A 144,179-nucleotide genomic window follows, 5' to 3' on the forward strand; every position below is an offset into this window, starting at 1 on the left:
TGTTTACACTACAGCAGATATTAAGTTGATTTCATTCCAAGTTTTTTCACTGAACATGCTGCAGTGTCTTCAACAACATGGAGGGGAAAATGCTCTTATTGAAGTTCTGGACCTTTTTCTTTATATTATAGATCAGGGGTTCCCAAACTTTTAACCCAACTCAAACCACTATCAATGTGTTTCTAAACAAGAACACATTGCAACCAAGCTGACGCTTCTTTTTTGGCAAGTGAACTGACAGCAAGACTCAGGGGATTTAATCACCTTTCAAACTTTCCTGCCAATGCAATGTTGATACATTTATAATTTTGGTATAATTTAGCAAATTAGATTTTCTTTTTAAATTAGATTTTTGCCTTTCCAAATGAGATGTGGGTCTTTCATCCAATCGCTTGAATGGCTTAATGTCAGTTACTGTAATTGACTATTTTTGTCAGTGATTGTCAACCCAAATGAGCTTCATTTGACTGCAAGTGTATCAGGCCTCAACCAGAAAGTTACAAGTTTATTTTACAAATGCCACATTTCGGAAAATGTCACATCATTGTCATCTACAGTAAGTTATTACTCATTAATAACTTAGTGACTCATTGTCAGTGGAGTTTGTTTGGAGATATCCATCCACACTCCAAACATTTTGTTACATTGAATAATACTAATACATTATTGAGAACACCATTGATGTCTCTCAAATACTTTATATACAAACAACTTCAACAGCAGTTCTACCGACTCCAGTTTTTAGGTTGAGGATTAATGTTGCTATAGAGATTGACACGTTCACCTGCTGTATCACAGGTACACATTAAAATACATAGAGGACATAATGGTATTGATATCTATCTATATATATGTGACCTCAGTTTTCCTTTAAGCTTAATTTTCCAAGTCTGTAAACTCATATATGGTACATCTAGCAGCCACAGAAAAACAGGAAGCGTGGACAGTGACTCAACGATTTCCATGCTCAAACTGGCTCTAAAATTGGTGTTTTCCATTCCAGATGGTTTCTGCACCTTCCTCTAATTGCATGAGAAGAGTTGTAGGGCCTCTCTTGGATACCTTTTCAAAACATGTCACAGCCCAACATATTTATTTCAATGTTGTTGTGCACAGTGCAATATTCCTTTTGGACAAGGCAGAACCACAATCTTCCAACTTGTCACTTGTTTTCATGACCCCTGTTCAAAACATGATCTTATAGCGTTTGACCTGTCTTGTTTGAATAATTTTAAGTCAGTCATCCATATCAGTGGTGGGCAAGGTACACAACCCCTTTACCTCAGTCTAGAGAGTATACTCCTCTTCAAATATTACTCCACACTATAAGTAAAAGTTGTTCGTCAAACTTTTACTTGAGTAGGCCCTATACTTTTATTATTCAAAAGTACATTTAGTTTTTAATAACCCAGCATTTAAAAAAACGTATAACTCCCTGAAACCACCTAATGAATGCACTTCGTTGTAGAACCACTATGCAATGATAATGCCCTTGTCTCCTTAACTGGATGAAGCATAAAATTAATTTTGGCAAGGATTTGTCTCATTACCCGGGCATTTGCCTGTTCACAAAGAGACAATTCAAAGTATCACCATGTGTTCTTTTCTCAAGACAAGAACTTATTCAAAGGATTTAATGCACAATGCCACAGATAAAGCTTCCTTTTTCAAATGATCTTATCCAGGACTGTACATTTCAAAAATGCAAGCTGTCAGAGTCTGAGTTTGGAGTTGAATACAGGGCTTATACAGTAGAGGGTTGTGTCTGATCAAATGAATAACAAATATCAAAATATAGCTGCAAGCAGCGATAATACGGGGCCAGGAGAGAGAAAGAGAAATGATAATTCCTTTAACAGGTCAGTTCATGAAAGTCCTTGCGGTCTTGTTTCCAATGAGGGCCTGTGAGCAATTAGGGGTTAAGAGTCTTGCTCAGGGACAAATTTCATTTCGTCGACACATTTGCTGACCTGGCCTGGAATCGTACCTGGGTCAACCAGAGCCTCTGGCTCACTAGGCGGGCTCACTAACCACTCAGCTATGGCCGACCCTGAGAGAGAGAGAGAGAGAGAGAGAGAGAGAGAGAGAGAGAGAGAGAGAGAGAGAGAGAGAGAGAGAGAGAGAGAGAGAGAGAGAGAGAGAGAGAGAGAGAGAGAGAGAGAGAGAGAGAGAGAGAGAGAGAGAGAGAGAGAGAGAGAGAGACATGGAAACGGAATAGATTGAAGATAGAAACGGAATAGATTGAAGAGAGAGAGAGAGCCATGGAAACGGAATAGATTGAGTCATGTTTTTTGCAATTCAACTTAAATGAGTCTGCATCAAGTGAGGCTTGAACCGGAAACCTTGCGATCGTGAGGCACTCTTAGGTAGCTGCAACACTACCTATAGTGCTATAGCTTTGTCTAGGCTGATATTGTCTGTTGAGGATCACAAACTCTTGCCTTCTGTCATGACCCAAGCCCCTGTTTCACTAACACAAAGATCACTCGTTCACAAACCATTTACCAATGAAGAAATTGTACATCTCCTCAGAACCAAAATTAGTGAAAGTAGCCGATCTACAAGCTCACAAACCATTAAAAGTTGTCAGATTGTACATCGGCTATTTTCACAATGAAGTATGTTATACATTGAAAAAACATTATTAATACCCCTTTGACCAATTGGAGTAAGATTGGTTTCAGTGATACTTGGAAGGACCCTCTACAATATTGCAAAGTGTCAAACAAATGTGAGTCTGCATGTATGTGTTAGGGGCAGATGAATAATTTAAAAAAAGCTGCAATTTTCATTGGCTTATAAAAGCTTAACGTTTTCACTTATGGAAAATCCGCTAAGTTACGTCTGTCGGCATTGGTCCAAAGTTCATGTGTATACAGTTTCGTACAGATTGCTCATAAATCCCAGGAGGAGTAGGCTTTTTACTGCTTTTTACTGCTTTTCATAGAATTCGAAATGGTGGGAGATCTAAAGGTCAGAGGTCAAAAGTCAAACAGTGAAAGTTGTTAGGCATGAGGAGACGCATGTGTGTATCGAAGTTTCATGGCTGTAGGTCGAACAGGGCATGAGCTGTACCTGTTCAAAGTTGGCATGTTCAATTGAGTGCTACAGCGCCACCCTTTGGCCAATGGTTGTGAGTTTCGGGTTTTCGCCGTTTGGCATAGCCCTCTACCATATTGCCGAATTTCATAAGAAGTGACCAGGCGGTTAGGCCAGAACTGGCAAAAACGGCGGAAGAATAATATTAAATATAGCTGCAAGCAGCGATAATATGGGGCCAGGAGAGAGAAAGAGAAATGATAATTCCTTTAACAGGTCAGTTCATGAAAGTCCTTGCGGTCTTGTTTCCAATGAGTGCCTGTGAGCAATTAGGGGTTAAGAGTCTTGCTCAGGGACAAATTTCATTTCATTGACACATTTGCTGACCTGGCCTGGAATCGTACCTGGGGCAACCAGAGTCTCTGGCTCCCTGGGCGGGCTCACTAACCACTCAGCTATGGCCACCGAGAGAGAGAGAGAGAGAGAGAGATAGATAGATAGATACGGAATAGATTGAAGAGACATAGAGAGAGACAAATGGAATAGATTGAAGAGACAGAGAGAGAGACATGGAAACGGAATAGATTGAAGAGAAAGACATGGAAATGGAATAGATTGAAGAGAGAGAGAGAACGCCATGGAAACGGAATAGAATGAGTCATGTTTTTTGCATTTCAACTTAAATGAGTTTGCATCAAGTGAGGCTTGAACCGGCAACCTTACGGTCATGAAGCACTCTTAGGTAGCTGCAACACTACCTATAGTGCTATATCTTTGTCCAGGCTGATATTGTCTGTTGAGGATCACAAACTCTTGCCTTCTGTCATGACCCAAGCCCATGTTTCACTAACACTAAGATCACTCGTTCACAAACCATTTACCAATGAAGAAATTGTACATCTCCTCAGAACCAAAATTAGTGAAAGTAGCCGATCTACAAGCTCACAAACCATTAAAAGTTGTCAGATTGTACATTGGCTATTTTCACAATGAAGTATGTTATACATTGAAAAAACATACTCTCATTGCTATCTGAAAAGTTGTGAGATTGTAGATCAGCTGTATGTAAAAAACACTCAATTAAGTATTTCATGTTATCTTTAACAATTGCAGATGTATTCATTGATAGTCATGTTGTGTGAAATGCAACTTAGATGAAGTCTGCACCAAGTGAGGCTTGAACTGGTGACCTTCAGGTTGTGGGGCACACATTTAAGCGAGAAGCCACCAACAGACAAGAACCTGTGAAAAAGGAGATCACACAGATCATACAGTTTCACGCAAATAGCTGAAAAATCCTGGGTTTAAGTGTTTTTCAAACTGCTCAAGATTGCGGACAATCTAAGGGCGGTGCTTACTGGTCAACGTGATACATGTGTTCCTCATTAGTCAAGGCACATGTGTAAGCAGGTCTAATGGCTGTCGGCCAAACGAGGCATGACTTTTGCCTGTTTAAAGTTTCAATTTTCAAAAAATTGCTATAGCGCCCCCGTTTGACCAATTGGAGTAAGATTGGTTTCAGTGATATTTGGAATGGCCCTTTACATTTCTGCAAAGTTTCAAAGAATGGTAAGTCTGCATGTATGTGTTAGGGGCAGATGAATAATTGTCATAAAACTGCAATATTCATTGGCTCATTAAAGCTTCATTTTTTCACTTATGGAAGATATTTTGCAAACGTTTTTTGGTATAGGTCCAAAGTTCATGTGTAAAAAGTTTCGTGCAGATTACTCAAAAATCCCAGGGGGAGATAGGTTTTAACTGTTTTTCATATAATTCCAAATGGTGGGAGATCTAAAGGTCAGAGGTCAAAAGTCAGAGTGTGAAAGTTGTTCAGCATGAGGAGACGCATGTGTGCATCGAAGTTTCATGGCTGTAGGTCAAACACGGCATGAGTTGTACCTGTTCAAAGTTGGCATTTTTCAATTGAGTGCTATAGCGCCACCTTTTGACGAAAGATTGTGAGAATTATTTCTTGATCGTTTTTCATGACCATCTATCATATGGCCGAGTTTCATAAAAAGCGACTGCACGGTTCAGCCAGAACTGCCAAAAGTGGCAGAAGAAGAAACGGAAATAATGCGAATAACAATATGGGTCCATGCTGGAAGCCTGGCCCCATAAATATTGAACCAAGCACCTTAAAAAACGGTCCCACAAACGTCTGAGTATACGTGCAAATGAACCAAGACATTTTTTATGTGAAATACCCCCTTAAACTACTTAAAATGGCATGAAACCCTTGATTTTGTAGTTTTCCGGTTAGGTAAGAAACTAAGAAGGATAGGGTGATGTAAGCAACGTACAATAGCTGCAGCTAATAAAATTAATAATGGGCATACTAGAGTTAGGTGTGCCAATGTGCAAGCATTGACAATACTGTAGCCTATGCTTTTGCATATAGACAGTAGTCTCTAGTCTAGGCAGTAGTCCAACACACCCATTATTCATTTAATTATGCAGCAGTGTTGCTTACTTGCCTGCCATGTTTAACCCTTCTGTAGTGTTTGCAGGAAAACAAATTACAAAACCAGCCCACGGTTTTGTGCCCCTTTAAGCAGTTTTGAAATGAACCTGCAGAAGGACCAGTGTGAGCATAATTGTGGTATTTGTGACATACTGTAACGTGTGGTACTTACTTATGGGATCTTTGTTCCCGCAGCTATGATGGAAGAAGAAAAAAGTAGCCTCTTCGAAGAGACTGAACTGAAGAAAGGTATTTTGCCATGGGTTTCATTCAGGGGTCATACAGTTCATTTATCACATGTCAGCTACACACAGTAGCCTATGCTGCTACTTGAGAACAGAGCATATTTCATCTGACAAAGGGTGTGGATGGTAGGCTACTGAGGAAAACTGTGGGCATGATGGAGTACAGAGATAGTGTGATGGAGGAACTCTCTCACACACACACACACACACACACACACACACACACACACACACACACACACACACACACACACACACACACACACACACACACACACACACACACAGACAGACGCACACGCGCACGCACACGCACACACACACACACACACACACACACACACACACACACACACACAGGTGTTGTTGTTTTTGTTTTTCCTCTACCTAATGTATCTAAGTGAATATTGCTCTTGTTGCTAGATGGCGCCAAAGTCATGAGCTCTGATTTTATGTTTGTGTTTATATTTCAACAAATGATGCTACATAATAGGCTACTCAGGCATGATCAGCAATGTTTAAATCATGACAAGTAACTTGAATATAAATATATATATTCATATATATATATATATATATATATATATATATATATAGCCTATATATATATATATATATATATATAGCCTATATATATATATATATATATATATATATAGCCTATATATATATATATATATATATATATATATATATATATATATATATATATAGCCTATATATATATATATATATATATAGCCTATATATATATATATATATATATATATATATATATATATATATATAGCCTATATATATATATATATATATATATATATATATTATACTACCTACCTTAGTCTCCTCATGCCCCCCATACCCCGCCATGGCCCCCATAAGGCCCCCCGCCCCACCGGAACACCTCAGGAGGCAGTTGGACTACTAGTCTGCTGTGGGACCCAGAACGCTCAAATAGGGCTCGGGGGCTTGCTAATTCTAGACGCAAGATGTCAGTAAGGCCAATGGTACTTCTCATGTATATCCACTTGGTGGCACTGTAACATCTAGTAAAGGCAGATTCATGATCAGACAAGTGTAAAATGGGCAACAAAAAAACATTTAACTTCTGGATGTATACATCAATACTGAATAAATAAAACAAGTGAGCTCAAATCAATTATATTTTGTGTTGAAACTTACACAGTATGCCTACTTCAACAAACAAAATAAAAGTCATATTAAGCTAACAATAACCATAATATTATTATTGTTAATAGTTCTATGATTATTATTATTATTATTATTATTATTATTATTATTATTATTTACAAACCAGGAAGTGTGGGCTATCTTGCTCATGTGAATGTTCTCAGTATCTGTATGCATTTCATATCTTTACTTAGCTTGTTGGTACAGTAGGCTACTTCTCTCAAGGGTTCATTCTGTTTGAGAGAAATAGAAGGTCAAAGTCATGGGTCTAGATTGGCAGGAAGTAGGTAGACCTATGTTTCTCAATGCCCTTTAATAACTTACAGTAGCCTACATTATGCTGCATGTGTCTGCTGAAGTATCATTGGCTGATAATGCAGTTTACTCTGATAGCAAACAGACCCTGTCTTCAGCACATGGACTAAGGCTCATTCAGCAGCTCAAAGAGTGTGGAATCAAATTGTAAAGCGGGATATGATACATTTTATTTTGTCCATATTACAATATATAAATCTTAGTAAGTAATTATAACATTATAACAACACAAAGCATAAACGATTCTCCTCTTTTTTCTTCCAACCTGCCAGATAGCTAAATAAACAGGAGAGAGAAAACACAAATTATATTGGCCATTTTTGCCTGTTGGTCTGTTTGAATGACTGTTATTTTCCAAGTCCCACAGGGAATGAAGATGAACCCATAAATAATCATAACCTGATAAAAAAACAACATCTGATAATCATAGCCTTGTAGTGACTGTCTAATTCCTACAGCCTCAAATTAAACCTATATTCACACAATGTTAGACAATAGGCCTACTAAATGGTTGACATTTTGCTCATGCGGGTGTACAGGACTGGGAAGGGATCATCTATCTAATGTTCTAAACCTTACCCCTATCCCATTTTTTTCAGGAAAATATATCAAACTTTTACTGTATGAATGGGAGGTTGTATGTGTACAGTATAGTATGTGTGTGTGTGTGTGTGTGTGTGTGTGTGTGTGTGTGTGTGTGTGTGTGTGTGTGTGTGTGTGTGTGTGTGTGTGTGTGTGTGTGTGTGTGTGTGTGTGTGTGTGTGTGTGTGTGTGTGTGTGTGTGTGTGGGGGGGGGGGGTCTATAGTTAAGGATCCTATATAGTGAATGCAGACACTATATGACCTGGAAAACACTAAAGAAAAGCAAAATGACCACAACATGGAAAAGAATGTGTGCTGGTGGCATATAAGGACAATGCCGTAACAGTCGACCTGTTTTGAGGTCCCTGAACGGGATGCGATGGAACTGGAGCAGAAGGGAGGGGGTTCCATGTGCACACCCGTCACCCACAATGAGCAATCAGTGCAACGGCACAAGACTGCAAGACCCTTAATATGAATCTAACTCTGAGAGATGGTATTCACTTATAATCGTCCGTGATTTTGAGACGCCTCTCCGTCTGAAGTTTGCTCTAACCCTAACCTCAAAACGTATTCATGTGTTCATGTCAGTCATCACATAAAAGAGGATAATGCCACCAGTCAATCAAGGTCAAGGCAGGGGGGATCTTGCCCCAGGGGGGAAGGAGGGTTTGCAATGTGCCACAGTAAAGTTGCACAAGACAGGATGCACAAAGACAAAAGGCAGATGAGACATGGCACAGTCACAGTGTCAGTCAGGGGTCTGTCTCTCTCGCTCTCTCTCTCTCTCTCTCTCTCTCTCTCTCTCTCTCTCTCTCTCTCTATGGAGGTTAACCCTCTCCCTGTTAACATCTGTTGTTCCACAAGGAGCAGAGCAAGAGCATAATCCCCTGTACTTAAAATTCATAGTACTCTCCCTGTACACACAATGGTTCCCTCACTCGGACTGCCTGCATTCTGTGCTTGGCTGATTATTAATGTGTTGTTGTTATCAACGTTTAAATAATTAAGGCACAGACTGCCTTTCCTATTCAGCTTTTCAGTTAATGAAATCCTAAGGGGAAACATAGTCATGGGTAGTTTAGATGTAAGGCTTGCACCTGGGATGTTTCTTAAAATCATTTTTTTTATTGCATTATAGAAAATCAGGGAGAATTACCAAGCCAAGAAAATAATGTTATCATGTTTACCACATTTTCCAGTAAAGCTGTGGAACAGTAACATGTGTATAGCCTATAGGAAGTGTCATCATCACAATAGCCCGGGGGCTAATCTCAATAGGAGCCAAGCTGAGACTGAGGGACATGCGTGTGTGTGTGTGTGTGTGTGTGTGTGTGTGTGTATGTGTGTGTGTGTGTGTGTGTGTGTGTGTGTGTGTGTGTGTGTGTGTGTGTGTGTGTGTGTGTGTGTGTGTGTGTGTGTGTGTGTGTGTGTGTGTGTGTGTGTGTGTGTGTGTGTGTGTGTGTGTGTGTGTGTGTGTGGCGGGGGGACAAGCGTATGTGTGTGGTGGGGGGGGCACTGGGACACATGGCACTGGGATGAGCCTAATCACGGGGTAGCAGAAATCCTTACAAATGGGGGGATGGGGCCTGTCCCTCCCTTGGGTGACTCATTAGGTTTTGAAGAAAGCAATTTGCTCCAGTAACACACCAGTCCTTTTCCTGGACACAAAGGTATATTTTTCTTTGATCAAAGTGACTATACTGCACAACACGGCTGAGATGGCTGTGTACAGGCATAGGCTTTACGTTCTAGTTGTCTCTTTGCCCTGCAACCTGGCTCAACGGGTGTACAGTAAAACTGCGCCTTCATCCCTCCCATTTCCTTTCTTTTTCAGTTCCTATGGATTACGTGGCTTTTCCATTGTTCAGTTTGCCACAGCTACGCAACAAGGTGGCACTCCTTTCCTTCCTCTTATTGTCCAAAATGATGCATTAAAACGCAGCTTGAACGAGCCTATCGAAGCCTATCCCTATGATGTTTAAAGCTTTTAAGCTATTCTTACTGTAGGTCTTTTGCGAGTGGAACTTAACATGCAAATCTGATCTGCCCATTACCAGCTAACAATTGAAATCAAGATGAAAGTATGGAACAGTGAGCAGCAGCAGCCTTATACCATCTCACAACCAAGCAAGCCATGAAATCACCAGTCTGGCTGGAAATGTCATAGCTCCATTCTTTCACAAAGTGAAATGAACAGGACACCAACTGAATCATCAAATGAATACCCTAAATAATAATAATAATAATAATAATAATAATAGGCTAATATCATAATAATAATATAGGCCTAATAATGATAAATTATTATGTTGACACTTATTTGAATGAATAAAGTGTCTTTGTAACACATCTGTTGACCTATAGTATGTTAATATGATAGGTTACTATAGGAAAGCCAAACTATAGTAGTACCTCTGGTAATTTAAACCTTGGTATCTGGTAGGACACCTAGGGCCCTATCTTGGCCGGCACCTTACCCCTTAGCACTACCCGCTATCCGTGAATTACGCACAAGGCAGCTGGCACTGTCCCTAAACGGTATCTTATGGCCACACTATACGCATGCCTGCTGATTCCGACGCGGTTTATCACTATGTTTTGCATTGGTTTTATAGACTATATTTACCCACGGAATAAAGGTCTAAAGCCTAATAAGCCTATATTGATATCCATCTATCGATACAGACAGACAGACTTTCTGTCTGTGAGCACAGCTGTATGTGCCCCCATTGGCTGTAACACAGATCTTCTCGGGGTGCGGTCGCAACCTCATTCACACTTTATAATGTCCAGTCGGTGACAAAGCCAAATATCAAACTTAGCCAGATATCTAGAAACGCTCTGGAAGGCATCGCCAAGCGCTGGAATTACGACATTACATTACATTACATTACAGTCATTTAGCAGACGCTTTTATCCAAAGCGACTTACAATAAGTGTATTCAACATAGGTAGGGAACGAAACTACTAATCACCAGAGGTCTTAAGTGTATTTCCTGTAAAAACAGGCAACCAAGAGTATACCTAGCGCTAAGGTAAAAGTGCAATATATCAGCTATCTACTTTCAAGCACATGAGATAAAATAGCCAAATCAAATGAGCACAAGCTAATCAATCCAATACAACAATAGTTCCTAAACTAGTTAACAACAAGTAGGCCAGGCAAAGAGGAAGGGTAGTGTTTCCTGAAGAGGTGGGTTTTCAGCCTGCGGCGAAAGATGGGCAGTGACTCTGCTGTCCTGACATCAGTGGGAAGTTCATTCCACCACTGTGGGGCCAGAACAGAAAAAAGTCGTGACCGTGTCGATCGACCAGAAGGACCGTTGAGTGGCGGGGGAGTCAGTCGCCCCTTGGTGGCCGACCGGAGTGGTCGGGAAGGGTTGTGGGCATAAACGACCGGTTCGTCTCGCAGTGCCTTTCACAAACAGCGAGCAAAACCTCAGCGAGCAAAGCCAGATCTTGCGTCAGATCGGTGAGCGCCTAAGAAGGTCCCTGACAGCATAATCGAAGCAAATGTCTTGCAGAGTGGAGCCCTTAGGATAAGGCTGCTGTCCAAAGATAGCAACTTTTGCACAGGAACGCACCTTGCGCAATGCTAAATCCACAAATAGTGGGTTTAGCCACTTTGGCCCAAAATAGGGCCCCTAGGCCAGTGGTTCTCAAACTTTTTCATGTCAAGGACCCCCAAATTGACACTTATTAGCCCGCAGACCCCCATTTCAAAAGATATGCCAGGGACCCCCATAAGAGAAGATTTTTACGGCTCTATAGCAGTGATTCTCAACCATTTTAATTTCAAGGACCCCCAGATTGACATGCATTAGGGCTACAGACCCCCATTTAATGGCATGTATGTCTCTGGGACCCCAATTCATATTGTAAAATCAATGTTAATTTAACTCTGTGAGTGTACAAATGGAAACAGATGGACCCGTTAGGGTCCATTTGGTTCCATTTGTACACTCTCAGAGTTACAGACCCATAAGGGTCCATTTGGTCCCTGTCCATCATTTAGCTGGGGACCCCCTGGAACAAGTACCCCTGGGGGTTCTCGGACCCCACTTTGAGAACCAATGCCCTAGGCTACTGGTTGACAACAAGTAGTACTGCCTGAAGCTTATAGTATGCACAATAATAGGCTATATGCCTGGAAGAGCAGTAGAAATTTGATCTCCCAGGAGACCCAGGTAATGCTTTTTCACCCCCCAGCTGTTTAAAAGCAAAAACAAGACACAAGAACTATAAGACACAACAAGGTTTGGCTAAACCTTAGCTCCACCCCCTTCAAATGAATGACCGTTTGACCAGTCCATAAATGAATTACAGGATTTATAAATGCCATATCCTAAGTTTAATTCCCCTAGGGGGATAATTGCAAGGTCACAAATGTTCCATTCATACATTTTATTTGCTTAAGACCTATACACGTAACGGCAGTAACGGATTTTTTAGTTTTGTTGCTTTGAGCGTGTTTACGCACCAGAGAGCGCTCTTCCATTGGACAGCCGGCGTTTGTACAAGCACGGGCAGTAAGAGGGAAATTCGTTTTGTTGGATGGATTGGTTGTAGGTAGGAGGGAGACAGGGTGCGCGGATAGATGGCTCTGTGTACGCGCGACAAGGTTATTATGCCGACCAGGCTGATTCCCTTCCTGGACCAAACCGATCACCAGCTTTTATTGTAACGCGTCTTTTTTAACGAGTTTTGCCAGTGGTGGAGACAAGCTGATTATACTATTACTATTATTATAGGCTAACCGGTGCCGTTTTTTTTAAATAAGTGGAGTTCACATCGATCACAACAAACGTCAAGTCACCAACAAAAGAAAGGTGAGCCATGTTTAAACCTGTTTGATTATCACTCATAATCATACACACGGTCATGTGCGTATGAAAGTTGCTTTTTATGCTACGATTTCACACTGTTTTCAACGACACCTGCAGCGAAATGTTTCAGTCTCGCTTTATTGCATTGATCCTTTGTACTACTTTGTTGTTGTCTCGCTTTTATAAGTGTTGCATCTTTGTTATAATAAGCTGCCTATGGTTGCTGTTGCTGTCACTGACTCTGTGGTTTTGGAGGCTATTTCTTTTGAATGTGTCAATATTAATTTGTTATTGTAATTACAATGTCCCTACCAATTTGTCCCTCTCACAAATTGAATTGATCTTATGTGTCAAGTTAGTTATTAAACTATAATAGGGTATGTTATAGATTGTGTAGGCTACTTCCTTTGAATGTGTTAATATACATATATTATTGTTATTATAATTCCCCTACCAATGTGTCCCTCTCACAAATTGAATTGATCTGTATGTCAAGTTAGTTATTCAACTATAATAAGGTATTTCTTTTGATGCTGTTGCCTGAGTGACAATGAGCAATTGATGAATTATTGACTTGTCAGTGTAGCCTATAATCAAGTTTAATCGTTATATTACACACACACACACACACACACACACACACACACACACACACACACACACACACACACACACACACACACACACACACACACACACACACACACACACACGTACACTTACGCACACGCGTGCACACGCGCGCACGCACGCACACACACACACACACACACACACACACACACACACACACACACACACACACACACACACACACACACACACACACACACGTACACTTACGCACACGCGTGCACACACACACACACACACACACACACACACACACACACACACACACACACACACACACACACACACACACACACACACACACACACACACACACACACACACAGATAGAGAGAGATGAACAGAAAATGAAGCTCTACTTTTTAAAGACCCTTCTCTCTTTCCTGGTGTGGGTCAGCTGGTCAGCTCTACTCTGTGTGAATATCCTGTTTCCTGGACATGGGGAAACAATGGGAGAGCAGACACGTGATGTCCTACGGTATATATGTCTTATTGTGTCACCCAGGACCATACAAATAAGGATGTAAAAAGTACTTGGCACAAAGGAAACTACGTACATCGTCGCTTTAGATTAACTGAAAACGTTTTAGATTGGATGAAGAAATAACGTTACAGATACAATAAGAGTGGTCTGACAAATTGAGTCCTGTAAGTCATGCATTCACATGCTCGCCTGCATCATCTGCCTCTTGCAGTGGTTGACACAAATGGGCTGAAGAAAGTCAGTGCCATTAGGTTTGTTTAGTTTGTCACTGATATAGAAGAAAGGCATGTTGTAGGCCTACAGTGGCTGACAATATTGAATTTGTAGCTCCTAAAACATGCTCTGCTCTCTGTTTATCTGTCTCTCTCTGTCTGTCTGTCTGTCTGTCTGTCTGTCTGTCTGTCTCTCTCTCTCTCTCTCTCTCTCTCTCTCTCTCTCTCTCTCTCTCTCTCTCTCTCTCTCTCTCTCTCTCTCTCTCTCTCACACACACACACACACACACACACACACACACACACACACACACACACACACACACACACACACACACACACACACACACACACACACACACACACACACACACACACACACACACACACATGCAAATGCACACACCTATACAAACTGGCTGTGCAGCATTGTGTTTATTTTAGTCTAGGATGTTCAGTTGCTTTTAATGGGGTCAGCACTTTCAATTCAATAAAGCTATTAACTGTCACAGAAGATTCCACCACTGTTGCTTGGCTAGCAGCATGGATAGGGAGATATGTGGCAATCAGGCTAACATTTATGGACATATACAAGGAAAACTGTCAGGACAAAGACTCGCTCTCTCTACATAAATAAAGACTTAGACAGCTTTTATTTTATCATGCTCATAAAGTGCTCTGTGCTCAAAGTTAAAGGTGCCAAAAAGCAGCAAATGTTTCGGTCATAGGACCTTCGTCAGTGCTGTATGGTATGGTATGGTATGGTATGGTATGGTATGGTATGGTATGGTATGGTATGGTATGGTATGGTATGGTATGGTATGGTATGGTACAGCACTGACGAAGGTCCTATAACCGAAACATTTGCTGCTTTCACTTTGAGCACAGAGCACTTTATGAGCATGTTAAAATAAAAGTAAAAAAAATGTTCTTGGTCCCTGTCTAAGAAGTCTTCCTTAAAAGTTTTATGCAGAAAGCAAGTCTTTTTCTGCCAATTCTCCTTATGTTTTTGAGACCACCGCACCTGCAGTCGACCCTGAACAAAGGACAAAGAAGGGTACAACAGTTTACCCTGGACCTTGGACATACAAGATAATCTGTAAAAGGCTAATCAGGGGTAAACATAGGACTGCTTATTTCTTGGCCAAACTGTTGATCCTGCAGAGGTCACACAGCATCCTGAAAACTGGGGCTGTGAACTGCACTAATGATATTTTCCCACCTTCCTCACTCGACCCCCCCCCCCCCCCCCCCCCCCCCCCCCCCACCACACACACACACACACACACACACCGCTGTTTTGTTTTAAAGTTGCTTATCTGCACTTTCTGTTTCTTCCCACAAGTCTTCATTTATTTAAAGTTCTTCGTTCACATTTGAATGAGAGGACTGGCTGTTACACGATACTGTGGTTGTATAGGTCTACACACGAAATCATTTCCTGCCGGACAGGTTTTGACAACATTTCTTTACACAGACAGTCATCGAACTCTTCACAATTGTCACTTTGGGAAGTTGCTATAAAGGTGAATCTGATCATTGCATGTGCTGTGAGCTGACCTGCACATTTGTATGTACGTACACACACTGTAAAATCCTCACTGTTACTAATTTAACTCTGATAGAGTACAAATGGAAGGAAAGGGATCCTTATGGATCAATTTGGTTCCATTTGTACACTCTGGAAATTGATAAATTAACACTGAGGATTTTACTGTCTGTGTATGTAAATTGAATTGCTTAATGTAGGCTTTAGACATCACAGCGTTTCTGGTCAATGCCTGTTTGTAGGTTGACTGTAATTTATTGGTTTAACAGTGGAAATCAATTCAGATCCCCAAGCAGGGGGAACATCTGTGTTGCTGCCGTAGTATACAGTTAACCAAACCATATACTTAGTTAACCAGATTCCCAAGGGCTCTAGGCCACCTCCTGTTTTTACTCTACAGTAAATATCTTCAACAAGCTCACAAGGTGATGTGATGTGTTGTGTTGTGTTGTGATGTGTTGTGAGCTTATAGATTTGCTTTTTTTGCCAAATGTTAGCCCCCGAATAGTGGTTAAAGAGGTTTGTTGCGAAATTTGCTCAGTGTCTTTTATAAGTTGGACAAAGCACAAGGCAAAGAGAGTAAGGTTGGAGGTTATCACAGCAATCTATTTGACCTGTGTATGGGACAGCCCTTCATATGCCCTCAGTGCTCCATGTGGCCTGAGGAAGAGAGGACCATTGCAAACACGGTTTATACCGTCACATGTATCAACAGGAATCCGTTCCTCCTTGGCGGCGAACCAGAAGTGCACAGGCTGTATATCTCTCTCTCTCTGCCTTTTCCTTGTTTCATGTCTGCTTTTGTTCTGCAGACAGGACATCCTCTGTAAAACAAAACAGTCTGTGCCTCATTTTCACGTGCAAAGCAGACTTGCTGCAATATAGCACATGCAATGTATTCTCACAGATTGTTCTAATGCGTGTTTTTAAAAAGTGTTTGACTTTGCAAAGATAACTTTATATCTCATCTCTGTATTGTTATGGTTTCGGAGTGACTGTGCTGTAATACATGTGACTGAATGTGATTAGTGATGACAAATACTGACATACCTTCCTTTCAATGTGTGTGTTTCCATTTGGAGTAATGGGAAAACAGTTGCATCAGGCCTTTAAAGACTCTCAGCTGGCTCTGAGAGACAGTTTCCATCATTTTAGATGAACAAGACTGTATTAGGATAAGCTCCAATCTAGTTAAACAGAGAGGGCTGGCAGTTTGTGAACAGATTCTCTGCAAATGTAATCCTGACAGCTGTCTTCCTTGACATGATATACGTATTTAGAGAATGGACACGAGGCATTGATTTCTAGATTTGCCATCTGTATCAGTGGCCATTGACTGGGACATTTCACTTTAAGTGCCCTCTATCCCAGAGGAATATGTCATAAAGTCCAATTGTGTTTTTAGGTTTTAGAAAATCCCACCACAAATTTGGTGGAATGCTGAAAAGATAGAAAGTCGTATATTTAACAATAAAATTCTCTGCAAGACAGTACCATACTGAAACTAGGAAAGGGAAAGAAAAATCAGAGCTGTATCTCCGCCATGCTGGGTTGCCGAGCCAGGGCTATGTAAAGGCTTATTATACACACCAAATTTGTCTTGAGATTAATGTCTGGAGATCAGACGGGTCAGATGTCTGGTATACATGTGTTAAAATATTGCTGTGTGCACGCTCTATGCACACTGCAGAGACAGTTGGCTGATAGCACACGCACGCACACACGCACGCACGCACGCACGCACGCACGCACGCACGTACGTACGTACGCACGCACGCGTACATACTGCAAAGGCAGTGGTTTTTAAAAGAAGGGCTCAACGCTGACTTTTCTTGCTCCAAACAGACCTTGAAGGTCAAAACAACGTTGTTGCTGTTTTGTATGTTTCAATAAAATTGTGTTGCAAGCCCTTCCTTTTAAAAATTCCTTGAAAATCCAATGCTGATCCAACTAATTATGCTTGACATAGCCAGCAGCTGTAATGTCAAGTACAGTATATTGTGAGTCGTAGTCAATGGACTAAACATGCCAGACCACTGATATGATCCTTAAAACATTTTTTTTTTAAAACACCAACATCTTTTTAACTCAAGTCTATGTACTGTATGTCGGCCCTTACATACAAAAAATATAATACCATAGCTCAGTTAATAAATGGTAAACCCACCCAATCAGTTATCTCTAAATATATGAAATGGTGTTTTTTTTTATTATACATGCATGGAATGGCTGTGTCTCTGGGAGTATTGCCAGGAATATGTTGTGTTTTGTTTGTTTGTAACACTATCATAGAATACACCAATATACAGCAAACAAGAAGCATTATTATTAGAATGGGCAGAAAACAGGTGCATGATTCCCCATGACCTTTGCGATGATCATCAGGCAAAAATAAGCATAATCTGATCATCAGAAGTAAATTGCTTCTACAAGAAAAATACTTATCAGAGGATGCATAAAGTCATGAATGTGCTGGCCTGGTGGAGTTCTGACAGAGATGAGAAGTCTGTGTGATTGCTGCATTAATGGCTTTCAAAGAGCAGAAGGTTCCTGCCTGCATTTTAGTGGGGCTAGCATCTAGTTCTTCTGTGCCTGCCAGTACATTCTAGGAGGTTTATCATTACCCCAGGCAGCAGTCGCAGAGGGAAACATGAACCACAGGTTGTAATTCCCTACAGCTTTCCACAGTGAATGAACTATAGCCATGCTTTTGTTTACGTTGCTGTGCCTGTCAGCCAAGCATTGCTCTGAGGCGGAGAAAACGCTGAAAATATCAACAAAGCAAAGCCCTCTCCCACCTATTCTCTCTGTGTCTGACGGTAGATGTAGCTACTCTGTTTGGTTTGCCTGAGTGACATGATGGTGGTGTGTGTGTGTGTGTGTGTGTGTGTGTGTGTGTGTGTGTGGGGGGGTGGGGGGGGGGGGGGTGCTGTCAATGACCCTTGCAGTAATTATGCTGCCTGTGTACTTCTCACCATCCACCAATCCCTCTACATCCTGCACTCAACCTCTCCCCCACACACACACACACACACACACACACACACACACACACACACACACACACACACACACACACACACACACACACACACACACACACACACACACACACACATACTCGCAACAGGAGTGCTGTTTTTATGTGGGGGGGGGATTTATTTTGAGGGCCTGTATGATAATGACCATTAAAGTGTTTCCATTGCATGTTGCTTGGGAGGGGGTACAGTGGTCGTGGACTGAAAGGCCTGGTCTGCTATTATTTCCCTCCCAGGCGCAAATAGAGAGGTACATCTTGTGGAAGGCCGGGAAAACAGCCGTGCTCCCAGAGCAGACATACCCCACAGCCTTGGATCCACACTGATCAATATTGAACTCACTGTGGTTAAAACCCCATGAGAGTATTTTACACATCTACTGCCAGAGGGGATAGACAGTGTGTTAAAGTAGAGAATACACAAATGGATAAATTAACATTGAGGATTTTACTGTGTATGAGATATATTGAGAATCCCCCCCTGCTCCCATATCTCATCTGTGAAGCCCGAAGTGATTTCCTGATTCTTTTATTAAGTAGGCGTGCACGATTGTCTTTGGCATTTCCAAATGCTGCCTTTGTGTGTGTGTGTGTGTGTGTGTGTGTGTGTGTGTGTGCTCAGTTCGGCTGTCTGGTGTGGTTTAATACTGGAGGTGGGTTTGTGTATGAGTGTCACCAGGGTGTGATGTTATACACAATATAGATCATGGGTGCATGCACTCCCTCTGGGAGTGGAAAAGCTTTAGCATTCATCATTCATGGGCTGTTATATGAGCCCCTTCTTTTCTTTTACACAGTTAATACTGCAGAGAGAGAGACACCCGCCCCCCACCCCAGGACAGACACGGTCGACTCTCATCTACCTTGCACTCACTCACATTGAAAGACACACGTACCGCAGATTGCACGGATGCATACAATCTACCAAGAAAGATTACACGAAAGGAAATTAAGCAGAAGACTCTAGCTGGAATCATCATTGCCATTATAGTATTCCGTCACACTGTGTCTCTCCAACATCCTCAGATCCACTGCTGTTTAGAGGCCAATCCATTTAGGCAGCAGTCACCTTCACCACCGCAGCCTGGAGGAGGTGTAGGCGGGAGAGGAGCAGAGGGTGTAGGAGGAGGAGGAGGAGGAGGAGCTGGTGAGCAGAGGGAGAGGAGGGAAGTCATTATCACCCGCCCCGTGGACCAGAACCAAGCTTCCTGCTGGTCCAGTCAGACAGGCCAATATGAGCTCTGTGAAGGGGGGGTGTGGGAGTGTGTCTAACCCATGCATGACAGAAAGGACAGTGGTACAGAGGGCGAGAAAAAGGAAGTCTGTCTGGCTTGAAGTGGCTTCATAATACAACCAGAAGGAAGCACTATCTGAGTGACTAATTCAATAGAAAAAGCTGGCCTACTGTATTGTACTTTACAGTAACTGTATTGTACTGTTCGGGAGGCTCGGCCCCTTCTCGTTGGATCAATGCGCGGGGTATCCTATTAGCATGGCTGTATGGGTACCCTTTCCCCTACTATATGGTCTATTGTTGTTGCAGGAGCATGCATGGCTCAAATAGCAGCACCGTTTACTGTAGCGCCGGGGCCCCTCGTGTAGGCGTTTATAAAGACAACAACTAAAGGTGTCCATCAGCAACATTAGCTCATCAGAACTACTTTACCACGGCCTGTCACCTCATATAATGTTACCCTTTAGACACAATCAATCTTTGCCCAGAGCCATCAGGCTAAATTGATGATGTCAGGTCAGTGTGTGGAGGGTATCTGCCGATCATGTGACCTGGATAACGCAGCGAAAGCCGATATGCACGGCAGCACATGCACAGCACTCGAAAAGCATTGTGGCTGTATTATACAGACATAGACACCCCCCCCCCCACCCACACACACACACACACACACACACACACACACACACACACACACACACACACACACACACACACACACACACACACACACACACACACACACACACACACACACACACATACTATAGCAGATATGTAACAGGTGTCAACCTCACTGGGTGGTAAAGTAATACTCCTGCTCCCCCTACGGGGAAGGCAGTGGCAAATTGCTGTTATAGGATGATGATCTTGTTGTTAGTATTTGGGAAATCGTTTTCTCACCTGAAGGTTTGACTTGCAGCCAAATGACATTCACATCGTCATTGTCATTTTCGTGTTTGTTATGTGTTGGCCTCCTGGCACCTTCTGTCAGCAGTAAATGTCTGAAGGGTGTGGAGATGTTTTTTTTCTTTTCTCAGCAGCATTATCGAAGGTACGTGACTCAAACCCGTCCGAAAGAATTTAATCTTAGTACTTTATTGCACAACCAACCGGGTTGCATCAATACTTTTGTCAGTTGAAAATATGTCATTAAAAACAATCTTCGCCAGGCTGTGTGGCATCGCCAGGGCTGTAGCAATACATGAGGAAGCTGCGGGGGGGGGGGGGGATTTTTACAACATACGGTTCACCTTTTCACATTTGTGGTGCCTCTATGGGCAGAAGTGGAAATGCTTCTGCCCATAGAGGCCTCTCAACATGCAATTTCAACATTTGGAATTGCATGTTGATTGGATGTTGTGTGTTTTTGTTGTCGAAGGCAATTATAGGCAAACAGCATGGATAACCAAACCTCTGTTTGACATTTATATCCCCCCCTCAATGTGTGATAAAAAACTGTTTTTGTCAAATGGGCCCCTCGTGCAAACCTTGGAATCATAGCCAATTGGAATGGAATATGAAAAATCGGAATGATACATGGTTTTCACATGACTCCAGAGATCATGTGTACCGATTTGTGTGAAGAGCTATAGGCAATAGCCTGTCGGCCGGGAGGCAAAGACAATTAACCTTTAGTGTGCACAGTTAATACCACAAACAAACATGAGAAATGTTAGTGCAAACAATGAGGGACAATGTTGAATTCAAATTTCGAGTTGAAGTGAAGCAGAAACAGATCCTCTCCTCTGACGCCTTATTGCTCAGTAGAGCATTTAACACAGCGACTTTGTCCCCACTTGACTCTCTGTGAACTTACATTCCCTGAAGTCAATATACCTCTTCACATTATTGTGATAGAGCCGTTTTCATCCCATCGTCTTTGTGTTTTCTACGTTTTTCAGTTCAACACTAAATGGGGCAACTGGTGAGTAATCATTTTGGTCTGCTGTCTGTCTGCTTTAGCCAACAGCATCTGTGCTGCATCAATGACTTGATAAAGTTATGAGATAATATTCCAATGGCACAGCTCTCAGGGTCCCTCTTGACCAGCTGTCATAGATGCATGCTTTGTGTGCCCTCATAAACCTCATGTAATTGATTATGTAGTTGGCAAATTGGATTGACAGTGATAAACTTGAAGAGGATTATCTCTCGACTGGTTCATTAAATGTAATATGTTTGTTGTTAACATGCTATAGTAGGCTGTAGCTCTCCTTAGGACAGTTTAAGTGTTATGCAATGTGTTGATACTGGTATCAGGTATCAGGCTAAATACAAGCCTAAAATAAGGTGGCATGCCAGAATTTCTTTATTACTGAATCTGTATGTAGCATCATGATGCAACACTCCAAATACATGTTTTTGAATTGAAATGAAACCCTTGCAGTCAGGGTGTTAAGAAGACATAAAACTGACACCACATGAATCCAAGATATCAGTCGGTGGTGGTGCTTAAACTTTAGAGCTCATGCCAGTAGTGGGAAGTCACTGTAGGCCTGCTGGACATTTGGTTTATAATTAGTTTTTCCTGACCACCTATACAGACAGTCCTTTCCGTTCCATTTAGGTTATGGGTGGAAAGCAGAAAACGGAATGAAATAAAAATGAGATAATGTTTAAAAGAAACCTTTGATGTGTGATAATTGACAGCTGGTCTATGGAGGCATTTCTTCCTCTCCTCCATCAATTCATCTTTTACGGCTCTTGTCCGTCTTCGGGCACTTTTTGGAAATGAGCCCATTCATTATACTCGTTGTCAGTGACAACCAGTGACTCTTCATGTACCGTCTGAGAAGTGCCTGGGCAAATCTGTGCTCCCTTAAACCCCCCTGGGGGGGGGGGGGGGGATTTTGATATAGCAGACATGTCTGTGGATGGTGGCCCACACTATGGCCTCTGTTCCCACTTTGCCCCCCCCCATACACACACACACACACACACACACACACACACACACACACACACACACACACACACACACACTGACCTACTATGCTTCATGGCATCTGGGTTATACACACTAGCGTTTGTCACGGCCCACAGCCCCCAACGAGGCCCTGAGCGCCATTCCGTACAGCATGGAGGGCCAGCCCCCAATTCCCCAGCTGCAACAGACAAGCTGATGGGCCAGTGGCGGCAGGCCTCAACCCCCAGGCCCTCTCTCCCCTCCGCTTTGCCTCTTTTCTCTTCACCAATCCCACCCCCTGCCAGGCTGCACAAAGCTGGGCCTGACTGTATCGCATCAACACACACAAAAACGCTTTTCTCTCTTCTCCATTCATCTGGCAACTGAAGCTTTATCCCATGGCTTTAATTGGGCATAAGTGAGATGCCTCATGATTTAAACAGATATAGTGAACATTTGTATTCAAGATATACAGTATAATGAGGATTTGTAGGCCTTTAGGGCAGATGTTTCTTAAAATCAGGAGCCTCATTTTGACACACATCACACATGAGGAATGCCGGGAACGAAAACACATCCGAGAGCAGCAGCACATGGTTTGCATGTATGCGTGGTTTGAGATGATTTGCGTTCATGTTTTATGAGATGTATTTTTAATCCATTCATTTATGATTCATAGGAACAAATCGTCACCACAGTGTGTGTGTCATGACACCCACCTGCTCAACTATTGAGTCGGTCTAAGCTTGCTAGTCAAGTGAGGACAGTGTCCCTTGAAGCAAAGGGGGCGACAGCAGGGGGAAAAGGGTGTGTGTGAGCGCTACGGGGCACGCTGCGTACGTGTGCTATGCCGTGTGTCATGCACACTGTACGGTATGTGTTCCATTCAGCCTGTCAGCTGCACTCTCTGTATGTGGCACGGCCCATCAGCTGTGGGGCCGTGTGGGTGACAGCTGTTTCTCTGACCGCCCTGCTCAGGCTCTGTTAAGCCTAATGTATACTGTTTTACGTCTTCTAATTCATACTTCGTCGTGACACACTGTGTCATGTTGCTCACTTGAAAATCGTTATTTTTGAGTGAGCTAGACTGTTGTACGACAGAATGTAAATACGCTTCAGTGGGAGCCTGGGAGGCCTTCCCCTTTCAGACAATTAATCTACCACTTACTGTACATGGTAATTGCCATCCCTTAGAAATGAGCCTGGGGACAGAGAACTATGATGATCTTGGCAGCGCCACTCCTCTTGTCAGGCCCTGCCATGTATTCTCAGCAGAGCCCAGCCCATTAACATTGAACTTTGGGAATTGAACTGAGGAGTCGGCTAAATTGATACAGACAGACCCTCTTCAGGCCAGGCTTGAAGCAGGGCATTGTCTGCACCACGAGTTAAATGAGACTCCCCATTTTAGAGAAAAAGTATGTTTTTCATTGTATAGGTAATAGCAAGGTACTTGGGGCACAATTTAGCGTGCAATCTCCAGCACTAAATGTATTTTCTTGTTTTGTCCCCTCTGGGTGATACTGTCCAGTGACATTTCCCCATCTGCTGGTGACAATGGACTATTACAACCCGATTAGCTGGGGGTCCACCACAACAATTGATTGTACTTTGTCTGAGGGAAACAATAGCTTGTCAAGTGGCCTCTACGAGTCATGGAAAACGGTGTGATCTTGTCTTGTGTACTGGAGCATATGACTTTGTTGGTGAAATGTCGACATTTGGAGTGACATCAGAGTGGGTGATAGATGTGAGGTCATGCTGTTTGCCCACTGTGGTACCAGGCAGGAATCAGGGAGAGTCCGTGATAGGAGTGAGAACGTGACCTGACGAAGATGTAATCTGACATCGAAATGTTTTTTTTCTGTGCTTTGCACCCTGTAATCAAAATAAAAAGTCTCCAATCGTCCGAGTTGCTCCAGCGCATTCTTAATTCAGCTATATGTGTCCGCTACTGAGACGCATCGGATCAGTCTGATTTCGGCTTGAGGCGCGGTGGAATATCCCTTTAACAATTGGCAATTTGGCAGTATAAGTAAGGTCAGTATAAGTAGTATTAGTAGCGTAATACAAATTACAAATACAGTAGGATCACAGCTTAAATATATACATAAACAAATAATCAAACATTTGTACACTAATTCTCAATATATTTGTCTGCTTTCGGCCAAGACTTGATCTGAATGATAAATTACCAAATAAATTTGTAATACAGCTCTGTCTGTTGAATTCATTATGTTTTTCATCACTGAGTAAGGTAACCAGTAAGGTCACCCAATGAATCAGAATCAGAATCAAGAAGGAGGATAACAATGGAAAAATATTATTTAGAAACTGTTTTGCATACCTTGAAAATGTGATTTTTCGAGAATTCAAATGAAAAAACATGAAATTGTTATAAGTAACAAACCACAGGGAATATAAGGAAAATATCATTGAAGTGAATTATTAGTCAAATGATCCACCAAAGGCTGAGAGCTAAACCCAATAGGGGCATCATCATTGCTTTTCCAAATGATAATACGAAGTGATTTATTAGAGTGCAAATGGGGGACTTTCCATCATGGTTATGGACAACCAGATGAGGAGGACAGGTCCATAGAGACTCCCCAAGTACAGACAAGGTAATTCCAGCTGAACGCTTCCTTGCCTAGTGCCTACATCCCCTCATACAGTGTCAAACCTCTTGTCAACAGCATGGATGTCAGCTGGGACTATCGATTTGTGACCTGCAGATATTCTGTGTGTGTGTGTGTGTGTGTGTGTGTGTGTGTGTGCGTGCGTGCGTGCGTGCGTGCGTGCGTGCGTGCGTGCGTGCGTGCGTGCGTGCGTGCGTGCGTACGCATGCATGGGCATGTGATGACATTGATATAGACAACCTGCACAGTGTTGTGTTGTGAAAACACAGCTTGTTTTGTCTTTCTCTGCAAGGAGAAGTACACTGAATGCATCCTGATCCAGTTGTGTAGACTTGGTCCACTACAGCTCCATATTTGGACAGTGTGGTGACTTCTGACATAGAGGTTAAACACAAGGCCACCACCGGGGATACCCAGGTTCATTACTGGCAGTGGTGACTCCAGTTTGGCTTGGCGCTCCAACAAACACAATTGGAAACGATTCCTTGTTGCTGTACTATAGTGACTCCTACTGGTTGTTCTGGGAGCTGATTCAGCAGGGAGAGGATTCAGATGAACTGGGGAAGATAGCGCTATCTTAATGAATTGAATCAATTGAAATAAGCCCCTAGGGCCTTTTGTGTTATCCTTTTAACAATCATTGTATATGTATATATACATATACAGTACCTACCTATGTACAATTTGCAAACTGTCAATAAAGTATTCAATCAATCAATAAATCAAATGTGGGTTGCGCCAGGTAAAACACCTTGCTTCCCAGTGAAAAGAAGTAGCTAATGATTTAATGTGTATCCTTCCCGTGTGTGTGTGTGTGTGTGTGTGTGTGTGTGTGTGTGTGTGTGTGTGTGTGTGTGTGTGTGTGTGTGTGTGTGTGTGTGTGTGTGTGTGTGTGTGTGTGTGTGTGTGTGTGTGTGTGTGTGTGTGTGTGGAGGACAGCAGTACATGGAATTGGCAATGGATACAATTGGCAGAAAATAGAAACAATTATATATTTTTCATGTTGGGACAGACGGTACAACATTTTTATCCTCCATCTGCTTTTGACGTACTTGTGCGAGACCGACTTGTGTCCACCACATCTGTCGGTCGCGCCTGTCACTCAGGCCAGCTGTGTCCGCTTGCTCTTTTGTTGTTGTTTAATTAAATACAGCATTGCTTCCAGTACAGTTTTTTCTACCCTCCAGAAATAGATCAATCCAATTGTAGCCACGCCCTGTATTACTCATCAATAACATCAATACTGACTGTGTTATGTCATTGGGCTCTCTGTTGCAAAGACCTTTCTTGAATTATATAAATTGAGTGGTTTAAAAGTACTTTCATGTTAAAATAGTATAGCTGTTACCATATAGGATAAAATGTTTTTAGGTATGTTTAAGGGTGGCAACAAAACAACCCCTACATGACATTTTTGTAGAATTTATACTTTTTAATTCTTTATTTGAAGCTTCAGTGTTTCCATACGAGTTTTAGCCACCAAGCCAAACTAAACACAAAAAAGCTTCCACCTGGAGCTGGGGCTGACAGGCAGTATGGACTCCCAGCAGTTTGGTGATTAATTCCCACCCGCAGTAAAAGTGGAATATTTATAATTGACTTGCGCTGCAGTCTCAAAGCTGTTACCACTATGAAGTGTATAAAATATCAAAACATTCAGAAGATGGATTGACCACTGGAATAATAAGTTGTCAGTCATATCAATAAATCTCACCCTAAAAGTGTAGCTCGCAAATTAAACCATGTCAGAGAGGGTTGATGGAAATCCTTTGATGTTATTTTAGATTATATTAGGCCTATTTAATTGCACAGTGGATATATAATTCAACAAAAATGCTGCATACTGCCTCAATGCTACCGACGCAACAGTGGTAGGCCTATAACAGGCTTGTTGAAAACCTGTGCATTTTACCACATACAGTAGAGAATTAGCGCAAATGATTTCCAAATATATATGCTTCTGTCTTATACATATGTCTGAGTGTCCTGTCTCTATTCAATTGAAGGTTTTCTAACTCAGCAGACACTAAACTAATCCTCCACAGGCTCACCGGCCCCTCCTCCTCTCACTAAGCTGAATTATACTTTTCCCCAAAAGCCTGAATGAAAGGCAGCCAGTGATTATGTTAACTAAGGATTGTGATTATTGTGTTTATGTTAAGTTTAGATTTTATATCACACACCATATGCACTCCTGTAACATTCAACAGCCCCCAAAAATGTAATAAAAAACTGAAATCTATATAAAAATATTTTAAAATGTAATAAAAATCACAGTAAAGAGGTCCAACCCACTGTATGCATCAGTAATAAAGTAGTAAGCCTTGCCGAGCCATAGGGCAGGAGCCTATCTCCTGTTTCTGTAGCGTGAGGCGCCTTGATGCACATGTATATCCCCCAGCCATGATGTACAAGTACACCCCCTGGACGTGACATTTGGTCCCATATTATAGTCTTTGGTATGACTATAAAAATCAAACCCTGACCTCCCAATCTCAGGACGGACTCTCTAACCACAAGACCACTGAGCTGGTCACTTAACTGTGGTGCTGTGGTAATACGGTTATTGTCCCGAGCTTTACTTCACCCTGGATTGCCTTTGTTTGTTTTCCTTCTGTTGGCACCTGTCACTAGTGTTCAAGAACCGTAACATAAAAAACGTGTTCGTAAATATGTTTTCGAAAGCCAAATTCTGCAATATGAAATAAACCCTCCTCTCAGAATCAGAATCAGAGCACAGACTACAGAGATTAGCAGATTGATTTTTCCATGGATTACATGGTACAACATTCAGCATCTGCATGGATGAATATGTCGGTCCCTATGCCTCACTGAGACTTGCTATTCCGTCCTACTGTCCCAATGTCACAGCTGCCACTGTTCAGTAAGTACACTGCAAAAAATGGCCAAATTAAAACAAGCAAAATATTTTTAAATTGAGACATATTTCTTTATATCAAGCAAAAAAAACTGCCAATGGGGTAAGCATTTTTTTCTATACTAGAATTCTTAAAACTAGAAACAAAGTCTAGCCACTGAAAGAGCATACTGGTGCTTAAAACTAGACAAAAATGCCTACATCTAAAGCAAGTTCTGCTTAATACAAGCAATGAATACTTTGTTATTTAAGAAAGATATGCTTAAATGTGGTATTTTTGTTCTCTTTATTAAGCCGATTCTGAGGATTTTTTCCTTAAATCTGAGAATAATAATAAGCCCCAAAACTCTTACAATAAGAAGCAATTCCTTCAAAATAATAGAATGAAAAGTCTTAAATTAAGACACCAGAAGCATTCTTATTTTCAGCATTTATTTTCTTTTATAAAGCAGCTCAGGCCCACATGCTATAAAATAGTGGTTCTCAAAGTGGGGTCCACGCAGGGACCCCCAGGAGTCCATGAAAGGATTTGAGGAGGTCCTGCTGAACATTTGTTGACATAGCCTCAATGTCAGTTTTACTACTTTAACCCATGATATAATTTTAACAACCCAAATTGTGTATGGGGAGGCCCAGCGGCACAGATTATTTTCAGAGGGGGGTCCAAAGCCAAATATTAATTTGGGGATCCTGGACTGGAATAAGTTTGAGAACCACTGCAAAGTTGGGCAGGGGGAGGACTTCACACTTTACACAGCAGACACTCAAGTCTGGACACTCAACTGGAAACATTCAATTCTAAAAACCATCCAGCGTGACAATACAATGTATATATAAAGTGCTTTGAGGGAGAGGCATAACTGATCCTTACTTCACAGGGTCCATCAGTTGAAGAATAATTGTTACCAAGACGTCTTGGCGGTAATAAAGCAGTACCAAGCTCTGTTGGTGACTAACCTGAGTAATCAACTAACCGTATTACAGCAACATCAAGGAACTGAACTGGTGGCGTTTGGTCTTTTTCTATGAGTCATGTTCCACTTGGGGTATGTGAGGTGAACGGTGTAATCACTCGCCATGAGATACATCATGCTGGCATAGGTGTCCTCTTTTGGGGGGAGCACGGTGGCGCAGTTGGTAGTGCTGTCGCCTCACAGCTAGAAGGTCCTGGGTTCGATTCCTGCAGTTGATGCTGTGGGCGTGTCCTCTCCTCCGAGTCATCAGTGCCCACCCCCTAGGTGGGGTTGGCGAAGGGGCCTTTCTGTGTGGAGTTTGCATGTTCTCCCCGTGTCTCCTAGGGTAGGTACCCTCACAAAAACATGTAGTAATCCTGGTCACAATACTGCCTCCCCCTGGATAAAAAAGGTGTCATCTTTTGGGAAGGTCAATACAGGCATGGCTCCAATGGCATGTGCAGATGGTTTCACAGACGGCAGGGCTGAGTGGAGTGGTCTTGCCTGAAGAAAGGTGTTGGGGTCTTCTGCAGACTGACACAAACACAAACAGAAAAAACAAAAAAATATCACAAAAAATGTATGCGTTGCATTCTGAATCTTATAGTCAAATATGAAAATTGCCATATATGCACATTTCTTACCTCAAGGATGTGAGCAGAGCATGTATGTCCTAACTTCATGTGGTGGAGACATGTCAGGCGGGCTGCAAAGTTAAAAACATTAATTTACAGCAGCCAGTTATTTAAACAAGCGTATACTTTCATGAGATACTCCGTCAGAAACAGTAATTACTGTACCTTTGTCCAGCTGCTTAAGGTCCCACAGCGGATCACTTTGGGTACAAAGTAGGAGTTCCGTCAATCGAGGATTCGTCAGAGTTCATCCTATGACACAGACAGATAAAGAGAGAGAGCAGGTCAGTTCACATTCCTCCAACGAGGATCTACCGGTGTTCATCCATAACTAGAGAGAGATCACAGAGAGACAACATTTTTGTGCCATCAGGATACAAAAAAATCACAAACACATAACATAAATACAAAATACATACAAACTGGAAAAGGCCACCAGTCATGATTCAAGAGGCATCACATTACATTGTATGCACAGAACTGAGATGGGGCCTGTTTGTTCAGGAGTCCTATAGGGACAAATGATCTTGAAGCCCTAGCCTGCAACATTGGCACTGTGTACCGTCGTCCTGATGGTAAAAGGTGGTATTGACTGTATAACGGGTGCGTTCTATCCCAAGCAATAGCTCTCCCCTTCCTAAGCACCCGGGTCTCATACATTGCTGCTATACTCTCATGTCGTACCCCAGCTATCTTGCTGGATACATTGATGATTTTATGGAGTTTGTTCTTATTAACCAATGATAGTGAGCCATACCAGGAAACAAAACAGAAAGTCAGTGCACTCTCCACGAAGGATCGATGGAAGAGCACCATTACACTTTTTTGCACATTATACTGTCTCAGTCTGTGCATAAAATGCAGCCTCTGCTGACCTTTCTTATAGATGGCATTAGTGTAGGAATTCCATGTCAGCTTGGAATCAATCGTTGTACCCAAATACTTGTATTCGTCAACAGTCGCCACCCCATCCCCATCAATAACTATTTGCTGGTGTGCATCATGAGCACTAGTCCTACAATAAAATATACTTAGTGTTCTTAATATTCAACTGACTGAAGGAAGCACATGCAGGCCTACTTCAAAGGAATACATTTGCTTACATGTTCCAGTTCTCTGAAGCAGGGGTCAATGAGTCAATGAAGGCCCATCTGGGTTGTTATTCAAGGTCCAAGACCTGGGAAACATCCTTCTTGTTGGGTCTGGTCTTAGGCTCTCAGTTGACTCTGCCAGACTGCCAGAAAACATAACAAAAATAAACAATTACAATTTAAAAGTGTAACCTGGCATTACGTTTCTAATAGCAGAAACTGAAGTGTGTCAGATGTTTGTCATTTTTCTGCCAGGTATCAGTGGTGTGTTAACATGAGTAGTAGCTTACTCACTTAGCTCCACTGGCTGCATATCTGTCCTGCAACATTGTAGTGCTCTATGAGGTAAGGGATAAAAGGATAATATACATTAGAAACAATGTTTGGTAATGTCTAGACGCCAATTAGAAATAACTAAGTAATAGTAAAAAAAGGAATTAAACAAATAACCACTGGCAACCACTGGCATAAATGAGGCTAGACAAGACAGTAGCAAAGGGCCTTGCAGTCAAGACAAACAGCCAAATATACAAACAACATAAGCCACAATCTATAATACAAATTACTACTACTACTAATAATAATAGTCTGTTTTCAACCTGGTGTCCCTATTTTGGACAACATTCTCAATAATGGCCAGCCTACACCCTCACAACGTGCCACTGTCTAACCCTACCGCATTAATTGTTGGTACAATGATAATTCGGGACCCCCAGGGGTCCTCGAGGGAGATCCAGGGGGTACCGAGCTAAATGATGGATAGTTAGGAACCAAATTGACCCTTATGGCTTATGGTTAAATTAACATAGATTTTACAATATAAATTGGGGTCCCGGAGATAGAAATGCCATTAAATAGGGGTCCGTAGCCTAATGCATGTCAAACTGGGGGTCCTTGAAATTAAAAGAATCACTGCTAGAGACGTAAAAATCTTCTCTTATGGGACTCCCTAGCTGGCATATCTTTTCAAATGGGGGTCCGCGGGCTTGTGAAAATAGCAGATCTACAAGCTCACAATCGCGAGGCGTTGTGATGTGAGCTTGTAGATCTTCTATTTTCACAATGTGCGCCTATTTCTTAGGTAATATTTGACAATGTGGCCAATGTTTGACCATGTTTTGTAGTATTGTTTGTTGTGTGTCCATTTATATTTTAGAGCAGTAGTTTTCAACCTTTTTCGCATCAAGGATCCCCAAATTGACAAATATTAGCCCTGGGACCCCCATTTGAAAATATATGCCAGGGACTCAACCATTTAGATTTTTTAGGGGGTCCCAATCTACACTGTATCACCATCATCAGTGTTCATTTAACTCTGAGAGTGTACAAATGGAACCAAATGGACCCTAACGGGTCCATTTGGTTCCATTTGTACACTCAGAGTTACAGACATATAAGGGTCAATTTGGTTGCTAACTATTCATTTGCCTGGGGACCCCCTGGAACCCCCTCAAGGACCACTGAAAAACATTAAGATAATCTTCTTGGGACCCCCAGTTTGGTAACCACTGCCCTAGGCCAGTTTAGCTTTTCTAACCCACAGGGGTGCAACATTTAATTGAATACATTTATTATAAATAATATTCTTATAAAAGCGATTTTCTGAACATCTACAAGATCACAAAGCATGTTGTCAGCTTGTAGATGAACATTTTTTAAACATTTTTTAAACAACACAGTTGTATGACAAACATAAAATATGGCTAAAGTAAAGTAGTAAATAGATGCTTTAAACCAGAGGTCTTCAACGTTTTCCAAAGACCCCTAGCTGAGAGAGAGATGGAGCAGGGACCCCCTCTATATTGTATAAAATTGTATTTCAGATTAAACTTTTTTTTCAACTTGGTCTGCTCTTTTTACCCCCTCTAGACCAAACCTTTTTGCCAAAAATAGCCGATCTACAAGCTCACTGTGAGCTTGTAGATCTGCTATTTTTCTAGATCTGCTATTTTTGGTTACCCTCAGAAAAGGGATGCTAGGGTTCAAGTGGTTAATGTAAAAAATAAATATATAACACACACACAGATTTGGCGGCCCCTGGGTAGTAACTCTGAGGACCCCCTGTTGAAGACCCCTGCTTTAAACATCACTTGGATACAATAATATTGTAATTGTGTGTAAATACGTTTGTACCGAACACTAGTTTCAACATGGCGGAGTCCAGCGGGCCGTGTCTCTGGGGTAAACAAAGAAGGACGAGAGTCCCTCGCTAACTTCGCTAAATAAATCGATGACATAAACTTAAGCAACAAAAGTATGAGGAATATGACAAAAGACAACGTTTGCTAAATATATAGTATATACAGTGAACGTTAACTTACCTTAGCATAACAACTCTGAATGAATGAACGGAGCAGACTAGAGCTGCAGAAAAACAACAAGACCGTTCTTCTCTTCCTGTTTCTTACGCGCGCTTCTCCAGTGATCAACTGCGCATGTGTAGTGCGGTCAGTGTTGCCAGATTCTGTGAGAGAAACAAGCAACCAGGTCTAGGAAAACCAGCCCAAAACCAGCCCAAAAGAAGCGACTATGGGCAACATGAGCACTTTAACACATACATCAGCTATTTGAAAATAGCAGATCTACAAGCTCACAACGCGTCGCGATGCGACGCGTTTGAGCTTGTAGATCGGCTATTTTCAAATAAAATCTTGCAGGGAAATTATAATGAGCAGATCTGGCAACCCTGAGTGCGGTTCTAGGTTTGGGCGGATACGGAAACGGTGCATGGTATACGCCCCGTATACCATTCAAAGCCCTTTGAATTGTATACAGGATACAGTCATAGAGTTAGGAGGATGCAGTAGACAGACCCTACATCTGATTGGACTGAACAGGAGCGAGGCTTTCCCCATTGATTATAATGAAAATTCAGACAATACAGCCTTACTTAGCAGGACCAAAAGCACACACACAAAACGTGATGTTAGAATACACTTGTGTAAAGTGATGTCCAAAAATAAATACACTTAAAAGGGATATTTCACTTTCAAAAAAACTTTCTGTCACTTTATCATCTACTCAGGCCTTTGTGAACCACCCAGACAGTTTTTAAGTTGCTTGATTCATTATTTAGATATTTGATATTCATTTTATCAGACACGCCCCTTTCCTATACAAACCCATTGTAACTTCAAACTCCATTTTAACCATGTTAGATTAATCAAAAACACCCGTCCTTGGTTCTGGTGACTCATCCTGCCCTCTTAATGCGTGAGGGGGCCGTGTTTTTCCGATTACTTTTTTCATTTATTTTATTTAAATTTTTTATTGTACTTTATTTTTTTAATTTTCAAAAAAAATATTAAAAATACATACCGTATGTCCCTGTGTGAGGAAAGTTATATGGGCGCGTCCGGGCTGAAGAGCTGATAAATAATCTGTTGTCCGATTGTGTCAGCGCCCCCTAGTGGCCAAATTATTCAAGAAGCCCAATAACCCTAATTTTCAGAACCACATGTTTGTGTGTGAGGAAAGTTATATGGACGCGTCCGGGGTGAAGAGCTGATCAATAATACGTTGTCCGTTTGTTTCAGCGCCCCCTAGGGGCCGAGATAATAGTGAAAACCTGTTTGAAAGGAGTAAAAACAAAATTGGACACCTGTTTCTGGGTCAGCGCGTCGCCCCGAACGCGCCCATATAACTCTCCTCGGACACGGCCTTACCATTCTCCTTAATTGGCTAGGGTCAAATGTCAAGTTATTACGCCCAATAAAGCGATATATCTCGAAATCGATGCATTTTTAGAATCCACCTTTCGGATATGTTGTACAGCTCGCCAAGGCGCACGTGTGGATGTCTTGTTTGTCCCGGTATGACACTCCTAAGTTGACCTCCTACACATTCAGAAGGCACATAGAGTCTTATATCTTAAGACCATATCAAAGGACAAAGTCAGAAATAGAAATGTGTCATAACGGGACAAACAAGACATCCAAGTGTGCGTCTCAGCCAGCTCTACAACATATCCAAAAAGTGGACCCTAAGTCCTTATCGTATTCGAGATATTGAGCGAGATAGCGAAGCCGTAACCATAGCCAATTAAGGGATAATTAAATCATGATTTGATATTAGGGTTTGATTATTTCAAATTTTAGCATTATTTTACGTGTAGATTTGGGAAAAAAATATTTCGGAGAAATCACAGGCTTGGAACACCCTAAAACCAACCAAGAAGTGGCCTTTTGAGGCACTTCCTGTTGTCCGAGAAAAAAGAAACTTGCATATTTGGAATCAGCGCCATCACATTAGTCTAAAGCCAGAGTCTCGAAGAAAAATACAATTTCTAAAAATTTAACGAGGGTTGACCTTTGCAGTCTTTTCGCTGACCTTTGAGCTTTATCAGTGTCAGAAAAAATCAAGGCCGGTGCCAAAAAATCCGGCTTACTCTCAATATGGATTGAGAGAAGTTTCGGATTTAAAAAAAATATCTGGAGCGATTAGTTACAGATTTTGTGCTCAACAAAATCAGTTTTTTATACAAAAGTCAACGTCCAATCTTTTTGGTGACCGTTTGTATTTCCCAAGGTCCTAGAAAATCGAGACCTATTCCATTCAATTTAGCGTCTTTTTTTGAGTCTGAAAAGGTGTTTTTTAATTTAAAAATAAAATATTTTTAAAAAATGTGAGAAAAGCTAAACTTTGAACTATTTCAAAAATCTATAACTTCTTATTAAACAATTCTAGACTATTGATGTAACCTACCATTCGACTCAATATCATATAAATAAGAGGGTGGAGGGGTCAAAATAAAATAATAATATGTTTGTGAAAAAAGCTTCAAGTTTACTAAACTTTAACGCTTGTTTAAACCACTTTCTAAGGGTCATACAAAATCGAGACCTAGCCCATTCGATTCAGCGTCCTCTTTTGAGTCTGAAAACGTGTTTTTTAATTTAAAAAAAATATTTTTGAAAATTGTGAGAAAAGCTTAACTTTGAACTATTTCAAAAATCTATAACTTCTTATTGAAAAGTTGTAGACTATTGATGTAACCCACCATTCGACATAACCAGGGTTGACCTTTGCAGTCTTTTTGCTGATCTTTGAGCTTTATCAGTGTCACATGTACATATACATATACGTATATGTTATATTATGCATATAAATAGATAAATACAAACACCAAAATTATCCTCACTTATAATGTTAAGTAAGGATTACTGAAAAAACATTAGTTTAATACAAATCCTCCTCACTTATAATGTTTAGTAAGGATTACTGAAAAGACATAAGTTTAATAAAACACTAAAAGTCATCCTCACTTATAATGTTAAGTAAAGATTACTGAAAAGACATTAGTTTACTTACAAATCCTCCTCACTTTATAATGTTAAGTAAGGGTTACTGAAAAGACAAAGTTTAATTACTTTCCTCACCAGAAAGTTGACTCTACTAGATTTCATCTAGTAGAGTCAACAAATTAAGCCGAAATGAGTAAAGAGTACTCTTTCTTTTAAGTAAGGTCTACCATTACATGAAATCAGATTTTACAGTGTGGGGTCATAGGATGTTTCGGGTCTCGCAACATACACCCTCGCCCAGGTGATCCAGCCAGGGTTGATGAAGCCCCGACTTACGTCCCAGGTAGCTACCCACGGTCAGTCCTAAATAGGGAAAGACAGGGCCACTTAATACACTTGTCCGAAACTACTCTGCCAGGAATGGGGGAGAGGAGATACTCTGGCACGTGGAGGGACTAGGCTCTGTGGATGGCCTCGTGGCCGGGCTCCTCCTCCGTCTCACCAGGTCCAGGACCTGTGCGTTGCACCAGACTACCCCGCTCCAAACATTTAATTCTGGTGTGATGGTGTCTTGGCCTGTGGTGGTACTGCAGCCTCCCTTAGCGATTGCTTGAATGGCCCTCCTAAAGGCCTCACCGTGGATTTGTTGGGCTTCTTCCTCATGGAAGACACAGACTGGGGCGCCAACCCAAACTTCTCCCGGATGCCATCTACTCTCTGGTGGTCACCAATCTATTCCTGGTTGTCAGGTAGTCTATAAATTCCTATGAGCCACTATAAATAGAATAACTATAACGAAAAAACATCACATGGATGCACCTGGGACGTATCAGTGTTGTTACAGAGGTATCCTCTGTACGGGCACCTCCTAAATATCCATACATGGATGATAAACGAAACGGCTATGCTCTAGGGTCGTCCTTATATGGCGAACGTGTAGGATGACAATGACACCTACCAGTTTATAAGGTTGAGTTGAGGCAGGATAGATCAGATCAGATATATTCCGGTTCAGTAACTAATAAGTATAACTAACTAAGAAAGAGTGAAGGCCTTACAAACCATTTACTCTTCTACCTGATCTCATCCTACCGGCCTGAATTACTAGGGCCCCACGGGAGGTATCGTTCTAATCGACGACGCTCAGGGCAACCTGCTACCAGCAATCTAACTACAAGAACTATCCTTATAATTAGTTCATCCTAACAGTGTTGTAACCTGTGGTCATATACATCTTCCTGCCTTGTACAAATAGTATATAAACATTTGATTTGGTTGCACCTTTGTTTCGGCGCCATTGAAAGCATGTTCAATGGGGGCTGTAGTGTGTCAAGTTGAAGCCTACAGAGCGTGCTTGATATCACTTACATTTTTTTGTTTTATATTCTTTTTTCTTTTGTCCAATAAGTACCTATAACATTATGCATAAAACTACACAGCGTTACTGCAGAGTTTAAGACTGGTTTTATAGTTCCCAGATTGTAAAGTGTAGCGTGCACTTTTACCAATGTGCACTGTTTGTTAAATGGTTTGAGCGATCTGAAACATGGTCTTTATCTGTGATGTCAGATTGTTGAATTAAATTAATGTAGGGGTGGGAATGAAACTGTAGTGTGCATGTGACCAGTTGAACCCTAACACCCAAACTTCTATTTTTTGTTTTATATCACTTTTTATTTTTATCTCATCTGAAAGTAACATGCATGCACAGCGTTGCCGAGTTTTGTTAAGATGTGATAATGAAATGTTTTATAGTTCCCAGATTTTAAAGTGTAGCTTGCACTTTTACCAAAGCCAATGTGCACTTTGTTAAATGGTTGGTTTGATCTGAAACATGTTATTTCTATGTGATGAAGTCGCATTAGATTGACAGTTGAATTAAATAAAACAATTCTTAAATTGAGAATCTGTTCCAACTGGTCTTACTCTTAAAATAAGGAAAAATAATCTTGTGCCTCCGCTGGGATATGATGCAAACCACTGTTGTAGCTTGTTACTGGTTAAGTATTGCTCAAAAATGGATTAAATTCCCTATTAAGAAAATGCAAGTTACATTTCCCTAAAATGAGAAAATAAAATCTTGTTTGAAACATGTTTGACAAGCAAAAATGTTCTTTGACAAGCACATTTTTTCTTTTTGGACAAAATATAAGACTAATATGCTAGGATCGAGGATTTTTTTACTTTCTTAAAATCCAATTTTTGCAGTGTATTGCTAGCCCACTGTTTGCACGGGCAATAATAGATATGTAATCTCAACAGCATTGCAAATTAGGGTAAACCTCAATGCTCTTTTCGAGAATGAATAAAGGTTTCAATTTCCATTTTTACCATATATCTCATGTGCAGTCACACATCTGTGGATTTACATGGATTAAGATACAATAAGATGCTTTAACGATCAGGAAATCATTATCATTGTCTTGAATAGGCTACTTATTATTCACTTTTCCCACTAAGAAGATTCTAGCCAATCTATGGATTTGAACTGCTGAACTTTCAGTGACAGACCTGTGACAGACCAGTATTTACAGTATAACAGACTACATACATGCCGCTACTATTATGCTGGCATGCTGCTATTGCACTTATAAACTATTGCTCTCTTGAGCCATGTGTTGTGGGTATATGCATCATATTGTGTCTGGGTTGGCTCTTCAGGATTCTTAGAAATGAGGGTAGCACAAACAGGGAGATATTTGTTTTCCAGATGAACTGCATCAGAGAACAGCTGATGTTCCATTCACTTGTTTTTCTCTGAAGTTACATGACACTTTGATCTTTTGTCCTTTCAGATCTGAGCCTAGAGTATGAAATAATAGCTGACAATAAATGGTGCATTTATATAGCGCCTTTTATCCAAGGCGCTTTACAATGTTTGTGCATTACATTCACCCATTCACACACACACACACACATTCATACACCGATGGCGGGGGAAACCATGCAAGGCACCAACCTGCTCATCGGGAGCAATTAGGGGTTTAGCGTTTTGCTCAAGGACACTTCGATACTAACTCTGGGGGAGCCGGGGATCGAACTGGGAACCTTCAGGTTCCCAAGCAGCCGCTCTACCTGCACCGGTACTACTGCCCCTACTACAATAGCTTGAAGTTTATATGGAATCCGGTTATATGGGTTCCTTCTTTTTCATAGTTTATTTTTGTGTAGCAGCTACACAATACAAATGGTGCTGCAGTCATTTTTACAGGATTTTCCAGTTATGTCTTTTTTTCCTCCATAGTCCTGACCTATGGTCACAATCATTTTTTCTTTTCCTCTATAATAGATGTGGGTGGAGTAATCTGGAGTCCTCAGGAAATTACTCCCACTCTCCTTTCGTGGCAATAAAATATAAATGCAAAAACACACTGTGATATAACAGTTAAGCCAACTAGACCATACCCGGTCGGCGCAGCGCATCCGTGGGGGGATATGCGCACATGATCTGGCAACCCGGGAGGCGACATTGTTTGACACATAAACGCTAATAAGAAGCTGAGATTTGATGAAATTGAAAAACGGGCTTCACAGTTAAGTTCAGATGGTAATGGTCAATGGCTGTGTGCAAAATCAGAGCAATTGGTCCAGCCAGTGAGGAGAACCGGGTAGCTTCACCACCACTACAGAGGTTACTAGAATTATAGTAGGATAGTAGGATAGTAGGATGCCATTTGCAAGAGGTCAGCGCAAAACTAAAAAGTGTGTGATTGATATTTTCATGAACTGAATTCTGCGTCTGAAGTTCACCTAGACACAAATTAAACAGCACTAGGCCTATATAACTCCCAACAAAAGAAACAGAAAAAACAAATTTCAAGAATGTGAGTCACATAATAACAGTATTCTTGAGGAGAGAGAGAGCGGAAAAGACGAGCAGTCAGTAAGACTTTGTTTCTGCGCACCCTGTATTTGTAAACAAGTCTGTCTGTGTGGATGGAAGGCTGATCCTTGAAGGCAGAAACTCTATGGTTCTGCCCTGCCCTCCCCTCCTGGCTATGAGGCTTTGTCTTGGACCAGGGCCCAGGGCGGACGGCTGGGATGCAAGCCTGAGGCACGCTACACTACAGCCTTTTCCAGAGCACTGACATCACTTAAGCACTCACACATAGTACTACAGGACTGTAGCTTTTTCTGAGGGCAGAGCCAAACAAAGTGGTGCAGTTTGCCTGCTGCTCAGTCCAGTGAGCATCTCAGGCCGAAGTGGACAGAGTCTGCTTTTTTCCTTTTACTGGCAGAAACTTTAGCTAGTTTTGAGAAACAAGAAGGCTTTATCAGCAGAGGTAAACTCTAAGAAAACTCTACCAGCCATGGCTGTGCACATGCGTGACATGGAGGACCTGGTAGCGTCAGGTAGCCAGTTTTTCTGGACCGTGGCACACCAGACACTAAAGAGATGGTACGACCGGGGGCTGATGCCATGCCGTCGCCTCCTAGGGACATTTCTCAGGATCGGAGAATGTTACCAGGTACGCCGGCCTGTAGAATGATGGCCAACTCACTAATTGAGGGTTACTAGGCTACATACTAATTATGTGTTGTGGGATTTATTGATTGCTTTATTGACAGATTTTGTTTGGAAGTACTTGGCACCAGGTGTTTTATGGTGACTTCCCGTTTAACGTTTTAATTGTTTATTCAAAAGAGTAAACATGTGTCTCCCACCAGCTTTCCTTTAAGCACAGCTAAACTCTGCCGTATGTTTATTCAAATGCAGCAACAATTTTGTGTTTGTGCGTATGTGTGTTTGCTTTTGTGGACGACACACATACTGTTTCCTGGTGAGTCACACAGCCTGTTTTTAACAAGGGTCTGTCTCCCAGCACATATGGCAGTCGTTAGAAAGCAACATGACCAACTGTTTGATCTCACCGTCTGGCTGTAGTGAAGCACATGGAAATGCTACTCATTTGGTGCTGGAACACCTGACTGGTTAGTTACCGTGTGTTCCATACCGTGAGTTGCTGCCTTTGCAACCTGGAACCAACTAGGTTTCCATTTATGCTCTCCCTTTTTTTCATCCATCATATAGAGTTTTAATTTCAAAATGTCTGTGTCATATTTGTTATTTCGTAATAGATACAACAGACACAACATTGCCAAGTTTCAGGGAGGAAGAAGGGAGTGGTGGTCGTCAAAAAACTGCAGGGTGGATGCTGCTAACCCCATCTATAGGTCAGGGGCTGGGGGTCATATGAAAGGGGCTCCATCAGAGCTCTTCTGCCCATAATGACAGGGCTTTAGGGGGGTGACCTCGCCGTCATGGTCATTACATAGCATCTGACCTTCCTTTTCAACATGGTGAACCTCTCTTTACAAAGCAGTGGTTATCTCTTCAGTTGGTTTGAGGCCAGCGATCCGTAGTATGCCTTTTTTAGATTATTTTTATTTGTCTTTCAAGACCTCTGCTAAGACTGCCGAGGTCTGCAAGTGTGGGGTGGGATTGGGAAATAATGTGTTTTCTAATTTAAACTTTCTTCATGTTAAAGGATAAACTGTGCCTTCAAAGCTCATGTAGCATTTCTTTGATGGTTCACAAGTACTTTTAAAATTGCATTGCTGAGACAAAATGACCTAGGGAGTGGGAATCCTATTAAACTCTTAACTCATAGATAGGTTTGAGAGGTGAATCTGGAATTGGTTCCATGTGGCTAGCTGTGATTAGCGAATCTGACTGTTAACTGTAGGGCCTTTGTCCATTTCTGTGTTTTGATTTCACAGGCCTGTAACAATGAGACATTGATAAATAAACTCCAATCAGGATTGTGCACTGGACAGCTCTACCAATCCTTGAAAGGGTTTCTATAGTGACTAATCCCTGCTTAGACAGTGGATCGTGTGTAATTAACAGTCACAATAATTCTCTAGACCAAGACAAATCACACAGAATTATTTTGTTTAGTGAGGTCAGATTAAGTACTTTCTTTTTCTTCTAAAGTACTGTATATAAATGTACAGGATATGTATTGCATATGCTGCGAAATGAGACTTAAAAGTAGGGTAAGTGATTTTCTTTGGTTAAAATAAGTGTTAAATAGCTCTATATTCTGATAGTACTCATTGCTATAGAGTGTTTGGTCTGTAAAAGGAGTCTCCTTGTTTCTCCAGCTCTTTATAAAACAGAAAATGCATTTTCGTTTCAGTTTCAGTTTCATTTCCAATTTTATCCAATCAGGATAGAGAACTCAATCAGGATATAGATTAAACAAGTGAAATTGGAAGTGATGACACTAAGAAATGAGCAGGCAAAATTGGAACTGGAACACTATAAAAATGAAGCTTAAAAATGGGTACTTTCTCCTGATTGGCTGAGATTTTGACACCTACCGGAAAATGTATTTTCTGTTTATTAAAGAGCTGGAGAGACGGGGAGACTCCTGTTACTGAACAAACACTCTATAGCAATGATTACTAATGATTACTATCAGAATATAGTGCTTTAACCTTTTAACAAAATACCTTTTGTTTTAACCCAAAAATATCACTTACCCTACCTTTAAACAAATCCAGTAATGGAAGAAATGAAGAAAATCCTACATTAACATGACATGAAACACTTTATTCATAGTCACAGTTTTGCCTGCAAAACAGTACATGTCAATGAGGTTGTGGGTGTTAAAAATAAAGCAAAAAAAGTAGGCTGTAAAAAAGGAGACAGGACAGCTCTGTTGTGGTGACGGGAACAATATGTGTTGGTGGTAGCGTTAAGGTTTAACACCAGGCTGTGTTCACGCCCTGCGGTCGCGCTGGTAGTCAACATGACCCTGACTTTCCACCGGAGAGGCCAGGCTCTAGCAGTTGGAAGCCACATGTTTTACACTTATTCGTCACAGAAGTAAATGTTGCACCCCTCAACACTCTTTTCAGTAGGAAGCTGCCTTGAGAGTCAGCACTTAACCCATGCTCTCTAGACAGTATAAGGACATTTTAATGAGATCAAACGGTGGTTTGATAGCACTGTTAAAATACTTTTTCAAAAGGCATAAACTAAGAAAAGTAATCCTAATAAAGGAGTGGGCTGTGTCATCTTCTCCCTTTTATATCTTTCATTGAGAGGAAAAGGGGAGAGTTCAGCGCTGGGACTGGCCACCAGGTCAGGGGGCCAGCTCTGAGGGCAAGGGGCCCAACCACCCTCACCATCAATGGACACTTTACAACATTTATTTAAAGAATTGAACAGAGAAAGAGATATAGTATATAGCAGAGTAACACTGCCTGTCGGGCAGAAACCTTGTATCTCCATACTTGTCATCCTTTTATGTTTTTTCATAAATTAATGCCCTGTTTTATGACAGTGTTGGGCAAAAGTAGTAAAAATAGCAGATCTACACATCACAATGAGATGTGAGTTTGTAAATCCCCTCTTTTCACTCTTTCGGAAACATTTCCGAAAACTAGGGAAGCCAGGTTGAAAGTGGGTAATTGCGTCTGTGGGTTTTATAAATATTTAACCAACAATAAAAAAGTATTAACACGAGCTATACTAAATTGGATCCATTGGAACACAGGTTATTTTTTCCATTTATTGAAAAGTAATGTTTTCTGTCATACAGCAACAATATATGCAAACATACCTGGCAATTAAAATAATTCTGATTCTGATTCTAATATTTACCTAAGATGGCATTCCTGTTTTGGGTGAGTGGTAGATGTTGTGGGAGACCTGGCTTCAAATCCCAGTGGTTAAATTGGATGCTTGTCCGTGATCAAGTTTCCTGGTGGGGGCCTGAGTTCAATGGGGGAGTGAATGTGGTGAACTAGCCCACCGCTTGAAGACCAAAAGCCTAATATCTCCATTGGTCAAGGGGAGACTAGGGCTCGAATCCAGGTGGTTACACATATCTCCAAATGCTGGTGAACAACAGCAACTATCAGCATCCACACCAGTGGCTACAGAACGCAGAGATGGACAATGTCAATATGACATTTTCTGTCACTGTCTATTTGACTTTCTGCGAGCAGCACGCAGAAATAAAGGAGCTTATTTTAGGGTTGGCACACGCACTCGCCGGTTCTGAAACGCGGGTGCGGCTGGAATGCAACGATACCACGCCCAATGGAGTCCGTAGTTTTCATGGATCTCATACGTGGTGAAAGCTGTCAATCTGAGTGGGCCCAGATTCAATCTGGCTGGGTGTGGGTGCCCCCCCTAACCCTAACCCCCAATAAATGAATAAAATCAAATATAAATACAAATTCACAGGGCAATTTGACCTGTGATTATAGCAGTGATTATAGCTCTAATTTTGGAGGCCATAGAGAATATGATCTGGAAATGTGAATTCTCCTCCCACAAACACACACCTGTGTTGGTTGTGCTCACCCGACCCTGTGTATTGCAGGTAGGCAATTGGGACTTATAGTTAGCTGCAAATATTTAGCTGCAGATACAGTGTTAAACTGGGAAAAGTACAACCCTGGAGGCATACAAGATTTAGGACATGTATGTATCCTAAGTAGGACGTTTAGATTCGGTTCTGAATACCAGTGTGAATTCTTTGAGAGCTTAGCAGTTTACTGTTGAGGAACTCATATAGAAATGTGTGCTCTGTGCAGTTATAACATGTGTTTCCCCCAAAAAAGAAATACCACTTGAAGACCATTCACCCACACAGTAGTTTTAATGTCTGCCTGTCACTGAAGAGTGCTTTTGCTGACTGCGCCAAAATGAACCTGACAGACATTCATTGGGACAATGGAGAGATAATTCTATTAAACCTCCTCAATGCCTTCAAAAAACTTCAGATGATTCAATTTCCTTACTGCAGAGGAATAGCTCTGACAATAAGATTTGGTCTTTTTTATTTTTTATTTTCATCACACTGGTGCTGATGCAGAGAGTGGAACAGAAGACTGGCTGCCAAGCAGGACCCCCCCATCCCCCCCCCCCCCCTCACCCTCCTCCCGCAGTGCAGATGTGATCATGTCGATGTCCCTGTAAGTACCTTTAGTACCTTCACTGACTCATGTCTGTGTTCTTCTCGCTTCAGATGACGGAGGGCCGTCTGTGCCAGGTGCACCTCCTGGATGACAGGAAGCTGGATTTGCTGGTCCAGGTAATATCTACCACCTTTATCTTACCCCTTTTAGGACTGATGGTCTGTATCTTTAAAAAGGATTGTTGATGCTGCATATGAATTGCCTTATGACCTGTTTGATTTTGTGTTTGCAAGTTTACAATATATTTGCCTATGCTGTATTGTCTGAATAATTGTCATGCTTTGTTCATTTTTTAGCCCAAGCTCTTGTCCCGTGAACTGTTGGATTTGGTGTCTTCACATTTTACCCTGAAGGAGAAAGAGTACTTTGGGATCTCCTTCATAGATGACACGTAAGTACATTTCCAAAGCTACAGTACATTCTATGATTGGCATAGGTGTGTGTGCTGTGCGTGCATGCGTGTGAGTGAGCGTGTGTGTGTGTGTGTGTGTGTGTGTGTGTGTGTGTGTGTGTGTAATCACACTATTGTTACATGGGTCAAATGAAAAACAATTACTCCCTGCAGCCCTGACAAAATTCAAAAGGAATTTTATCAAAAAGGGGGGATGGTAATAAGCCGTTTTTTCTTTCAATAGTGGTCAGAATAACTGGCTCCAGTTGGAACGCAGGGTACTTGATCATGACTTCTCCAAAAAGAGTGGTCCTTTGGAACTCAAGTTCCTAGTCAGGTGAGTGGTGTTGTTATTACAGCATTTGTTTGAACTCTCTCTGAGTTAGAGCTTCACCCATGTGAGCTAGAATGTAAACATGAAAACAGAATGCTCAGGCAATTTCAAGCAGCCTGATTTTTTGGGATAACTGAGACATTCAATGATGCCAGCCTGCCTTTGACATTTAATGTGACCTTCTGTATAGCAAATAATAGCTCTGCCCCAATTCAGGGGATGCGTCCTCTGAAGGCCAAATTTAACGCTGCATTTGAAGAAGCCTTCCAAATGGGACATCCTTGGTCGCACCGCTGTGACATAATTGGCCTTCAAATGCAGCCTTCGAAGGACACAGCCCCTGAATTGGGACACAGCTTTTATCTTGAGAGCTGTGCAGCAGCACCATGACCTCTTATGGGAAGTTTTATACTGTAGTGTTGTACATCTACTGTACATCCAGCAGGTGGCACTAAGCGACTTGATTTAGAGACTGTATGGCAACACTACCATAGCAAAGTAATGTGAAATGTGCTTGCACTAATATTCAAGTACTGTTACATGAGCAAGCCAAAATAAACTCTTCACACACAGGTTTTACATTGAGAGGATCACATTCCTAAAGGACAACACAACAGTGGAGCTCTTCTTTCTGAATGCAAGATCGTCAGTGTTTAACGTAAGTGTTTATGCTTTAGAAATTTACGTTTATTGAAAGTCTTGGTGTCTTTGTTTAGTGAAATGTCTTACCACTATATTTACAATGCTGAAGAAGACCAAATTAGGTCTGCTCTGGATGTCAATATAGCTACTGTAAACTGAAGCAAAAGACAATTGTGTCTGCCATCATTTTTTATGGTTATTATTGCTACTACAAGTAGATTTATAACCAATAAATTGAAGTTATGCCGACAGAGAATAGAGAACTGCAGGGAGTAGCTTGAATAGCCTATTTGGGATAGCACGTACAACTGCGAAAGACAGTTGCTATAGCCTACTGAATATGAAAGCTGCACATAGTACAGTGGAACCGCGTGTTTAAACAACATGCAGCACAGTTTCAGTATGGCTACTTTGTTCAGTTTGTAAAAACAATGTTGCAATGCAGACTTTTTTTTCGCGGGGTGGGCAGACTGGTCACCACGGGAGACGGAGACTGTTGAACCTGCTTGCAGACTGTACCATTTTACCGACGAGTTGTGGTAGCCCTGAAATATGACTGTCATATCATGACAGTCATGGATGAATTTCAACCTGGTGTTTGCACTTTCTCTATTTACGGCCCATACATCTACATAAACGTTCAGATTTCAAATATAAAGTGCTTACCGCATGGCCACGGATGTTACAATCTGTTCGGGACCGCAGAAGTACCTGTATCTTCGAAATTGTTCAATAAAAAGCATTTGAATCGGATCGGTGGCCATTTTCTCATAGAGTTATAATGTATCAGAGTGCAATACACCTCCCAACCGATAGGGTCGCGCAGTTGAAAGCATTTGGCAAAAAAACTAAGAAAATGGCCACCGATCAGATTAAATGCTTTTTATTGAACAATACGGAATATACGGGTATTTCTGAGGGCCCGTAAAGAATTTTAACATCCGTGGCCATGGGGTAAGCACTTTATATTTGAAATCTGAACGTTTATGTAGATGTATGGGCGATAAATGGAGAGAATACAAACACCAGGTTGAAGTTCATCCAAGACGGTCGTGACAGACGTCGTGTGATCCATGACTAGAATTTTAGTAGCTTTAACTACAACGTCGAATTAGACCTTTATAGCAGCCTTGTGTGCGTGTTTACATTCGTTTTACACTATTTAAATATGACTTGTGTTAATGTTATTAGAATGTATACGATTTCGAAAGCGTTCCAAACACGCGCACCCTCCCTATTCGGAGGTGTAATGGTTCAGTCGGTAACAGTGGGACGAGGTACGGGAGGAGGAGGAGGTTTCTCTCAAGTCAAGTCAAGTGTTTCGGACCTGAAGCTACACTTGTTTGTCAACCGATCACTTCTTCTTTTCCTACAAACAGGAGAATATCGAGGTGGAGAGTGAACATGTCTTCAAGTTAGCTGCGTTCGCGTTGCAGGTAAGAAAGAAGTGCAAGAGTTTGACGCACAGGCGTTCGAGACTGAATGTTATAATGATTAACTAGACATTTGAATCTGAAGCTGTGCGTCCTCCACACGCTGCTGCTGCAACATTTGAAAACAGTTGTCTGTGTGATCGGTTGGGCTGCTGCCATTGTTGTTTACATATGGATGATATGTTGTACTAAACTGGTGAGGTTATAATACACACACGAGTAAACTCAGTAGATGTTTCTTATTCGGGGTGAATTTATTTGCTCATGGGCTTTTTCTTTTTTTTTCCTCTAAAGGAAGCCAAAGGAGAATTCACAAGGTAAGCTCTATTGACATAATTATGCTGCAGACACAAATTATCTTTATACTTGTAAAATACCCGACGCATTTGATTGATTGATTGATTGAATGAATGCTTTATTTGACATACATGTAAACAGCACGAGGTACAGTCAGACATTTGAGCAGCTAAAATGATAAAGTCCTGGGGACTTATTTCCATTATGGTCCTATGTATTCAATTAATCAACATAGCATAGAAATAACACATTCTGTGGTTAGCCAAATATGTCTGGCCTGATTCTGACAAGGAGGAAGTACTAGGGTTTATTGATCTGTTTGGCCAAAGCTCAGTGTATGAAGAAGTCAGTGTAGTTGGTTAATGTTCAACTTAATTGGCTCAGATTTGTTTTTCACACTGGAGTTCCCTCAGTTAATAATTTCCTTGATGGTATTCTGCTCTGTTGACACTGAACTAAACTCTGGGCTGGGCAATTCCACTCACATTCTGGAAAAAATGTAAATATGTTGCCTTTACATAATTAAAACATACTTGCATTTTCTAGTTGAACTATTTCTGTGAGAGCTGATTCAATTGTTCCATGTGCTAAAGAAAAATGACTAAATGGCTGTCCCTCTGATGTCTTGGTAGTATTAAGTGTCATGTACACCTGGGGAAAGTGACTCAGACGTCTCTATGGATGTACAGTACAAGATTAGTCAGACAACACTGGTGGGATGTTATGCACGAGAAGACCACCAATCATTAACCACCTCCCAGGTGGGGATGGTGTTTTTTGTAGAAGACCTTGCACTGAAAGGCTTGACCCACTGATATGGTTTGTAGGGAGTTTTCACTCTATGAAATGAAGGGTACAAGCTGCGATGAGTAAACATTGGTCTGACTGAGAGTAGCAGAGCAGGTTTTGGCAGCAGACAATGTCTGTGTGTCCCAGCATGGTGCCCCTAGAGGCCCCTGTGCATTATTTGAACACAAAGCTTTGTGCCCTGTAAGGAATTGTAGTACATGTACGCTGTGACTGCACATAGCTATATAGAATGCTGAAAATGCAGTTTGAGTTCCTGCAAAACTGCTATCTTGGTTCTCTCAAGAACAAAATCGGCAGCATCCATTCGTCACTGTTAATGGTTCCAATGGTTTATTAAGTGTGATTGATAGAGGATGATTTGTTATTAAACATCGTCTCCTTTGCTATTATGCATGTTTAAACATTATTTTTCTTACTGTGCTTAGCCCTGGAGTACAGTGTGTGAGTTAGTCCAAACTTTCCAGCTCGTGTAGGTGTTGGGATGGGCCGTTCTTTGTCCACACTGTGAAAGCACAATAAACCAAAACCTGCCAAGAGATCTGTAAGAAAACCTGCCAAGGGATTCTGTAAGAATCAATGTCCTCAGAGAGTGTTGATTTAACTCTGAAACGTGTACACGCTTCAGTGTTAAATGAACTCTGAGGATTTTTACTGTGTAGGATTTCTTCCCTCCTCTCTTGCACGGATGACACCAATGCTGCATATACAGTTTCAGTGTTGTCCCATCGGGAGTATCAACACACTGAATCCATTACTTTTACTTTGATCTCTAGTTTGGCATCTAACATACTGTATCTGAAGGCAATACATGAAAATGCACTTTTCCTTTTGACTTCCATGTCTCAAAAATGTCTCCTTGGTACTGAATATTGGTACTTCTATTAGGGTAAAGTCTCCTAATACAACAACGTACGATATGTTAAAACATAGTGTTATTGTCTCAATAATATCCAATGCTAGCAAAGTGTTGCCACATCCCTATTTGTCGTAACATATGCTAGTGTGTCTCTTTCTCCTGTCTGATGCCTTTCATTTCTACCTCTGTGGCAGAGGGAGGCCAGTTAATCTCCTCATAAAGCATATGCGACTCCTCAAGACAGAAGCAAGCAAAGGGCCCTGTAGCGGTGAGATTAGATGTGGAGGAGTAAAGTTAGACCTCCTGTTCCTTCAGCTAGCATTAAGCCTGCCTTATGGAGGACGAACCAGTAGACTGGGTTGCCCAAAATGTAGACAGTCTGGCGTCAGGAGGACTCACCATAGTGATGTCATCATCATGGTGGTCTCGTCTGACTCTGAGCCAGTTCCCTGCCAAACGTTGAATTAAACTACATCATCTGATTTCGAGCTATGCTCGGGTTGATAAGGTTAGTCTACTTGTTGCTAAACGCAAATTTCACATTTGTAGTGAGTACCCACATTACTATGGGTACTGTGCGTAATCTGTAATATAGCATGATGAATATAGCAATCATGGGTGTCACGTCATGGCATTGTTTTACTACAATTGAATTTAATGCACTGCTACTGCACCGCGTTTGAGAAAGACCAATGTTGTTTGTGTACAGCGCTCTGATTCAATACACGCCATGACAGTTTTAGCTCTCTGCTCTATTTGTATGTGTAGACTGTAGTTATTGGTTCATTCGTGGCGATGGGGAATCCCGCAGGCTCTGTCATTGTATTACCTCAACAACAGTCACCCAGTCTCAGCCCAGTGCAATCGCTGACACATGAGTATTATCTCTCCCACACTAGCTGGGCTGAGCTGTACTGGGCTGGGCCGGGCTGTACTGGGTGTAGGAATTGCCCCCACGCTGCAGGAAGATAACAGACGTAGTAATGAATTCCAGATTGCTGACAGGGCAGTGTGGCTGTGTGGAGTAGATCACCCCGACAACACCAGGCCCCAGCGCCCCATAAAATGTATGCCATCAAACTCCCAGTGAAGTGCCATGGCAGCAAAACCCAGTCAGCCTAGAAGAGGCGGCTACTAGGAGCAGTGATTCAAGTAGCTCTGCATGTGCAGCGGTTCCCCCGCCCCCTTTATATGTTTAGTTTTTTTTTATTTAGTTTAGTAAGCTGGTTCATATAACTGGATAATTAAAGGCCACCCTAGCATATAGCATGGGATTGTCAGCTTCCATTATCATGATTATCATCTTAGGATTCATGTACACTTGATGTTGAGAAAAGTCAAGTTCAGCTAAAACAGAATTTCGCCTAACATGGTCTTATTAACTCTTAATATCGTGGTTATTTGTCTTTTATATGCTCAGCTAGTACAATGGAAGTGGAGCACGCTGCAAGTGTTCCAGGATGTCCTAATGTTTTATTTTATGTTGGAGGATTAGGAAATAGGAACGGTCTGGCCCACAGGTTTGAGTCCTGTCTTGAGAAGCCAGGGCCTATTTTGGAATAGCACTGGGACTCATACAGTACCTTTCAACACTGCGAGGGTTTGCCAAGTGCTGGTGAATGGCTTTTGTTCAGGGCTCCAGTAGACTGGCCTGCCAAGCCATAGCCCTCTTTTGTCCTGTAGCAATTGTAGACCAAGTTCTCCCCCCACATGTTGTTGCAGTGACTCAGGGTTCACTATCGCAAACCTTGACAGTGACATACACCACAGTTTGTCCACACTGATAATGCGCTTATATTTGCAGTGTTCATTCGATCACTTTCAGTCTCTGCTTAACATTTCTCGTCTGTGATTGTGTGTGAATGCTACCTACTGGGCTACTACATGGTTGGCTGGTTGATCTGAATTGGTACATTGGCATGATGTTCATTCTATACATAACTTTACGCTGAAGTACCCATATGGGTCCATGTTTTAGTTAAATGAACACCAAAGATTTAACTGTGTAGAATCTTTTATAAATGTACTTTTTTTAGCACCTTAAAAGGCACCCACGGTTTCCTGCTCATGTGCTTCTATAATTGTACTCTGGCAGGACATAAGTAAAGCTACAGCATAATCTTGGCAAGCGTCAGTGCTTTTATAGATAAGAATATGGAGAGAAAAAAAGATCCTGACGCCGCACCTTTTGGCTTTGATTTGCAATTGTGAGTTATCTCTGCCATGCGTTAAGTCTTAGAAATTCAAACCACACTGCACAAACACATGGAGAAGGTCTCTCTGCTCTATCATATCATATCTTCTGAGATTCGTATCTAAACATTTACCTTAACTTCTCATACGTTCTGCATACTGATTTATTGAGCTCCTTTAAGGTCAAAACAGGACATGTGAGATTTATGAGCACTGAGGGTGTCACGTGTAGGAGGCCTAGTAATTAGACAGTAATAACATATCTTTGATCAGTCAACAGTATAATTTCTGAGACTTTACTGTGTCCCTCCCAGCTCTGTAGGATAGATGAGGTACCCACATCCACATTGAAACGGCTCCAGAAAGGACACTAGAGTTAGTGAATTGGTTAATCATAAGATTTTTTTTTTCTCCCAGTGCCGAGACTACCAGATCAGACCTGAAGCAGCTCCCAGTTCTGCCCACCCGAGTCTTGAGGGAGCACCCTTCTCTCGCTTACTGGTAAGTTATGTCAACTGCTGGAACCTCTGGAAAAAACAAAATACAGCACAACATGAACACACTGCCTGCTACCCCGGCCTCTTCCACCTGCAACTTGCACCCCTTCAAACCACCCATCAAATGGCCTCAGCGGTCTGTAACACCTGGCTGCACAAAGCAATTATTTCCCCAGATGAGATGAGCATGCATGCCTGCCTGGCACCAACAGAATCTTTCCCTCTGATGGGGCAACTAATTAATGCCAGGGCTATGTTAATTAGGTTTGCCCATTAGTTCTGAGAAAGAAAGAACAGGGTAATGCCGACAGAGGTGAGGCCAGCCGCGCTACAATCTTAAATTGTTCCTGGCTTTCTCTTTGAATATTTGCTCCTTTCTCTCTATAGAGTTTTGGTTCCTTTTCCTCTGTGCATGCCCTTATCCTGCCAGTGATCTGAAGTGACTGTAGCAGCGGGACTTAGATCAATTGTCAGAATAAATGAATTGTGTGTGTGTGTTTCTGCTAAGCTACAGGGCATACAGTCCCACCACCTTTGTAAAAGGGTATGATTGCTGTGATATGGTGTGTTTGTGTGCGTGCACACGCACATGCACATAAAAGAGAGAGAGATGAGAGCCACGGTGGGCCAGTAGGCCAGACAGAATTTTCTGCATGAGCAGACATAGTGTTTGTCAGAAACAGGGCCATCTCGTACTCCCTCTCTGGTTGGTGGTGTGTAGCACTTGATGGATTTTTCATTAACGGTTTGATCCCTTCCATTGCAGCGAGGACCGAGTGATCGAGCATTACAAGAAGCTAAAGGGGCTGAGCAGAGGACAAGCCATTGTGCAGTAAGTTGTGGCATAAATAATAATTATAATAAACTACTTTATTTATATATCACCTTCCAAGCACAGACTGATTGACATGGGTAAAATCACAATATGTAAAATTATCATAATTTATAATCTCACATATTTCATACTTTTTTCTATGCCACTTTTGTAGCGATTGAATGTATCATGTACATTTATAATCTAAATCAAAGGTTTGTTGTGTTCCCGGTTCAACTTTTCTGGTTTGTGTGGAGGTGTAGCAATCGTAACTCCGGGATCTGTAATAATGACGACTGATGTTGCTAAATTCACCAGAACAATCCCGCGTGGGAATTACGGTTTCGGCTCAACCCTGTGTAACACCACAGTTGTAACAGAGAACATAACACCAGCAACCACAGCAACAGAAGTTTTTCTGTTTGAGAGGTAGATGATAACTAATCCAGTGTAGTCCCTGTCTGTTAATGGGTTAAGATACCATTGACCACTCCTTATTAAGACCTGAGGCCGATTCTACTAATGCCTTCTAAATCAGTAGTTGTGCCAAGGACCCCCAAAATGATATTGTATATGGCCACGGACCCCCATCTGAAAATGTTTTGTGCCAGGGACCCCCCAGATAATATTTGTGTTAAACAATTCAAAATTATTCAAAAATGTTCAAACACTTACAAGATTTTTTTTAAATGTGAGCTTTTATATCTGCTATTTATGGGAAACACTGTTCTAAATCATAAGAGTTTTCTTAAGAACTTATTTTGCTATATAGCTAAAATCTAAAATTACACGAGAGAGAGAGAGAGAGAGAGAGAGAGAGAGAGAGAGAGAGAGAGAGAGAGAGAGAGAGAGAGAGAGAGAGAGAGAGAGAGAGAGAGAGAGAGAGAGAGAGAGAGAGAGAGAGAGAGAGAGAGAGAGAGAGAGAGAGAGAGAGAGAGAGAGAGAGAGAGAGAGAGAGAGAGAGAGAGAGAGAGAGAGAGAGAGAGAGAGAGAGAGAGAGAGAGAGAGAGAAAACATTTTTGCACGATCGCATGCGTGTAGTCTGCACACCTTGTCCGGGCCGTGTGAAGATGCATTTGACTGAATCCAGCCTGTGACCTCAAATGTTTGACACTGCTACTATATGCGTGGTTGACCAGGGTCCCCAGGGCTCTACCTGTATATGTGGTCCACTTGCATTTCCCAAGTCTACATCAAATCTCTTAGCCAAAAATAGCAGATCTACATGCTCACAATGCGTCACTTTGTGAGCTTATACTATTTTCGCAGAATGTTCACCCCCAATGTAGGGATACTGGCTGGGGTTCATTTATGCTGTCCTGCCCTATGGTGGTTGTCGTCGTACGTGTCGGACGTGCCGGTCCCCATGCTAGAATGCGTCATTAATTAGGAACGGCTGCCAGCTATGGGAGGGGGGGGGGGGGGGTGACAGACCTCCACTGTGTGTTTTACCCAGGAACTGCAGCTCAAAGCTAACCCGGGTCATTTACGGACAAATGATTTGTGCCCTTGAATTGATCAATGGACTCCCTCCTCCTGTCAGAGCCCTGAAAGAAATCGATTGGCCTTCCACTGAAAATGACTGTGGCTTGTGAATAGCTATGGCTTAAATCCCACTCTGTCCCGCAGTACAACGGCCACTGGTTGACAGTGATTAAGTGTAAGTGGTGGAATTACTGTTAACCTGTTCCCATCTCTTCTTCAAAGGTATCTTGCCCTAGTACAATCCCTGCCGACATATGGAGTCCATTACTACCCAGTGAAGGTAAGACCAGCACCCTGCGTACACATACACTAGCTTCAGTGGAATGTTCTTCCATCAGCACACTGTCTTCTCCACATTCTTCTGTTAACTGACAGTGGTTCTCAACCCTGGGGTCGCGACCCCCATAGGGGTCGCCAAACAATCTGGAGGCGGCGTTAGATTAAAAAAGTAAATCCGAATTTAAAAAAATCATAATTAAAAATACATTTCATAATTTTCTGTTATCTTGGTTAATATTTCAGTGGAAGCACAATAAAATAGAAGCAACATCAAGATTGAATTAGTAGGCAAACATTTTCGGAGGAGGAGAGAGAGTGAGGAAGTTGTGTATGTGTGTGGGGCTGGTGTGGCTGAATGTAGCTGCCCTAGCAAGCTAGCTGGCTCTGTGCTCGGCCTCCTTGCGCTTCCACGACTTGGTGCGGCTGCTCTCAACAGCCCTGGGAGTCTGGGACCAGCCCTGGGATGGTAGATGGAACGGTGGATAGATCTTCCTGTTACAATAAGATCCATTTAAAAGTACCACACAACTGACAAGTATCGCGACTGTGACCGCAAGTGAGAAACTCTTATGTGGGTATAACGTTGAGGCACAGCTGTTTACAATGCGATGCAAACACCAGCAGGAGTTTGGATTCACCTGTCATGATATGAATTGATCTGCCCCACCGTGTAGCTGCTGTGCTGAGGTTCTGACACATTTAGGCTTAAGGCCGGTGAACATGACGCGGTATCCAAATGACACTGTAGCTTTTTCGACATAAGGAGAAATGTGGGAGGCTACTGCAGCTGCGGGAAGATGCACACTTCCTCTTGTACGCACCTCTGTTTAATTTATTTTTTACATTAAAGCACTTAATAAAATGTTTTTGTTTTGATATTTTATTTAGCCTATTATTAATTATAGCAGTCTGTATGTGTGCACGCACGGTTGGTAAATGTGCGCACATGCACGCGCATTTGTTCAGTGCATGTATATTGTTAGATCGTTGAGTCGCGAAGGACGGGGATCGCGTGACTTGGGCAAGTCTATTTTGGGGGTCGCCAGCCAAACGGTTGAGAACCACTGAGTTAACACACCATCTTTTCCATATTCTTCCGTCAACACACTGTCTTGTCCTCTTGTCTACATTGATTTAAGGACTAATTTCACAACTTTCTCATTAGATAGCAAACCTTTTCCTCCATACAACAGGGATTTTATTTATATACACTTTCTATATATATGTATGTTTTGTTAGATTTACACAAATTAGAATTAAAACAAGGTGCAGTCTCACAGACACAATTTGTACAAGTGAGGGAAAAATACAAATGGCTTTAATTTTCAAAATATGCTTAGTTTGCCGAAACTGAAGTTGTTTCCTTACTCCTCTGAGCCACATCAACTGACTTTTCCTACCTAAACTCATTAAATCAGGGTTTCTGAAGAGATCAAACAGTGGTGTTAAAATGACTCTGTCTGCAGAGTTTTTAAGGCTCCTTTTAACTGCATTTGATCCCTCCTTGCATCGCTATTGCTAAAAGCCTAATGGGGTAATTGCGTTGGTCCTTTCTTTTCAAACTCCTACCAATAATCCTCCCTCTAATGAGCGGTGTTCTGTGTGTCCTTTTCACACAGGATAAACAGGGCATACCGTGGTGGCTGGGAGTTGGCTACAAAGGCATCGGCCAGTACGATTTACAGGACAAGCTGAAACCAAGAAAGGTAGGCTGGTTATCAACACCAGGCCAGAACAGCGGGGGGGCGGGATTCTGTGATTCTGTTAGTCTGTCTGTGAGCAGCTAATCTGGGCACCGTTGGGGACCAATGGATGTGAAACTCGCACACCGAGGAAGAACTTCTACCCCAAACTCTGCCTCATTTATCAGAGATGTTGCATCTTATTCAAAACACACTTTTTAGCACTACTACAGATTTTGTCCAAAACTGTCACAAATGTGATCATGACTCCAAATTGAGTAGATCGGCTATTTTTGGCGTATAGTATATAGTATATATAAGAGATTTGGTGTATAGCGGAAAGAAAGAGGGGACCAAGTATAGATTCCTGGGGGGGTTTAAGACATTTGTTGGAAAAAAACAGCAGTGTTTGTGAAATTGTATGTGTTTTCTTTTTGTACATGAATAATGGTGCTTTGTATTGATTGAACCCTCTATCTGCTATTTTTGCAAACCCTTAGCCTGGGATCCAGACTGCTTCGCTACGTTCGGCGGATTTTGTTTTCTCACTCGCAATACAGTCTGGAAAGCCTCCTATCTCCTTGCACAAACGAGTGAAAACAACTTGTGGCTTCTGATTGGTCTGTAGGGGGAGCGGGACCAGTGTTGTCCAATGTATGGCAAAACTCGAGTCACTTCCTGACTCGAGTTTTGCCTACGTCATTAAAATACGACTCAAATAGGAGGCTGGCCAGACTGATAAGCGAAGTGAGAAAAAAAATCAGCCGTACGTAGTGAATCAGGCTGGATCCCAGGCTAGCAAACCCTCCCATCACCCGATTCCTCCCACTTGTTGATCCCACCAAATTGCAAATAATTGAAGCAAAAAAAGCCTATTTTCCCATCGTGAGTTATGAGGAAATGAAAAAAGGGAGATTTCTGTAGAAGGGAGTGGAGGAGGGAAATATTGGTTTGACTGGGGTGGAATAAAGGTTACAGTGATAAGAGCATGTACAGTAAAATCAGACAGTGGGATAACAACATTGGGATGAATAGCCTTGAGGATTATAAAACACCTGACAAAACACAGCTTTGGAATGAAAAAAAAAACACATGCCTATCAACTTGCCTGCATCTGCCCTCCCCTTTTTATTCGTGAGATATAATTTAGGTAACTTTTTGTAGCAACCCAAACACATGTTTCTCCCAGACCCTTTCATTACTGCCCTCGTACCTGTTCTGTGTGGCAGCAGCCTGTTGACATAGTCGGGTATGCTGTTAACATTGAATACCAAGGCATTAATGGGCATGGCCCACTTATTAAACCCACCACAGCGCCTCTGTCTAAAACCCTCCCAGTGGAAGGTGTAATTATGGCACTCTGTGGGGAGCAGCAGTGCGCTGGGGCTGGCACTCTGCCAGCATGGGCTGGGTGGGTGGGGTCGGAGTTGGTGTTGGAAGGTAGGGGTTAAAGATTGTGGGTGGGGGGGTGTTTAGCAAACTGAACTAAACTGTCTTCCCCATCCCCAACACCTTTGCACAAGCAGGGGGCACTCACAGATTTTTTTTTTTCAAAGTACACAACTTCTGTCCTTGTTTCTGTTTCTGTAATGGGGAACTCTGTGATCTGGCAAATATCGATAGGGCTTACTTTCCTAGCTGCCAGGCATTGTTTGCAGTCGTCCCCCCCGCCTCAATTCAGCCCGCTCTCATGCAGTGCTTGTTATGCAAAGCTGGCTGTCATTGTTCATAGAGGGCACACAATGATCGACCAATAAAACACATTTACCTTGGTAGGGGGCTTTGGGGCGGGGGTGGAATTGGACAGCAGCAGTTGTACAGTGACCCATCTTGGGTGTCAGGAATGTATAGATAAGTTTCGCCCTGGAGTTTCGGTGACATTCAGAAACCCACTACAGGGGTTGACATTAAGTAAAATTTGTGACCGGAACATTTTACTTTTAATTCGGCAAAAAAAGTCAAACATTGACCCTCATATTGAACAAACCAATCTGATGCAATGGTCATTTATTTTAAAACTTAATTAAAGATTTGGAGCAGAGGTTCTGCCTTGGCCGACTGGAAGTGTGTGTGCAAAGTTTCACGCCGATCAGCCTTTGGCCTGGCAGAGACAATTATATTATGTTACTTTTTCTCCTTTTCTTTAAGCAATATTTTAACTGCCCAAAGCAGCCGCAGGTCAGTGTTCCATAGCCTTGCACTACGATAGTTTAACCTCATTATCTTCACTGTATCATGTCAGTGTCTTCACCACTTAATGAATGGGCTGAAGCTCAACAGATCCCCCCTCCCCTGTTGTGTTTTAAGAGAAGTTGGCACTTCTCTAAGTCTGAATACTTTCATTTTGTTTATGTACAGCATATCTACAGCATCAGTAAGATCCTAATAATTTATCTGAGATTGTAACAATTGACCCAATTTCAAATGGACCATTTACGGGGTCATTTTTACACTGTCAGAAATCAAATAACACTGAAGATTTTACTGTGTGGAAGTGGGCAGGGACAAGAGAGGAGAGATCGTCCAATCAATCACACAAGGAACCAGACACAGAAAGATACCGATGTCATGTTGAGATTTATTTATTCTCTTTTGAGCAATAGCATGACACCTTGGGTCGTGTCTGGCTACCTTGCACCCTCTCCCAGCGGGTAATGGGACACTCTCTACCCGCCACATGCTGGTGAACATATGATGACCCAGCAGACTCAAAATAAATCTTCAGTTTATTATGGATGACATACTTAAAGCTTGGAGCTAATAGGAATTTCCCCACAACTGATCTTCTTGCAAACTAACTTAAAACAATGTTTACTGTCTATCATATTTGATGTACAGTCAGTGTGTGTTGAAACAAAAGCATATTATCCATGTGACTTGTTGTTGTCTTCTAACGCTACAGCAATGTTTGGAGCTTAGTGTGGAAATGTACAGAGCTGCCAGCTACTTCAAGTTGACTGTGTGACGTGGTGCGAGCAGGGTGGGGTGGCATATCCTGTACAGGCGTGTGTGAGTCAGGACCTTTGACGCATATTTACAGTATGTACAGATGATTTTGCAGCGTCTCAGCCCGCCGGGGGTCCTTTAGGCTGTGGGATGGGTCCAGATCTTGAACATTTGGAGCCGATCTGAAACCACAGGCATTTTTGGCACACTTCCACCCGCCTCTAATGAGGAGTTCCAACCAAACTGAGGGATATGAATGCACTGAAGATAGGGAAATTCTGTATAATTGGCCAAACATCATGTGACCATTTCAGCTACTGTTTTTTTTTTCTTTCAGGGATAGTTTGATGAAAAGGAAGAGTTCTATTTGAATGTGTTTTTTTGTTTTGTTTAGTTAGAACTTTTTGTTTTTACCGGTGTGTTTTAATGACCCCGTTTTTTAACCCTGTATGGAGGCGTTTAGCTTGTTGTTAGCTTGTGTGCAGGGCTACATGATTCCTTGTTTTTCCATGTATACTGACAGGAAGTAAATGTGACTTGAGATGTCTGAGGTGTGTCTCGTATTTGACATATTTTGGCACTAGTTCATCGGTGTTCATAGTTGCCTGCTCACCAAAGGTTGCACGCGTATTGACACACAAGTGTGGAGTTTCACCTCTAGGTCTAATGACCCAGTTGAGTGTGATTTGCCCGTTATCTGTCATTAGAACGTAAATGGTGCTAAATAATAGCGTCCTCGGGGTGTGAATTGGCATGGGGTGTTACCCCCACAATGGGATGGGTTTGTGGGATGCGGGGAGCTGGTTCCCTTTTGTTTACTAATTACCATGCTCTTCGTTTCACTGGCAGACTGGCTATGATTGATTAGGATCACTGTGTTGGCCGGATCAACGTGACGAGCTCTTGTCTGGAAGCTAGTGTCTTGGAAAAAAATATTTAAAAGCCTGGGGGCGCCAGGATAGATGAGTTTGACTTTTACTGTTTGCTCTCCACTGGAATATTAAAGGTTATTGGATTCACATTAAGTTCTTACTGTGCCGTGCCAAAAATGACAAGTATCCCTTTTAACCACTTAAACCCTATATATTTTATTTACCGTTGTGAGCTTGTAGATCTGCTGATTTTGCCAACTGTTCGCCTTATTTTCACAGAGTGTTCATCTATTATGAGTATGACATACCCAGAATAGGGTAGTCCTAAGAGTCCTAAAAGCTAATGGCTTCAATTCTGACAAAACTACTGAAACCCAACTGTGTCGTCTGTTTTAAATATTATAGTAATCAGTTAGTTCAGTTAACTTGCTACCGTATATTATAAACAGCCTTTAGAAGGGCAGTGACAGATTCTTCCTCAGATTGGGCCTGGTAACACGGCTAATGAATGTACTGTTACGTCTTCACATGGAGGTGAAGGGGGCCCTGGCCCTGCTATTAATGATTAGACCAAAGTTGTATATTACTAACACGTTTGCCTTGGGGCTGCGGTGGGAGTGTAGCATTGACTGGACTCAATAAACAACAGGGATTTGTGTGGTATTTACAATATGAAAAGCGGAGGCGTGTTCCCCAGAAGGAACGGGAAGATTCACAGTAAAAGCTTGTTGTTCCCCCCCTCTGATCTGAGGCTGAAGGGGCGCAAAGAAAATATAGGTGAAATGGTCTCAAGAACAGGAAGGAAGACCAGGACCTATGTAGGTAATAATACTATACTCTGTGTGTGTGTGTGTGTGTGTGTGTGTGTGTGTGTGTGTGTGTGTAACCTGTTCATCTGGTTTGACTGAAAAGGAAGTAAGTAGGATAGAGGGCAAAAGAATGAGAGAGGGCCTGGTAGCGCGCATGTGTGATAATCAATCTGTGTGTGTGTGTCTGTGAGTGGGAGAGGTGAGTGTGCTAAAGAGAATTCATGTGACCACAGGGCGGACCTCGTTCTGTGCAGAACAGTGCAAAGCATAGTAAAAGCTGCCTGCCAGTGCAGTGTGTGTGAGGTGTATGTGATGTCACAAGGGGGAGGGGCGTTAAAAGGGGGCGGGGCCAGCTCAGCTGAAACTCTTGCAACACCTACATGGCTTTCCTGAGATCAGACAAGAGAGCGTATTGTTCGAGGAAGCTCTAGCCCTGTGGGAAACTCAAACTAGAGGATTCAATACAAAACCTAGAGAATTCACTAGGGACCGAAACAAAACTCACCCCCCCCCCCGGTAAGCCCCACCATTTTGTACACTTATTATACCTGACAAGAATACTGGAGATCATTTTATAAATGTATTTATTATTATTATTATAAAAATCATAGTATCATAGTCTGGCATTTGTTCCCTTCTTGCCTGGTGTAGTCAGATACAGGACACTGTTGTGGTGTGTGTCCACAGTTACTTTTAGATATAGAGGGTATGTTCTACAAACGTGTTCGCCATGTACTGTAGAATCAAGGATGTGGCAAGTTTTTATAACATGTTCAAATTATATATGTAATGGTGCGTTTATTAGTGAAACGTAGGTTTACCCTGAACAATATAAGCGAAACCATTTGAAAGTTCTATTTTCAAGCACACTGCTCTAAACAGCCAGAGCCAGCACTGGCTCCCTGGAGCAGATGTTTCACCCTGACTCAGAAAACTCCTTGTCCTGTTTTCAGTGCTCTTGCTCCAGGGCACAGTGAAATGAGAAGCTTGCCAGGCAGGACTTTACGCTTTGCTGTTGCAGCAGCATCATAATTGATCCTCTGTTAGACTGATCTTACACCTGACTGCCCAGTCGACTGCACATTGCAGGGTCCACAGCTAGTTTGGTTATTGTGATGTCCTTGTCCATGTTGTGTGTTGTACCGTGCAAAGGATGCAACTTGTAAGTTGAGCTTAGGCTGACTGCTGTGTTGGATGCCCTCTGTTACAGATGTTGATTTGAGATTCACCTGGTATCCTAGATTATTTGAAGCACTACAATGTTCTTTTTGCACTCAACTTATGTGACTGTATTTACTCTGTCGCTTGTTGACTAGAGTTCTTCATGTTACTCTTATTTACACTTGTAAGTCGCTCTGCTAAATGCCTAAATTGTCAATTGTTATATGAGGAAACACGTGTGCCGTGCGGGAAACCATCTCTGAATTACTGGGTATATGAATCAATGAATGTTTGTTTTGCATCTGTGACTATCAAACTGCATTTCAATAGAGGTCCATATGCAAATTGAGTGTGGTTGGTTGCATCATGGTTTCTTATGTACTCAATGATGTGTCCTCACTGTCCTGTCATGTGTTCCTCTCTCTACAGTTGTTTCACTGGAAGCAGTTGGAGAATTTGTATTTCCGTGAGAAGAAATTCGCAGTGGAAGTGAACGACCCACAAAGGTCAGAGAACGCAAACCACTTAATTTAACTAACTACTTTCCTAATAGGCTGGCCCCTGCTCACTTTCTATTTTAGCCACTGCTTTCTAGCTATAGCCTAGATGTCCTTATCATACACCTTGGCCTGCTTGAAAGGAGTCTGCAGCCTGCGGTCCATGTAGAGTACCATGTTAATAGCTGTAACTCGTCTTCCCGCTGTTAAGAGCCCCACTGCAGCATTCCAAGGGCTTCTTTACACTGTTCACACAGGTTTTATATGGTGCTACGAGCCACCTCTAAGCTGTAATTACGGTCCACTGATCCAAAGACGCCTTTTACGCTGCTTCCCCCTTCCTCATCAATGTATTGTGTTACAGAAGCAGCCACTTGTATAATTTGGTTGATGATTTAATTATAGAGTGGTTTCCTAATTCCTTCTTCATGGCTTTTAAATATTTCATGTCGTTTTTTTAATCACAGTATTTCCCGAGTTGTTGTGTTATGAAGGTATTAACTTGTTTTTGTTGTTGCTGGAATTGCTCCATGCTGCAGCACAAATAATACCCTGCAGAGGCACAAATAATACATTGCAGTGGCTTTATTTGCATGTTTGTTTGTATGTTTCTCAGAAGGACAGTGACCAAGCGTACTTTCGGGCAGTCGGGGCAGGTCATCCACACATGGTATGCCAGCCACTCTCTGATTAAAACCATCTGGGTGATGGCAATCAGTCAGCACCAGTTCTACCTGGACAGAAAGCAGAGCAAAGTGAGTGCTCCTCTCCTCTCCTCTCCTCTCCTCTCCTCTCCTCTCCTCTCCTCTCTGCTCCTCTCCGCTCCTTGCCTTGCCCTGGGTCTAATAATCTGTTCTTATCAAAGCTCCCCAGACAATATCTTTCCGTTCTATCTACATTTATAGTACATTTTGCTCATCCCTGGGGATGGCTTTATGCATTAGCCAACATGGCTAGACCTCTGCTCAGCTATGTCCTTGTGATTCGTTCATCAGCAAGTTCCAGAAATTGGGTTCTAAATCATTTTCCAAGAAAATTGTGCACAACTTAGTGTCAGAATGCTGTGAAGGTATTGTATTTATGTTGCATATTTGCAACAGCATCAGGGCCATTATAGGCTATGAGTGGTTTCTGTGTGATGATGAGTGCATGTGTGGGGGGCTGCAGTCGAATGAGGATATTCAGCCTGTTTTTCTCAGAGGCAGATGGTGTGTCAGTGTTCATCCAGGAATAGTGCCGGGCCTGATTGATGAGACAGCGCTCCGCTTGGATTCCCGAGCATGCAAATGTAGCCGCCGCTATCGCACTGCAGTGCACCATCATTAAGATGAAATACTGACAAATTCATCTCCCTGTCCCTCTCCTGCTTGCCCCCACTTACCTTCTTCCTCCTAGCAGTCAAAGATTACAACAACCAGGAGTTCAGGAGACATCGCCATGGACCTCACAGAAATTGGCGCACCGCGGATCAGTAAACTGTCCAGCATCAACAGCAAAGACCAAATCATCATGGCCAGCAACGGGAGCCTCATCTCAGCTGGTGTGTGAAGAGTTAACAATCCATCTCCTAACAGCTACTGTTCTGTTCTGCTTCACATCGTACTGATGTGAGCGATGATTTATTGCTTTAATTCGTTGTTAATAAGATCCACGGCTCTTGCAGGTTCTGCCGACTCCGAGGTCAGCGAGGAGCAGAAGAAAGAGAAGATTGCTGAGCTGAAGAAGAAAGAGCAGGATCTTCAAGGTACCCTGTCTCAGAAACTGGGGGAGTTGAAGAAGATTTGCATGAGAGAAGCGGTGAGTGTCTGTACTGGACCATCCACTGTTACTTTAATAATGAACGTGTGTCCAATTGTCATTTTCTCATTCCAATTCGTCTTTGTCTCATGTCCAGGAGCTCACAGGCCGGTTGCCCAAAGAGTACCCACTGGCGACAGGGGAAAAAGCCCCCCATGTCCGACGACGCATGGGTACAGCCTTCAAGTTGGATGATCTTTTCCCATATGATGCGGTTAGTATGACTACTACAAATGTATCCATCATCTAACTTAATTGTATGACATTTCCTGTTAAGGTTATCAGTTCATTTACATTTGTTACCTCTTCAGGGGGAAATGTATGTGTCAGCTGAACATGAGTTTTAAACTACATTTATACCCTGATGTAAGGCAGACCTGAAACAAGTTATCCTACTATAGATGCGCAAAATCTCTGTCTGTGTGTCTGTAGTTCACGTATCTTGAAAACTGTCAGAGAACCGTTACTTTACATATCCAAGTCAATCATATTAGGTATAAACTCAAAATGCAGTTGCTAGTTGTCCCTCTGAAGTGGCTGTTCAAAATACTTTCATGGCCCAGCTACTGCTTACATTGCTGGGAAATTCCCCATTAATTGATGTTTGTTCTGTACCTTTTCCTTCAGGACCCCCACCTGAGGAACCTGGAGAGCCGCTTCGCCCTGCAGCAGAAGATTGTGGAAGCAGCCATGAAGCTCGCTGGCGAGGGTGACCTGGGCAAGACGGTCAAGAAGAAGAGGAGGAGCAACTGCCTGGACGCCATGAGGAAGCTGCAGGAGATGGAGACGGAGATCAACGCCTACAGGATCAAGAAGGGAAGGAAACCTACGCAGAGAGCCTCGCTGATCATAGCAGGTACACCAGGTGTCTTATCAGTACACAAACATCACAGACAGACACCAAGATAACATGGTTTATGCTGCACTGAGCATATGAAAGGAATCAAAGCCTGATTCCCCTGCAGCACTTTGTCTGTGCCGGGTTGAAAGTCAAAAGCAGAACACCTCATGACTTTGATTGTTATCTGGTGGAAATTGATTAAACGCATGGTGTCCCTTTTTTGGTTCGAAAAAGTACAAGGAAACATCAGTAGTCATCTCTGAACACCTTTCTCTCTCATGTTGTTAGATGACATAAACCCTGCGGAGCTCAGCTCGCTGTCTGACAGCCTCAACCTGGAGGATGGTGAGTGCCGTTGAGATCAATGTGTTTTCAAATACGCTTCTCCTCCTGTCACATAAACCTGTGCTATACATCTCAGGATATTAACCGCATTTTCTATCCCCTCAGACGATGAGCTCGGTTCCCAGCGGCTTCGTTCGCGATCGATCCAGTACTCCCCCAGGCCCCACCACGCAGACACGCTGGACATCCATTACCATCAAGACAGACGAGCCTCTGCCAATGACCAGCTCTCAGACAGCAGGTAGACATCAGCAGCTGCGGGCACTGAGGCACAACGGGACGTGTCTTCTTATACCATAGCATGCTGAAGACGTGTTTTTGTTTTTCTTGGGGCCCTGAGAGCAGCTAGTATGGACCTGCAGATTAGAACCAGGGAAACATTCTTGCTGGTCTCCACCTCCTCCTTCGTTCTCTCTCTCTCTCCTTTCTCCTGCCTCCCTGCCAGCCTTCCTCTTATCAGCCCAAACGCGCCCAGGCTTTAAAAATAGACAGGAGGGGAGCATGTCACTGCCTGCTAAGGAGCAGACAACAATCCCAAGCAGAGTGGAGGAGGAGGGGAAACAGGAAAGTGGTTCTGGAAACTCTGGAGAGTTTAAATGGCATCTGCTGGATGACTACTAAATGATATGGATGATGTGTTGCCCAGAGAGGAGAGCCAGTATTCAGTCATTCGCACTCATTTCATTCAGACACTGTTGCCGTAATGATATTTGTTTGCTGGTCCATGAAAAGAAAGATCAATGAGCTGTGAAATGACAATCATCCAGGTGAAAGTGATAAGTAAAATGCTATGATGTTGGAATTATGTTATTTTATTAGGTTTAGATTTGTTCTTTGTGTTTTGTTTTGAGAGCGAGCAAGGACAAGCAAGGGGGTGAGTGTTTATCTTGATGAAGAGCACTTCCCTGGAAGAAGCAGCTTTTGAAAGCATTGTTCTTATCTGATCTAATTTAATCTCTTCCAGATTAAATTATGGTCAAGTCCAGGAATCACTGCACTACAATCACCGCGACGCCTTGTCGAGTCACGGCAGCCCATACACGCCGTCCTCTAGACAGCCCCGGGACACACGCAGCATGCCCCCCACCCCCCTCCTCACCCGCAACGCCTACAGCAGCACCCAGCTCAGGTACAGAATGATGTTCCAGATCGACCCCTCCTTGCATGCCCATCCACATACATGCTTTGATAAGTGAACATCTCAGCCTCATCACCTGCACCTGTGAGCCAATTAGTGAGCCAGCATGCTGTTCAAAAAAGCCCTATGTGTCACTGACACATGCAAATTAACACAGCTAAACGCTGACGAGTTCTCATTGTTATAAGAGTTTGGGATTTTGGTAGTGTGACAATATATGATACCATAATAACACCCTCTCTTTCAGGTCGGAGGACGGACCGCAGCATTTCCGACAGAGAAGTGGCAGCCTGGAGTCCCAGTCTCAGTTTGTGACGGAGAGTGAGCCTCCGGCTCCGCCCTTTGCCATGTCTCCAGCACGACGTAGCAACAGCACAGAGGTGCTGGACGACGGCTCCTCCTACACAAGCCAGTCCAGCGTTGAGTACAACGCCCCTGGCAACCACAACGCTTATCGGCGGAGGGTCCGTGGCCGCCACAGGAAGGACATCTACGCCAACGCGGGCAGCATGCCCAACCTCGCCCAGCCGGACACTCATTGCTACAACACCTACCAGCCACAGCCACGGCCACGGCCCACCACCACGGCCTACTACGTGACAGGCTATCCTGGCTACGTGGAGCCTGAGCCAGCGTACACCAATGGAGCCTACACCTACGACAACGAGATGGAGGGACACTACAGCGTCAACCCGTCCTACCACCCGACCACACCCGCCTATCGCGGGCAGGACACGTACAGCCGCTACGGCAGCGACGAGCTGGACAGCATGTCGCAGAACCCATATGCTACGTTGCGGCCGCCCAGGAACCGTACGGCGCCCCGCAGCAATGAGCAAGTGACCAAGAACATCCAGAAGGCTTTGGTGGCTGAGCATTTGAGAGGCTGGTACACGCGCAACACGGTACAAAAGCAGCCCGCGTACGACTATGAATATGACAGAGGCTCCCAGCAGAGCCTTGGCTATCAGACCATGCCCATGCCTGCAGCTTACAGCCACAACAGTAGGAGCATGGCCTACTCATCAGGTCAGCTCACCGTTCTTTTACACCCCGTAGAAGTCAGAGGCAATTGTTTTGTCCTGATTATGGACTCTTTGCACAGACGTGTTGTAGCAGGGTAAACACAGCTGCAGCTTTACTGTAGGTATACCAGTTAACAAGCATTGACAATACTGTTGACTACTGTTGGTGCATGCCAACTGGTCCACCTACATCAGACAAATCCAGTCTTATTAGCTACAGCTGTGTTGTTTACCCTGCTGTGAAACTTCTGAAAACGGTCCATTGGAATTTTAGTCACTTATAAAATTAATCTTTTGTATTTTGTTTATTTTTTAAATTTATTTTCTGTTTTTTGTCCTCCTTTTTATTATTATTTTTTTTACCCCCATTGTCCTCAGCTTCTTCTGTTGGCAACTGGCACGGCGGCCACGTGGGTGTTGGCATGGCAGAGTATGACACACCTGTTCATGCACCACAGTCCTACTCCTACAACAACGCACACTACAGTCACGCCGCACCGAACAGGTGAGGAGAAAAACAAAACACAACTACTTGGCCCTAATTCATCTCTTTATCCAATTAGCTACTCCTTGATCCTCCTTATCCCCAGAGCTAAGCGCTACTGTTTAATTACCTGAAAAGGGATGGCTGCAGAAAATATAAGCTATTCCTTGGTTGTGTTATCCCCTCCCCTCCACATGGCTATAATGTGAATTTGTATGTGTAGCCAATGTTAACCTTCTTTCCTGCAACGTCTTGGAATGGATGCGTCTCGGGTTCAAGTCTATTTTCCAACTACTTAGCATGGCTACCTAAGTCCCTGGGTAGGGATTATAGGGTCTGGGCAGCCAATGCTCAGTTCTTCCATAGGGCTTAAGACTGGTTCTCCTCATCCTTAACTGTCCACTGGGCCCTGCTCTTTTATAGATACGGCACCGTCGCCCAACTTTTTAAGGGCTCCTGGTGCAGCCCCAATGGCCAGAGGCGCTGTGCCCTTTTCCCCGCTAGCTCTTCCTCCTCTGCTTCATCCTCCACCTCCTCCCTCCTCTCCTCTTCCTTTCCCTCCTCTTCCTCCTCCCCTGGCTGTCGAGCCAGTCGGGTGGTCTCCAGTCCCGGGCAGCCCCACGCCTCCAGAGGGCACAGGCTCACTACTAAGGTGTCCTTTGCTAAGGGTAGCCCGCCATAGTAAGTAATCAGCAGTAGCCAGAGCCTATGAGGTTTGAGCTTTTTTTCAGTGTGTCCGCAGTGACCTCATAGGCTGCTTGTTGGATGTTTTAGCAGTAAGCTCTGGATTTTTTCTCTGTTTGCCTGTTTGTTCCTCGTGTATGACCAGACGACTGCATGGCTTTTACGACTGTTGCTCATCATGGCTGCCCTGTTTCTTCATTCAACTGCCATGTTATCATCCAGTGGTCACATTTCTCTCAAGGCTTAATTCATACTTAGTCGCAAGACAGTGTCATATGATGAAAATAACTGAAAAAACTGTCATACTAGTTATGTTATTCAGATGTATGTTGCTTACTTGTTCCATGGATAGATGTATGCAGTTTGGTTGTCCACAGATGCCATGAATGTTATTTAGACAGATGATAGGTTTGATGTCAACTTGCTATCCTAGTTACTTTGTAGCACTTCATCATTTTCTTAGCACACACCCTGTTGTTGGGTGACTAAGATTCATGCTGTTTGCGCCGATATTGCACTTTGTAGGTTTTTTGATTGATTGAGTACTTTATTAGTCAAAAATGTAAACAGCACGGAGGTACAGTAAAACACTAAAACGCTAAAAGATAACACAAACGTCCTGGGGACATGTTTCCATTCTGGTCCTATGTATTCAATTCATCAGCAGAGCATAGAGTATTGACACATTAATGCATGTCATCAACAAATACAAGTAGCTATATTTACAGAGGAGAAAACGGAAAACAAAATCGGCGGCATGTATGACCCCTCATGTCAAGAGAATTTAAAATATATCTTCACTTGTAGTTTGCTGACGGATGCTTTTTCAGGACAGTTGTAAGAAGCCAGTGATTCACATCGTTTAATGGATGATGTCAGGGAATTCAACATTATGGTGGCAGAGTAGTATAATGGTTACTCCAGATAAGAGCGTCTGCTAAATACCAAAATTGTAAATTGTCGTTGCATGTCACGCCTTTTTTCAGTTGGAAATGTCATTTCTGATGTACGATGCAGTCGTGCGACAGAGCATAAATTAAGCCTTACAGTGTGCATTTCACCACTCAGACTTGTCTTGTGTCCTCTGCTGTCTGCCCCTCTCCCTTGCCATCCTTAGAAGTGCCCCTCCCATGTGCTGCCATTCACCCATGACCCATGACCCTCTCATGCACAGATGTCCCCCTGAGTTTGAGTGGCGGAGCGGTGGTGATAGGATGGGGGGGCCTGTGGGGCCCCTAGCGATGTGTGCTGCTGTTTCCTATGCTACTGACCAGGATAATTAACCCCCTCCTCCCCCCCATAATCAAAGGCACAGCATAAAAGAAAAGGGTGAGAGACAAAACCACTGAATCCCCCACATGGATGTGATGGTGATGGTGATGCATTCTTTTGTATGTGGCAGGGACTTCAAACAAACAAAACAAACAAAACAAACAAAAACGACTCAAATTTTCATTTCATTTCTCCTGGTGTCCACTGGTGGTGGGAGGACATTTCTGTGTCGGGGAGAAAATGTGACCCCTGAACTTAAGGTTTTGATGTTTGAATTGCAGTGATTTGTGTGTGTGTGTGTGTGTATCTGCTCTGATTGGAGGGTTTAAGAATATGTTTGATCCTGGGTTTGATCTGTTGTCTGAAAGATTAACCGCTCCTTCTGACTGTGACTAACAAAAACCTGCCTAAAATACCTGAAGCAGCAACTTGAATGTTTTCTTTCCTTCTTCCTTTTGTGAGGTTAAAATGATACTGTTTTTGTCAACCCAGGGTTAAATAATTCTAAAGGTCTTTGCACATCAAGTCTGAATTGTCCATGTGTTTTTCCACATCTGTTATTCAAGGATATTGAGCTCCTTACAAGCATATTGACTGAAACACTGAAAATTGTCACGTCTCAATTGGCGTGTATGCTGTAATGGATTATTATTTTATAACGTGCAAAACATTGGACAAATTGTTTTCACTTGGTTTGTAAAGACCTTAAGGACTCCCATTCAATGATATTCCTTTGCTTGCATTGAGCCATCATCAGCTCACGTTCACTGGTCTAACATGTACGTGTTTATTACAGATCCTACATTGACGTGAACCAAATGGACTCGCACTTAAGCAGCCAAACGAACAGCGACTTGGACCCAGAGGAACAGATTTGTTGGCATGAGAGTGCAAAGCCAGGAACAATAGTTTAGTTGTCGATCAGCCATCCATGTGTTTTTTTTTTTTACACTTTTTACTTTTAACATGTGGACAACGTGCCTTAGACTGCACTTACCTGTTTTTCTGGAAAAGGATCCAAAGAATCAAGGAAGTACTGTACAACTGAGGACTTCAACCCATAAAGGGAAACCAAGTCTTTTTACATTTTAGTTCTCTTACTGTACATGCAGTTGCCAAACTGACTCGGATCCTTGGGTGCTCTCTGAATTAACCCCCACCGCCACCCCACCCCACAGGGCATCAGCATGTTCCAGATTGCGCCATTGCGAGTGTGTGTGGTGATGGCATTTGTGTTGCGTGCACTGGGCTTGCACCTGAGAGACGCTGCTGTGCTCTGTGCGGAACTGCCAAAGGGGAACGGGGGACCACCACGCACGCCTGAATTTATCCCTGCATTCTTCGATTTGGTGCTCTTCAACACACACTGACTTCACAAGACCAAGGACTAGGACCGTCCCTAAATTCAGGATACTGAGCCACGATAAACAAAGTATGACTCATCTTCAACCTGCTTATACTCGTGTGTGAACACTGTAACAATGAAGGACCTGTTGAGAACAGATAGGACGCTATTAAAAAAAAAGAAAATGAAGGACTGAACTCTTTTGAGTGGAAAGATGGCTACCTGCTGAGACATCCTGCAGTCACCTGAACCAAATCGGTCATAGTATTGTTTGGAACAACTGCACTGCTTTTTCTATTATTTGTTTGTCATTCAAGTAATTTGCAACGTATTCAGCCTTTAACACAGTCACAGTAATTCAAATACAGCTCACTGCCAAACACTACTTTCTAACACCACTCAAGTATATATCCCATGTCACCAGCTCTGATATCTTTAACAGTTGTTTTATTTTAATACTCTAAAGCCTCATCTCATTGGTCATTATTACAGTAAATTCCAGCTTTTATTTGACAAGCATCCCATGCTGGTATCCATGGACTGGTGCTCTCAATTTCTCCCAAGAGAATGAAGCTATTTGTACATGTTGATATTGTAAATAGATTGGTTCTATCTTTTTGGAGCCTTTTTAACGTATGTTTTTAAAAAAAGAAGCATGTAATATATAGCAAACAATCAATTTTTGTTAAGCTGGTTCTTAGTAATTTGTATAATTGCATTTGTTTGAATTAAAAAAGATCTAAACATTTTGAGCCAGTTTGATTTGCATTTCATGTGTATTTTATTATTGCAAATTCACAGAAAGGAAACGTCTGAGAGTGAAATGCAGAATGAGGAAGAGGCTGATTAGCCTGAAGGGAAGGATCTCATCCCAGCATGAGCTTTAAACCCAATCCATTTCACTAGGTCATTGAATGCCCCATCAGCCAATTCAATTAGTAAAATGGGGTTTATTGCGAGGGAAGTACAATGTTTTTCTCCACTTAAAGGGTTCCAAGAATGGCTAATTAACCTGAAGACATTTAATGACTGTAAGAAAAAGAAATACTTTTGTGTTTTCATTGGAAATGTATGGTGGATTTCTTAAATTACCAATGTAAACATTAAAACTGCACATTTGTAGATTTTTGACAGTCTCACACTTATAATCTACTTTGAACAGAGGAGGATTAAAGTCTGCCAGGGGGGGGGGGTCATCTTTGGGCTTTATCTTAATGTACACAATTTAATATTTGACTGGGGAATGGTAATTAGTCTTTCATACAGATCAGATGATGTGTAATTATGAAGAAAAGCTATTTTAGTCTTCTAACTCTGCAATGCTGCTTTAGGAACACCACCTCTGCAGCAATAATTGTGTGTCCTGTGGCATTTTGCTGTCCTTTCCCACCAGTGTTGTCAGCCAGGCTGGTTCTCTGTCTGCTTAAGCCATAAACCTACCTAACCAGTCCTTAAAAACCTGACACACCCCCACTCTGACCAAATAACCCCTTCTTCCGGCATTTATGGCACTCAATCCTCTCAGTAGGCGTCCATGTAAGCAAGTCTGTTGTACACATCTATTGGGCTTGCACTCCTCCATAGATGACCCTGCGACCTTTGACCCCCACCCCCACCACTTCTCTTCCTTCCCCAGCTGACACACATTTTTCAGCAGCCATGAGTGTTTCCTACATTCTGTCCTGCAGCAGTAGCCTCCATGCAGGTTACATTTGACCAGTTAAGACTGTTATGGCTAATTTGTAAAACTTTGATACGTCACTTTTACTGTTGAGCTATAACGGAGAGAGCGCATTTGAGAAGGCAAGTTATTTCCGTTTGAGTTTCATGCAATACCTCTTGTCAACCAGTAGTGGTCCTACTTGACCACATGATATAAATACCTTATCAGAAGGGCGGGGAGACCACATCCAACCACTGCAGTTGTGTTAGTTATATTAACATACTCTAACACAGTGGTTCTTAAACATTTTAATTTCAAGGACTGACTCTCATAACTCTGACAGATTACAAATGTAACCAAATGGACATGTAAGGCTCCATTTGGTTCCATTTGTACACTCAGAGTTACAGACCTGTAAGGGTCCATATGGAACCCCCCTCAAGAAAACCTGGGTGTCCCTGGGCCCCACTTTGAGAACCACTGCTCTAACATACAGATTGGTTGTAGTTATGGATTGCAGCTCTCTAACTTGAATGAACCCCAGGGAGGTCTTGCTCTAGGAGAGTCGGCAGCAGCTCATTGAGGTTAGCCAGGGTGTAAAAGAGACGGTGTTTTAGATCCAGCTGTCTTTCTGTCTCTGCTTCTTTGCTGGACACCAGCTGCACACAGACATCAGGGGGGAGGTTTGTTCCAGCTGACATACGACTACATAAACAATGGTGTCTATGTGCACCCCCCCCCCCCCCACACACACACACAGTACAGACAGACCAAACTCAAACTCCCCAGATTTTGAGAGCAGATAATGTAATCAAACCCACACAATTATGACTCCTGCTTAGCTGAATGCAGGTAAAAGATATCAGCTAAATCTAATTTCAAGGAGCTAATGCTTCTGATTATTTGCCAGATCATGTGCACCTTTATTATGCATAACCTTCCCCCAAATAATGAAAGCGCAATATAGGCGTATTCAACTGTATTGGTCAAATTGCTCCCACAGAGACCAATACAATACAAGTGCAATACACTGCAGAGGTCATTGCGGGTCATGAGTAACCACTTTCGACCTGGTGTCCTTATTTTTGGCATGTCATTATATAGGTGAACTTTTCAAAGATTGTACAACATTATCTAAAAGCTTACTTTGAAAAGTAGCAGAAATTGTTTTTTGATATCTTTGAAATGAAGTTACACGGTCAGCTGTGGCAGTGGCCCCTGCAACCGGATCTGAATCAGAATGACAGATTGTTTGAGTGATGAAGCTAGTTAACCAGCTTAGCTACGCAGAAGCCAAAGCCACTCTCGGGCAGGCCAAGCGTGCCGCCAGCACGATGGATCACACACAGGCAGCTCGCCTGTGCCTGAGCGAGCAGAACTTGTATGTTGCATTACGCTAGATTACCCTCCATTTCATGCCGACGCGTTGTTGAGACAATGGAAACAGGAGACAGATGTTATTATTCAAAAGCTAACACATATCATGGCGAGGAGAGCACAGTGTTCTTACTGAACAGCTTACGCAAAAGAACATGGTTTTGTGTTCATTGTACAGTATGGAATAGCAGTGGTTTTAACATTACATACTATCAGTGGTGGACTGATAGTACTGTATGTACTCGACCCTAGTACCAAAGTCAAAGTATGGATACTCTTGATCAAATATGACTCTCCTACAAGTCAAAGTTGCTCTGTCAAATTTGTATTTGAGTTAAAGTACTGGAGTACTTGCTCTTGAAAATACTTAAATATTCAAAAGTACATGCTTTTAAAAATAAAATAGTGAAAATAGACTATCTACAAGCTCAAAATGCATCACATTGCGATCTATTGTGAGCGTGTAGATGGGCTATTTTCAATATTATTTTAAATAAGGCTTAAACGGTTAATTCAGAATGTACAGATACAAAAGAAATCTACTTAAGAACAGTACTGAAGTGAACGTATCTCATTACTGTCCACCACTGCATATTATACTCTCGCAAAACAGCACCAGAAGATAAGTGCTGTTTTTGAACATGGTGCAGTAAAAAAAATCCGTCCTTGCCAGGATCCCACATCTGTTCAGGAGAATGCACCACAGGCACATGACTGTTGGCTGTGCTGCACCCCAGCAGACGCACACATGTTTTGTGAGGATCCTGCCAACAACACAACAGCTGCAGAGAGAGAGGGAGGAAGAACAAGGGCATACACTGTACCCCTCACAGACTTGACTCTGCAGCACAGAGAGAAAAGCCCTGCAACTCCACACCAGTGTCACCGAGAGAGCACTTACACCTGAATATGTCAAGGTCATCAGGTGATGACCTCGCTTTCTCCCTCATGCATCCAGTGTACTTGAAAAGGCTTAATTCCAAAATGATAAACTTTGACTTCTGAAAAAAGAACATTGCCACTGGGAATTCAATTAATCTCTATTTCAAAAGCCTTCCATTTAAGAATCCCTTAAAAAGTTCCAGCCACCATTTAAGAATCCCTTAAAAAGTTCCAGCGTCAATCTCTTTTAAACAACAATGGCACATCTTTCAAGAAGACAATGATTCTTCAATGCATGTTTTTCCCCTCTCCTATCTGCCACCACCTAGATGTGAATAACCGTGTCAATAGAATACTCCAGATGCACTCAATTTATGTGCAATTTCAAATGGAATCCAATATGAAAGGCAAAAAGTAGCTGACAGTGGCTTAACTCGGGTACGGGGGAGAGCGACTGCAGATGAACCCAGTCTATCACCGTGCTCTCCACACACTGTGATCTAATGCAGTGGTTCCCAAACAGCGGTTCGGGACCCCGTTTCTTTTCTTTTTTTTCTTTTTTTAAATGTTCACAAAATAAAATCTTTTCAAACATTTTGAATTGCAGAAATCAAAAAAGAAAAAAAATGAAATAGTGAAAGTAGCAGATATACAAGCTCACAGTGCACTGTGAGCTTGTAGATCAGCTATTTTCACCATTTTTTTGAACCCCTAATCTAATGCAGCCTACTGATTAGCGTTGGGACAAAGTGGAGTGGAGAGCAAAGTTGGTCAATCCATCACCCAGGGGGGTGGGGGCACTGTCAAGATAAAACACTCAGGTGCAAGATGAATACTGATAGACACAGGTTAAGACCTCACGCCCCTTTGAAGTCTTCATTCGTCGACACTGGTTAAGACCTCACATGCCTTTGAAGTCTTTATTTAAACATTTGCGCAATGACCATTTGATCTGACCCAGAAAGGACAAAAAAATCATAAATCTATGTCAAACTCAGATCGACACAAAATACGCTCATTTTGTGTGGTTCCTTTTATTTGCATTTGGTTTTCTACTCATTTATGTAGTTAACCGTTACATTTTATGAGGAGAAACATATTATCCAAATGGGTAGACTTGAAAAACAGGCCAGTCCCTGGAGTATCTTGGCAGTGCTGTGTGTTGAGTGTGCACTTTTCATCTTTGTTGCAAACAGCATGGTTCTGATTGGTTTCACGACTTCAGCGAATACTGGCAACACTGAAAGCAATTTCTGAGACTGATTGCATACAGACTAAACACTTTTGCATGACAATTGCATGATTTACATTAAAACACTTTTTCAGCACAGTTACCCTCTTTAAAAAAAAAGGAAAGAGAAAGAAACCATTTTCACATTACATTAGCAGTATGCATAAATAAAAAAAAACATTTTAAAGAAAGCCCAATACTGCTTAGCTGGACGTTAGATTCAATTCAATAATTCAAATTAAATGAAGTGACCTGAATCCCTTGAGTCAAGACTGCGCTTCATATTTTTAATACAAACACTACAGAAGGTACACCAAACAAATGTTTTCAGCAGTTTAAGTCACTTTTTTTGAATGGTTTCCTTGCTGCATAGTAACAGTGAAACTGCACAGCAAAGATGAGAGGCACTATTGAGATGCCTTCGTCACTGCTGTTCTTGAGAGAAGTGCCCCAACAAGTTCTGGGTGGGGTGCCAAACATCCTGAGGTAATGTGAAAACCCTTTGCACAACAATGCTGTCAGCTACTCCTCGCCAAACACACACATGAACGCACTTGCATGTATAATATGCTTTAAGAGGCTTCATATTAAACAGGTTGAGATGAAACTACAATCATGTATGGACACAATTCAAGTTAATTCTGTTTTTTATCCTAAAAACAAACAAATAAAACAAAATGGAGGCAAAGACCTATGGCAAAAACAGGATTGTGTACATGTGTGTTTGTTATGCTTCATTTATATTTGGTTGTGTGCCGCAACAACCCAAATAAGCAACCAAGTATTAACACGGCTTTGTGATTCACAATCCTTCCTTAAGTTTTGCCTCCAGTAAATTCTGGATTTTTTGGAAGTTCTCTTCCTGCTGTCCCAGAGCTTCCAGCAAGATGCCCATCGGTGACCTCTTCAGCCCCGCCCCCTCTATCTTGTTCTCCAGTTTATTCTTCATGTTACGAAGGCGAAGTGAAGCATGAGCAAATATCACTGAAATGCATGAACAGATGAGGAAGCATATGTTAACTGTTGTTTTGCATCTTTTTCTGGCAATCTATCAGGTACAAGAGTGCCTGTAAGTGTAAATGTAGTGTGTAAAGCTTTAAAACTAAACTAGAACATAATTATCATAAAGATAAAATTCAAATTGCAATGTAACAGTTTTAAGTGATCTAATAACTAAAATAACATGTTTTAGGCCTACATGTACTCCCGCAATTAAATTCTAAAATTAGGTGTCATTTTCCCCCCTAAGTTGCATATCTCATGTTTTTTTCTTTTTCTTTTCTAGTTTTCTTCCGCTGGCACAAATGTAAACTTTTAATATTTCAATGTAACTTACTAGCCAGGGGGAAAGTGATTCCTGACATGAAGACCATAACACCTCCGAGCAGAGACATCAGCATATAGCTGGCTATCATCACTGCAAAGACGAACGCTGCGGGGTTCTGCCTCTTAAAGCTCTTGATCATGGCTTTATTCTCCCCGGTCCACACTGAACCCAGGAAGACCCCTGTCACCACGGCTATTCCCATGAACATCCCCAAAGGGTTCAGGAACCTGCAGGGCAACAGGATGGATGACACAAGATAAAAGCAGGGCTTAATGCTTCTTTTTAGACAGAATCGTTTTACCCTGTGGTCACTGGCATCCCCTAGTGGTTAAAAGTTGTTTGTGCAAAAACACAACTGCAATCAGACGACTATGATTACCCAATGAGTCACTGTCTGTCTCTTAGAGATTAACATCATTCCACATGTCCAAACCAATATCATGTACAGTAAGTCATAGGGTAATTTTCCCAGCCTGTGTTGATATTGGGAGAATATTGCTGTATGTGGACATGATTATTATGAGATGGTGTGTGTGTGAGAGAGAGAGAGAGAGAGAGAGAGAGAGAGAGAGAGAGAGAGAGAGAGAGAGAGAGAGAGAGAGAGAGAGAGAGAGAAAGAAAGAAAGAAAGAAAGAAAGAAAGAGAGAGAGAGAGAGAGAGAGAGAGAGAGAGAGAGAGAGACTACACATTATCATTATCGGCTTAAAGTGAGGTTCTCAAACGGTTCTCAAAGTGAGGTCCGGGGACCCCCAGGGGTCCTTGAGCGGATTCCAGGGGGTCCCCAGCTAAATATGTTACTACGAAAAGAATCAGTTTAACCCTATATATTATCGGCTATGTGAAAATAGCAGACATTTTAATGACACAAGTCTTCAACAGTGGGTCCGGGACCCCTAGGGGGTCCTCAGAGTTACTACAGGGGGTCCGCCAAATCTTTATGTGATATGATTTTTCTTTTTACCATAACCACTCGAAACCTAGCATCCCTTTTCTGAGGAGAACTTTAGCCAAAAATAGCAGATCTACAAGCCCACAACGCCTCGCGCTGCGAGGCGTTGTGGGATTGTAGATCGGCTATTTTTGGCAAAGAGGTATAGGTGTAGAGGGAAAAAAGAGCAGACTAAGTAAACAAAAAAAAGTATAATTTACTTGAGCACCTGCCCCTCAAAATGTCTGTGCACGCCACTGGATATATATCTATATCTATGTAAATATATATATATATTGGCTTGACATTAAAAAGTTTGAGAACCACTATTAACAGCTGACTGGAGACAGAGCTTATGAGGCCTTTTCATACCAACACTATGTCATCACGGCCAAATGGCCAGAATGGCACTATTATTAGAAATCTAGATCATGTTTTCCAAGGTTCTAGCCTAAAGCCTCATTTATACTTGGTCGTAGCCTACTACAGTTGCTCACCAAAGGTGTTCAAGTGAAAAACGAGAAAGGCAGTTAAATTGCCAACTAAATCATGACATACATTATTGGCCAGATATTGTTGTTCCCTCACCATACCCTCATTGGCCTAGTATACCAATATCATTATGTCACAGCTTCATCATGACAAGCTTTTAAAAAGCCAAACTACGTTTATAAGCATTATACTAGTAAATACACGAATATGGTGTTATAGGCCTACCATATACAAAGTAACTAAGTACATTTACTCAAGTACTGTACTTAAGTACAAATTTGAGGTATTTTACTTTACTGGAGTATTTAGTATTTTTTCATAGCCCTGAAACATGACTGTCAGACGAGCGTCATGTGAACTATGGCTACAGTTTTCAGTACTTTTACTTCTACTCCATTACATTTCAAAGGCAAATATTGTACTGTTACTCGGCTACAATTATTTGAGCACTTTAGTTACTAGTTACTTATCTACTTGTAGATTTTGATTATTATTACACAACATACATGAACCACTCTTCAGCCCAATATACATTCCGGCCAAATAGCCGATTTACAAGTCCATGATGCATAACGAGCTTGTATCGGCCGTTTAGCTCAGTTGGTTAGAGCGTGGTGCTAATAACGCCAAGGTCGTGGGTTCGATCCCCACAATGGCCACTCTGTTTTTTTTAAAGGGCCCCAATTGAAACAAGCCTTTGGGTTTTTTAATCCTATTTAGTTATGGGGCCAGGCTTCCAGCATGGACCCATATTGTTATTCGCATTATTTCCGTTTCTTCTTCTGCCACTTTTGGCAGTTCTGGCTGAACCGTGCAGTCGCTTTTTATGAAACTCGGCCATATGATAGATGGTCATGAAAAACGATCAAGAAATAATTCTCACAATCTTTCGTCAAAAGGTGGCGCTATAGCACTCAATTGAAAAATGCCAACTTTGAACAGGTACAACTCATGCCCTATTTGACCTACAGCCATGAAACTTCGACGCACACATGCGTCTCCTCATGCTGAACAACTTTCACCCTCTGACTTTTGACCTCTGACCTTTAGATCTCCCTCCATTTTGAATTATATGAAAAACAGTTAAAACCTATCTCCTCCTGGGATTTTTGAGTAATCTGCACGAAACTTTTTACACATGAACTTTGGACCTATACCAAAAAACGTTTGCAAAATATCTTCCATAAGTGAAAAAATGAAGCTTTAATGAGCCAATGAATATTGCAGTTTTATGACAATTATTCATCTGCCCCTAACTCATACATGCAGACTTACCATTCTTTGAAACTTTGCAGAAATGTAAAGGGCCATTCCAAATATCACTGAAACCAATCTTACTCCAATTGGTCAAACGGGGGCGCTATAGCAATTTTTTGAAAATTGAAACTTTAAACAGGCAAAAGTCATGCCTCGTTTGGCCGACAGCCATTAGACCTGCTTACACATGTGCCTTGACTAATGAGGAACACATCTATCACGTTGACCAGTAAGCACCGCCCTTAGATTGTCCGCAATCTTGAGCAGTTTGAAAAACACTTAAACCCAGGATTTTTCAGCTATTTGCGTGAAACTGTATCATCTGTGTGATCTCCTTTCACAGGTTCTTGTCTGTTGGTGGCTTCTCGCTTAAATGTGTGCCCCACAACCTGAAGGTCACCAGTTCAAGCCTCACTTGGTGCAGACTTCATCTAAGTTGCATTTCACACAACATGACTATCAATGAATACATCTGTAATTGTTAAAGATAACATGAAATACTTAATTGAGTGTTTTTTACATACAGCTGATCTACAATCTCACAACTTTTCAGATAGCAATGAGAGTATGTTTTTTCAATGTATAACATACTTCATTGTGAAAATAGCCGATGTACAATCTGACAACTTTTAATGGTTTGTGAGCTTGTAGATCGGCTACTTTTACTAGTTTTGGTTCTAAGGAGATGTACAATTTTGAACAGTTTGAAAAACACTTAAAGCCAGGATTTTTCAGCTATTTGCGTGAAACTGTATCATCTGTGTGATCTCCTTTTTCACAGTTCCCTGTCTGTTGGTCCAATGGTGTCTCCCTTAAATAAGTGCCTCACAATCTCAAGGTCGCCAGTTCAAGCCTCACTTGATGTAGACTTCATTTAAGTTGAATTGCAAACAACATGACTGTATCAATGAATACATGTGCAAATGTTAAAGATAACCTGAAATGCTCATTTGAGAGTACGTTTTTTCAATGTATGACATATTCATTCTGAAATTAGCCGATCTACAATCTCAAAACTTTTCAGATAGCAACGTGTTTCTGAGCTTGTAGATCGGCTGCTTTCACTGTTTTCGGTTGCGAGGATATATACAATTTCTCTATTTGTAAATGGTTTGTGAACGAGTGGTCTTAGTGTTGGCTTGGTTCATGACAGAATGCAAGAGTTTATGATCTTCTACAGACAACATCAGCCTGGACAAAGCTATAGCAATATAGGTAGTGTTGCAGCTACCTAAGAGTGCCTCATGACCGCAAGGTTGCCGGTTCAAGCCTCACTTGATGCAGACTCATTTAAGTTGAATTGCAAAAAACATGACTCAATCTATTCCGTTTCCATGGCTCTCTCTCTCTCTCTTCAATCTATTCCGTTTCCATGTCTTTCTCTTCAATCTATTCCGTTTCCATGTCTCTCTCTGTCGCTTCAATCTGTTCCGTTTCTATCTTCAATCGATTCCGTTTCCATGTCTCTGTCTCTTCAATCTATTCCGTCTCTCTCTCTCTCTCTCTCTCTCTCTCTCTCTCTCTCTCTCTCTCTCTCTCTCTCTCTCTCTCTCTCTCTCTCTCTCTCTCTCTCTCTCTCTCTCTCTCTCTCTCTCTCTCTCTCTCTCTCTCTCTCTCTCTCTCTCTCTCTCTCTCTCTCTCTCTCTCTCTCTCTCTCTCTCTCTCAGGGTCGGCCATAGCTGAGTGGCTAGGGAGCCAGAGGCTCTGGTTGACCTGGTTGATGAAATTTGTCCCTGAGCAAGACTCTTAACCCCTAATTGCTCACAGGCCCTCATTGGAAACAAGACCGCAAGGACTTTCATGAACTGACCTGTTAAAGGAATTATCATTTCTCTTTCTCTCTCCTGGCCCCATATTATCGCTGCTTGCAGCTATATTTGACCTTGTATTTGAACTGTACTTTCATGTGTTTTTTTCTGCAAAGTATTCAATCAATCAATCAATCAATCAATCTATTTTCAAATGAGTTTATACATTTTGAAAACATGAAAGGGAAGATTTCAGCATAATGAGTACTTTTCTTTTGGTACTTTAAGTACATTTGTATGACAATACTTTTGTACTTTTACTCAAGTAAATTCTGAATACCAGACTTGTACAATAGGGTATGTATAAATACTTTTACTTAAAGTCAAAATGTGAGTACTTCTTCCATCACTGGCTGCACAGCTTCGTCATGACAAGCTTTTAAAAAGCCAAACTACGTTTATAAGCATTATACTAGTAAATAGTAATACACGAATATGGTGTAGTAGGCCTACCTATAATGCTTAGAGTGCATACGCTATGACAACAACAGAAAATATCAAATACCGTGACATGGCACGCATATCTCTGGTCATAGCGTTAGAGGGAGTTCCCCTTAACGCTATGTTACTTTCGAGCCGTTGCCCGGGACACACCCGGAAAAGCAGGCTGCGCGTCAGGCTCGTCAGTAGTGAAAATAAAAAATACACTTTCGCTACACACCAAAACAAAGACAGTTTTAAGATGTTGAAAGCCTTCTTTCCTTAATGGGAAATGGGACTCGGAGTCCCCAACCTCACGTCTAAAATACACTTTTTGGCCAGAAAAGAAAATATTTCACCGGATGGAAAAAATAATGCGTTAATCCACTGCGCCCCCTACAGATCTTGTCAATAGAAAGAATCCATTGACCAGATCCGTAGGGGGCGCAGTGGAGTAACTACAACATTTTCCATCCGGTGAAATATTTTCTTTTCTCGCAAAAAAAAAAAAAAAATCACCGAGTGTTCGCACTAAGAAAGTAGGCTTTCAGCATCTTAAACCCGTCTTTGTTTTGGTGATTAGCGAAAGTGTATCTTTTTACGTTTACTACAGTCGAGTAGTAACATAGAGGAGAACTCCTTCTAACGCTATGGACCAGAGCTATGGCACGCAGTGAGAAGTTACAAATGATCATACTTACTAATAAGCAACAAGCGCATCGTGCGCATGCAGCACAGTTTGTCACACTTACCCAACTATAAGGAACACAACGATGGCCATTAATAAATAGTTAGTCTGATAGTACAGCAGGTTGTTGACAACTCTGTTGTTCCATTTCCCCAAGTCTTTCACATCAGGTTTGGCGAACCTATCCGCACCGGGGAAGAAATCCTCCCATGTCCTGAGAGCTGTGAGTTCTATTTCTTTGGCCATTTGTCTTCAGTGACTATTATTATTTATAGTAAATACTATTGTTATAATATACTACTGTATTATTATTAACTGAATGGCAGCAGCCAGCAGCAACGCAAAAGCGGAAGATCGATCATCGATTTAAACACTCTCGCGATGACAGGAGCGTAGCCAAGACGGTCATCTGTCATGACAGTCATGGATGATCTTCAAAATAGTGTTTGCACTTTATTTATTTTTGGCCCGTACATCTACATAAACGTTCATATTTCAAATATAAAGTGCAAAACCCATGGCCATTGATGTTACAATTATGTGCTGCCCCTCAAACGTACCTGTTTATTTCGTATTGTTCAATAAAAAGCATTTTTAATCCGATGTGGTGGCCATTTCTCCGTGCTTTCAACCACGTGATCCTATCGGTTGGGAGGTGTATTGCACTCTGTTACATTATAACTCTATGAGAAAATGGCCACCGATTGGATTCAAATGCTTTTTATTGAACAATACGGAATATACGGGTACTTTTGAGAGGCCGTACATAATTGTAACATCTGTTGACATAGGGTAAGCTCTTTATATTTGAAATGTTAACGTTTATGTAGATGTACTAGCAAAAAGAGAGAAAGTGCAAACACTATGTTGAAGTTCATCCATGACTGTCATATAATATATGACAGTCACGTATCAGGGCTATGTCAGTGCATGACTGCTGGCGTCCCGCCTTCTTATGACGACACCGACACGTTATGCTATTGGTCAGCGAACACACGTCACGTGATGAAAACACTTCCTGCACTACATGCATGTTAGCGGATCACAGAAGGATATCATGGAGTGATGATTTGCTTTTCATAGCATTATAAACTCTTCACATTCGGTTACAGGTTAGTAACAGTCTCTACCACTGCAGTTGTTATGGAAGAGTACGTTGAAACCATGTGTTTTGCAAGCGATGCTCATCGACTTGCTTACTGGCCCCTGTCCGGTTGAAACACCGGACCTGGTGAGGGTCAGCAATACTAGTATGTCATTGGTTCTCAAAGTGGGGTCCGGGGACCCCCAGGGGTCCTTGAGGAGGTTCCAGGGGGTCCCCAGATAAATGATGGATAGTTAGGAACCAAATGGACCCTTATGTGGTTGTAACTGAGAGTGTACAAATCCATAGCCTAATTCATGTTAAACTGGGGGTCCTTGAAATTAAAATGGTTGAGAATCACTGCTAGAGAGCCATAATATGGGGGTCCCTGGCTTATCTTTTCAAATGGGGGCCCCTGGGCTAATAAGTGTCAATTTGGGGGTCCTTGACATGAAGAAGTTTGAGAACCACTGCTGTATGTGACATGTGACACTGTTTGTGTTTCTGTGCGTTAACGTTCAGCTGTCCTTGCCTCAAGCAGCCCTCATGGACCAGTCGGCTGCCTGAGGCAAGGACAGCTGAACGTTAACGCAGTGGTTCTCAAACCTTTTCATGTCAAGAACCCCCAAAATTATATGTATTTAACTGCGGACCCCCATCTAAACATATTTTGTTCCAGGGACCTCAGAAGCAAAAATGTGGGTAAAAAATGTTTGCAAAAAAAAAAGTGTATTCAAAGATTTGCACAATTTTCACAAAAATAGCAGATCTACAAGCTCATAGCACAGCACGAAGTGACACGCTGTGAGCTTGTATATCTGCTATTTTTTAATAGCCAAAGTATAAAATAAGTTCAAATGATTGGACGCTATATTAACTACTATTGCTTGGGACCCCCTGGAACCCCCCTCCCCAAGGACCCCCCTTTGAGAACCAATACGTTAAAGCAAAGAAACACACATAAGCACGTATTTAATTGACCCTATATTGTAATTTATCCCACCCGCAGATGTGGAGAAGATTATTGAAACCTCTGGTAAACAGCAGATCAAGCTTGGTTTGGAGTTGCAGAAGTCTCTCTATCATGCAGCTGAAAACCAGTCAGTTTCAATCCTTGTTCACAGATGGTCTGAGTGGCATCGCAAGTGAGTTAAATTGCCTAAAATAGTTGTTAGCAACATTATAAGGTGGTGTGTCTCACTGTCTTACAGTGTGATCATGTCTGTGTAATCTTCTTGGTAGAACTGTTTGAGAAGCACCAGTATGAGCTGAGGATAGCAGGGGGTGCTGTACGGGATCTCCTGTCTGGGAAGCGTCCAGAGGATGTGGACTTTGCCACCACGGCCACCCCAGAGCAGATGAAGACCATGTTCCAGACTGCAGGGATCAGGATGATCAACAACAAGGGAGAGGAGCATGGGACCATTACGGCTAGGGTAAGGCCCAATTTATGCTCTGTCGCGTGATGGTGTCGCATGCTAAGGACAGCCACAGACCTACAAGCTCACAACGTGTCACATGTCGTTGTGAGCTTGCAGGTTGGCTATTCTCGGTGTGAGACTTGGTATGAATTGAGCTTAAGAGTGCCATCGGTCTGTTAACTCTCTCAGTGCCAATGAAATAAAAAAATCACACCTGTGTGAAGGTAGCGGCACCTTTGATATATTTTGTCATAGATATGTGTTTCTACTAGAGAAACAATATTAAATCTCTGTAAATTTATTTCAATATTACTCATTGTTTATTTAGTCATTGTTTATATAGACATCTAATTCTATATTCATGACATCATAGTGATGTCATGAATAGTAACATAGTGATGTCATGAATAGTGACCAATCAGAACGTTGACGGACCTGACCAATCAGAACGTTGACGGACCTGACCAATCAGAACCTTGGCGAGCCTGACCAATCAGAACGTTGACGGACCTGACCAATCAGAACCTTGGCGAGCCTGACCAATCAGAACGTTGACGCAAAAGCCAGGTATAGAGGGCTAATATCCGCTCTATACCTAAAGGTATAGAGCGGCTAGCGCCGCTGAAAATATGTTCATACTGTGCCAGCAATTTTTTTCAAAGTACAGTAAAAAAAAAAGTGCTTAGGAAGTGAGATACAGCCTTTTTCAGTTATAAGTTAAACAAGGAGTGGATGGAGCTGCAAATCTTCAGATAATGATATCTTGGGTTCTGAACATAAAAAAGAAAACTCGTTCGGTTCTGGCACTGAGGGCATTCAGAAAAAACTTGGGATATCTCGTTGAGTGGCACTGAGAGAGTTAAGCATGTTTACTGTAGCAGAGTGGCTCAGAGCCCCTGCCTGTTGGACATGCTGCCTGTGTTTACTTTTAGAATATCAGTGGTAGTGAGTGACATTGGCCTTTCCACTGAAACTGTCTAAAGCTGAAATGTTATATCCAGAATTTCCAAATATTGACACAGCTAAAAGTGGTCAGTTTGATAGGGTTGGTGGCTCCCAACAAACAGAGTGGCTATAACATAATGAACATTACATTACATTACATTACAGTCATTTAGCAGACGCTTTTATCCAAAGCGACTCACAATAAGTGCATTCAACATAGGTAGGGAACGAAACTACTAATCACCAGAAGTCATAAGTGCATTTCCTGCAAAAACAAGCAACCAAGAGTATACCTAGCGCTAAGGTAAAAGTGCTATATATCAGCTACCTACTTTCTTAAACAGATGAGACAAAATAGCAAAATCAAATGAGCATGAGCTAATACAAAAAGTGTATCGACTAAACAAGATCCAATAAAACAGTACAACAATAGAACAAGAGTTCGTACAACTAGTTAACAACAAGTACACATTACTCACACAGTGTTTCATTGCATACGATATAATATTATCTTGCACACAAATGCCAAAGTTCCTGACAGCAGCTTAGAGGCAAATTAAACAGTGAACATCAGGCATGCCTGAGGAAAGTCGTCTGTGGCCAAAACGTTGCATTCTAAATTAAGTTGTGCTCCTGTACCGTGCAGGTTGGGTAGTGTGCCGGTAATTTGTATCATTTATGTTAGTTTTGTTTTAGAATGCTGACGATATGAATGTGTTAATGCCACTGCTTTAGTATTTCGAATGACATTAAATATCATTTCTAGCTACACGATGAGAACTTTGAAGTGACCACGTTGCGAGTGGATGTTACGACAGATGGAAGACATGCCGAGGTAGAATTCACCACTGACTGGGAGAAAGATGCTGAGCGGAGAGATCTCACCATCAACTCAATGTTCTTAGGTATCCCAGTCGATGTGTTGTCTCTAAAAATGACCACTGACAAACAATGATTACCTATTACTGTTAAACTTTTCTTCAGCCAGCCAGTGTATTTTTGTACATCCTTGAGACATTTCCTTGCTTTATCATGTATGCCAAAATGCAACACCATGTTTTGTGGTATTTTGTCTTACAGGGCTAGATGGAACCGTATATGATTATTTCAATGGATATGAAGACCTACAGAAACATAAAGTTCGGTTTGTTGGCAGCGCTGAGCAAAGGATCCAAGAGGACTACTTGAGAATACTGCGGTATTTCAGGTACTGACATCTTGCTACTGGTCCAAGAGATCGATTCTCTTTTAAATTAGCCTTATTAAGAATTTAAAGTAGAACTACAATTCATGTCATACAGTAATGAGCATTTACTCTTCTTGGATTGGACATAAGAGTTTCATTTGGGAAGGTTTAGTCACTTAAAAGAAATGCTATTTGATTACTAAAAGGTAGTGGCGCCTTAACTGGCAGCATAGCATTGCGGTAAACAGACAGAGCCGAGATAAATTCATGTATATAACGTTAAAATGGTTGTGGTTAAGCTCTCAGGTTGCACAGTGGTACCTCAAGTACCTCAAGTACTATAGATCATCATCAGGCAATGCATTCATGATTGACATTTTTTGTAAAATAGGCTAACGACTAAATAACGACTAATAACGATAACGACTACATTGGCTACCCTGAATTTAAAAAAAGAAGGTTGTGTTAGAGATAGTTAAGTATAGGTTCAAAACTAGTTGTAGTTAGGTGTTCGGTTAGAAACTGATACTTTTAGGTATGGGTTTGGTGTGGTTAGCCAATGGGATTATGTGAACTCAAACTCCTGGAATGCGAAAATAATCGTTTCGTTGTTCACCCATCCTCATCTTGGTTGTCCTGCATGTCTTTCAATGATTTTACCCTAGGTTCTATGGCAGAGTGGCCTTGGAGCCAGGTGACCATGATCCTGAGACCCTCAAGGCCATCAGGGAGAATGCCCGCGGCCTGGCAGGGATAGCAGGAGAGCGTATTTGGGTAGAACTAAAAAAAATGGTGGTTGGGAGCCATGCAGCTCATCTTGTGGAGCTCATGTATGATCTGGGATTGGCCCAGTACATCGGTGAGTGACCAAATGGGTGTGATTCTTTGTGGTAGTGCAGCGTACAAAGTTTATCCTACTATAGGTGTTTTGTCAAAAATCTTTTATTAGGCAGTAGGCATGATAAATTTGTACTGAAGAATCCACAGCAACAGATGGACCACAATTATTGGAGAGCACTATAGGCAAAGATCTACACCAGCTCAGTGGCCTCATGGTTAAAGAGTCTGCCCTGAGATTGGGAGGTCGGGATTCAATTTCCCACAATTCAAAAAGATTCTCGATTCAAAATCTATTCTCGATTCAAAACAATTCCCTATCAATTTGATCCCCTTTGATTTCCTTTATGCCATTCAATGGCTGAAAGCTACAGGAAAATGTATATATCCATGATTTTGACATGACACTTGTAATCATTTAAAAATAGTTTTGTACATTTCCATTTTCTGAGCCATTTATCACAAGTTGTTTTGTTTTGAAGTCATTCTCACCTCTGTTCATTCAATATGTCCTCACTCAGGTCTACCTCAAGATGGGGCTGTTGAAGAGATGAAACGAGTGTGGCAGCGTGCCAAGGACCACTCTCCTAAACCCATGACACTCCTGGCCGCCCTTTTCCGCTTCCCTGAGGAGGCAGAGAAGATGGACCTGCGGCTGAAGGTGTCCAGGGAGGAGAAAACTCTGGCTCTCTTCCTCATAAAACACAGGCGAGAACTTCACAAAAGTCAGGATTACCCAGACAGCCTCAAACCCTTCACTGACTTCATCATAGATGTAAGTTTGAGCATTCCCACTCAACCTGCTCACTATAGTAATCAGTGTTGTGTGTGGTGTACTAACAAATGAGAGGAGTAGGGGTGTGCCGATATATCGTCCCGCGATATATCGCGATACGTTTTCGCGACGATATGTATCGTTTTGGGGAAAAAAAATATCGTTTTTGAATTTTTTTTTTTTTTTTTTACAATCATAATAATTAGGCATGCAAACGTCCCCGAAGTGAAAAGAGTGACAACATGTTTTTTTTTCGGGTCAGGTGTCATACTATTTGGATTCAAAACGGCTATTGTAGCTGAAAAGCTACAAGTTTGCATGTCTGAATAATGCAAAAACAGAATTATTTGTTTGCATTTTCTTTTTTTCTCCTCCATATATTTTCATAATAAAAAAAGTGCGTATCGTATCGTATCGAAATCGTATCGAAGTTGTGAGCCAAATATCGTATCGTATCGTTTGGTGAAATTAGTGTATCGGCACACCCCTAGAGAGGAGAGATTTATAGTTCTAGCATTCTAGCCACAACAATGGAATTTGCAGGATTATCAGCATCTAATATTATCTATCTATTTAACTACACAAAACTTCAAACTTGGCGTGTCACACATGACCCGTCCCGTCGGGTGTACAGTGCCGAGTAGGAATGCGCTCGGACTGGCGGTTGTCGGAAAAACAAAAAAACACGGATGTCTTTATCTGTCTGTCCGCTGGTCTGTGGAGGACCCCCCCGAATCTCTGTCTGTTGGGGGTTGTATGCATTGGCTTCCCTGGTTGGCTAACCCAACCCATTGGCGTCACGGATTAGCTAAACTTTGCGTTGTTTGCGTCGCTGCACCATAAGTGGTAGTGTGCACAATGGAACTCCAATCTTTTACAGAGCGATGCACAAAATGTATGCGTCTGTCTGTCTGCGAATCCGTCTCTCTCACATTTATGCCCATACATGTATAGGGCTGTCACGATTATGACATTTTACTTGCCGATCAATTGTCAGGCTTTGTAAACATAAGATGCACAGGGCAGATATGACAAATAATGACTTACATAATGTAATGACTTTATACTAAAACATTTTTTTTAAATGTTCAACATGGAAATGATTATAACGATTATGTAAAAAATAATTGCGATCTCAAATAATTGCGATTAGGCGATTATGTAATAATTGTCACAGGCCAAACTATTTACCTCATCAACACGATGTCAGTAATGTTTGGACGATATCAGGGATTCAGTATCTCCATATTTGGTTGATAGGTTGTCCGCTAGGTGGGACATGCATTCCCAACTTGCATCTTTCCCGAGTAGGTCGGTGCCTGTTTATAAACCCATTGATTGTTCAATTAAATGAAATTAAATACATTGTATTGTCATTATGTATAACAAGTACACACAACAGAATGCGCATGCGCCAGCGTTGCGTCTCGGCGTTTAGAGGTCCTGTCTCATGACTTTTTAAACCCATTTTTATCCTATTTTTAGACATTGTCTTTAACAGCGCTTTTAAACTTTGATTGTTTGATGGCCATACTGCACTATGGTCGAAGATCACCATCAATAACGACTGAAATCACTCGTTATCCTGCGACACCGGTACAACTGTGTACCCCTGCTAGACCCGTTCAACGCAGTGGGTCCCTATCGGGACCCTTGTGTGTAAGTACCGCTCTGGATCTCATCATACCTGTACATCTATAATATCTACAACATCTGATCAACGCACTGGACTCCTTTTGGAGTCCAGGTGTGTAAGTAGCCTTTCTAGCCGCTGCTAACCACTTAGCCCTTGGCTAAACAACAACACCAGTTTCTATCTATTGGACTGTGTACTGGCAGTTCTTTCTCTTCCCTTAGATGTCGCCACTTACCCCAGAAGATTCCGAACTGGTCACCTTAAGGTCCGAGCTCCAGACCATCGAGGGAGTCCTGAAGGATGTCCTCCGGAGGAAATCGCAGCTGCAGTCCAGGCTGGACAAACTGGTTCCCGACGGACCCCGCTGTTCGAGTCCCACTCCGGGCCGCTCCTGGACCTCTGTCGTCAGGAATGGGAGAATGCGTTCTCTTCCCTGGTTCTCTCCTGGCGGTACCGATAGCCCCATTCCACTGAACAACTTTTTTACCCCACTGGCTTGTTTATCTGAGCCACAACAAGCTACCCCGGAGCCAGCGGCTAGCAGCGAGCTAGCTGTGGCTAATGGGATGCTAACACCTACCACCGTGCGGAGTGTGGCAAATGGATTGCTACCCGACCCTCGTCCGCCAGCTGCCTATCAGCAACAGGTCTTCTCCAAATCCAACAGAAAGCGTTCATGTCCATCCACCCCTCGAATTCACCATAAACGCTCTCGTCGCAGAACCCCCTCGCCTCCTGCTGTCCTTAAGTCCAAGCGTGTTCCTACTACTAACGTGCAGCTTTCTCCCCCACTGCCCAGCGGTCTGATGGACACAGCTGTGGACAATCGTGACGTCACGACTGACGTCACCTCTGCCAAGGAAATCCCAGCCGATACTCCAGCGTCTGTCCCAGCTGACAGTAACGTCAATGGGGGATCCCCTAGCGACGTGATGGTCACAGCTGCGGCGGAACGTGACGTCACCAATACCACCAATACCACCACTACCAATACATTTAAGGACAATCCCCTCTGGTCCAAACTATCCATCTATAAGGGAGGATGCAAGGACAGGTCCCCAGAGGTTGTCATCATTGGTGACTCTATTATCAGAGCTGTTGTGATACCTGGTGCCATCACTTATTGTCTCCCTGGTGGAAAAGTCCACAAACTTATTGAATTGGCCCCTATTGTCTTAGATCTCCATCCCACTGCTCATACCCTCTTTGTTCATGTTGGCTCGAATGATGTCCTTAACAGACTTTCTGTCAAACTGAGGGAAGATTTCGAGTCACTTGCCACCACTGTACATAGTCTGGGCAAAACATGTGTGTTTTCTGGCCCCATCCCAGCCCCCTCAAAGAGTCCTGAACACTTTAGCAGGCTCTGGAGCCTGCATGAATGGCAAAAAGCGTTCTGTCAGGCCACCGGAGCTGGCTTCATCAGCAATTTCGACAGTTTTTGGACCAGTAATCACCTGTACAAACGTGATGGCCTGCACCTAAATTCAAAAGGCACCAATCTATTAATTACCCATTACATACAGTTCATAGCCTGCAAGTGACATGCACCCCAGCATGATCCCACTACAGTAGTTTGTCATTGCAATAATCATGAGCATCTCCCTATGGTTCATGCTGATTCCATTTCCCTCCTCTGCCCCATGACCATCCCTGTTCTTATCAGGTCCAGACACTTTTCACTCAACAATATCACCCCTCGCACAGTCACTCCATCTAACCTCATTTACATTCCTTGTCTACCTATAGCCCCTGCCATAATGCCTGTTCCATTCAAAATGGCCTTAATTAATACCAGGTCCGTCTGTAAAAAGCCCTTCATTGTAAGAGACTTTTTTAAATCGCATCACCTTGATTTTTTATTCTTAACAGAGACCTGGTTGAAAGATGGAGACAACGTAACTGTGAACAAGCTCTGCCCCGCTTCCTGCAGAGTTTTTAATGCTCCTAGGCTGGCCGGCCGTGGAGGTGGTCTAGCCGCTGTAGTTTCCAAGCAGTTTGCTTGCCGCGCTGTAGACATCAATAATTGTGACACCTTTGAGGCTCTCCTGCTTAGGATTGGATCTGCCAATCCTCTTTTTATTTTATTATGTTATCGCCCACCAGGTTCTAAAAGTGAGTTTTTAACGGAATTCTCAGAGTTTTTATCTTCTGTCGTTATGAAGGTTGATAATCTGGTCCTGACAGGTGATTTCAACTTTCACGTTGACAATCCCTCAGACAACTTAGCTAATGAATTTATGAGTATTACGCAATCACTGAATTTGACTCAGCATGTGTCTGGGCCAACACATGACCAGGGTCACACACTGGACTTAGTTTTTACACTATCATTGAACCTCAATAATCTACATGTGGGGGATTTCTTTGTCTCTGACCACAAATATATTCTTTTTAACATAGATTTTATTGCCGAGACCCAACCCATCAAACGTTTAACCCGCTCTCGCTTTCTCAACAGTTCCTCTGCTGAACATTTTTCCTCTGTTTTTTCAGATCTTAGTAAGGTTGCGATAGCTCCCACTGACACCAATGACCTTGTCTGCCATTTTAATAATTTGTGTTTGTCTGCCCTAGATGCAGTTGCCCCCCTCAAAATAAAAAATAAGTGTGCTGGTGCTGTCAACGCATCCCCGTGGATAAACGAGGACATTCGCAGATTAAAAAGAGAATGTAGAAAGATAGAGCGACGGTGGAAAAAGACTAAGGAGACAGTTCACTTCACCCTCATGAAGGAACTTCTGTCTGCTTTTAATCACAAAGTTGAGGATGCAAGAGCTGCTTACTTCTCTAATCTGATTAACATTAATAAGAATAGGCCAAAAGCTCTTTTTGCTGTAGTAAACACTCTGGTAAACCCTGCTCCCCCCCCAGTTCCTATCTTCTCAAATGATGACTGCGATCAATTTCTATCATTTTTCCTTGCCAAAGTGGACAATATTAGATCTAAGATAACACCGCCCTGTATCACCATAGCTGACCATCCGCCCCCAGTGCCGTCATTGTCCCAGTTTAACACGATCTCCTTAGAGGATCTCTCACCAATTGTGTCACATATGAATCCCTCCTCTAGCCCTGCTGACACCATTCCTACTGCCCTGTTAAAAGATGTTTTTAACTGTCTAAATCCTTACATTCTGTCAATCATCAATAGCTCCTTATCCTCTGGGTGTGTGCCCGATCACTTTAAACACGCAAGTATCCAACCACTCTTAAAAAAACCAAGCCTTGATCCACAAGTTCACAGTAATTATAGGCCAATCTCCAAACTCCCTTTCATCTCAAAAATCTTAGAAAAAGTTGTCTGCAATCAACTTCTACAGTTCCTTAATCAGAACAATACATTTGATAAGTTTCAGTCCGGCTTCCGCCAGAAGCACAGCACTGAAACTGCACTACTTAAAGTCTCTAGTGACATCCTTATGAGAGCCGATGTCGGTGAGTGCTCAGTGCTGCTGCTGCTTGACTTGAGCGCAGCGTTCGACACGATAGACCATTCCATCCTCCTAAATAGGCTCCAACAGTGGGCGGGACTAACCGGGTCGGCCCTGACTTGGTTATCCTCCTATCTGACTGGGAGAAGTGTGGCTGTCGCTTGCGACAATTATGTCTCCTCCTCAGCTCCCCTGACCTGTGAGGTCCCCCAGGGCTCCATACTTGGTCCAATTCTATTCTCCCTCTACATGCTCCCCCTTGGCACTCTTATTAACAGCTTCGAAGGAATATCATATCACTGTTATGCTGATGATACACAAATATATCTCTCATTCAAGCAAACTGATCTCACTAAACTCACAGTCTTGCATGACTGTTTAACTGGCATCAACCATTGGATGGCACAAAACTTTTTACAACTCAACCCTGATAAAACCGAAATCCTCATCATAGGCCCTGAGATTAGCTCAAATGCAATTCGTCTGTCCCTTGGTCCCCTGGCAACTAATGTCAAACAGTCTGCAAAGAACCTAGGTGTCTTCTTTGACAATCAAATGAACTTTGATTTCCATATTAAAAAGGTTACCCAGTCATGCTTCTACCATCTACGCAATATCGCAAAAATAAAATCAATGCTCACTTCTCAAGACCTGGAAAAAATCATGCACGCTTTTGTCTCCTCCCGTCTCGACTATTGTAACGGACTCTATACCACCCTGAGCCGTTCATCATTATCCCGACTTCAACTAGTTCAGAATACGGCAGCCAGAATCCTCACAAACACCAACCGCAGAGCACACATAACCCCGGTACTAGCCGCACTGCACTGGCTACCAATTAGGTCCAGAATAGAATTTAAAATTATCTTAACCACTTATAAAGCATTACACGGACTGGCCCCATCTTATATTTCGGACCTACTGCCCCCTAAGGACAATATGAGATCCCTCAGGTCTTCTGACAAAGGCCTTCTCAAAATACCTAAGTCCAACCTCAAAACAAAGGGTGACCGGGCTTTTGCAGTGGCCGCTCCCACACTGTGGAACGCCCTACCATTGGCCCTAAAAAATGCAGAGTCTGTTGAAGGTTTTAAGAGGATGTTAAAAACACATTTGTTCCGTAAGCATTTTTACCCATGAAGTTCTACCTGACTTTCATGGACAAATTGCTTTGTTTTAATCATTGTTGTATTGTTTTATTACTCTATTTATATACCTTTATACTCTGTTGTTATCGTGTTAATTTTGTTTAATCATGCTCCATTGTACAGCACTTTGTAACCTTGTTTTGAAATGTGCTTTATAAATAAAATTTACTTACTTACTTACTTACAACAAAATGTATCCAACAGTTGAACAGAAGGAATTACATTTCCACCATATTTTCTTTAACAGAGTCGGGAATTGGACTCCCAGAGTAAAGTGTGCGAGCTGCTCAAGTATCAAGGAGAGGACAAGCTGCTGGCGGAGCTCTGCAGATGGTCTGTCCCACGCTTCCCTGTCAACGGCCATGATCTGAGGAAGATGGGCATCACTTCAGGCAAAGAGATAGGCATCACCCTGATGGAGCTCCGTGACGTATGGAAGACAAGTCACTACCAGATGGAGAAAGAAGAGCTCCTCAGTCACGTCAAGAACTGAACACTCCGAAACAATTTGTGCTGCAGAAGCTTCTTTCGTTTTTTTTGTATCTGTATGACATTAACAGTCTGTTTGCATTGAAACAGTTGCTTCGTGTCATGGAGTTAACGTTCAGAATTCCCCTGGTGATGTCTCTTCCATGACAGCAACCTCCCACAGTTGCCGATTGGCCTGACTGAATATATTGTTGAGAACCAAATTCAAGCATATGTATCTCTTTGAGAGTGTGTTTGAGTTTTTTTTCCTAAATTAGCCGTGGGTAATTTCGGTTACCTCCCAATGCAAATTCAAAGAGTTATTACACAATCATATTGTGTTGTTGGTACTGTATTATGGTACCACCATATGAGAAAACATTTGGAATGGACAGAAACCACTGATGGTAGCATCTGTGCTGTTACAGAGCTCTGCCGTTTGTTTATTGCTGCCTTCAATAAAGGCCTGTGAGGATTGGCAGTGTTGTAAGCCAACATTGTGTTTATTAAATAATTGTAATCACTAAAACTTAATTTATATAGATTTCAGTATTGCTACTAGTCACTGCTGGTCTAGGAAAACAAGCTGTATTGCATTCTTTAGGTTATAGAAAGACTGTATTTGGCTTATAAGTTTGATTTTTCGAGATGTTATGATTTGTAGCAGAAGTAAAAAGACCGATTGAATCCGGTTTATAATTTGGATTTTACTAGATGTTATGTTCAAAAGTAAAGCTTAACTACTTGAGGCTATAAATATTGTTATTTTTGTTATACTGTCTTGTCCATGCACTACATTTTATATGATACAAGTATACTTCAACTGCTGTACATTGCCTGTCTTTGACAAACACAGAGATTGCTCCTCCTCTTTGTGCAGCTCAAGAGGTTATAAAGCCCACACAATCACACCCAAACCTTATTCTACGACAGTATGTGCAGGGCCTCTCAGTCATGTTGCAAAAGGGAATGGACGTTCATGTTGAATTCAACATGTTTCAAATAAAAACGTTTTGGGTCAAGAGGCTATATATTTTTATGTTATATTAATCTCGACTTGTTTCAGATTTTGGGGTTTCCTTTACCCCTACAATTCATCATTTAAACTCATGTCGGCTTGTATCATTTTTAAATGTGTGAAACCATGACTTGGCTCAGTGTAAATATGAATGATACTATGGAGTCTGGGTTATATTTTGATCTGCTGCGAGATGAGCGCTTGGCTCAAGTCGAAATATCCCTTTTGTCTTTCATATTCATCAGTGCAGGAATTCTAAACTTTGGACTGTTACTGCTGCTGTGGAAGGAAAGAAAACGGCTGTCCAGGATGCGCGTCTTCGTTTTCCACTTGTGCGTCGCTGACTTGGCAGTCACGTTTTTCCAGGTGTGTCCTCAACTCATATGGGACATAACGGACAGGTTCGTCGGTCCGGACATCATTTGTCGCGTCGTCAAATACTTCCAGGTTGTCGGCATGTTCGCCTCGACCTACATGATAGTAGCGATGACCATCGATCGCCATCAGGCCATCTGCAACCCCATGGTGACATTTCAAAGGCGCAGAGCGCGCTGGAACGTCCCCGTGTGCGTCGCCTGGAGCGCGTCTCTCATCGGCAGCGCGCCTCAAGTGTTCATCTTCTCCAGGGTTGAGATCGCACCCGGTGTGTATGACTGCTGGGCTGACTTCATCAAGCCATGGGGGCTGAAAGCATACGTGACCTGGACGACTCTGGTCATATTTGTCCTGCCGACTCTGGCCGTGATGGTATGCCAGGTGCGCATTTGCCGTACCGTGCACATTAACTTCCACATGAAGATGCATCAAGCTGGTGGCAACACGGTCAATAAATCACTGTCCGGCTCGAGGGCGAGCAGCGTGGCCGGAGTGTCCAAGGCAAGGATAAAGACGGTGAAGATGACTGTGGTCATTGTGCTCGCCTATATCATCTGCTGGGCTCCTTTCTTCACTGTGCAGCTGTGGTCCGCCTGGGACTCTGAGGCACCCATAGAGAGTAAGTACCTGACAATGGTGAGAAAAGTAGGCTATTCTACTCACATCTTTTACTTAAGTAGATGTAACAATACTGCAATGTAGAAATACTCGGAATTCAAAATGTACTTTAGTAAAAGTACAAACCTATTAGTATCAAAATGTACTTAAAATACCAAAAGTAAAAGTACCCATTACGCAGAATGTCACATTTCACAAGTTTTCAAATCATCTTTTGAAAATAGCAGATTGTGAGCTTATAGATCGGCTATTTTCAAATGGCTGAAATGCATATAGGGCTGAAGTAGCCTAGTTAATGTATGTTTGTTATAATAATCAAATCTACAAAGTAACTTGTAACTAAAGTTTTCAATTAATTGTAGTGAAGAAAAAGTATTGAAAATTGGAAATACTCCACTAAAGTAAAAACACCTTAAAATTGTACTTAATTAGGCTACAGTATTCGAGTAAATGTAGTTACTTTATAGCACTGGTACCTGATAGTTCAGAACAAAAACTAAGTGAAAATAAGCTTTAAAATATGCCCTACATGATCAAATCGACGTCAATAATGAATGCTTATAATACATTTTCTGTTTCCATATCTTGTTTGTTTAAGCTGCGACTTTTACCATACTGATGCTGATGGCCAGTCTGAACAGCTGTGTAAATCCCTGCATCTACCTGTTCTTCAGTGGGAAGCTTCACAAGAGGCTGATGATGTGTGGCCGTCAGTCCGGTATGAAGGAGTCCATGCGTGAAGATGCCACGATGGTCAGCTCCGTGTACATCAGTTTGAAGAGCTGGTCGGACTCCAGATAAAACCTGATAACCTGCAGTGCATGTTTTCATTATGTCAGGGTGACGGGCTCGAAACTCTTCTTTAAAATGGTGTAAAAAATATCCATGGGTCAATGTCTTCAGTTCAACTGTGGCACTAATAGTTGTATGCATTATTTTATGCATGCATTATGCATACAATTACAATTTATAATATAGGCATTTATCACATTCTTATCCAGAGCGACTCAGAAAAGACAAGTAGCCTAATTCCTATTTAACTTTTCTATTCAAAATGTAAGGGGAAAAGGGAGGTGGAACAATTTGTGGCCAGGTGGAATGCGGGTTTGACTTGCGCAACTGCACGCGGGTGCGCTGAATAAGGGGTCGCTGTCTGAGGTGCTGAAAACTGTTTTCATTTATTTCTTATAACTTGCCAAACTATTTTCAACACCTTACCTATAGTCAACAACATCTATACATATTTTGGACATCATTCCATAAGACAAGTGTACCAAACAAGCTACACAAATGAATATGTCAAGTACTTGTGTTTTTTTAAGGGACAAGGCACAATACATGGATAAATGTACATGATACAAAGTACCCTGCGGTAACACGTATACCTATAGCAAGTTAGTTTGCAGGAAAAGGATTATGTTTATGTGGTGTGGTCCCAGTCAAGCTGCAGAAGAAATTTCTTTCGTGGAGCCAAATAAATGATTAATTAAAGAAACATATCATAAAATCTGTTCTGCTTCTCTCAGGAAAGGACCACACACTCCAATGATGATGGACTCACTTAATGTGAATGTTAATCAGTTAATGCTTCATTCATTGTTATTCTTATTCTTGTGTGTGTGTGTGTGTGTGTGTGTGTGTGTGTGTGTGTGTGTGTGTGTGTGTGTGTGTGTGTGTGTGTGTGTGTGTGTGTGTGTGTGTGTGTGTGCGTGTGCGTGTGCGTGTGTGTGTGCGCGCGCGCGCGCGGGTGCGTGCGTGTGGTTGTGTGTTTGTTAACAAACAATTAATTTGATTTAGTTATTCAGCTCTAAAGTGTCAACATTTAAAAAGTATAACAAAATGACAAAAGATAAAAAGCAGATCCATGCATTGCTGGAGTAAAGAGTAGATGAAATGCAAGGCATAACATTAATTAATTATATTAGTTAATAACTACTTCACTTTTGGGACACTTTATGAATAACTGAGACTGTACATTCTATGGGCTGACAGCGTGGAATAAACTCCCATTACACCTAAGACAGGCAGCCTCTGTGGATAGCTTTAAATCAAATCTCTGTGTTGTTATTCATGTCCTCACTGTTTTGCCTGATTCACTGCCTTTTTACTATTATTTTAATGTTGTTTTATGCTTTTGCTTTTCCTTTTTTTTGCTTTATTGTTAAATTAGTTTGAATTTAAGTAGTTTGATGGGAAATTGATGTAGTTATTTTGTATGGGTATCTTGGAATATCATTTTTGTATGAGCTGAATAGAAATTGACCAGTTACAGTGTAAAAATGCATTACATTAATTAATTAATTAATTAATTAATTATAAACTACCGTTTTCTGCTCTGTGTTTATATTATCTAATTAATGATTTGTTTTAAATGTTGAATGCTGATGTAATACTATTTGAATGAAAATGTAACTCATGTAACTCATGTGGTGTATGGGTCATTTCTTTCATATGGAAGCAATGTAAGTTCAGCATGTGTATTTAAAATATCTTATACGGTTATTTTACACAGTTTTATGACTTAAAAATAGCTAAAAGGAAAATATATCTGCTATAGTTCATAGAGTCATTATTGTTATTGCTGAAGGAAAGGCATTTAATCAATATTTGTAAACTGTAATGATATGTGTCATTCAGGTTAACAAAATATATTCATTCAGTGTAACACCAGTATTTTGTATTAAAATACTTATTTTTTGTTGACTCACAAAAACAAATCTCAAAGGATGAAATTTGAGATAATTGAGATATTGTCATCGCTTTCTGCATTTATTTGTTTTTAGACAGGACGTTTTTGTAACAAACCTTCAACAACACATCAAATCAAACAAAAGGAGCTGGTGCTTGAAAAACTGTTTTATAAAAGCAATATCACGCTGGTGGTCATGCTGTTGTACTGTAAGTGTGACTGTGATTATCTTTGAGCGAATCTCAAGCATTCTGATACAACAGCAGCCTTCAATCTTGTGTTTCTTAAATAGCCTATTTTCTGTTGCCATACATCATACATACCTGATTTACATATGTGTATGCTAACAGTAGTAATGGCACCACCACATAACAGTGACTGACTAAGTCAGTAACACTGACCTCTGGTTTGTCATTGAACTGTTTGGTTGCTACTATATATGTCTATGAAATTAATTCAAGGACCCCAATGGAAACAAGCCCGCAAGGACTTTTTTGGCCGGACCTTTTAGACAAAAGCATTATAAATGTAACTGTGTTGTTTTACATTCTTTTGCCTTATAAAAAATTCAATCAATCAATCAAAATGCCATTGCCTGCAAGCAAGGTGCAAGGAGGTGCTCCAAAGGGTAGGAGCCTAATTCCAAAGGGGAATGAGTTTCTGTAATTGTATCAGCTGAAAGTTATGCTGACTTTGACCAGATGACTAGGTTCCAGAGAGTAAGCTGGATTCCGGGTAAACCCCTCTCATCCCTTCTATGAGGTGCCAGCAGGGACAAGGAGCACATTCAGCCACAGACTCACCAATATATATATATATAATATATATATACTTATATTTCCCCACAGGTGATCTTGTCGTTTCATGTATAAGAATGTGTGTATGGATTATGAGCTGTCTGGCATTCCATACATATAGGATAACTAACAACCTTTGGTTAATTAAAAACCATACTATGATGATGATGATGGCTGCTATTCTTGAGAATGCATGTCTGAGTATCCAGGGCCTGGGGAAATTATCCTTTACGGCATCCTGAATTCTCATTGCAAAACGTTATGTAATAAACAAGACACTAATATTGAAACCAATTTGAGGTAGATTTTGAGCCACGCTCACAGTCCGACAGCTCTGCTCCTTAATCATGATACTCTCCGCTCAGGAGGCAAGCATCGCAGGCTCCTACCTTTTGGGCCAGACAATTGTAGGCCTATAAGCCTATATAGGCTTTCAAATTGTCTTGTGTACGGTGTCATAAAGAACAAGGTAAAGGCCACTATTTCAGCCATTCCTCCAGTTATGCAAGCGTTCTCTGGCTACAGGAAAGCATAAGGGTGAGTGTGTATACAGATTGACTGGCAGGTTGCACTGATGATGGGAAAGCTGTACAACACAAGATGAGAGAAGAAAAACAAGTTTCCTTACAGCATCACAAGTCGACCCTCTGACTCACAGGGTGGCTTCTATTTCTTTTTTTCTTTTTTTCAATTTAGTCGTGCCAATTCCCAATTTACCACTCACATGGAGTCCCTGTCACTGCTAACTCCCACAGTTGGTTTGTGGGAGGGTGTAGCTAACCACGTGTTTCCTCCAATATAAGCCTCCTCCGATATTGCATATTTTCCCCTCACCTAACAGTGCAGAGTTTCACCAGGAGGTTGCAATGCATGCAAAGGAACATGCTATCCTTACTAGTTCCGTTCCTACTGAACAGGCTTCCAGACCAACCTGTAGGAGTTGCAATGTTTCTAATCAAGATTTATGTGTCAGATGATCCAGATTCCATTCCCATTGGCTACGATTGCCTTTCAAAGTATATGTGAGGGGCCCGTTTTGCACAAAATGCAACAAATCATGAACGCCGTGTCCAATTGGCGTGAACCTTTACATGCACACTCCCAGTAGGCCATGGAAGATCTGCCATCTACAATTTTTCAAATCGGCCTCATGGTGGCGCAATAACAGGTCACAACAAAGCCCTGGGTAGGCAACCCGGCCTGGCAGGGATAGTTTTAGTTTTTGGTTGGATTTTAATATGCTATTTTCTTTTCTACTATTCCTACAATATTTTAGTACATTGTTGTTTTGCCTTTCTGTACAAACAAAACTAATACAATTTCATTATATATAAAAAAGAAAATGTCAATATGATGTTCATTCAGCAATCTTGCCACGTTGATTACCTGATGTAAGCCCAACTAGAATTAATATTGATTGTCAGACATGAAGATAGTGGCACCATAAACATGTGATTCACACTTCAGAGCTGGTTTGGAATGTTTGCGAAACATATTGTTAATGGGGAGGAGTAGATGGCCACTCTACTCTGACATTCCACTGCCATCCAAACACATGACAAAATTGGACAGTCGAGGTGATGAATGACAAATGATATTCATGTTCATGCTTCAGTTTCATTTGACATTTTTACACCAGGACATCAGAGTGCCTTTTTAATAGAGATCCATTAGTACAAAGGACAGCAAGCTTGCCTTTCTCACACCCTGTTATCTCATGCAATTATGCCTTTATTGTGTGCATGCTCATACATAATAAAGACATGCACGCACATCACATCACATGTGAAGTCCATCCATTTAGTCAAATCAGATGACAAAAAATATATATATTCATGTATGCATACACATACGCATGTCCATATGCATGCTCCCCTACTATATCTCCTCTATTTCCTTTAATCCCTATTTGTACATTTTAGATTAGTGTTCATGAGGCGTTGTTTGGTGTATATTTTTATGAAGGATTCTTCGAGTCTGTAGCAATCTCAGATGCCGTTCTGACAATAGGCCTATCGGCCACAGGCCACAATTTATGGGGTATAGGCTCTGCCATGTCTTCTGGACTGCACCGGGGGGCATCGGGGGCATCTTTTACATAAATATCGGCACATATTTATTTTTACTCTGAGGTCCCCTGAGGTTCGAGGCCTGTTTCAATTGAAACGGGTGAAACATACCAAAGGCTGCTACACACACACACACACACACACACACACACACACACACACACAAGGTTTCCTTATTCAGGGTATTCCTTGACCGTGTACAGATTTCCACAGCGTGCCTTTTTAATAGAGATCCATTAGTACAAAGGACAGCAAGCTTGCCTTTCTCACACCCTGTTATCTCATACAATTATGCCTCTATTGTGTGCATGCTCATACATAATAAACACATGCACACACATCACATCACATGTGAAGTCCATCCATTTAGTCAAATCAGATGACAAAAAAATTATATATTCATGTATGCATACACATACGCATGTCCATATGCATGCTCCCCTACTATATCTCCTCTATTTCCTTTAATCCCTATTTGTACATTTTAGATTAGTGTTTATGAGGCGTTGTTTGGTGTATATTTTCATGAAGGATTCTTCGAGTCCGTAGCACTCTCGGATGTCGTTCTGCCAATAGGCCTATCGGGCACAGGCCACAATTTATGGGGTATAGGCTCTGCCAGGTCTTCTGGACTGCACCGGGGGGCATCGGCACATTCCAGAAGGATGAAGGATAACAAGGTACATCTTTGAAAATGAAGGATAACAAGGTTCATCTTTGAAAATCCCTTTGCCTGTGATGATAATTTGGCTGAGGCATCGCTAACAGCACTGAACACAGAGATAAAGGTTTCATTTCAGTGTTTCACAGAACACTGTGGATCAAGGGATAAAGCCTGGTTAGCACAAGTGCGCTTTCATCTCCTGCAAAGATATGGAGAAATTTGGATCCACCAGTTTCCGCAAGTTTCACTTGCAGTGAATCCCAGAGGGTAGAATAATTATTTCAAGGATCAGGAAGAAGAAAACACACACACACACACACACACACACACACACACACACACACACACACACACACACACACACACACACACACACACACACACACACACACACACACACACACACACACACACACACACAGGGGCGGCCTTTATGATCTGGAGGCCCGTTTCAAGAGCTAATATGAGGCCCCCATATGCACCATATGCAGAGACGGTAACTGGAAGACTCAACCCAAAACACGCTCGCCCCCATTTTGTTTGTGGACAAGCGGTTCTTGTATTCTTGTATTTGTTTTACTGAGGATAAGGTTAGAAATAAGTTTAGGTTTAGGCATAGTTTTACTGAGGTTACATTTAGGAATCAGGTTAGGTTTAGGCATAGTTTACTGAGGTTACAGTAAGTTTAGGAATGAATAGGTGAATACCGCCGGATTTGCCCCAGGGCGACTGTGTTTTGGGGTGAGCGTTTTGGTAATCTGGCTATGTGTAGGCACAGACTGCACAGTTGTTTGTTGGCTATTACCGCTATCATACTGAGCCTGTGACGGACCGAGTGTTGCCGTTACAACAACAGCAGTCGTCGGCAGGTGTTTTTTTGTTGATTTTGGAGCAGCTGGACCAAAGAACGAGGTTACCTTTGGGAGGATATTCATTTGTTTTTCTCTGTTTTTTCTATTATTTTACACTTTGAAGCACCACCTGCCCATGTGCGTTTCATTTTGCTTTCATCAGTAGTCTCACTGTCTGTCACCATTCATTCACCGGCAACAAAACAACAACACCTTGACAGATCAAAACAAACACCAGTGATTATTAGCTGCTGCCAACTAGTGGTGTAGGGGCTGAATCATTTTTATTCAATTCTTGCATGAAATTCTTGGACGTCGGCCAGCCGGAAGCGAGCCCCGGACTGGGATGCGAGTCAAAAAATAATATATATATTTATTTATTTTTACTCTGAGGCCCCCTGAGGTTTCAATTGAAACTGGTGAAACATACCAAAGGCCGCTACACTTATTCAGGGTATTCCTTGGCCGTGTACAGATTTCCACAGAGTTTCTATAGATTTTTATAGTTTTATAGAGCTCCTTCAAAAACAGCTCTCTCAAAAGCATTTTACGTTACAGAAGTCAACATGGCTCCTTAGAGGTAAATCTGGCTCCAGAGAAGAGCAAACCTATTCTGAAAACCTGCCCTGGAGCTGCTCCCCGGGGTGCTGGAGAATGGCTGCCCAGTTAGGATAAATGCAGAGCACAATTTTGCGTGTGCTTAAAAAAAAAAAGCAATACAAATAAATAAATAAATACTGTCCAGAGCACAGCTGCACTGGAGCTGCTTTCCCATAGAACTGAATATACCAGCCTAAATACAACTATGCTGTATATTAGCAAGCAGCTAAATCTACTCCATACATACAGTATCAGCTTTGTGAAGAAAGTTAAGCCACTGGCCATTTACTGTACCTCTCAACTCTTAAGATGGTGGTTGAGGACCTTTTAGAGTCAGTGAAGATAAATGGAATGAAGGACAGGAAATGGAATCTGTTGGCATAAATATAGGATCCATAGTAGCATTACTTTGATGTACTCCAAGAATATTAATACTGCCATGGTCTGTCATCAAGGGAAGCCAGCTGAAGCCAGCAACTAAATAATACATACCTTTCACCATTCCTGTGAAACCTTTGATGTAATACATTGATGTTTGGGGTTGTTACCTTGTACAGAATTTGTGGATATGTAACTGTAAAGCTCATATCTGGGTAAGGGAGGAGTCTGAATAGACCTTGTCAGCTTGGATCAAAGTAATCTTTTTTACAAACTGCAACAGTAAATAAACCTGGACCCATACACAGTAGAATGTTTAAGTTGTGACCAGGTCTATGGTAATTTCCCTGGCCTAAAAACATATTTTCAATGTTCCGATTTCACACACGCTTAGAAAAATGTTTCAGTCCTACCTATCAGAGAGAAGTTTCTCAGTTCAGCTAAGGGAATTCTCATCACCCCCATCTCATGTGGGGTCCCACAAGGCTCCATCCTATGTTCTATTCCTTCTCTACCTGCTTCCTTTAGGATTGTTTTTTGTCAAACACAACATAGCTTTTCACTGTTATGCAGATGGCGTGCAAATCTATCTACCACTCCAAGTTAACTCCAACGATCCCTTTCAGCCTTTAAATGACTAGATATGAACACCTGGATGGACTAAAATCTTCTTAATCCTTAACCAAAACAAAACAGAAATTATATGTTTTTGGTCACGACACCGCTTTTTCCGCTAACACCCTCGGAGCCTTAAATTCCAACATAAGAAACCTAGAATTGTCACACGTGTTATTTGCGACAAAAATGTAAAATTTGACAAACACATCAGTTCCGTTGTTCAAACTAGCGACTTTCAATTATGACTCATTGCCACTTGTGAGTGTACATACACTTTTTTATGTATTCTTTGACCTTTTGATGTTTGTTCATTTTGTGAAGCAAACTTTCTGTCAATCTCTGGTTGTTATAAACATGTTATATAAATGATTGATTTGATTGAATACAAAATGCATATGTTAAATGCGTGGAGGTAATAAGTTGAAGACATTTTCAAAGGATTTCAAAGACAGAGTCCGGAAACACGTTTTTCAAAACCTCTGAGTGTTGCGTCCCCCGGCAGGAGAGGTGTCAGTGGCCAGAACTGAAAAGACAGAATTTGGTGATGGGGAATTGAGGCATGCATGGCTGATGGCATCTGGAATATGAAGTGGTGACAATTATGTCAAGGGATTTGAACGAAATGGGCCTGCAGAAGAGAGACAGAGAGAGGGAGAGAGAAATCCAATTTTCTATGCATCGGAATGTGAAAATTGGAGTGGAGAAGCTAAGCTTTTTTCTCCTTGGTTTTGTAAATAGCATGAATCCTACTTGACTCAACCCGAATCCCACAAATCAATCATAAAATAATATCCCTGCATGGTGAAGGATCTTCGTCATCTATAATTTGTCTCTGCTGAAGAAGCTCTTATCTTATTATATGTACGTGTTTCATCTTGCAGCTTTGCAAAGCAGAACCATTAAGGAGCAAAAAGGTCACTTTCTGAACACAGCATTGTGATGGAGAGATGATGATAAAGTATACAGTACCTGTGCGTGCGCACGCATGTGTGTGTGTGTGTGTGTGTGTGTGTGTGTGTGTGTGTGTGTGTGTGTGTGTGTGTGTGTGTGTGTGTGTGTGTGTGTGTGTGTGCGTGCGTGCGTGCGTGCGTGCGTGCGTGCGTGCGTGCGTGCATGCGTGTGTGTGTGTGCGTGCGTGTGTGTGTGTTTGCGTGCGTGCGTGTGTGCGTGCATGCGTGCGTTACTCATGCAGATGCCCATTCAAATGAATATGTGGCTATGCCTAATAGTTCACTTGAATTATTCATACATTGGACTTTTTTAGGAATGAGGGATCGCAAATGGCTTAAGGAGCATTCCGTGATGGAGGACGGTCTTTCACACTCTTGCTCAGTGTTGCTAAAAAGGCATTATTCAGAATCAAATCAGAGTTTATTTTCCATGTGCTTGTACTGAGAACTTGTCTTGGTGTTTGTTTTGTATGTGCTACACGCCTCATATGAATAAGTGATATCAATTATGTGCTGTAAGAGTCAGATGATTTTTGTTTGTTTTGTTTAATCAAATGCACCCCAATTCACATTTTGATTTGTTTTGCCTTTCAGATGAACATTGCAGAGATTGTTTTGTTCTCTCCATTTGGAATTGGTGAAACATTACGTCACATCACCTCTTTATAATTCACTGATTTGTTTGGTGCAATATCGTGCAGTGCGATACATCTCCACTGTGTCTTGTCATCGCTACAACAGCATGTCAAGATGTTGCCACAGTTTTCAGCTTACAGGTGTGTTTGTCACTTCCATGGTAAGACTAAGATGTTATCCATGACATTCTGTTCTAAAACTACACAACATTCCTGTTTCAAGATTTGTACTGTTACAGTACATCCCATTATACAAGTACAGGAGTAAAAGTCTTGATTTCAGATCCTCGACTTTGTAGCAACAAGACAAAAGAAACAAATAGCAAGAGTAATAGTAAATAATAAAAGTAGTCCTAAATCGTAATACAATAGCAAGTGTATAATGTGAGGTGACTTTGTTGGGTGCTGTGTGCATATATATACCCCCCAGCTACCATTAGACTGCTGAACAAGGCATGATCACCGCCTGTTGTCAGGCTGGACTTGGACTTCTCTCTCATGGACCTACCTGTGGTTTATACCAGTGACAGTCGTCCAACCTCTGCACTTTAATCCCATAGATTAGATAGATTGCTGTTTTTTATTGATCTCTCTCTTCCCCTTGCTCCCCCTGTACCCCTCTTCTTCTTCTTCCCTTTCTCTTTTTATGGAAATAACCAAAACGATTGATTATGGATTCTGGCTCTGAGGGAGGTATGCCGTTTATGAGAGGGTCTGTCTGTTCGGAGCTAATCTCGCACACCACTGGACCGATCAATACCAGATTTCTTGTGTACACTGTCACTACTAGGCTAACGTAGAATGTTGGCATGGATGGTATCATTGGCTGGCCTCTACCAGAGGCAGGCCTACAGTGAATGGCGGCCGAATCAGGCTGAAACCGTGTCCAAATATTGAGTAATATGACATACAGTAGATATGTTCTACATGACTGGCGTCATAGACTGGCCACATGAAGTCCGACATCCACATGAAGCCACGCTTTTATTGGACCTAGTCTTATAAACTGAACAGGGGGGGAAACTGCAGCCGAAAGTTTGGTTGAATGCATTGAAGTCAATAGCTGGGTAGACAAGTCTTTGAATAAACTCTTATCTTTTAATTATTCTTTATTTAGGACTGTAGTGGGGGAGAGGGTATATCTGCTGGGAAAAATCTGTCATTTGTTTGGAGCTCTGTTTGTTTTTGTAAGCACTGTATTAAAGTATCTGCCTTCTATAAGCTTCTAGACTCTAGAAGGGAGGCTCTAGAATCTAGAGCCTCCCTGACAGTGCACTGAAAAGTTTTAAAACAAAGCTGGGGTGTGTGACACTTTCTTTCTTTGTTTTATAATGAACATCTGTTAACATGTACACCATTCTGCAGTTCATGTTAAATAAGCTTTCCGTTTGTAGCCTACATTTCCATGAAACAACATCTGTGGTTGATAGATGACATTGGTGACACAAAGACCAAAATTAAACTTAACAAAGTCAAAGGGCCATAGACAATAGAAAATGTACCAATAACATACAGACTTCACTGAAAACCTACCTACCTACCTACCTACCTACCTACCTACCTACCTACCTACTGTACCTACCTACCTACCTACCTTCATACCTTCATACCCACCTGTAGCCTACCTGCTGTAAAATAAGTGTGAGTGGTAACTTTTCACCTATATTAACCCTAGCGTTGTTGAGTGTTAGCCTCCATTCAGGGGCAAACACTAAACGAAAATAGACGATCTACAAGCTCTACAATCTACAAGCTTGTAGATCAGCAATTTTCGGGAAAATAAGGGGATAGGCCCCCGGGGGACCCTGGTCAACAAAGTATGTTGACCATGTATGTTGTAGCATTAACAGCACATAACATACACATTTACACTTCCAAAATAAGCATGGCCAATGCTGTAAATAAATTGTTTGTAATGAGGTCTGGCCTATTCACAGACCAGATGAAAATGATGATTAGCCAATAAAAAAAGAATCAAGAATGAACTAGAGTTCAGTCTTCTCCCCTGCCCTGTGTTATCGGTTTTATCTCATGTCCCTGTGGCTAGAAATTAATATAATTAACTTACAGCTACGTTTGGAAAGACAGCTATGATAAATAAGCATTCAGAATTGTATCATATACTTTGTATAGACCTAGATTGGATTTATTTATATTATATATTTATTTAATTCCTATTCATTTATTTATTTTTTATTGGAAACAAATATAGTTTTAGCATTTGGGCTGAGGTTTGACTGAAAAACCAAGAGTTTACACAATTGTAGAGCGCAAGCTTTTTTCAATTCCCTGTAGAAATGTGATACACGTGGACAATGGATGGTAAATAAACTCTCAAAATGTATCCCCAGGGTGTTACACTGAATGTGAATGGTCACTGGCAACTGAGCATGCATGAAGAACTAGTCAATAGCAGTAAGAAGGATTATATAAGGCACGATTTGCTCAATTGTTAAATGATCCGCTTGCAATGTCCCTCAGCACAATGGCAAGGAAACAAGTTGTTCCTTTAACCACTGAATATACTTCGCTGACTGGGGATAAAGTTCCTGACCACCACCGAGACTGGATTTGAATCCTCCACGGTGTACACCTGCAGCAGCCATACCACTGATCAAATCAAATCAACTCCAAGGAACCGAATCCCCACTGGCTTATCCAGTTTCCCTGTATCTGGGGGACATGTGTGGATGTTCAAATAATGGCAATCCATTATATCTGGAAAGCATACAAGCTGGGCATCACTATGCCTGTTTACCACTGAGCTTCCCATCTCTATCTAGTCACAACACAACACAACACGACACACAATCATTTACTGAGCAGAGAAGTGGTGTAGAACACCAGTTAGTGAGAAATCTGAGGGAATTAAGTAAATAAATCAGAATGATTTATTTTTCCTGCATTTCCCAACGCAGAAAAGTATAATCACACATTAAACAGACAACAGGAGCTTTAAACACTAGAGGTATTTACAAGGGAAGCAACAAAAATATTATGAAACCAAACAAAATACATGTTTGTGAGCAGCAGTAATAATGGCTACCATGGCATGAACCTGACTGCTTGAACCTAGATTTCACTACAAACAACAAACTAATGCACAGACACAACATTTCTGGTATAATCACAACTAGAAAAGCTTCGTTTTACTGTACAAAGTACTAATTTTGAACACATTTTATGCTCGAAAACATTATTGGGCACTGGGACAATGCAGGAGTTCTTCCAGAGTTATAGCATCAGGGAGAGGTCAGGTGTTGGGCACCACCAGCTGCTCAGCATGCCTTGAGCACCCTAGGCTTTATATCATGAGATAGCTAGATAGCCAGATAGCCAGACAGACTGATCGATGCCATGGGAACTGTGCCAGGCCAACAGGTGGTTTAAAATCCAGGTGAGTTGAAATTCGACAAGCAACACCATTGTACTACGTGTAATTTAGGCTTTAGTTTAGAAGGTTCTTTCATGTATATTTTAGTATGCTACCCAGTTAACAGCTAGAAGGGCAACAAAACAATACGGCCTAACTGCACTGCAACGTAGGCCTATACTGATAAGCTGCTGCCTGGTGCAGTGCTTTCTGATTTTTCATGAAAGTCTCAAGACTGAAAGGTGTAATGCTGAAGGGCAGTGCGATGACAGGGAGCTACCAGCACAATAACAGATGACCCGTCGTAGCTTGTGAGTCATCTGTTTAGAAATTGGGTTTATGCTTTGTGCACTACATCAATGGAATCATTATGAAAGGACATTCTATAATTGGAGGCCAACTTATTATAATGTCAGTGGCTTTAATTAACCTTATACTCAGCTTTGTAGCTATTGGAAACGTGTCTACCCTATGTGTGTTCGTATTCGTAATAAAAGTTTCTTTATTGTTTTCTGTCTGAAACTATTTAGCTTAAATGGGACACACACCACGCATGTGAGGAACAAGAAAGAATGACATAGATGTCATGGTGGACGGCGCAGCGCCCCCCCCCCCCCCCCCCCCCCCAAAAAAAAAGAAAAAAGTGTTTGGGGGTACAAAAGCATGAAATAAAAAAAAAAAAAAAAAAAAGGAGGTCTGCGGTTACTTTAGTAGTTACTTACACCAAAAAGTAATGCGTTACTGTGAAAAGTAACTTTTAAGTTCACGTTTTGGCCTATAACTCTTGAACTATATAGGCCAAAACATGAATCTGCCTGTTACAGCGCCACCATGAGGCCAGCAGGAGGCTGCGTTAATGACTATTTACCAATGGACCGAATGCCCCCGCCCTCCCCCAGGTAAAAATCACTAAATAACGATAGAAAGCAATACATGATTTTTAGCGGTGCCAACCGCTCTAAGCTTGACTTTGTCCGTTTGCGCGTCCGTCCGTATGTTATGAGCACGGGATGAGCACGGCAAAGAAGCAAACAGCTATAACTTCAGTTTGCAGCATGCCACCAAGTCCAAATTTGGTATGTGGACTTAGACCACCAATAGGGACGAGCATGAATTGATGACGTTATCAAAGAGGGGTCCAGGGACCCCCGGCGCCCGTATGAGCACGGGATGAGCACGGGATTTTAAACAGCTATAACTCCAGTTTGCAGCATGCCACCAAGTCCACATTTGGTATGTGGACTTAGACCACCAATAGGGACCAGCATGAATTGATGAAGTTATCAAAGAGGGGTCCAGGGACCCCCAGCGCCCGTATGAGCACGGGATGAGCACGGGATTTTAAACAGCTATAACTCCAGTGTGCAGCATGCCACCAAGTCCACATTTGGTATGTGGACTTAGACCACCAATAGGGACCAGCATGAATTGCTGAAGCCCCGCCCCCTCTGTCTTCCCATTGGCTGGCCTTCAAACAGCCATAACTCAAGTTCGCAGCTTGCTATGGAGTACAAATTTTGTACATGGACTAAAGCCAGCAATAGGGACTAACTGTCATTACTTAAACCCCGCCCCCTCTGTCTGCCCATTGGCTGGGCTTTAAACAGCCATCATTCCAGTTTGCAGCATGCTACCAAGTACAAATTTGGTAAGTGGACTCAGACCACCAATAGGGACGAACTGAAATGAGTTAAGGCCCGCCCCAAAGGCACCGCTTCCTTCACACAGGGTGTGATTTTTTTTTAACACTCATATTTTAATTATTATCATTACAAACTAATAAAATAACCCTTGTTGTGAAAAAAACAAAGTAGTCCTTTAAAGTATCAAAAGTACAGGCCTTCTACAATTTCTGCAATTATCAGATTAACAAGCTCACAGTTATTTTCCAATAGCCTATGTATAAAATGAAAATTAGATACATGTTTCATAATATCATAATTTCTATCTGAAAAGTAACTAGTAAGAAAGCTTTCAAGTAGTTGTAGTGGAGTAGTATTATTGGAAGTGGGAAATACTCAAGTAAAGTACAACAACCTGAAAATTGTACTTGTACAGTAAATGTATTTAGTTACTTTCCAATTCCACCACTGTATTTTAGCATACTTCAGTGGTGGAAAATGTACTCACATGTTTTACTTGAGTAAAAGTATCAGTACTACATGGTAGAAGTACTCTGTTACTAGTAATAGTCTGGTATTATAAATTCATGAAAAGTACAAAAGTATTGGTATCAAAATGTACTTTAAGTACCAAAAGTAAAAGTACAAAAATGTTTGAAAGTAGTTGTGAGCTTAGATCGGCTATGTTCAAATAGCCTACATATAAAATAGGGCTTTGAAATGTGTAAAATAGGACCATTAGTGGCTAATGTATTTTATATAATGTCATAATTCATATCTGAAAAGTAAGTGGTAGAAAGTTATTTATTTTAGTTTGTTTTGTTTTATTTCGTTTGCATTTATCATTGTTATTATGGCTTATTATCAGATGTGGACAGTAACTAATGAATTTGTAAATTTACTTGAGTAGCCTACTGTGTGTGTGTGTGTGTGTGTGTGTGTGTGTGTGTGTGTGTGTGTGTGTGTGTGTGTGTGTGTGTGTGTGTGTGTGTGTGTGTGTGCGCGCGTGCGTGCGTGTGTGTGTGTGTGTGTGTGTGTGTGTGTGTGTAATTTGTGTGTAATTTGTGTGTGTGTAATTTGTAGATAGGGACAACACTAGTTGTCGATGCAAACATAACACTTCAGGTCCCTTTTAGTTAGCGCATAGCAGTGACATATGGTGCCTTTTTGCCTTGAATATTCATGAAAGGCAGAGTGACATGGTTTGTTTTTCGCCTTGAAAACAATGAAAGGCATCCAATGTTGCTATAGACGGGTTTCCTGTTAGTAAACATGAGAGGAATATGACCGCGCAGCTGCGGGGGGAAGCCTATGGGTGCGTTTGGAAATTACGCACCGGAGCACACTCGCCTATTAGTTTGTATTGGCCAGTGCGCTCACTGCCGCTCAGGGCTGTATTTTCGAACGCGCCTTACCCCCAGGCATGCGCAGATTGCGCATTCTGCTCTGTGATGACGTCGCTCGGAAACCCGTCTATAGTCAGTATGCCTAAATTGTATGTCTTTCATCCACGTTTCCCCATTCAGACAGTATGGCATAAATACAGTCTCAAAGGGGAAACGTTTTTATTGTATTAGGACTCATATATATTATATATACATGTTTTTAGTGTTTTAGTGGTTATTTTGTGCTGCACCACTATAGACTCCGGGCAAAAGGCGTGGCCAAGCTTAGGCTGAAGTAGTTACGGTGGCCATATTAAGGGAGCTCCATAACAACAGCTAGTATCAACAACATTGACAGTTACCCACGAGTCACGACGTGTCCTGAACTACAGCGAATTTATTGGTAAAGGACAGAAAATGGACCTGGCAATGCGTGACAGAGAGTTACCATACAGAGAGAAGCTGAATGCAGACGCAAAGGCACGCTACCTGCGATCAGTGTTGCCATATTTTGCGAGAGAAATAAGCAACCAGGTCTATGAAAACAAGCCCAAAAGAAGTGGCTTAGATACATCGACTACTTGAAAATAGCCGATCTACAAGCTCACGTGAGCTTGTACATAGGTTATTAAAAAAAACTCTTGCAATAAAATAAAGAACATTTGGAATATTTTTTAAAACATTCTAACAACACAAATGCTCCCTGGCACAAAACATTTTCATGAAAAGATTTGAGAACCACTGGTTTAACTTTTTTTTGTTTAAAAAAAAAAGCCTAAATAAGCAAGCACCTAAATAAGCCTAAATAAGCAAGTACACTTTATAAATAAGCCATACAAAACTACTAATTTTACAAGCAACTTCACATAAAAAGAAGCCCAAAGTCGCTTATAATAAGCCGACATGGCAACGCTGATGCTGATCCTAACCTCGCCTCCAACAGATGTTTATATGTTTGATTGTGTGCTGTCATGCTCGTTTGAGCTTATACAGTGTTTGGGAATGTTGTTGAAGGTTATGTTATTTCGTCAGCTGACACCCAAGCCATACTACATTTATTTGATATCTCCGACGTCTGAACACTTGCTGACAGACAGACAGCTGTTTACTCAGCCACCGTGACCGTGAGCCACCCACGTTAGACCCACGTTAGACTACGTTTCTCAGACAGACTGGACACATAGAGAAACACAATTTAGCTGTTAGCTCAATCTCATTGTATGTAAGATACCCATTTGTATTTAAGATACCCATGCCAAGCCGTTTCTTTGATATCTCCGACATCTGATCTCCAACAGCTTTTCCTCCAGGTTGGAAATGTGTGCAATTTAACTTTTTTAATTTAACGTCTGAAACCTTGGCATTGCATCCGATAATGCAGCACTGTCGTACCATTGCTAAATTAGAGCAACAGACAAGTTAGAGATAGATAATAATGTACACCGTCTACTTGCTGGACAACAAACACAGGACTACAGACTACACTACACTACTCTACACTTGTGGCAGCTGTCAATCTACTCCCTCAAGATGGCGGCGGAAGTGGCACGATTTAAGGGCGTGGCGACCATGTTACGTCGCTATGCCCGGAGTCTATAGGCTATAAAGATATGCATTTAGTTTACTCGTTTTGAATCAAACCTGCATTAATTTGACTTGTGATTAAAAAAAAGCCATATAAAAAAATACAACAATTCATTGGTGTGAAAAATAAGTAATGTACTTTTATGTGTACTTAAGTATTTCTAAAAGTATTTACTCTTGATTACTTAAGTATATTTAAAAGCAAGTACTTTTTTACTCTTACTTGAGTAACATTTTGACTGAGCTACTTTTACTTGTAGTGGAGTAAATTTAAGCAGGAAGTATCTGTACTCTTACTCAAGTACTGGGAAAGACTCTTTGCGAATTTGTACTTCCATGTACTGTTATGTACTGCCATGTACTGTTCTCATGTCTTACTAAATAAAGTACATCAATCAATCAATCTCTACTCTGTCCACCTCTGCTTATTATGCAGGGGCGTCGAATGAAATAACGGCTCTATTGTTAAGTAGTTAATGTGTGAATTACTTTGAAACTAATGGCCAGTGGTCAGTATCACCTCAAGACAATAGGGAGTAGTATCAACACCAGTCCACAACATATAAATACTAGATCTGTAAGTAAAAGTATTATTGTCATTATTACAATTGTTGTATGACTATTACCTGCTTATGTAGGGCTTCTAGCGCCACCCAGTGGGTGTTCGTATTGAGCGCAGGACTGTGTGATTTATGCGAACGGTCTTCTTACCCCCTGTTTTTCAGTAGCGGGGGGCGGGGAGCGGGGTATAGTATAAACTGTTATATTAGATGAGTGAAACAGCTGTCGATACAGTCAATATAAGTAAATCATTATATGATGATAACCTTAGGACTAACTTTTTTATATTTTTGGGACATTTTGTTATTTTGCGCAACACGAAACAGCAGAAATTAAATCTGGCGAAAACAGTTGCGTGCATTAAACTTTAAAGGAAACATGCCGTAAAATATACAATAAATATCCATTTGCCTAATTCACCACTACTTTTGCGTTTGAAAAGTTACTCCTAAGGCTATCATCATATAATGATTTACTTATATTGACTGTATAATGTCCCAAAAATATAAAAAAAGTTACTCCTATAAGGCTATCATCATATAATGATTTACTTATATTGACTGACAGCTGTTTCACTCATGATACAATGTCTCTTTTTTATAATATTTTATAATATAACAGTTTATACTTAGGCTGTCTGAAAGTGTAATGTTTAGAGAAATTCTAAGTTTCAAACGCAAAAGTAGTGGTGAATTAGGCAAATGGATATTTATTGTATATTTAGACGGCATGTTTCCTTTAAAGTTGGGTAGGGTCTAGGGGCGCCCCCGCCCCCGCTACTGAAAAACAGGGGGTAAGAAGACCGTTCGCGTGATGTATGGTTAATGCGACGTCACTTCCGGTTTGCGAGGAGAGTATTTTATTTACTTTCTGTATTTAGGCGGATTAGCGTGTGCATCTGTATGAGGAAAGTGTTGCATAAGTGACTGAGTGATTTATATGTTTACTGTGTAATTTTCAGAGGGATAAGTTAGTAGTTTGACAATATATACAGCAGTAACGATGTGGACTGCGCATGCGTCTGTGTGACGACTTCCGGTTTAGTTCCGGTGTAGTTGTAACCATAGATATATATAAAGGCTAGATGGCTCAAGGGGACGGCGCAAGCGTAGCTCAACCGCGGCCATCTTGCGACGGTCACTCATAACATTATGTCTATGGTGCATATACTTTGAAATAACCATAGCGTGCTCAATTTTCATCCGATTTTCAAACGGTTTGGTGTTTTGTAAACACCAAAGATGTAGTTATGATACTGCATACTTATAATTATAATCATGTTTTTTTTTTTATATACAATAATATCATAACTACATCATTGGTGTTTACAAAACACAAAACCGTTTGAAAATCGGATGAAAATTGAGCACGCTATGGTTATTTTAAAGTATATGCACCATAGACATAATGTTATGAATGACCGTCCCAAGATGGCCGCCATGTGGCGACGTCGTACTCCATTGGCCAGCAGCGCGGGTGAGTCATCTAGCCTTTATATATATCTATGGTTGTAACTGCGACATGCATTTGGCCTTCAATATTTTTTTGTCAGTTCCTTATTGTCAGTCCGTTTAACACAATGTTACAATATACGTTTACACGATATAGTCATGTATAGGTCTTGGATTGACTAGTGTCATTTGGTGAGTCTGTGATCGATTGCTGTGGTCCTCAAGCCAGAACACTTTACGTCACATTTGATCTTGCGCGTGCGTACATAGTTGTTTTCGTCAACGACAGACAACGCAACAGTTAGCGTAGATGCTTGGTATGATGAATATGCATGAATAATGGTTATTACTCAATGGGATAAACTCTTTCATTGTATTCGTATATGTTGCTTATATATCTATGTATGTTGTCGTATGATTGACGTTATTTTCTTTTCGAGTGTTTCTGTGTATTATGCAGTTCATCTACATCTAATGTGGACACCCAAAGCTAAGCTAATGTGTGTACTGGTATTTCAAGGCCTGGCAGAGAATAACGCTTCGTTTGTCGTAGTTTAGATTTGCGTTGTGAGCTGCACGTCTGCTATTTGCAAACATTTTTGTACTTTGGGTACTGTAAGCACATTTTAATACTAATAGTTTTACTGAAGCACATTAATTCCGGATCCTTCCTCATAATACACTACTTCTACATCGCAGTATTGATACTTTTACTTAAGTAAAACATTCGATCACTTCTTTCCACCATGCCATTTCATTTATATTTGAATCACGTCAGTTTGCAATGCAATTCATAGCTAAAGATGTATAAACCTGTGTGATATAGTGATGTTATAGAGTACTTCTAACTATAGAGTACTGCTAACTGGGAAAGCAGTCAGCCCACACCATGCCATTTAATTTCTATTTGAATCACCTCAGTTTGCAATGCAATTCATAGCTAAAGGTGTATAAACCTGTGTGACGTTGAATCACCTCAGTTTGCAATGCAATTCATAGCTAAAGGTGTATAAACCTGTGTGACGTTTTATAGAGTACTGCTAACTATTGTACTGCTAACTGGGAAAGCAGCCAGTCCAGCAGGGGCCATTCACACACTCTCTATGTTGTCTTGACAATGACGTTGACTCTAGTACCCCAGATGCGACGACCTGAACGTTGTGGTTGTCCTATGCTTATGCTATGCTAAACAAGTTAAACAACACATATACAGTAACGTAAAAAGGAATATAGGACAAGAAATTAATGTATATACTATTGCTATAAAACAACAAATGTAGCCTACATGTTTAAGCATACAGATGCATTAACTATGTCTATGTGTATGATGCGACAGATTGAATAGCATGTTATTGACTTCATTGATGCCTTATTGTTGTTGTAATGTGTGAACAAGATGGCGCTCAAATATTGTACATTTACATTGAAGAATGTCAGCTTGTATGTAATTGTAATTGTGCTGAGACAGAGTGATTCACTCACACGAAGGTTATTTACCATGCTCGAGCTGTATACAGCCTTCAACTCCAGTCTGCAAATCGGCCCAGTGATCTACAGGAACCACATCTCGTGGCCCACTACCCACTACCCACGACCTGCGCCCCCAGACCTTCACTTCAGTTCAACATTGGGCATAAATTTAGCAATATTGACCATGATTTCATAAGAGTGCGGGGCTCACACTGAAATGTACAAATTAGCTCAGCTCTTATAGCATGGCTACACGCTATACAGCAGTTGCGTGGGGCTACTGCGTCGTTGGTTTGAGTCATTAGATGACATTGTTATGTTTGTCATATGTTTTGCTCCATGTAAATTTGATTCCATTATGACTGTTTTCATTGCCCACATTCCATATCCTAAAGGCAATTTACAAGCTCTGATCTATCGCGTTTAGGAGTTCTCCTAACGCTTCCATGACCAATGACTAAATTAGTACAACTAGCTAACAAACAAGTATCTGTTTTATTTAGATTAATTATGTGTGGCAATGTTTAAAATAAATGACGCACTATTTGAAAAGTAATGTGTACATGTGTCTGAAAAAGGTGCGTCTGCAATGAATTACATCAACAATGTTAAAAGGCAACTGCAAAAACAAACTTCCAAATGTATAATCATTTGAAAATAGCAGATCTACAAGCTCACAATGCTTGTAGATCGGCTATTTTCAAATGGCCGAAATGTATGGGCTGAAGTGGTTACTGTATGTTTTGTAATGAAAATCTACAAAGTAACCACTGTAAGTCAACGTCACATGAAGATGTGTGTTTTTAAAAACAAGGTACATTTACAGGTTACTATGTGTATAAAAAAAGGAAACTCATCAGGCTCAAAGAGGAGTAAAATGATCGCTGCCCATCCATATTGTAATGTGATCATTAACATGTGAGGCAACTGGTGACCTGAGCCATCATCAGGATTCGGTTATATTTGCATTGAATGAAAGCACACTGCATAATGATAGAATGGCCTATGCATTTTAGCCATGTGAAACAATGCGGTTCTATTTGCATGTAATCATTTTATATTGAAAGACTATGTATTTTATTTGAAAACATGTACAGGTTAATATGTACATAAAAAGGGAACAGATAATGTATCTACAGAGCATCACCTACTACGCAAAAGGGTACTATGAAAACATTTTTCAGAACCACGCTGCTGCCCAAAGCAGGAAGCACAATACAACAATACAACCAGAATCTTCAATAGATCAATTTCTATGTACTAAGATCACTGTGCAGGAATATACACAATGCTTAGTCTTTAGGGTGGTTGTGTTCCGTTTGATATCCTTCTCTTATCACACCAACTCACGAATCTTGCTGCTGTGTTTGGAATATACACAATGCTTAGTCTTTAGGGTGGTTGTGTTCCGTTTGATATCCTTCTCTTATCACACCAACTCACGAATCTTGCTGCTGTGTTTGCACATTGTTGTACTTCGCCCAGCAGATATGGGAGTTTTTTTACATTGGTCATGTTTTCAAAATCTCCGTATGTGGTTGTAACCAAAAATGAAATCGGGGCTTCATTGTTGCGTAAATAGATTCAACTCGACACTTATTAATGTTTTGGTGCATTCTATAATTTAATACAACATTCTGATGCCTCCATAGTCTGTCTACCTCTCTGCAGAGTGTGACGGCATGAAAAGCTCAGTGTGTAGAGGGGTGGGCGGGGCTTTAGGCTGCGTGGACACTTCACGGACCTGCTGCTTTTATGAACAAAATGTGCGCACAAGATCAGCTAAAACTATGCTAAATACTATGCGAAATAAAGGTCCGACTTTATGTTTGATAATTTTTTGGGGTTTATCGTAAGTACCTTATATTTATTGGACACTTAAATGTTTTAGGTACATTCTGTAATGGATGGGAAGTTATAAGGTGACATTTCAATGCTGTTAAATGGACAGGGAGCAATGGCCGCGGTGCAGGAATGCCAAGAATGTTCAGATCTGAGAGGGGGCGAAGCAATGACGACGCGTTCCAGACCCTTTTTTACCAAGACCGCCCCCTTTTTCACACAAACAGAGAGTCCCTGACCAAATCACGCCCCGTTACGCCCCTTTTTCGCCTAAGCCACCTCCTCTCTTTATAAGCCTGCAGAGGTTAACTCCCCACATTGCTCAGATGCCTCAACTCCGTCCATTAGGACGGCCACGCAGGCTCGCCGTCCAAAAAGGCTCAACAGCGCCACTGGTTTCGCCACTTGAAGAAGTTCGGAATAGAGTAGGACCCCGCATCCTCAGGCATTACTACAACAGCTCAGTTGAAAGCTTCAATCAGGCTATGTATGGCCTGGTCATGAAAGTTTCTGTGGGAGCCAAGTCTGAATATTGTGTTTATTTTAACAATAACTGCTTTATTTTGTATTTTGGTTTAACAGTTCATGTATATTGAAGTATATGATTGTTAAATAAGCAATTAAACACCTCGGTTATCGCCTCGGTGTTGTTGTTACTTTTTGGTCAATTTATTAATTAACTTATTAAGCCTTGTAATAAGCGGGATATTTAGTTTTTTCACGACCAGCGCGCTGACAACTATACCTTGTTTAATTCACGGTGATGTGCTTTAGGTTAAAAACAATGCTGTTACTTTAAGAAAAGAGCTTAGGTTGTGTAACTGAGAATCTAATTAACAATGGTGAACACCTGAGTGTGCGACAGTGTGCAGATTCAGTTGAGTTCTCAAGAAGGCAATTGTCAGAGCAACACGGTTTTTTGACCATAGTATACTTTTGAGTTTAAGAACTTGTTTTTAGATCACTTCTGTTACAGGGAACACATTTTCTGGAATACATCAGAGTCCTCCTGTGAAGTGTTTTTTCTCAAGGGAATATACAAGTAAAAGGTGCCACTGCCCACTGACCTTCAACCACTCACATTCGTCAAACAAAAACCTAACTCCACTTGGATAAATGGACATTCTTTAAGGATTGGAAACCTCAAGGAAAGACGAGTTCCAAATCATCCAAGATAAAGTGGTCGTGAGTAAAGTTTTACTCAACTCTTCGTTAGTTTCAGCAAACTCTTCGTTAGTTTCAGTAATACCTCACAGTAATAGATAGAGTGGCCTCTAGTGGAAGTCACTTGCACACACCAAAAAATGTAAATAGATGGCTAAATGGCCGTTAGGATAGGTCATAAAAATGATTTATGACCTATCCTGACGGGTACATTATTTCACTTTAAAAATACTGATATACAGCTGTCATGAAGTTATGTAGCACAGGCTCTCCATTATGGTTACAGAAAACACCATGAAGTTAATAATCCCCTTTAACTTATCATACAAAATGGGTAGAGCGATAATTATGATACATAACTTAACCTTATTATGTATCATACTCAAAAATGTAATTTGTTTAACCTTTGACTGTTAAGACAAAGGTATTAGGGGGGCTTATAACAACTATTGTAACACTTTATGGCTGCTTTACAGTAATGTGTTTGTGTTATGATTATGCAGGTATCTATAATGCACTAATATATGTTCTTTGATGTGCTGAAAAATAATACATAATTATTTAATTTAGTATTATGCTTTTCGATTGCTGTGGGTTCACTGCATGTCCAGAAGATGTCAGTGTTGTCATTTAAAAGCTTACAATAACATGGGGAGTGCTTCAGAGATACATGGCCACATTGGCCAGTTATGGACATGTAACAAAATACATTTACTGTATTACTGTATTTAAGTGAAACATTTTAGTATCTGTACTACTTGAGGATTCTCTTCAAAATGTGCGACACATATTTTTTAAACATTTCTGAAAGAATCTTGCATTTTTCTGGAATCAGAACAAACTTTGTAATTTGTTGTACTTTGGAAGTATTTTAAAAAGCAAGTACTCCAGTACTTTAACTAAAGTACACATTCGTATTTGAGTAATATTTGACCAGTATACTTTACTACTTTAAGCACTGGGGCTGAGCAGGCTACTTTGTCCACCACTGTACATGACACAATCTAAACAACAACCTATATACTTAACTCCAGCAAAAGCATGTAGAGGTAAAGTAGAAAGGACATGCTTGTGCAGTCAGCCTTTGACATAAATATTTAACCTCATGAACCCTAGCGTCCCTATTCTGGGCAGAGCATTTGGAAAATAGCAGATCTATGGATCGGCTATTTTCAGCAAAGATATTTATTGTAGAGAGGGGGCCAGAGCCCTGTGGGACTCCGGTCAACTAAGTGGGTTTAAGTGGTTAAAACAGCTGACCCAAATGCTCCGTGCCTAATTTGATTTTGAGAGGAGAATGGAGAGGTGATGTTAAAATAACTTCTGGAGGACAATGGAAAGGTGGTGGGAGGAGGTGAACAGGTGCATGGATATGAATATACCCACCTGGGAGGGCAATGATTGCAGAGTGGGACGCGTCTGATTGTCCCTTTTTTGGAGGGATGTGAGGTGGTGCTAATGGATTTGGGAAAGCAATGCAAAACCGTGATGTGTTACTGCGGGGAAAGTCGATTTACTAATATATGATAATGTCTCCTCTCTAAGATTTGTCATGAACTCAAAGAATAGTAAAGGGAATTTACTATTGGTCAGGATTATAGAGTCCCCTTTATCCTGACCAATACTCCACTTCTCTTATACCCATCATGTAGTGTTGTATACTATAGGGTAAATGATCAAGTTTGTTCACTCACCCATGTATTATATCAATCTTTCTGAGCTTCACTATTGAGTGAATAGGGGAATGAGTGCCTTGCTCATCAGCACCTCGGCTGTAAAACAAGAATAGTCCTATGTTCTCACTCATTCTTGTCCTCCACACTTTATCCCATCAATGATACAAATCAGCTAATATCTGGTCCTAAGCCTGTTTTATATAGTCACTGCCATAGTTAAATAGTTATACTATCACATTTCAGTGACACCATTGCCATCTGCTATAATGAAGGATTTCCTCTTTCCTCTTAGCCACTAGCCATGACCTTAACTCCCCCAGGGACCCCCCCCCCCCCCTACACATCTCAGCAATCTACAAGCTCACAACACAACATTTTCACCTGATGTTCGCTATTATGAAATTGCCCAGAATAGGGACAGGGTTAATGTGGTTAATTTTAGAGACCAGATCGATCGTTGTATCTGTATCTCTACAGTATCTGCCGTCCATCAGGTATCAGTAGACACCTCCCAAGGTCAGAGACGACTGCCAGTACTCGGCACGTGATTGAGCACTTTGTCAAGCCACACAACAGCACTACCAGTTTCCAGTGTGTCTCTATCAGTTGCATATATGTACTGAACTATTTCACAGTCTTATTGGACAAGTAATACCCATTTATTGAAAAAACAAACAAATCTGACATCAAAGTGACACACACTGAAATGTATATCTGTAAGCCTGACCCCAGTACAGAAGGAGCACTGCAGGGACACAGACAATTTTGGGCTTCAGGGAGTTCTAGGTATAGTTTTCGGTTTAGTCTTTAGTAAACACTGGCATCCATCCCACAGCACAGATACTTTACAAAGGGCCAGATGAAGCAACATGTCCTGTCATTGCAATCAACCAATGGCCAGATTAGCCGGTGCTGGCCTGCTGTGAGTATCTGCAGAGAAGTGTGGTTGAAACTTTCTGTGTATATGTGTGTGCTCCATTGCTTACACGCATTTGTGTACACAGTACATGCCCATGCATATAATATATGCATGGACATGTACTGTTTATATGTGCTCATCCATGAACGAGCAGCCATGGTAGCTTACTTGAGTGGTTGGGTTCGGGGACTCCAGGGATCCAAATGGGCCTTTATGGGTCTGCAACGCAGAGAGTGTACACATTTTTGTATTAACAGATTTTACAATGAAAATTGGGGTCCCAGAGATTTTGTTTTTATTTTTATCAAATGGGGGTTGGTGGCCTATTGCATATCAAACTCGGGGTCCTTAAAAAGAAAGGTTGAGAATCAAAGGCTTACTTCATGTTCCTAAAGCATCCGTCTGTTGTTTGCATCTATGTTGCTGCAGCATGGTGCCGTGATGGGGTGAGCGCCTGACCTTTTAGTGAATGTCATGGCATGTGTGTTGTCTTCCTGCAGGAGGAGTGGCTGCTTGCCTCTCTTCTCCTCTCTCCTGTGTCAACAGCTGTCACTCACTGTCAGCCATCCACTGAAGGCCACCAGTTTCCTAATCAATCTCCCTCACTTGAAGTCTGACTGATCTACAAGCTCGAGATTGTAGGTCTGCTATTTGTGCTGCGCGAAACCATCCTATGACGGAGGAGCATAAATTAAGCATTACGTTTACCCATCTGACATGTATTATCCATGCTCCACCAACGTGCAGACATTGGAATTGAAAGGTAGAGGTGGAAGCAGAACAGTGCATAAAGAAAACATCTACTGTAGCACAGCAAAAATCTATGTCTGCACAAACTTATTTTTTTCCACCAGGATATCTAATTTACCGACATGGATTTAGCAAGCTGTGATCAAATCCTGTATGGATTCATCAGCAGTAATCTCTGATTATGTTACAGTAAATCAGATGTTACAGTAAATCAGATGTTACAGTAAATCAGATGTTACAGTAAATCAGATTACAGTAAATCAGATTACAGTAAATCAGATTACAGTAAATCAGATGTTACAGTAAATCAGATGTTACAGTAAATCAGATGTTACAGTAAATCACATCATTTTTACATTTTAGACCTAAATTACTTTTCCCCACCAGGTTGTTTGTCAGTCAGTGGTAAACTGTGTAGTTTCATTTAGAAACCAGAGCACTGCAATAACCCACATGTTTGCAGAAAACATGGAAATTATATATTAAGAATAAAACTGTAATTATAGGCCTGCTATAACACCTCTGAAGAAACAATCTCATAAGTGGAAACAACCATTTAGACAATCAAAACATTGTTGCTATTAGTGGTTGAATATATTAAATTAAAAACATTGTATTTGTCCTATAGGAGCAATTAGAAGACTTGCATAGAACAGTGTCAGGACAAAACATATACATCACAAAACCAACATTCAAGCTTTAGTTACTATTTAAAGTGCAGACAGTAGCTGTATGACTGTCCACTCCAGCAGCATGTGCTGTATGTATACTACAGAATGTAAGATGGGGGGGGGCTCCAATACTTTCAATAAAGAATGTAACATGAAAAAATATGGCCGCAAAGTTCAGGCAATTCAGAAGTAGAAATCTGCTAGGCTTCTAGACCTTTGACATTTTCTGACACCTGTATTAAACATAACAGGTTTTTATCAGACAATCAGACAGATGCTCATTCATTTATGGCCAAATCTGTACTGGGCCACGCCCTTTTTTGGTTACACCGTCCGTCACCCGCTACAAACACATTTTGGAGACATGTTTCAACAACTTAAAGTCAAATCAGTTATGGTTCATCTATTACTTGGCAAGTGTACTCGGAAAGTATCATGGTAATCCATCCGTTGGATTTTGAGATATCTTGTGTGCAAGTGAGACATCTGGCCTATTGGCCTAATGCTAGATTAAAGGCATTGGGACCACCAAACTCTGTAGGGTTTGTTTTAGAGTGGTTGATTGACTGACTGACTGACCGAACAACATACTGACGGAACGACATCTTCAGAGCCCAGCAGGGCTAAAAACAGAATATCAATATAGTAGGAGAGTGGGTGAAAGTAGACCAGTGTGGATGGAGTAGTAAAGAGAAGAGTAGAGCAGGTGACAGATACCAGTGGCGTGCACAGACATTTTGAGGGGCAGGTGCTCAAGTAAATTATACTTTTTGTTGTTGACTTGGTCTGCTCTTTTTTCCCTCTACACCTATACCTCTTTGCCAAAAATAGCCGATCTACAAACCCGCAACGCCTCGCAGCGCGAGGCGTTGTGGGCTTGTAGATCTGCTATTTTTGGCTAAAGTTCTCCTCAGAAAAGGGATGCTAGGTTTCGAGTGGTTATGGTAAAAAGAAAAATCACACCTGTGTGAAGGTAGCGGCGCCTTTGATATATTTTGTCATAGATATTTTCTACATCATGTTTACATCATAGTGATGTCATGAATAGTAATATAGTGATAGTGATGTCATGAATAGTGACCAATCAGAACGTTGACGGACCTGACCAATCAGAACGTTGACGGACCTGACCAATCAGAACGTTGACGGACCTGACCAATCAGAACCTTGGCGAGCCTGACCAATCAGAACGTTGACGCAAAAGCAAGGTATAGAGGGCTAATATCCGCTCTATACCTAAAGGTATAGAGCGGCTAGCGCCGCTAAAAATCATATCACACAAAGAATTGGCAGACCCCCTGTAGTAACTCTGAGGACCCCCTGTTGAAGACCCCTGCTGTAAACTGGGGAAAAAAACGTTTTTTTCTCAAAAGGGCACTTCTGGTCAAGAGGGCAAAGGGCAGGTGCTGTAGCACCACCTAGAGTCTATCTGTGCACGTCCCTGACAGATACTGTAGGTAGACGGGTCGTTTTTGGTTTAGTCTCATAAACACTGGCATCCTCACACACTCCCGTCCCATAGCACAGATACAAAGGACCTGATGAAGCAGCATGTCCTGTCATTGCAATCAACCAATGGCCAGATAAGCCGGGGTAGGCCTGCTGTGTAGAGTATCTGCAGAGAAGCTTACACACATTTGTGTGTACACAGTACATTTCCATGCATATACTATGTGTGTATATGTGTTGATTTTACTATTTGAAGATCCGGATCCAGATCATACAGTTATAATACATTATAATCTACTTATAAGTTATAACATTGTGTAATTGTAGAACTCATAACGTACTCATAATGCTTTATAACAATAATCACAACACATAAAGCATTTAGAATTAGGCCTACTTATAAGGTCAAGTATAAAAGTATTGTAATCGACTTATATCACTATAATTACAGTTACTAGAAGCTCGTAGCCCTTCGGGTGGCCGAGGGTCTAGTCGGGGACCGGCCTACACAGGAACGATGTAAATAGGGAATGAATGCTCCACCCTTTAAATCAAACCCCGTCTGCTCCTCCTGTCTGGCCAGCAGATGTTGACTGTCCCATCTGATCCCCAGCAACAGCCTTATTAGCTTTCCATTTCGCATCCCAATCGAGTTTTGTAATTCTTTGGTTCATTTTTCTTTTTTCCTGCTCCAGTTTTTGTATATAAAGAAGGACTTGAGTCGATGTCTTGAAGGCCTGCTCCTGCAATTCCTTCCGGCTTTCCATGAACTTGCACTGATAATTTAGAAGTACCAAGTTGTTACGAATTATTTCTCCTTCACCGGGGTTTAGCTTTGGTAGCTTTTCTGGAGTACTAATTTTTTTGAGAGCTGCTTATAGACTATATGCAGAGGTCTGTCAAGAGTAAAGCAAAGCAAAGTTTGTTGTTTACCCAGGGTGTCGGACTAAGCACGAAGCTTGTTTCCAGCCGGACCCTGCATGGAAGCCTTGCTCAAGGGCTATTCAGCGGTGATTCATGATTGATGTGATGAATTGGGGAATCGAACTAGGGACCTTCCGGTATCAAGGCCGCCCCTCTAACCACTAGGCCACCGCTTAGCTTAGAAGCCGGCTTATATACTTTCATCTGTCACCTCGGAGTGAGAGGAAGAAAGACTATAGTTTATGCCACACTCAGAGATTTTTTGTTGACTCATCTAGTGTATGTGATTCCTTTTATGAAGTGATGTCACAATGAGTCAGCGCTTGCTCCGGAACAGCCCGATGTCAGTCATCTCCGCATACGGAGATTCCAAACCTTTCGTGCCGGATCCGAAAAACTGTGTATCGGGTCGGGTCGAGGCCTAGCTAAGATCGTAGGCAAAGGTCTGAGCTATCTGTGTGCGAAATTTGGAGTCTGTAGCACCAACCATGTGCTTTCAGGGCTCATCCATGCGATTCGGGCCAATTTGGATTCGGCGTCCATTGGCTTCAATTAGTAGTCAGGACTCCGCATATGGAGATTCCGAACCTTTCGCGTTGGTTCCGGAAAACCGCATATCGGGTCGGGTCGAGGCCTAGCTAAGATCGTAGGCAAAGGTCTGAGCTATCTGTGTGCGAAATTTGGAGTCTGTAGCACCAACCATGTGCTGTCAGGGCTCATCCATGCGATTTGGCCCAATTCGGCCTCGGCTTCAATTAGTAGTCACGATAAGAAAAGAACTCATAACTACTCATAATGCAATCATTATAACGTTGTAAAGCCTTTTAAAATGATTAAAATGAATGTCACTTACAGACCTTTTGGCCAGTTCTATTATAATTCTCATAGTTGCAATACATTATAATACATATATAATGCATTATAATCACAGCTATAATACATTATAGTGTGATTCTGAGTCACTGTAAGTGGTCATTGGGTGCTTCAAATAAAGTAAAATAAATACTGTAGCACAAAATGTTTCTGCCTACACTTTCAAGGATATAATTTACTTATGCACCCAATCACCATTTATAGTGATTTATAATCTCTCTCTATAATGCATTAGAACAGTGATTATAATACATTATAACATTATAAAAATGTATAAAGCTGTTGTTTAAAAAAAATCACACCCAGTGTGAAGTGAGCGGTGTTATTTAAGGTCATCACAGTGATGGAAGCTCACTTAAAAAAAAAGTAATTTTTTGGAAATGCGTGGTGATATTTATAGGTTATGAATTTCATCATGCGTCTCGCTGGCCAATCACAATACTGAGCAAAGGGTCTGAATACTTATCAGCCAATCACAGTACAGCAAAAGACAAATTTTCACGACGGATGGGTCATGGGTCCCAACCCCACTTATAGGAGCGGCTACACCGCTCAAAAATATATATATCCCACGATTTGTAACCCTATTTTTCACCCAGTGCCAATGCCTAAGCTTGTAATCCTGGGCGCTACTCTCCCTCTGCCAGCCTGGGGAGAGCCCCGAACTGATCTCCTGCTTCCTTCAACACATGAGGATTTAGCAGACCGCTTCTTATAACCCGACAGTGGGGAGAGTCCCCGGTAGGACGTACGGTGTGGAAGGAACACGTTACTCCAACCAGTTCCTTTCTGACCAGGGGGAGGCAGTATAGAGACCAGGAATACTGCATGTTATTTTGTGAGGGTACCTACCCTAGGGGACACAGGGAGAACATACAAACTCCACACAGAAATGTATTACAACTATTGAAATTATTACACTATGATCCTTGCAAATAAAACTCTGTGAATGTCCAGTAATTATGAAATATTATAATACTTGACTGTATAGTTATATAATCCTTTATAATTATAAAAGCATTATGATTATTTATAGGTAACTATAATACTCTGTTATAAAGAGATTATAATGCCTTTATAAGTACGTTTATTATGCATTACAGACATGGGATGCATAACAAGTGTTACCCAAAACCCACATTACACTTGCAAATATATGTAGGACACCATTCTCTAGTTAATTTACAGTAACACAAATCTAATTATTTATACCTACCATCATTTGCATTCTCCATGTCTACCATACAGCAGTGTCATAGCATCATGTCAAAGTATAATTGAGCAAGACACTGAACCTTAATTGCTCCCGGATGAAGTTAAGATGAGGCAATTGCAGAGGACAATTGTGTGCAAATGTTCTTGGCCAATGACACCTAGTGAAGTTGAGATGATGATTGCAGTTAAAACGGATGACAGGTTCATAATTATTCATCTCTGTTGGTGGAGGATGTGACAATGTAGGTCTTTACTAGGGTACATCTTTAGTAAAGATGATTTGTCTGAGGACATAGTAAAGATTCTTTGCTAATGTCCTCAGACAAATCTTTCCATCAGATAAGTTCAGTTGGGCACTGATGTTATGTCTTTGTCACAGTAAGTATTCTCCTTCCCCACATAACCATACACGAGAAGAGAGATGTTGCAGACTGACTTTTGGTTATTAAATAACGTTCTGAGGGTTCCCTATATACCCCTTTGGACACCCTCAACCTATACTGCAGCTATGGAATATAATAAATTCTATATGCGATTTGTTACATTTATCTTCGTTCAGGTGCAATGATTAGTCAATTCATAGATTGATTGGTAAACATTCAATTGTTATCGTCGAAAGCTAGACAAGAACTATGGCATGAGACTGAATGCACAATCCTAGACAGCTGCCTCTACACCTGTACTTCACAGACACCAGGATGCTGATTTTTCTTCTTCTTTTTTTTATGTTTTGCTGCATATGTTGTATACAGGTTTAGGGGGATGGGGCTGATTAACATCTAATTGATGTACAATACTGTATTTAAAGTAATGTACACATGTACTGTTGTTCCTAGAACAAAATTATAATTGATTGTATCAGTCCTGTTGTCATGAACCCCCATTGGAAATCTTCCTCATATATGCATAATGCATATTCATGCTTCCAGTGGTTTTCTCATTTTGTCTTTAAAAAAAAAAAAAAAGCAGGTCAAAGTAAGAACAGTGCATTATGTACAGTATGTGTTTGCTGCCCCCTTCCCATCCCTCAGTCGCACTGCGTGGGCAGTGGAGGGTGGGCACTGAGGATGCCCTCAAGCTGTTACTACAGCTTAGAACTCAGGTAACCATCAATCAATCAATGTAGATAATTATGTCCCTGTAGCTTTGTGATGGTGGTTATTCTTCTTTTGGCTAACTTCCATCAAGGGTCAGTGGATCATCTGTTTCCATCTGTTTCTGATTTCTGAATCTTACGCAGTGACTCCAGCCACCTGCATGTCCTCTCTCACCGCATCCATAAACCTCCTCTTTGGGCAGTATTAAAATACAAAACAAACACAGATCACAACTGTTCAATTTCAATCGTGCAATCAGAAATTAAACGTTAAAATAATCAAACAAAATTACAACAAATGTCTATCTTCGAGTTCAATTGAAGGAAATGATTTAACACTATAGCTGATAGTTAACCTAAGGGCTTCACTGAAAGTTATAACTGCCCATTGCCTGCATAACAATGGAAGTAGATGTTGTGTCTAAACACAGGTTTAGGTTTATAAACACAGGTTGCATGTTGGACTTTGATTTCTATTAAAAAAACTACTTAGAATATGAACTGTCAGCAGCCATGAGCTTGGCAAAAGATGCATTTTAGAAGTTGATGTGACAGTGACATACCACTTAAGGCTTAGGGCGAATAAGCTTGCTTTCAACCAGAAGTTACAGCACCCCCCTTACATACACATGCAGAGAGAGAAAAAAACCCTGTAATGAACAAAATACAACAGGAACGTGTTGAAAGTAAGAGTTTTGTCTAAGTGAATGATGATGGCCGAATTGATCTACCAGGTAAAGGAAGTTCCTATCAAAGCAAATAAATGTCATTAAGATACATAAAAAAAGAACGAGGCACATTATCAGATCTAATCAGATCAAGTATTTATTGAAACAATGTTATACATTTACCCTTCTCCCATAGCTGCCTATAGCTTTACTGTCCCGTGCTGAAGATGAGCACAAGTCAAACTTCTGGGGTGCTAGCAGCGTGAACTTTGTTTACCCTTTGCTAAATGTGCAGTTCTCCCACTTTCTAGGTATATCTCATATGATACTAGGCCTGACCTCGATTATTCAAATAGTCAACTAATCAGTCGAGGGGTGTCTGAGTCGACTGCCAATCTCTTAGTCGAATTATGAAAAAAAAGTTTTTAGCAAAAAGTAGTTTGCCAAAAATAGGATATACATCATGATTTATTGGGAGAAACCAAGCAAGTATGTGTTAAATCAGACATTAAGCACCCCTACAGTACAGCCCAAATGGAATGTTCCTCTATTGCATAACATCTTTTTTGCATGATTCGACTGAGAGATTGGCAGTCAAATCAGACTGATTCGACTGCCAATCTCAGTCGAATCATTTTTTTTGGGGGTGTAGCATTAGACGACTATAGGCAAATATTGGCCAATCAGATTCGACTATAGAAATCCTTAGTCGGGGACAGGCCTATATGATACACATATCCATGTGACACACACACACACACACACACACACACACACACACACACACACACACACACACACACACACACACACACACACACACACACCAGCTACATTTAACAAATGACGGTACCCCTGTGTCACCAGCAGTACGACTCAGCGCTATTGTTGAGCCCCAGCAGACAGCTTATCCAATTACGCCCACAGAAACACTGGCTGCATTGGAGTGAACTCTGAAATTGCCTTGTGTGAGTCAGTGCAGCCCACATGACATGTGTAAAATTGACGGCTTGATATCAGACTGTGTTCCCAATAGAGATTTCCTCCCACGGGACATCCGCTGGGCTGTCTGCCAGCCAAGGAAGGATGCTCTAGTCTAGTGTCTCGCTTCTGAAGGCTTCAGTGGCAGACACCTTAAAGGGATAGTTCACCCCCAAAATGACTTTTTTCTATCGATCACTCACCCAATGGAGCCTTGAATTCATGGAGATTCTTTTGTTTTTGTCGCATTCCTAAGCCAATAATTTGCTGACCGGCGGAGTGTCCGGTAGGAGACTGAAAGAGTCTCCATTGAGTCTCCACTGGTGATCAAATTATTGGCTTAATAGAAAAATCTCCATTAATTCAAGGCTTCATGTGGTGATGAATTGATAGAAAATAAGTATTTTTGGGGTGAACTATCCCTTTAAGATAATGGGTTTGTTTGTATTTAGGTGTGATGAGTCATTTCATTATATTCAGCCTGTAATTTTCAGTGTTCTATAGGGGGTGGGGGTGTTTGGACTGATCCTGAGACCCCTAGGGAATTGGATAACTAAAACGTTCAAGAGACTTTCATACTTGCTTTGTGTAAGGATGTTAGTCTTTCAATCAAAGACACTGTACTATTGATATACAGAACTGCACACAGACCTCATCCTTTCCTTCACTGTAGGTACTTAGTGATTATAATGAATGTTTAGAGAAAGTTATGAGAACAGTCAAAGACTGACACTAATGAATGACACAAAATAACTCAGCAGTGCATCTCTTGCAAGCTTCTCTGAAATGTATACATTCCTGTTCTGTCGGGTTTGAACTTGTGTTGTCTTTAGTAATAAATTGTAAGTCGACGTGCACTAGGCACAACTTACTTGAAAAGACACACTTTCAGCTTTGTCAAAGTCCCAGTTGCTATACATGGAATATTCATCAGTTTGCTTCAGATCTGACACTAAGACTCCCTTTGATGAGCCAGCAGCTTACACTGATTTGCTGTGAAGAGTGAAGACATTCCTCTCATTAGAAATTCTTTAAACTCTGCCTCAAATCGCATTAACCAAGCATAGCAGAATCCCTGGTGATTGCAGCCCCACGCAGTTAACTGCAGCCTGGTGTATGAAAACGCCTACTGCGTGGCATGGAAGTGCCATTTATCACAACATAGCCTCAGGAAGGAACACAAGGAAAGGAAGTGTGGCAAGGAAGTTGTTTTGCTCGTGTCTTGTTTGTTTACCCTCTCAAGGTCGGCAGACACAGACTTGCATATTGATGACAGAAATGATGGGCTATTCCATGCTTGGAATCTGGCTTTCAGCAAGTGGAAATCAATTCTGGCAGGAAAGCAAATTAGACTGACAAAATGTCAACACTAGACAACCATGGCTCAACCATTGAAAGCATGTGAAACTTTCTCTCTCTCTCTATCTTTCTCGCACACGCACACAGACACACACACACACACACACACACACACACACACACACACACACACACACACACACACACACACACACACACACACACACACACACACACACTGCCGAACCTCAGTGGTCATTCAATGAAATATGAGAGCAATATCTTCAGGCATTTAACACAGATGTGCCTTCATATTGGACAGACAATGAATGAAGTCACAATAAATGTCCCAGCTTGCTACATCAATAATGCACGGGCCCTTGTCAATAATTTAACTTCCAGTTCTTCCCTGTGTTGAATAATTGAGAGAGAGTGGATTGTCTAATTCTAGGGCTTACCCTGGAGCTCCTCCTACAGTGCCTGGAGATGTTTTGCATTTGGAGCTGCCTGTGACAACAAGGATCCTGGTTGGGATGACAGACCATCTAACACCTCCCAGCTGAGCTCAGCTTTCAGCATTACATCACAACATTGAGAGGCTGCACTGATAACAGCACTGTTTTGCTCTAATAAGAGATGGGGCCTAAGTTTTAGGGAAACGCAGATCGGTGGATTTTTAACCCCATTATTCTTGATTTGTGAGTTTGACACCGATATGGTTCAGGTTGTAATTAATTGTTAAAAGACACAGAGAACGCTGCAAACTTATAAAGGACTTTCATTTACGGCCTGTGTCCACGCTGCGTTTCATGAAAGGGAGGGCGCTTTGGATATCATCTTGCCACAAGCATGCAGTTTCTTTTTTTTTTTTACAAATCTCTTTTATTGATTTTTGGCAGAAAAACAAAGACAGTGAATGGATGATAGTGTAAACAAAAGGGGTCTGCAATTTTTTGATACATACAAGAAAAGTAAACATAACAACAGGGAACAAAAAGCAAGACAAATGAGAACAAGAAATCATAGAAGACACAAAAAACAACACGCGCATCTCACATTCAATCCAGGACAAGGAAGGGGAGGGGAAGTTGACATGGTCGGGGAGGAGAGGGGGGGGGAGGGAAGGGAGGGGAAAAGGGGGGGGGGGGGGGGTCTACCCAAAGTTAATTATTGAGTACTTCTACTTCAACAACCAGGGTGCCAATATGGTCCAATAGTGATTGCCACGTTTTATGAAAAGACTTTAACGAGCCGCCAAGGGAGAACCTGATTTTCTCAAGTTTAATACAATACAGGATTTCATGGATCCACCTATTATGAGTGGGAGGGGACGGATGTATCCATTTAAGGAGAATCAACCTTCTGGCTAGCAAGGTTGTAAATGCAATGACTCGCCATAATGATTTATTAGGAGTAGAATTGAGACCAAAAAGGGCGGTAAGAGGGTCAGGGTCGATTGGTTCACCCAAAGCGCTGCTCAAGGTATCAAATACTGCAGCCCAAAATCCTGACAGCTTGGGACAAGACCAGAACATGTGTATGTAGTCAGCAGGAGATTGTTTGCACCTATTACATGCGTCAGATCTCTCGGGATAAATCCTGGCTAATTTTGCGTTTGTAAAATGGACTCGATGCAAAATCTTGCATTGCAACAGTTTGTGCCTAGCACATATGGATGATGTATGCACCAAATCCAGCATTTCATCCCATTGATTGTCTAACAAAGTGATCCCGAGGTCATGATCCCATGCAGCTCTTAAGGAGTCTAGACGGGTAGGGTTAAGAATAGAAATAAGATCGTATATAATAGAGGTGAGCCTCCGTATCCCAGTTCCAAGTGATAGAAAGGAATCAATCATAGAATCCGGTGGGCGGTTTGGAAACTGGGGGAATTTATTTTTAACAAAGTGTCTGATTTGGAAAAAACGAAACAAGTGGGAATTAGGGAGCTTGAATTTAACAGACAAATCTGCAAAAGAGGAGAATATACCCTTAACATAAAGGTCGTTAATAGAGCATAGGCCCTTACTTGACCAGATTCGGAATACGGGATCCGAGCATGACGGGAGAAAATGATGATTACGATACACTGGTGCCAAACCCGAGGACACATGAAGACCAAACTGTTTTCTGAACTGAGACCAGATTTTGAGGGTATCTGACACCAATGGGTTGCGAAAAACTTGTTTTTTAACTGGGATTGGCAGCTGAGAACAGACCACTGACCAAAGCGAGATATCTGAGGAGGATGCCTCCATCTGTGCCCATCGGGGTTGAGTGCCTGCTGCTAAGTTAGTATTCCAAAAGAGAATTTTGCTAATGTTTGACGCCCAGTAGTAACGACGAATGTTAGGTAATGCTAATCCGCCCTCGGATTTAGAGAGTTGAAGAACTGCTCCCCTGATACGTGCCCTCTTATTACACCACAAAAAGGAATTAATAATCTGATCGAGTTTAGTGAAAAAAGCTTTAGTTATGAATATCGGAATTTGTTGAAAGGGATATAAAAACCGGGGCAGTACCACCATTTTAATCAAATTAACTCGTCCCAGTAAAGAGAGAGGCAGGGAGGACCATCGAGCTAAGTCTTCTTTGCAGCGGTCCACTAGTGGGCCAATGTTCCTGGAGAAAAGTTCTGTAAATACTTTTGTAACGTGGATACCCAGATATTTAAATCCATCAGTAACTTTCCTAAAGGGGAAGAGGGATTGAGGAAGTTCATCAGCAATAGCGTTAACCGTAAAGTATTCGCTTTTCTGAAGGTTAAGTTTATAGCCCGAAAGTATTTTAAACTGCTCTATGATGCGCAAGATAACAGGGAGAGAAGATGCAGGATCGGAAATATACAGCAACAGGTCGTCGGCGTACAGAGAGAGCTTATGCGTGAACCCAAAGCGGGAAATCCCCTTAAACCCCTCCTCACTGCGTAGCCATATGGCTAGCGGCTCGATGGCGAGTGCAAACAACGATGGAGACAAAGGGCAACCTTGTCTATTCCCACGGGAGAGAGTGAACTGACCAGACTTCACTCCATTAACATTAACTGAAGCCACTGGAGATGCATACAAAAGTTGAACCCATTTGACAAAATCAGAACTAAAGCCAAATTTGTTAAGTATGTGGAACAAATATCCCCATTCCACCCTGTCAAACGCTTTCTCCGCATCTAGCGAGAGAACTATTTCAGGGGAAATGGTAGCGGGGGAGTAAATGATATTAAACAATCTTCGAGTATTAAAAAAAGAATGTCTTCCCAAAATAAAACCAGTTTGATCAGGATCAATGAGGCCAGGCATCACCAGTTGAAGACGACTTGATAGAGCCTTGGCCATAATCTTAAAGTCTACGTTTAAAAGGGATATCGGCCTATAGCTACCACATAGGAGCGGATCCTTATCCTTCTTTAACAGCAGAGATATTGAAGCTTCCGACAAAGTTGGTGGGAGCTGGCCCTTCTGGAAGGCATCATTGAATACTCGTACCAGGACTGGAGCCAAAATTTCAACAAATGTTTTAAAAAACTCTGTGGTGTAACCATCAGGTCCAGGTGACTTGCCACTTTGTAAAGATTTAATTGCCTCCGTGACCTCAAGGAGAGTTAGTGGGGCTCCAAGGCCGGCAACATGGTCCTTCTCAATTTGGGGATATGTTAAGGTATCTAATGGATTGGGTCCGTTCCAGTCTTGTATGTTGGACTCTGAGGAATATAGACCAGAGTAGTAATTTGAAAAGACATCACTAATTGCTGTAGGGTCTGTCACAATCTCTCCCGTGGTTGATTTTATTCTTGGTACCAGTCTAGAGGCACTAGCTACTCTCGCCTGATAAGCAAGCAATTTACCTGCCTTATCCCCCTGCTCGAAAAAACGCTGCCTGGACTGCAAAAGCTGTCTCTCGACTTTGCTGGTTGATAATAAATCGTATTCGGACTGAAGCTGCAAACGCTTTGTATATAGAGTGGCGGAGGGATTAACTGAATATTGATTGTCCAAATCTCGTATATCAGCTGCTATCTTAATCAACTTAGATTGCTCCGTTTTCCTGAAGTAGGAGACAAAAGAAATAATCTGTCCACGAAGATAAGCCTTAAACGATTCCCAAAGTATATCGCTCCTAATATTCGGGGTATCATTAATCTCAAAGAAAATATGTATTTGTGATGTAAGAAAATCTTTAAAAGTGGGTTCAGATAACAATTGAGGACTGAATCTCCAAAATTTGGAGGGTGGACTGCCAAGTGGAAAATTAACAACTACCGAGGTTGGGGCATGGTCGGAGATAACTATACTATGGTAATCGCATGAGACAACGTTATGCAACAATTTGTTATCGAGTAGAAAGAAATCTATGCGAGAGTAAGTATGATGGACATGTGAAAAGAAAGAGAACACTTTATTAGAAGGAAATCTGGCCCTCCAAGGATCCTCCAAGCCCAGTTTGTCAGTATGAAATTTTAAAATTTTTGCCGATTTGGATAACGCCGATTGGTTAGTAGATGATCTATCCAGATCCAAGCTTTGAACCAGGTTAAAGTCGCCACCAATGATTATTTGATGATCATTGAGATTTGGTATTGAGGAGAAGAATTTTGAAATAAATTTATCGTCATCCCAAGTAGGAGCGTATAGCGAAGCCAAAACTACCGGAGCGTTCTGCAATTTACCCGAAACTATAACGTACCTGCCATTTGGATCAGACACAGTAGTATTTAGTTCAAACGCAACATCCCGATGTATAATTATAGCTGCTCCTCTAGACCTCTCGGAGTACCTCGAGTGAAACAAGTGACCCATCCACGGCTTTTTAATGCGTGATACCTCTGCAGTACGGAGGTGTGTCTCTTGTAAAAAACAAACGTCTCCTTTTAATTGCTGTAAATGTGAAATTACCCTACCAGACTTAGTGGGAATGTTCATCCCCTTAACGTTCCAAGAAATAAAATGGATATTTCTACCGTTCATAGGCATTGACTTTCCTGTTGTATAGGCTGCACCGGCTGTACTGGCGGCTGGGTAGACGAGGGAGGGGAAGGAGGGAGGGAAGGGGGGAGAGGGTACTCACACACACCACTGACAGACGAACAACAAAACAAACACAACACATAAAACAAAAACACAAAAAATGTCCCAATGGGAGCATTAACTCAGGTATCACCATGGATACAGGTATCACCATGGATACAAACAGTCCTGACATTAGTCAGTCCCAAAAAACTTCCGTTCCCCCTATCTTGAACAGTAATCAATAACCCCATAACCCACCCTCCTACAAACCACTGAGTGAGAAAAGGTTTACAACCAAAAACGAGAAAAAAAAGAGAACATGTATATCACCCTTCCATATTCACTCAGCACACATCTTAAGTGCAATTATGGACCCTTAAAGCTGGTATAATCTGAATATCAATGTTATAACATCACCAACAAACAGGCCATAACAAAATACATTCCACGTTAGAAAAACAAAATCAGGCATAATACAGCGTACACACCCCATCCCGAGCGAACCTCACCTGTAAGGTAGTATCAAAATATCCTACAAATATAACCTGTAGTAAAAGCCCAGGTAAAAAAAAAAAAAAAAAAAATAATAATATATATATATATATAATAATAATAATAATTTCAATGATTTTTTTTTTTTTTTTTTTTTTCCTTTTTTTTTTTTTTTTTTTTTTTTTTTTTTTTTTTTTTTTTTTTTTTTTTTTGGACACTTAGGTTTAAGCTTCATAATAATAATCATAATCATAATGGGGTAAGATACACATATAGAGAAAAACTACAAATAAGCTTTTACAAAACCATTTTGGAAAAAATCATGTAAACGAGAGTGTCATTCATACTTGTTTTCCCAAAAATACAAGACTACCCCAAGGTCACTTAAAGTTATAGCCTTCATAGTGAAAAATATAAGGGAGAGAAAGCTCGGGACAGCATATGCACACCCAAAACACCCATCCCAACATAAATAAAGTGCATATAAAGAGCAATGACAACAAAACCTTCACAATAAAACCTTAAAAACCAAGTAAAACAAAATAGCTCTGAATTCCCCAATCCACCCACTCCCCATCCGCCGCCCCCCTTACGAAAAAAACAACAACAAAAAAAACAATTGGCCGTCTTAAAGTCTATTAAAGATCAAATTGACATTAAAGGTATTTCAATTACAGAGGTCCGACATTATGGTAACTGCTGCATCAAGGCCATATTACAACCATTATGTTGAGGTACAAAACTAGATAAGAAAAGCCCATATAAGAAGGCATATTGACTTAAGTTATCATAAACATTAACCCAGCTGACTATTTATAAGGAAAATAAGAAAAGTACAAACATAAATATAACAGACATGTAATCAAAAACATACAAAGCCAAACAAAAAATAAAGCAGGTCCAAATAAGCCTGATTAGTACTCCTCTGCACACAAACAAGCACACTGGCCCGTGGATTTCACATAAAGGCAAACCATAAATTAATAAAACATGTCCAACAGGCCTAATAGTGTGCCAAACAAAATCATGCCATCAAACAATAACAAAGAGGAAGAAAAGAAGAAAAGAAAAAAGGAGAGCGTCTGTAATAGTAGTCAATTAAATAAATGATTGGCCCCAGGATGAGTAAGCTACGCAGTTAACACTCCTAAGGAGATATTATTAGTCTGATGTACAAGAAGAAAAAAAAAAAGAGAAGACATAAGGAAAGTCGGCTGCTATATAAAAACTAAATTGGCCAGAGAAGCAAGTTTTCATTCAAAAAACACACATATTAAAGATTATAACAAAAATGACGAGTTGAAACTAAAATGCATTTATAACAGAACGGACCGTCATCACATCCTAAGTTAGATAGCGTCAAGACTAGTCAATCAGTCACAGCCGGGTTAGTTCACGTAACAATACAACAGTCAAGCTAAATACAATTACCATGTCCATGAAATGCACCTTAAATGTATATATTATCTCAATGTAGTAGCGGCCTGACGCACCATTTACAACAAAAATAAAAATAAAAGGGAGGGGGGGGAGGTAGGGAGAGGAGATGAGCAGATGTCAAAAAAAAAAGAGAGAAAAAGAAAGGCGTTGCATCAAAACAGTGCTGCCGTCCCAGCTGAGCTGTGGCTAACCAGGCAGACGCCCAGCCAGCCAGCTAACAGCCCTACCAGTCCGGGCTATTATGTCCATGTCCAAAAAGAGCAAAAAAACAAAAATAGAAATCGAATCGGTTCAACATCAAGCGGTAGAGTAATCAGATTGAGAGTCACGAAAAAATACTGTCCAGATGGAAAAAAGAGCGCATCTTCAGCCCGGCAGTGTTAATCAGTGTGCAGCCGTAGCTAGCCAGCCAACGGCTAAACTAGCCTTCCACAACGGCTAGGCTAGCAAGCTAACAGCTAAACAAATCCACGCAAAAACAGTACATCTGCCAGGCCAAATACAGTTATCAAATCCAAATCTGAACAGATCAAGTCATAAGCGAAGCACCCATTACTTGCGTTTAGATGTGATGTACTTTTCGGCCTCTTCAACGGACGCCAAATGGACCTTAGCTCCGCCATTTTCGTTAGCAATCATCAACTTGGACGGGTGGTGGAGAGCAGGCCGACAGCCAAGCTTGTACAATTCGGCCATCACATCACGGTACTTGGCGCGCTGCTCCACAACATCCTGGGGATAATCTTCATGGATGGCGATTCTTTGACCCTCGTACTGCATGTTCCTCCGCTTGCGTGCCTCCCGAATAACTTTCTCCTTGATCGGAAGGTTGTGGAAACGGACGATGACATGCCTCGGCTTGTCGTTAGCACCCGGTTTAGCCTTTAGCGATCTGTGAGCTAAATCCAGCTCGGGTGGTTCAGACAGAACCTCGTCCCCCAGAAGTTCGAACAGGAAGGTGGAGAAAAA

At 41.5% G+C, this 144,179-nt stretch overlaps 4 protein-coding genes and 1 long non-coding RNA gene across 10 annotated transcripts; 3 read left to right on the forward strand and 2 right to left on the reverse strand.

Moving 5' to 3' along the window:
* Nucleotides 1-12,423: 12,423 nt before the first annotated feature.
* frmd4ba (FERM domain containing 4Ba) lies at nucleotides 12,424-72,785 on the forward strand (the record flags this gene model as incomplete). Of its 6 annotated transcripts, none has more annotated exons than XM_084062526.1 (24): nucleotides 12,424-12,671; nucleotides 45,155-45,220; nucleotides 45,401-45,495; nucleotides 45,740-45,832; nucleotides 46,403-46,487; nucleotides 47,851-47,907; nucleotides 48,199-48,221; nucleotides 52,478-52,561; nucleotides 53,324-53,389; nucleotides 55,079-55,136; nucleotides 56,755-56,841; nucleotides 63,035-63,111; nucleotides 63,719-63,857; nucleotides 64,498-64,642; nucleotides 64,766-64,899; nucleotides 64,997-65,113; nucleotides 65,527-65,755; nucleotides 66,029-66,085; nucleotides 66,191-66,326; nucleotides 67,050-67,214; nucleotides 67,471-68,252; nucleotides 68,627-68,753; nucleotides 70,534-70,745; nucleotides 71,485-72,785. In XM_084062526.1, the coding sequence occupies 22 exons, from the start codon at nucleotides 45,155-45,157 to the stop codon at nucleotides 70,697-70,699; spliced, it is 2,988 nt and encodes a 995-aa protein (XP_083918652.1). In that variant the 3' UTR covers nucleotides 70,700-70,745; nucleotides 71,485-72,785. The 6 variants fall into 6 exon arrangements, with proteins under 6 accessions (XP_083918652.1, XP_083918647.1, XP_083918651.1 ...); XM_084062521.1 differs by lacking the exon at nucleotides 12,424-12,671 and adding an exon at nucleotides 40,475-40,633; XM_084062525.1 differs by lacking the exon at nucleotides 12,424-12,671 and adding an exon at nucleotides 40,475-40,633 and having other exon boundaries at nucleotides 70,591-70,745.
* Nucleotides 28,658-33,321, reverse strand: LOC311048749. Its single transcript, XR_014601109.1, has 6 exons — nucleotides 33,243-33,321; nucleotides 31,216-31,259; nucleotides 30,934-31,064; nucleotides 29,996-30,082; nucleotides 29,840-29,901; nucleotides 28,658-29,729 (listed from the first exon to the last, which is right to left on the reverse strand). It is a non-coding gene; the product is annotated as an uncharacterized lncRNA (long non-coding RNA).
* A 4,164-nt stretch (nucleotides 72,786-76,949) lies between the features above and the next one.
* On the reverse strand, nucleotides 76,950-84,457 carry arl6ip5a (ADP-ribosylation factor-like 6 interacting protein 5a). Its single transcript, XM_084062480.1, has 3 exons — nucleotides 84,171-84,457; nucleotides 78,523-78,740; nucleotides 76,950-78,170 (listed from the first exon to the last, which is right to left on the reverse strand). Exons 1-3 carry the CDS (start codon nucleotides 84,350-84,352, stop codon nucleotides 77,989-77,991), a joined length of 582 nt encoding a protein of 193 aa, XP_083918606.1. The 5' UTR covers nucleotides 84,353-84,457; the 3' UTR covers nucleotides 76,950-77,988.
* A 657-nt stretch (nucleotides 84,458-85,114) lies between these two features.
* trnt1 (tRNA nucleotidyl transferase, CCA-adding, 1) lies at nucleotides 85,115-98,213 on the forward strand. The gene is made up of 8 exons (XM_084062479.1): nucleotides 85,115-85,218; nucleotides 86,200-86,335; nucleotides 86,433-86,626; nucleotides 88,323-88,461; nucleotides 88,637-88,763; nucleotides 89,408-89,601; nucleotides 90,101-90,354; nucleotides 96,820-98,213. Exons 2-8 carry the CDS (start codon nucleotides 86,200-86,202, stop codon nucleotides 97,063-97,065), a joined length of 1,290 nt encoding a protein of 429 aa, XP_083918605.1. The 5' UTR covers nucleotides 85,115-85,218; the 3' UTR covers nucleotides 97,066-98,213.
* A 4-nt stretch (nucleotides 98,214-98,217) lies between these two features.
* On the forward strand, nucleotides 98,218-99,852 carry avpr2b.1 (arginine vasopressin receptor 2b, tandem duplicate, 1; the record flags this gene model as incomplete). Its single annotated transcript, XM_084061811.1, has 2 exons — nucleotides 98,218-99,052; nucleotides 99,650-99,852. 2 exons carry the CDS (start codon nucleotides 98,218-98,220, stop codon nucleotides 99,850-99,852), a joined length of 1,038 nt encoding a protein of 345 aa, XP_083917937.1.
* Between the last annotated feature and the right edge of the window lie 44,327 nt (nucleotides 99,853-144,179).

Source organism: Gymnoscopelus microlampas (assembly GCF_963454915.1).
Source record: "Gymnoscopelus microlampas genome assembly, chromosome: 7".
NCBI lineage: Eukaryota > Metazoa > Chordata > Actinopteri > Myctophiformes > Myctophidae > Gymnoscopelus > Gymnoscopelus microlampas.

Excerpts from the sequence above, each read along its gene's own strand:
- arl6ip5a (XM_084062480.1), bottom strand. The coding sequence starts at position 84,352 with ATGGCCAAAGAAATAGAACTCACAGCTCTCAGGACATGGGAGGATTTC. Across the intron at positions 78,741-84,170 it reads GTTGTGTTCCTTATAGTTGG|GTTCCTGAACCCTTTGGGGA; the intron begins GTAAGTGTGACA and ends GTTGCCCTGCAG. Across the intron at positions 78,171-78,522 it reads AATCACTTTCCCCCTGGCTA|TGATATTTGCTCATGCTTCA; the intron begins GTAAGTTACATT and ends CATGCATTTCAG.
- trnt1 (XM_084062479.1), top strand. The coding sequence starts at position 86,200 with ATGTGGAGAAGATTATTGAAACCTCTGGTAAACAGCAGATCAAGCTTG. Across the intron at positions 88,462-88,636 it reads CATCAACTCAATGTTCTTAG|GGCTAGATGGAACCGTATAT; the intron begins GTATCCCAGTCG and ends TTTGTCTTACAG. Across the intron at positions 90,355-96,819 it reads TCACTGACTTCATCATAGAT|AGTCGGGAATTGGACTCCCA; the intron begins GTAAGTTTGAGC and ends TTTCTTTAACAG.